Raw genomic sequence first — 132127 nt, 5'->3', positions numbered from 1 at the left:
TATTGCTGGTGGGAATACAAACTTGTACAGCCAGTAGGGAAACCAGTGTGGTGGATCCTCAAGAAGATGATAATTGATCTACGTCAAGATGCAGCTATGTCATACCTGGGCATATAGCAAAAGGATGCTTCATCCTACCACAGAGACACTTGCTCAACCATATTTACTGCTGCTCTATTTATAATAGCCATAAATGGAAAGAACCTAGATGTCCTCAAGAGAAAAATGGAAAAAGAAAATGTGGTACATTTATACAATTGAGTATTGGTCACATGTTTAAGGGGGAAAAACATGACATCATGAAATTTGCAGGTAAATAAAAGAAACTAGAAGAAAAATCACATGAGTTAAAAATCCAAGACTCAGATAGACAAATACGGAATGCATTTGCTTTTTTGTGGGTATTAGCTGTTAAGTCAATGATAACCAAGCTATAATCCATAGAACCACAGAGGTTAGGTATACAGTAAGGGACTGAGAGGTACAGACAGAGCTCCTCAGGGAAGGGAACTAGGATAGACAGTTATGGATGGGTAGGGGGACTGGAATGGGAGGATCCGGTGGAGGAAGGAGAGAGGGGAATGGTGGAGGGAATACCAAGAGACAGTTAAAATTAAGAACCATTTGAGGAGTAGTTTGGAAACTTAATATAGTATAAACTCTGTGTGTGTGTGTGTGTGTGTGTGTGTGTGTGTGTGTTCTTAATGAAATCATCAAATAATGGAGGAAACAGTCCCACCTAGCCATCTCTTGTGATCAAATGGAGCTGCCAGTATCAGAAATGGGTTGCACCTCATTGAGTTGTTGGTCAAAGGGATCCCATGGGAATCTCTTAACAGCCTAGGCTGTTGCTGAGACTAAAGGTTGTTTCCCACAAACTGACAGCAAAGCCCCATTGCTGGAGTCAACAACTTATACAAGTCACCGAACATGGAGAAGTCATGCTGGCACATATAGAGCCTTCACGCAATGTTCTAGCATCTTTGGTACAGGAAGGTTCTCTGGACATTACCAAAATAGAAGCATAAACACCAATCTAGCCACAAACCATTCATCTACAATTCTACCCTGTCTGCAAGGTATGCTACGGTAATGGTGGCATAACGCTTATGGGAGTAACCAATCAACATATGATTTGACTTAGGACCCACTCCACAAGATGGAACCATATCCAATACTGCTTTGGTGACCAAAATACAGAGACTAAATAGTCCAGAGTCCTAGGATGAAAACAGGGGCTATTGTTCTAAAAATAATTAAAATCAATATTTAAAAAAAATAGTAGCAATGAAATGGCTCTTAATGATATTGAGTGCTTTCTTCAACCATCATCAGAAAAGCTTCCTCCTATAGCAGAAATTATGCAGAGTGAGAGACCTTGGAACTCTTAGCTCAAAATGGGATATCTCCATCTAATCCCTCCAACTCAGGGCTCAGGGATTCCAGATACTGTACTTGCCTTTTGTGCCATTTTCCATGAAGAGAAATAAAGGGTACAGCAGAAGAAAGAAGAGCCTAGAAAGTCAGCTGCTGGAGGTAAATGAAGTTCATCTTTTGTCTTGTCTCAGAACTTGACCTTAAGACTTTTGAGAGTCCTGGTCTTTGCAGTCAGGGGACAGGATGTATAGGTACATGCTAGGCAGGGAGTCTGAAATGAGAAAATGTCAAGCAGTGCTCTTTGGGTCCCGCGGAGTCTTTATTGTATCATGACTTTATTTTTTTTTTCTTTGCTATCTTTGAGGGTACCAGTCTTTGGCGATGGGGGTTGCCTCTTCCATGTCCACCCTCTGAAAACCTCTTACAAAGATTTATTCTAAGTCTAGATGATTACCAACTCACCTTTCTTTGAAAATATTACTGGATTAAATCTACATCAGAAAAAAATGCATGAATTTTTAATAGCTTAAAGTACTGAAAATTCACATTCATGTTCAGTCAAGAAGATTCTTGGCTGCTACTCAGACATTTTAAAAAATAGTTTTCTGAATCTTATCTTCTAATTGTCTCTTACTAAGTTAACAAATTTGCATAAAAACACTTAAATATGAATTCTACCTAATATCAAAAAAAGTATGACTGACAATTTAGTGCTCTCTGTCTAATAATTACTAGTGAGTATACTTATGCAAGTTTCTTTGAGGAAGTAGCCATAGTTTCTCCTTCCAATTTTCTTGCCCCTTTTTGAGGCACACTGTTAAATTCTATGGACATCATTCTTTAAGTCTTTCTAGAAAGAAGGTTTTTGTTTTTAAAGAGTCCCAACTAACCAATTCATGGTTTACTTTAATCCCTGTGGTAAAAAAAAAAAAAAAAAAAAAAAAAAAGGCCTGATACAGAGAGAATATTTTGTCTGTCTTGTGGAATATCAGATTTATGTTAGTGTTTTCATGCATGCCAGCATCAATTAGTAGAAAGTATCAATTCAAGGTCTCGTTATTCACAAGGGGAGTAAATATTGCCAAATGTGAAATTCATCAGCCCCTCTTCATGCTGTATGTTTCTTACACTCTCTTATGACTTGACTACTCTTCTGTTACGCACATTCCATATAAACAACACTGCTTATATTAGCTAGGATCCCCTTGAGAACTTGTTCCATATAATCAAATGATGTCTACAGACAAATTAACTGGACCATGTGCTGTGCAGGCAGGGATCTTGCTTGTCTACCTTTGCCTGATTCTCACTCTGTGCTGGAAGACCAACTCTACCTGATTTTTTGTTTTTTAACTTATTTATTCACTTTATACCCCAATTGTAGCTCTCTCCCATCTTTCTCCCCATCCTTACCTCCCTCCCTCCCTCTTCCCCCTCCCCTACTCCTTAGAAAATGGGAACCTTGCCCTACCAACTCACCCCAGCACATCAAGTCAATTCAGGACTGAGTGAATCCTCATCCCTTGTGGCCTCACAAGGCAGCCCTGCTAGGAGGAAATTACTGAAAAGCAGGCAACAGAATCCATGTCAGAGACAGCAACCCATCCCCTTATTTCGGGACCTACACAATGCCCCTGCCCATGATTTCTGTTCTCTCTGCAAGCCCTCTGGAGGACCTGGTTTTTTAGTACTCCAGAATTCTGCTTCCAGTGTGGCCATTGGCAGAGGATACTAGTTACCTTACAAATTTCCCAAGGCAGGGTTCAGTTGGTCCAGTTTGTGTCTTTTTCTGACCTACAGACTACTCACTAATATCAACAATATTTTCCAAGTTTTTTACAAGAAACTTCTGTTACCACTGAATAATCACAATTTCAATTAAAAATATTGGTAATACAATTAGATGGTATTTGAGGAAGACCAACTAGTCTTTTATCAATTTCCCCATCTCCTATATTTCTCTTACCGAGAGTCTCAGTTGGATGTCCTCGCATCTATCCCAATCTCCTGGTAAGTGAAGACTTTCATGGGATGTGACTTTTGGGCTAGTGCCCAAGTATATACCATGTGAGTCTTTCTGCTTCTGTGTTAACTCACACAATATGACCATTTCTAGTCCCATTCATTTGTCCACAAATTATGGGGATTCCTTGTTTTTAATAGCTGAGTAGTATTCCATAGTGTAAATGTACCACAGTTTCTTTGTCCATTCTTCAACTGAGGGACATTTAGGCTGTTTCGATGTTCTGGCTATTATAAATAAGGCAGCTATGAACATGGTTGAGCATATGTCCTTGTTTGTGGTGGAGCATTTTATGCATATAGTCCAAGGAGTGGAATAGCTGGGTCTTGAGGAAGCCCTATTCCCAGTTTTCTGTGAAAGCGCCAGATAGATTTCCAAAGTGGTTGTACAAGTTTGCATTCCCACCAGCAATGAAGGAGTGTTCCTCTTTCTCCACATCCTTGCCAGCATGTGGTGTTACTTGAATTTTTGATCTAAGCCATTCTAATGGTTGTAAGATGGAATCTTGTGATGGGTGGATCGGGGAACAGGGGGCTCTGCTCAAACTATTGCACTAACCAAGGACAATACAATAGTAAACATCGAACCCCTACTCTGATCTACCCAATGGACAGGACATTCTCCACAGTTATATGGAGAGCGGGGACTGACTTTGACATGAACTCTGGTGCTCCATGTTTGAGCATCTCCCCTTGGTGGGGAGGCCTGGTGTCACTCAAAGAAAGAATAAGCAGGCTATCAAGATGAGACTTGATAGCCTATGACCATATATGGGGCAGGAGGTCCCCTCGGTCATAGACCTAGGGGAGGGGAGTAGGGTGAAAGCGGGAGGAAGGGAGGGAGGGAGGGAGGGAGAGAGGGAGGGAGGGAGGAATGGAAGGATACAAGAGATGGGATAACAATTGAGTTGTAATCTGAATAAATTAATAAATAATAGAAAGAAAGAAAGAAAAACGACCCACAAACATATCCACAAGGCAATCTGATGTAGACAATTCCTCACCTGAATTCCCTATTCCCAATTGTCTTAGTTAGGGTTACTCTTGCTATGACGAAACATCATGAGAGGAAATAGTTTATTTGCCTTACACTTTAATATTGTATCCCATAATTAAGAAAATCAGGCAGAGAACTCAAGCCGGATAGGAACCTGGAGGCAGGAGCTGATGCAAAGGCCATGGAGGAATGTTGCTTACTAGATTACTCCCCATTGCTTGCTCAGCCTGCTTTCTTATCTAATCTGGGACCACCAGCTCAGGGATGGTACCACCCACAATGGGCTAGGCTCCCATGATTCAATAATTAAGAAAATGCTGTACAGGCTTGCCTACAGCCCAATCTTATGGAGACATCTTCTCAACTGAGGTTTTCCTCCTCTTTGATGACTCTAGCTTGTGTCAAGTTGACGTAATACTAACCAATACACCAAGTATGCCTAGGCTTGTGTCAAGTTGGCAAAAAGTATAACATTCTACCCTTTGCCAACTTTGGCACACACATACATCACTTTACATCACACCCTTTTTGTTTTTCATCCTCAAGATATAAAAGATAAGATATAAAACAGTACAACTTTTAAGCCAGACATGGTGGTGCACAGTGTTAACTCCAGCACTCAGGAAACAGAGACAAGCAGATCTCTGAGCTCAAGGCCAGCGTGGTCTGCAGAGCAAGTTTCAGAGCCAGGGCCACACAGGCATCATTTAAAATGTCCAGTTGCTTTTCTAGTCCAGAGTCCCAAAGTGCTCCATATTTCTCCAAACAAAAATGTGGTCCAGCCTATCACAGCAATACCTTACATACTGGTATCAACTTCTGTCTTAGTTAGGGTTTCTATTGCTGTGAGGAGACATTATGACCACAGCAACTCTTCTTTTTTTTTTTTTTTTTTTTTTTCTTTTTTTTAACAATATAGTGTTTTAATTCTTAGCCACAGCAATACACAGGTTTACAGAGCTTCTCCTTTCCCCACATCCATCTGTTATCATTTGTCTACTTGATGATGGTCATTCTAATGGGATGAGATGAAATCTTAAAGTACTTTTAATCTGTATATCCCTGGTGGCTAAGGATATCGGACACTTTTTAACATCTTCATGGCCACTGTAATTCTTTTTTTTTATGGATATATATATATACATACATACACACACATAAGTGTTTTGCCTGTGTGTATTTATTGTATACCACGTGCATGCCTAGTGCTCATAGAGGCCAATAAAGGGTATCAGATCCCCTGGAACTGGAATTACAGATCACCATGAGCCACCATGTGGGTGCTGGGGACCAAACTCAGCTATTCTAAAAGAACAGTAAGCACTCTTAAATGTGAAGCCATCACTCAAGCCACTGAAATTCTTTTAAGAGTTCACTTTCTAGTTCCAACCTCTGCAAGAGAAGACAAGGCAGGTCCTAAAAGTAAAAGGCCCATTAGGTAAAAACTTTAGTGCCAAGTATGGGACATCTCCATAGGAGTAGTTGGTCAAAGTGGCTTCAGAGAACTCCAAAACAATACAGACTTTGTCGTTCCTCTTGGCTACCTACTAAAACTAGTTAATAAGACCCAATTGCTGCCGGGCGTGGTGGCTCACGCCTTTAATCCCAGCCCTTGGGAGGCAGAGGCAGGCGGGTCGCTGGGAGTTCGAGGCCAGCCTGGTCTACAAAGTGAGTCTAGGACAGCCAAGGCTACACAGAGAAACCCTGTCTTGAAAAACCAAACCAATCAACCAACACACCAAACAAACAAACAAAAAGGCCCAATTGCTGAGGGCATCACACTTTGGATGCCAGACATAGAGAAATCAAATTGGAACTGGGTTAGAAGATTCTTCTCTTCTGGCTGGCTTTCACAATACCAGATGGCGCTATACAATCTGCTGTGGGATAAAGGTGTTGCCGGTCTAACCCATCTGCGAACTCTGTGAATTACAATACCAACCCACAAGGCAAGATGAGTCCACTAGTACAACGGCATGATCATTATGGGGGTAATCAACTAATCGGGGCTTTCTCTACAAGACCGAATCCTTGCCAGATACTACAAGTCTTATCTGAAACTCATTATTGGAGAGGTCTTAGATCCTGCCGGGGAAACTAAGTTTGCTGCCTAGATTAAATGACGTAGCAAATACAGTGTTGTTGTCAGAGTCTCTCAGTGAAGTGAACCAATATAAATGCAAAGACCCGTGGTTATTTATGATCAAGAACAATGGGCAGTGGAAGGCTTAGCTCTAGACAAGACATCAACACCAGTCCTTTAAGGCCAAGGGATCATTGCAGAAAAAGGGGGACAGGAAAAATTATAGGAGCCAAAGGATAGGGAGAGGCGCTGAAAAGCACCATTTGCTAGGCAGAACACAGACATGGGTGCCACAAACTCACAGCATCTGAGTACCCTGGCACCAGGTCCACAGAAATTGGGTTTTCCTAACAACTATGGAGTGGGAACGGACCCAGACCCTACCTATACCACTGATCTATTGATTACTGACAGATTCTGGGAAAAGAAAAAGATGATATTTAATTGGGTACACACTGCTGTGCTCACTAGGCTCTGATTGTTACTTCCCAAGACAGGATCACACAACAGCCCTGATGAGAGTCTGTGAAGTGCTAAGCAGGCCAACACTAGTAAACAGGGGCCCTGGTAAAAGAAGGAGAGGGAGATGTTAGCAGGAGTGGCAGGGAATGTGAGAGGGTCAGAGGCACGGACTGAAATGCATAGTGGACATATACAAAATTGTAAAAGAACAAGATTTACTAACATAAAAGGTAAAGTACATGAGCAAGATTACAAAATGATCCTACTGGAATCCCTTTCCCATTCTGATTGTAAAAAAAAAAATTTTTAAATATGATTTTTCTTATGCCTATGAAGTCAATACAATCTAATTTCCCATTAAGTCCGCCCTCTAATCTCTACCTATTTTACAAACTGTATGGTAGGGGAGAAGGCTAACTTTGTTTTGGGACAATTCAAAATGATACTATGTTGTTATCTGATTTCGTCTACAATATAACTATGTATTTACCTCCCCGAGCTGAAATCTGTCTACTTCCAAAATAATAGGGTAAGGGGCTGGAGAAACGGATTGACGGCGAGGGTCAGGTTCAGGTCTTAACTCACCACCATCTGCCACTCCAGTTCCAGGGGACCTAACACCCTCTTCTGAGTTCTACACATGCCAGGCACACATACAGTGTACATACATACATGGAAGCAGAACACTCATGTGCATAAAAATAAAACGAACAAATCTAAAACATAAAATCACAGGACGAATCAAGTCACAAGTAAGAACGAGAACAATTTAGACACACTGAAGACAGTCCTTCCTCCAATTAAAACTAGCCACTCTTGAGTCTTACTATGTCTTAGTTTGGGTGTTATTGCTGGGAAGAGACACCATGACCAAGGCAACTCTTATAAAGGCAAACATCATAGTGGGAAGCATGGCAGCATGCAGGCAGACATGGGGCTAAAGCAGCCAAGAGTTCTGTATCCTGCTCTGTAGGCAGCCAGGAGGAGACTGGATGTGTTTCACATGGGGGTACAGCTTGAGCATTTAAGACCTCAAAGCCCCGTCTCTACAGTGACGCGCTTCTTCTGACAAGGCCACACCTCCTAATAGTGCCATTCCCTAGGGCCAAGCATTGTAACACATGAATCTATGGGTGCCATGCCTATTGAAACCACCACAGGCTTATCATTATGGAATTAAACTGCCACACACACAAAAAAAAGGCTAGAATTAAAAAGTAAGGAATCATTTCAAATATTCCAAACACATTTTATAAAATGTAAATGGCTATAGACACAAGGGAGAGAAACAAAGTCAGCAGAGTTAAAGGGTGCGGTGATGCACCCAGAGGATGGTATGTTTGGGGTGTCTCTTCCTCTCACCTGCCATCTTTACACATTCAGCTAGACTGGATTCTTGATTGTTTCAACTTTAGATACACTACTACTATTACCTGTCTATGTAAGTGTTCTGCAAAGGGCAAGGAAACACTCAGCCATGCATTGTGATGGCTACTAGCATTACTATGCGAGGGATTTGTCTTTAATAACTGTCTTAGTTAGGGTTTCTACTGCTGGGCCGAAGCACCATAGTGATAAACCACATTGGGGCAGGGTTGCTTCCACATTGTATTTCATCATCAAAGAAGTCAGGACCGGAACTCAAGCACCACAGGCAGGAGATGGTGCCGAGGCCATGGAGGAATGTTGCTTATTGGCTTCCTCCCCATGGCTTGCTCAGCCTGCTTTCGTATAGACCCCAGAACCACCAGCCCAGGGATGGCACCACTCACAATGGTGCTGAGCCCTCTCCCGTCAATCAATAATTAGGAAAGTGACATATAGACTTGCCCACAGTCCAATCTTACAGAGGCATTTTCTAAATTGAGGTTCCATCCTTTCAGATGACTTTAGCATGTGTCAAGTTGACATAAAACTAGCCAGCACAATAGCCTAAGCAGCTGTTTTTCTCTCCTGAAGACTGATTTCCTGTCTTTTCCATCTCTTTTTTTCTTAGATCATAGCAATGAGCCTTCCTAAGGCCTTGAGACATAAAACAACATTTGGCCTCCACATGCACAGAGTTTGATGCTTGGCCAGCAGAGGAGCTATGAACCTAAATCCTCTTAAAAATTAAAATGGAAATAAAAAGTAAAAACATAAACAAGAACAAACCCTCACAGCCACTGTAAAGATCTTTTAATTGACTGACCAATTATAATTTAGTGATTATGTAGAGCCAAACATATCTTAACCAAACCTTAGTCCCTTTAGTAGGCAGTATCACTACAGTGGTTTGATTAAAAATGCCCCCCCCCCTTAGGCCCGTACATTTGAATGTGTGGTCCCCAGCTGGTGGACTATTTGGGAGGATCAGGGAAGTGTGGCCTTGTTGGAGGAGGTGTGTCACTAGGAGGGGGTCTTAAGGTTTCAAAAGTCCACAAGAGGCCCAGTCTCTGCTCTCCTCTCCTCGGCGCTCACCTCTTCTCCTTCTCCCTCTCTGCCTGCTGCTTACAGATCAGATCTCAGCTACTGTCCAGAGGTATGCTTGTCTGCTTCCCACCGTGATGATAATGAACCAAGTCTCTAAAATTATAAGCAGGGCCTCAGCTAAATGCTTTCTTTTTATAAGAGTTGTCATGGTCCTGGTGTCTCTTCACAGTAATAGAACAGTGTCTAAGACAATCACCTACCTCTGTATCTGACTTAACGTCCCTTTTGATTATCAGGTAAAATCTTTAGGATGTAAAATCTACAGGATGTAAAAAATCTATAGGATGTAAAATCTTTCGGATGTATGGTAATCCTAAAGAATAAGCAAGTCATCAGACAGCATCTGAGAAAAAGAAATTCCTTTGTTTTCTTATTCCCCATCTGCCTGGTGTCCCCATCAACTTACTTGGTTAACTACATTTGTTACCATCTTTTGTCCTTTTGCTATAATTTAATGTGATCACTTCCACAGTGCAACATGTCATTCTAGACAATCTTGGGTTGTTCTAAATTCAGGTATTCAAATAAAGGAATAGAGAAATTACAGCAGTTGTGTCGGGGGAGAGGAGAGGCATGGAGAAATGAAGGAGACATTACTTTTTACATGCCCTATTATCAAAATTATATTATCATTCCTAAGGAAATAATCCAGAGCAAACAAGTCACTGGCAAGAAACACTACCTTAAACAGATTTCCAAAAATAAAAAGTGTAATACGCCTCTTTTCCTTTTCTCCAGTTAATTGCAATATCTATCCCTAGAATCTGTCCTCAAACAGAAAGAAAAGTGCCTTTGAATCAGGCCAACACTACAGATCAGTGACCTGAATTGTTTTTTATGTTTCCAGGACGTTTTTCCAAGGCTATGGCATTGCTCAAGATACACTGTATCCAGTTTGTGTGAACAGTGTAACTGGAACTCCTGTACACAGACAGGTATCACTTTTGAATTATCTAAATTATAATAAATTCATACCTTCATACATTTTTAGAAATGATGTAGGACCTTTTACATATTATATGTAAGTAAGGCTATTTACTAGTCACCAAACAGCAAATACCTTTTATTAACTTTTAAAGTTTAGTCATTGTGCCTAATTAGTTTTGTGAAGTTTTCAGGTTTTTTTTTTTTTTTTTTTTTTTTTTTTTTTTTTTTGGATAATTCTTACTTAGCTGTTTCAAAGAAGTTGGAATATATATGTGTATATTACATATATACATTATATACTTATATACCAAATAAACACAAAGCCTTTTAAAGTAGATACACACTTGACAACACACACTTAACATATTGCAATTCTCTGTTGGTACACTAAGGAAAAACTAGTTCTAATTTCATCTAATTGTCAAAACTTATTTTGAGAATGGATTACCCAAAAAAATCATACTTACTATGTGTGGTGGTGTATACCTTGAATCCCGGCACTGAGAAGGCAGAGCCAGGTGAATCTGCATAGCAAGTTCAAAGCCAATGAAACCTACATGGCCAGACCTTGTCTCAAAAAAGAAGCAGAGAAGGAGGAAGAGGAAAGAGGAGAAGAAGAACTTACACACTTATACTTTACACCACTTTAAACTTGACTGTTTTTTTGGGTTTGTTCTTTTGTTTTGGTTTTGTTGTTGTTGTTGTTGTTGTTTGTTTGTTTTGTTTTGTTTTGTTTTGTTTAGACAAGAGCTTCTCTGTGTAGCTCTGGCTGTCCTGGAACGCTATAGACCAGGCGGGCCTTGCACTCAGAGATCTGCTTGCCTCTGCCTCCAGAGTGCTGGGATTAAAGGTGTGCCCCACCACCGCCTTGCCTTAAAAACAATTTTAAAGGCAACACAGCCCCAGGTCAGGCGATTTCCGGGCTGGGTAACTTCGAACGATTTATGTGATTTCCTGGTGTGCAAATTGGGATTAGCAGTGTGTCCAGGTTAACGTTCCTATTGCTATGATGAAACATCATGACCAAAAGCAACCTGGTGGGGGTGGGGCAGTTAGATGGCTTATACTTCCTTATCATCTTCATCATCATCAGAGGAAGTCAGGACAGGAACTCAAACAGGGCGGGAACTTGGAGACAAGAGCTGATGCAAAGGCCATAGAGGTAGTAGTTTGCTCCCTCTGCCTTGCTTACCCTACTTTGTTATAGAACTCAAGAGCACCAGCCTAGGGATAGCCCCACCCACAGTGGGCTGGGCCCTCTTACATCAATCAATTAATTAATTAATCAATCCTACATTAGTTAAGAAAATGCCCCTCCAGACTTGCCTACAGCTAGATCTTATGGAGACATTTTTCTTTACTCAGGTGCCCTCCTCACCTCACAGATGACTCTAGCTTGTGTCAAGAAGACATACAATTAGCCCGAAAATACAGGCACCCAGGTTTGGTTTTGGTTTGGTTTGGTTTGGTTTTTTGTTGTTGTTGTTGTTTGTATTTTTGGGTTTTTTCTTGGGGGGGGGGTGTCTGTTGTTTTTTGTTTTGTTTTGTTTTGTTTTGTTTTCGAGACAGGGTTTCTCTGTGTAGCCTTGGCTATCCGGGACTCGCTATGCAGACCAGGCTGGCCTTGGACTCACAGCGATCCACCTACCTCTGCCTCCTGAGTGCTGGAATTAAAGGCGTGCGCCACCACGCCCGGCCAGGGACTGCTGGAATTAAAGGCGTGCGCCACCACGCCCGGCCAGGGACCCAGTCTTAAAGTGTCTTCCCAGGACAAAACGTCTTAACGCGTGTACATGCCAAGCCTGAAACACAATGCTATCTGTATACATAAGCTTCACCCACTATTGCCATAACGAGGAGCAAAAGCCTCGTAGCTAAAACCCTGCCTCATGGGGCAGCCCTGGGAGGCTGGTAAGGATTGAACAAGAGAGACAGGCACACCAAGAAGAGCGGCAAGGGATGCCAAAGGGAAAACGGGATGGGTGGGTAGAACAGAAAAGTGATGACCCTAAAGTTTTAACCCTTTTGGGAAAAAAAATAGAATCCTAGATTCCGGAGAGTTAGTCAGCAGTCTCCCGAATGGTTCGCACTGTAAATGCCTATGATTCTCCACCACCCCGAGAAAAAGGAGCAAGACAGGAGGGCCTCGCAGCCACCCAGGTAAAAACTAGCGCCACTTTTCCTACTGCTATGAAGTGAAGCTGTTGGTGAAACACAGACCGGCTTAGGCTCCTACTCAGCTCTCAGCTGCTCTGCTTCCGGGAGACTGCAGCCAGCAAAGTCACTTCCCGCCCAGATCAGCCTCGAGAGGGCGCTCACGCGTCGAGGCGGCTGGAATTGGACCCTATCGGCCCCCTTAGTGACACCTTACTTGCCATATGTCACCGCCTTTTCCTCTTTTCCCCGAGTTCCTTTTCACTTCCGGGGTTGCTCCAGATCCGCTTGTTCCGTAACAACATCCCGTTGGCTTCCTTCAGGCGGCGGGACTCGTGTAGCCGCCTCCCTAGGAGCGCCTGCCCGCCAGGGCTTGCGCGCTCCCCGGCCCGGGCCGCCATGGCCACCAACCCGCAGCCGCAACCTCCGCCACCCGCGCCTCCGCCGCCGCCGCCGCAGCCACAGCCTCCTCCGCCGCCGCCGGGCCCTGGGGCTGGTCCGGGAGCAAGCGGGCCGGGAGGCGCTGGGGCCGGCTCCGGGGACCCGCAGCTCGTTGCCATGATCGTGAACCACCTCAAGAGCCAGGGGCTCTTCGACCAGTTCCGCAGGGACTGCCTGGCGGATGTAGACACCAAGGTGCGAAGCTGGGGCGGCGGCGGGAGGCGCGGGGAATGGGGTCCCCGCGTGCTCGGAGGGGGGCGGCATCCCCAGGCCGGACCCTCGGGGACTGTCTTGTTCACAGGGCTGCTTTTTTGTGCAGCCGCTTCATCGTTTATTTATTTATTTATTTTTAACCTGCAGCGCTGTGCTATGCACGCTGCAAGGCTTGCAATGTTCATTCATTCAGCTGCCGTTGTGTGTTGTTCCTTTCTTAGGCTAGTGTTTCTTGAATGCCCACTATGTGTCTGGCACTGCTTGGCCTCCGCAATTATTACCGCTGTAGTAAGCAAGACCAAGTCATTGTTCTTAGGGAGACTGGTTTTAGAAGCCCTAAATCAAAAGGGAATCGTCTTAATGTTCATTTTCATTTCTCGTGATTTATTCGTCTGTTTACTTTTCACCCAAGTTGGGGTTTTGTTTTGGATTTTTTTTTTTTTTCGCTCCAAAAGTTTCCTTACCTCTAATCGCCACAAACTTAAGAGTTTGCAGGAATCGTAAAATGGTAATGGAGTGATGTTTTTTCAATGTGTTTTGCTGGATGTTGGGGCGGGGGCGCAGGTAGACACGCAAAGGTAGGGAGGCAAACCTGAGCAGACAAAAATGTGGGTTGGGGACTGGGGAGGGGGGACTGTCGTTTGGTCCGTAGCAATGGCTGCCTGATTTCGGAGTTCGGCCTATCACTTTGCTACGATGAGAAGAGGCGGGGAGAGATGGAGGTGGCGGCTATGGAGCTGTTCGGTGGAGAAAACGTGGAGAAGAAATAACAGCAAATGCTGAAGTAGAAGAAGGCTGGAGGGAAATGCGTTTGGAGAGTGAGGATGGTGAGGCAGGGGTCAGCAGAAAGGATCTGCTGTCCACACCCAAGGGAACCTGGCACTGACACAGAAGGTGGCTTTAGCGGGTAAACTGTCATCTTGGCTGAGTGATCCAGGGATGCAGGAAGGAGCAGTCAATGAAGCTGGTGAAAAACTGGGAGAGTGTGTCTGGGAGCAGGTGAAGGAAGAGATGCTGGTTTCCTATTCAGGGGTGGTGGTTGTTGGTGTTGTTTTTCTTTAAGACAGGGTTTCTCCATGGAGCCTTGGCTGGCCTCGCCTCGACGTGTACACCACCAGTTCAAGGCTGGCCTTGAACTCATAAAGATCCGCCTGCCTCTGCCTCCCCGAGTGCAGGGATTAAAGGAGTGCACAACTAGGCTGGGCTGCATTGTTGTTGTTGTTATTGTTGGTTTTGCTTGGCATTTTGTGTATGTATTTTTTTTTTTGCTTCGCTGTGACTGGGGCCATTGGATTGGAGCTGTGATGGTGGAAGGTTTTTTCAGACTGGCAGGTCTAAAGAACCTAGTTTCTTTAAAAGGGGACTGTTTATAGCACCTGCATATCCTTGGGCTTTGAGGTCTCCTGCACACAGTTCTGCGGGTCTCCTCTACAGTAATTCTTCCTAAGAACCTGTGGATATCTTTTACAAGGACTCCGGTCCTAGGTCCATTCCCTTAGCTTTTCCAGGATGCTGGGAGTTTTACTCACGGGGACTTCAATTTATTGGGGTGTATATAACTTGCTTAGGGACTAACACAGCCATATTTTAAAATCACTGCTGTTGCCTTTTGAAAATATTGGGAAAATATTAGTCAAGGTTGAGTAAATATTTCCCCACATAAAGTTAGTAGTTTACAAGCAACAAGTGGGTATTACACTTTGATCTTCTTAGAAACCTGTGTATCTGTGCTGTCACTGTATACATTGTGTAATCAAAAATTAAGTTTTAATATTTTGATGACGGAAGTGCAGTCTTCTCAATTCCACCTTTTACTTATCCCATCTCCATTCAATATTACTGCTGTATGTCTGTGGTATCCCTGCCCAAACTCCCAAAAGTAGACTATTAAAATGTTTCTGGCAGGGGAAAGAAGAGAATTTAGTATGACAGTCTCAGGAAAGCTAGGCTCTTCTCTTTAAATGTGTAAATTAAGCTGTTTTCAATAGTTCACAGTGGTTGACTATAGGCAGTTTTATATGGTTCAACCTTGTGCTGTCTATAGAGAGTTGAGAACGTTCTTCGATAAGAGAAGCAGCCAGATAAGAGCGGGACTGAAAAAGACATTGTCTTCCCAGAGAGCAGATACAAACAGCTGGGCACGGTCTCGCTGCCCTTCCCCTCCCTGACTTTCTCCTTTCTATCCCTCTCTCTTTGGCCTCTTTCTCAGGTAATAGGTGTGTTGGTTTGAATTTAAAATACTTGTAATTAAGTCACGTCTGTAATATGTAAAATGAAAGAAAGAATACTCCTTAGGAATAGCATTTATAAGCAGGCCAAAATAGAGGTGATGCACCCTGTTCATACAAGGGCTATCACTTTAATGGAGCTCTTGAGTCTGTCTCATCTGCCACTTGTAGGAATTCACAACTGAACCTGAGAAACTATCCTGTTTTCTACCTGAAAGTCTTACCTACAGCGTGCAGGCTGTTTCAGTCAGTGAGCTCTGTTAGTCACATCCGTGTGTAAGAGTCAAGACATTTGATAGTTACCACGTGCTGTCCAAGAACAGACTGTCCCCAGTGTGTCTGCACCAGGATGAGATGTACCAATGTCTCCTGCCATTCCTGGAGCCATAAAATACAACCCTCCTGGTAACCCTGCCATAGCCAGTGGTCCTTAACCAAGATTATTTCTACGGCAGACCAGACTGGCTGTCACTCCTGAAGGAGCTGGAGCCTTGGGCAGCTCCAGAATCCACCTGTAGCACTAAAGCTGCTTCTGGACAACCAGTCATCACGTGTCTGAACCCAGCTGTGTGGCTTGAAAACCATTCTGCCCCCTTTTTATTGATTACCTACTAGAGGAAGGAGGGTCAAGAGACCCATTGTTCCATTCTAGACAAGAAGTTGATGGGTCAAGAAAATGTAACTTCCTTTTTGATGGGTGATAAAGGCAGTTTTTTGGTACTTTCTCAGTTATAAATGGCTCCTGATCAGTTAGTTCATGGGTCATGTAAGTATTTCCTGATCAAACCTTAGGTACCAGACATACTTTAGAAGCCAGGAGTACAACAGTAAACTAGAATCCTGCTGCTTCACAGCTTTTCCCAGTAGAGGAAAAAACAATAAGTGTATGATCAGTTCTGTACAAAAGAATAAAGCACAAAAAGTATGGGAGGCTTACTGTTTTGCTCTGGATAAGGTTTCAGCTAAGATAATATTTGACTTATCCTTGAAGGAATTGGAAACATGGGTGCCTTCCAACCCTCTAGCAGAGGGAGCGCAGAAGACCTGTGGCAGAACTGAGAGGAGCAAGTGCCCTCCACCCCCCGGCTGGTAAATTTTGAATCTCAACCTATTTATTTAGGGTTTTTCTAGTGTTGAGAAGTTATTAGTGAGTTTTGAGCAAAAGGTCGTGGTCTGACTTATATTTAAGGTGAGGTGATGATTCATGATCTACTTTGGACAACATGTTTTGGCAACCCTAGTTTTAGAAGATTTAACACAGGCTTTTGAAAGATGGCATGGCATGGAATGTCAGGGGCTGAGGAGGCCTGGAGTGCAGGGGTGGAAAAGGTCGTAGAAAATAGGTTCTGAATGTCCTCTCATGTGTCTGCTAAGCCCTGCAGACTTTGCTGCTCAGAAGAACTTGTTAAACTTAAATTTAAAGCAGGATCCTGCCATGTAACAAAAACTGCCTTGAACTCAATATGCAGCCCAAGTAAACTTTGAAATTGCCATCCTCCTGCCTCAACCTTGCAAATGCTGAGATTGTAGACATGTACCATCATACCTTGCTAATGAAAAAACTCAGAAACAAGGAAAATTTTCCTTTGTAAGGGAGTTGAAATTTGAACTTATTTTGAGGGGACTAAAAAGCTAAATCTAGTTAAGTCTAATAAATGCTTGTTAAAAGAAGAAATACACATTATAAACGTTAGAGAGAAGGAAATTTTCACATTGATTTAGCGTAAGTGGAGAGGGGAATAAATAAATAATTAGAAGTAATGAAAAAGCATCTCATACGGCTAAGACTGTCAATTCTGTGAGAGGTAGTTCCCTAGTTATCAAAGGACAGTGTTTTAATCACTTCTTTGCCATGCGATGTGGACAAGAGCAGGGCTCTACTGTAAAGAGGTTAAGAGTCCCTGCTTTCGTACAATGCATTGCCCTGGAAGAGCTGTTGGATGGTGGCATGTGGAGAAGATGGCAAGAACATGAACCAATGCCTGGATAAGAAGCCTGTGTTAGGTGCCAGGGTGACCTCCTGTGATGAGGACAAGCTCTGAAGGTGAGAACTTTGCCAGGACAAGGAGAGAGAAGATGAGAATTGGTTGCTTGAATGTATGCTTCTAAGGGAGAGAGGGAGAAGTGGCACAGGGTGATGCTGGGCTATTCCTTAAAATCATTCCAGGTCACTCACCTACATAGAAGAGACAAGACAGATGAAGGAAGAATGACCCTGAGTGAGTGGGTGAGGGACTGACTGACTTACGTACTCAGTGAGGACCCTTTCTTTGTTTTGTTTTGTCTGTGTTGAGTTTTTTGTAGTTTTTGTTTTGTTTTGAGACATGGTTTCTCTGTGTTTCCCTGGCTGTCCTGGAACTCAGAGATATCCACCTGCCTCTGCCTCTGCCTTCTGAGTACTGGGCTTGAAGTCATGTGCCACTAGCACCCAGCTAAATAGTCCAATTTGTTTGGTTTGGTTTTTTAGATAGATAGGTAGGGGTGTGTGTGGGTGTGTGGGTGTTGCCCTAGCTTTCCTAGAACTCACTCTGTAGACCAGGCTGGCCTCCAACTTGGAGATCCTCCTGCCTCTGCCTATCAAGTGCTGGGATTAAACGTGTGTACCACTGCTGCCCTCACAACCATTTCTTAAATAGAGATGACTTGATCTCCATTTCCTCTTCCTCCTCTTCCTTCCTTCCTTCCTTCCTTCCTTTCTTTCTTTGGGAGAGAGGGGGTGGAGGGGCAAATAAAGTGGGGAAGGGAGAGAGAGGAGAGCTAGGGCCTTTGAGCCTTAGGTACTGTGGACATTTTGGACTGATTAGTTCTGTAGGGTCTTTGCTAAGCCGTGTGAAGTACTCAGCAGCATGCCTGCCCTCTGCTCCTCAGTAATAATCTAAAGTGCCTTAGATATTTGCCAAACACCCACCTGAGGGAAGAGAGTTTAAAATCACTCCTGCTCGACAACGTCTACATCAGATTTAGTGTAGAGTTCAGTGGTCTGTCCCTGAGGAAATTCTCCTGCGTCCATGACTTTTCCTTCGTATCTTACCACTGCAGGCCTTCATTATTTTAGTTATACTTTGCCAGGTGAGTTTTGTGTCTGTTTGTGCTCTTCTTGAGCCAGTGTGCTCATATATATAACGAATTCCCGTTCTCAAACCTTTGTAAACACCAGGCCCCAGGCCTCTGTTTCCAACTTCATTTCTGTTGCCAGTGTACCCTCTTCTCTAATTAGAGTACCAAGATATGGGTTCTCCTAATATTTCTGACATTATATTTTTCTAGCCCAGTTATTTTTTTTTTTTAGTTGTTGGCTCTGTCAGCAAAGGTCATTGTCATCTCTTGTAACATCATGCAACTTTGAAACTACTTTTCTAGGTCAAATGCCACATTCTCAATCGAGACTTGTTCCCTGGCCTTCACTGCCTTTCTTTGTTTCCAATCCCTCTAACATTAACATTTGTGTCTTGTTTCTAGTTCTTTGTCTACTAAAAGGTTTGTTTGTCTTCTGTATCTTACTCTGTTTACACACAACTTGCCTTAGACAAAACAGGCAATATTTGAGAAAGTTTCCATCAACTCTAAGACTCCTTAGAACCAGTCAACCTATTATCCATATTGGATGAATTAAAGATTTCTAGCATTTATGGGCTTTTTGTTTTGTTTTTCTTTCTAGCCTGCCTATCAGAATCTGAGGCAGAGAGTTGACAACTTTGTTGCAAACCATTTGGCAACTCACACTTGGAGTCCACACCTCAACAAGAACCAACTAAGAAACAATATCCGACAGCAAGTCCTGAAGTAAGTCTGAGAGCACACAGGCTCAGGTTAAAATGCTGCAATTTATTTTGCCAGAAAGCAAATCGAAATACATTTTCCTGATGTTGGCAGTTTGGGAAGTTTGATGTGAGTTGGTCCAGTATAATTTTGGAGTATTGCCTCATCATTTCATATTTCTCCTTTAAATTTTAACTCTTTTCCTATAGACTTATAGCAATATTTAAGTATTCGGAAAAAGAAATAGCCTGCCTTAAAGAACATCTGTCCAAAATCTCTATCAAATAGTAATAGATGCAAATGCTATAATGTCCTAAGACCGTTATATTCATGACTGTTTTCTTGTTTAACAAATAAAACAGAACAGAGCTCTGAAATTAAAAGAGAAATCCCTTGATTATAGTATATTGTATATGTTAAAAAAAAAAAAAAATATATATATATATATATATATATATATATATAATAGTATATAGCCAAAAATCCAGTGATTTTTGCATTGGCATAAGAAACAAAGAATAAAAATTTCAATATTTAGAAAAGTCAGTAATATTTACTTTTTAAAAAGTACAAACTTGATTTATAATCTTCTACTTGTTTTTGAATATAAATATTTGCTAAGACAAAAAGACTTTCTATTCCAGTTGTTTAAAGAGTGCCTATTCTTCCTGCTTTGACATATTTATAGTCGAGAATATTTATAAAATATGGCTTTAAACAGGTGAGCTATCTAACTCAAGCCTATGTAGTGTGATAGTTCCAAGCCACAAGAAACTCAGAATAAAAATTCACTAAAAAGTTCATTTGACCCCTGGTCATACTAGAACCAGGGAGCTGGAAGCGTAGACTGTGTCTCCCTGTGCATATGAAAAGGAAATAGCACTAGCTTTGTTGTCTGTGTTTTAAAAGCTGTTTGAGAACCTGTGAAAGAGTCCAGGTAAGATCAGAAGATGCCACCAGAAGGTTGCTTATAAGACCTATTGGTGGAAAGTCAAAGCTGTTTCCTGAACAGAAGATACTAGAAGGAGTCTATTGAGTGACAGGCCAAGAAGGCTCCCCATTTCCACAAAGGCCTTCAGTGGAGCAGTAAGCAGAGCAGCACAGGACTGCGGGGGTGGGGGGGGATGGCTGGGTGTGCAGCGCTGCTGCTGACACAGGGATCTCTTTCAACACTTCCTAGTGCAGCCTTCTCACAGACAATTGCGTTGCTTCCTCACCTTCCTATGTAGAAGGCTCTTGCATCCTTTGTGGGAGGAGGGTGTCTTTGTTTTTGCAGTGCTGGTGCTGACCCAGTCCATGGGATCCTACAAATCTTGCTCTGTTTTATATCCCATGGTGAGAGTCTCAAGCAGAAGACCAGTTTTCTGGAGATTTTTATTTATACTTTAGTGTGCAGAGTCTCCAAGATGAGAAGGCTTTATTTGGTTTTAGGTGAGGGAAATGTGAAAATCAATCACGTACGATCCTAGTACAAATAAAAGATATTATGCCAAGTTTTATGCTTGATAAAAGGTAAGGAAGTCAATGATTGTGGCAGTGGTGAGTGAACGCTGGTGCCATCTCCTATAAGCAGCGAGCTGCCTTCCTCCAGACTAGAGGCCTGGAAGGGAAACAGCTGTGTTCTGTAACTTACCAGCCACTCTTCTTGAGACATCTGTATGTTTCCCGTTATCCTGTGGGTATAGAAGTCAAAGAAGAACTTCTGGAGTAAGTTCTCTTCTTCTACTGTGGAATCCAGGGATTAAACTCAGGTCATTGGACTGTCCTGCAAGAGCTTTTAACCACTGAGACATCTCACTTGCCCCATTTGCAAAGGTTTATGTCAATAATAGTATCATATTGAAGTTTTCCTTAAAGAAGGATGTTGTTTGGGTTGGGTTGGGTTGGGTTTAAGTTGTTTTGGGTGTTTTTGTTTGTTTATGTTTTGTTTTGGAGGGGGTTGCATTTTTTTCTTGAGACAGGGCCTCACTCTGTAACTCTAGCTGTCCTGGAACTCACTCTGTAGACCAGGCTGAACTCACAGAAACTCACAAAAAAACACCTGTGCTGAGATTAAAGGCGTGCACCACTATACCTGGCTTAAAGAAGGATTCTTTAATTGTATGCAAACTAATACTGTATGGATGGACTATCCCTGTAAATAACTAATCTCAAGCAGGTTTTCACACACTTGAGAAAATACTCCTTTGATTGACTTAGGTTAAGCCATGGCAGCTGTCATTTCTCTCTCTCTTTTTTTTTTCACTGTTTCTTTTTATTAATTTATTCTAGTTACATCTCAATGGTTATACCATCTCTTGTATCCTCCCATTCTTCCCTCCCTCCCATTTTCCCTTTACTCCCATCTCCTATGACTGTGCCTGAGGAGGACCTCCTCCCCCTTTATATGCTCATAGGGTATCAAGTCTCTTCTTGGTAGGCAGCTGTCATTTCTGTAGAACAAATGGCCTACCATCAGCAATTTAAAATGGATCAGTTTAGTTGCTTATTTTTTTATTTAGGAGGAAGGGAAATTTTATTCTATTTATGTATTTATTTGCACTGCAGAATCTGAAAATGCTGGATAGCTTTCAGTAATGATCTTGAAAGAATTTTAAAAAGAAAGAAGTGATTTGGTTTCACTTATCTATTTATTTTTCAGTACTAGGGGTTGAATTTAGGTTTTCATATATGCAAAAATAAGTACTCTATCACTGAGTTACTTTTTAAAATTAGGTTCTCAGTACGTAGCCGTGGCTCTCATATTCTATGTGTAGCTAGGCTGGTCTTGAACAGGAGTGCTGGAATTGCAGGTATCTATCACCTTGCCTGGCTTCAGCTCTTTTTGTTTTGTTTTTATTTTAAGAATAGGTCTCCAAGCCAGGAATGGTAGGGCATGCCTGTAATACCAGCACTTGGAGGAGCAGAGGCAGGTAGATCTCTGTGAGTTTGAGGCCAGCCTGGTCTATAAAACAAGTCCAGGAGAGCCAAGGATACACAGAGAAACCCTTTCTTGGGGGAAAAAAAAAAGAGGTCTCCAAATTTGCCTGGGATGGTCTTGAACTCTTACTTGAAATTTCACTGTTGCTCAGGCAGGTTGTAAACTTGTAGTTCTCCTGCCTCAGGCTCTTAAGTAGCTAGTAATATAGACATGAACTACCAGGGCTTCGGGTAAGTGATATTAACCAGGGATGCATCTGTTGTTAGATTTGACTTTACCTGTGACCTAGGGCTGAGATGCTCCTCTCTGAAGAGGCAGCTAGGGAACACCCCAAGTAACTCTGGACTCCATTTTACATGAAATCAGAGTTGACCTCCATGGAAAGGAAGATTACATTTAAGAACAGAAGCCAAAATACTGGGAAACAGAGAAGGCAACTAAAGCAGTATTTTCGGGTCCAGTAGGTTTTATCCTTTAATTTTATGCCTTTGTACTTATGCCTTACAGGAAGATTTTTTCGTGATTCTTTATTTCTGCTACATTTGCAATCACCTTTAAGTGGGACAAAAACAAAACAAAACAAAAAACCCTTAGAAGTACAGCAGTGTTTTCAGGATTTGCATCCTGTTGTTTAATCTTGAACTTTAAAAAGCAGATAACCTACTTTGTTGCATGTCAGCTCATTTTTCTTTATGTCCCACATAAATAGAAGCATAGTATCACATGGTTTCAAAGTGCCTCGGGAATTGGAAATCCAGTCCACCCTCACTTCAGACAGGTGTACTCAGAAAAAGCATTTGACAATGGAAGGACTAACATCTCCTCACCCGTTCTATCCAGATAGATGGAGCCCCAAGAAGGTGGAAGCGATTAGTGCCTCAGTCTCCCAACACTGCTCTGGGTACTTTGATTTCTCCTGTGGCATTCTAGAAAGAAATGTGTTCTTAAGTCTATTTTGCTCAGCTGACATTTTACACAAATGCCATCGTCGCTCCTCTGTCCTCTTATGGTCCTTTGACTTGGAGCCTCTTTTCTCCCTTCCTCTTCTATAGACATCAAGACGCAGCTCAGTGTCTTCTCTTTGTGGCGTGTTCCCAACTTATATTGGACATAGCCAATCATTCCTTGCTCTCCTTTTCCCCCACAGTACATGGTGTGCTTTACTTGTGTCTGTATCTTTTAACCAGCACAGGGTGCAGGTCTGGTTTGTAGCTGCCTGGTGGCCAGCATGGTGCCTTTTACGTAGACTACCTCTTGAGTGACTAAATCATCCTGTTTTATAGCAGGAAGGCAATAAAAAGAAAGCAAAATATCTTGAGTTTTATTTTTGTTTTCCTTGTTTCTTGTTTATCAATTTGATAAAATTATGCTTTGTGTATATTCTTCACTTTAATTGGAAACTCTAAGACTTAACTATTTTTTAAAAAAGAAAGTTTCAGAGACCAGAGATTTACTTTAGGCCTGGAACTCATCTGTCGTGTTCCAGGGATGAAGTTTGAGAGAAGCATCGTCTCCCTCATTCTGTGCTGCTGGAGCTACTTCAAAGCCGTTTCATGTGTTAGCCTTTCTACCAGCAACATGTTGGTGGGCAATTTACAAATGTTTTTGTAGTATAGCAAACCTAAAACCACTACTGTTTTAAATTCTTGAATAGACCATTGAGGGATGAACATATATATAATAGATGCTGTTTTATTTAAAATAATCTATGTAGATAACATAAAATTATTTCTTTACTTTTCTGTGAATTACCATGTTTCAGATCAGGAATGCTGGAGTCTGGTATCGACCGAATTATTTCTCAGGTTGTGGATCCAAAGATCAACCACACGTTTAGACCTCAGGTGGAAAAAGCTGTGCATGAGTTTCTGGCCACATTAAATCACAAAGAGGAAGCAACTGGCAGCACAGCTCCTGACGATGAGAAGCCTGACTCTTCCGTCATTACCCAAGGTGCTTTGCTTTTACTCTTGCAGTTCCTGCGCTCCTCTTGGTCGGATTGCCTAGGGAGAGGTGTTTGGTTTTTTGTTTTTTGTTTTTTTAATGCATTGCTTCATTTGGCTCTGGAGTGAAATTATATGTACTTTCAGTATTGCTCAAATCCCTCAACTGGTATGACATTTCTTTTTTGAAATTAATTTTAAAAAGCATTTGAATAATGATGAGTTTGTATGTGTGCATGCTAGCTCTAAGAGAGGATGTAATTGAAATAGTAAAGACATTCTTCTCATAACTGGAATGTTCTCAGATGTGTTGGTGCCCTTCCTTTAAGACACTGTGTACTCAGGAGACGGAAATTTCGCAGTGTGTATACCAGCACTGTACCTGAAAGCCTACAGGAACTCGCATTTCTGCACAGCTTCTAGCAGTGATGTGTAGTGTGGATGAAGTAGAAGGTTATGCTTTTTGCATACATTTATTCCAAATCTTATCTTCTCCTTAAAGGTGCTCCCGCTCCTGGGCCCAGTGCTAATGTAGCGAGTGATGCCATGTCAATCTTGGAAACCATAACTTCTCTTAACCAAGAAGCTAACGCTGCTAGAGCTTCAACAGAAATGTCAAATGCCAAGGCCAGCGAGAGAGTGTCCAGAAAACTCTCCTCTCAGCCGAGCACTGACATCAGCACAGACAAGGAGAGAGCCTCAGAGGATGGGGCTGAGAGAGAAAAGGCTCCCCCTAATTCCGGAGGGGAGGGCATAGAAACTGCACCCAAATCAGAAGAACCCAGCGATCTCCCTTGTCCAGTGGAAGAAACTAAAAATCATACAAAGGAGAATAGTAGCTTCCTATTACAAAGTAAGGATGCTCAGCAAGAAAGCACTGACCAAAAAATTAAATCAATGGACAAAGGAGAAAAGAAACTGGACAGTAATGAAAAAGGAGAAAGAAAGAAAGAAAAGAAGGAAAAGACTGAAAAGAAACTTGATCATTCCAAAAGGAGTGAAGATACACAGAAAGCGAAAGATGAGAAACAGGCAAAGGACAAAGATGTGGAGAGCACGAAGCTTCCTTCTGAAAGAGTCAACAGCAGAGGCAGGGCTACCGAGGGCCTGAAGGAAGGTGCGTGCTCACATCCGCGTGGCTATCAGGATCAGCGTGCTGCTTAGGGGAGGAGGGACAGTGTCATGTTTGCCTTCCATGTCAGAAACTGAAAACTTGCAAGACAGTAAACATAATGAGCTGGGCATGGTGGCACACAGCAGTAACCCCAGCACTGGCCATGCCAATGGCAGGATCCAGGCCAGCCTGAGCTAAATAATTAGGCCTCATTTGGGCTGCAGGCAATAAATATTTATAACTTCTTTACTATCCTGATGTGTCTAGTCACAAAGAAAATTACAGAAAAGCTATGAACTTTATAACTTGTGTTACCATTTATTCACACTGTTCTAAGCAGCTTAGGTTATATTTGCTAATCTTCAAAATATGAGGTAGCAGCAATAATAATAATAATAAGTCAGTAATTTAAAATTTACATTTGTGTTTAGCCTTACATTACAAATTAATAGTTATTTTTGCAAGTTACTAATTTTACCTTTGTATTTTATTAAGATAGCTGCCTTTCTGATAGCTAATTTTTTTTTTGACATCTATTTAAAGTAAGAAATCTTTAATATTTAGGGCTTAGGTTTTGAATCCGTTCTTGTGAGCAGCAATTTATTTTGCTTCATTTTCTTCTTGAAGATTACTCTTTGATAGATTCTGATGTGGATGGTCTCACTGATATCACTGTTAGCTCGGTCCACACCAGCGACCTTTCATCCTTCGAAGAAGACACAGAGGAGGAAGTTGTTATGTCTGATAGCATGGAAGAAGGAGAGATTACATCAGAGGGTAATGCACTTTTCTCAGTGTCTCTGTGACTTGTGCTTCCTGACTGTGTGGCATAGCAAGAACCTGCTACCTTGTGTTGACAGATTGGCTTCTGTCTGAGCCGAGGGAGGTCTGATTAGCCTTGTATGTGCACTAGCCCTGAGCAAGCCTTAGTGCTCCATGGCCACCTCCATCACCTGAGGCTATGGCAAGACTGAGAAAAGGCAGTGCACACACAGCTGCTTTTGTTCATATGTCACTGTGAGGATGGCATTTGGCAGAAGGACAAGCTAGAAGGCTACCCTCACTTCTGTTACCACTTGAAAATTTAGGGGTGCTAAAGAGTACCCTTTGAAAAACTGATTTCCCAAAGAGCTAACAGAGCATACCAAAAGCTGGTATGCTAGTCAGGTTTCTTGGCCTGTGCTGAAAAGCCTACCCTTTGGGAGACTACGGCAGACTAACTGTTAGCTGGGGCTATATTGGAAGTGGTAGGCTGTCCTGCTAGTGTGATAGCCTGTCTCAAATAACAACAAATGCTCTTCTACTCAATACGGTTGATCCAGCTAAGGAAGACAGTCAAATTAGAGAAGGGATGGAGTGTGTAGACTCAACTCCAGAATGTTCCAACAGGAACCCACTGTGTGTTCTCTCGGGAATTATGGGTAACTTTGCTTCTTTCACATCATTTCAATAATTGGTATAAACTATGGTCAACCAGAAAAGTTCACCAGAACTTTGGTCTGAAATACTTGCCTGCCCTTGTGCCTCTCGCCCTAAGAGGTCTTGCTACAAAGACCCAGTTTCCTCAACTTACAGTGACAAATTCATATCAAGTCTACTCACAAGAATTAACTATTTGTCAAAATACATTGTTTAAAACAACTGATGGGAGGAACAGTAGGCTAAGATGGCTCCAGTACCTTCAACTAATTGGGCTCCTGAGTTAGTAAAACCAAGGTGGAGTAAACAGTAAAGGGAAACTGAGTTTAGAACAGCAGAAACCATCTACTAACCTCTCAGTGGATGCTTCCCTTCAGATCCTCGTCAGGTAAGGCCTAGCAGCAGTCAGTCTGTGGAGTGTGTATGTGGCTTCCATGTTGAGCCTGCAAAAGCACACAGCTCCAGGGCCAGAGTGGACTTTAGCTCCGAGCCTGCCCTGCTCTGCCCTTCTTTTCCTTCAGACCAGCTCCGTGCAGCTTTTATCTGTGCTTCTTATTTATTTCTTTTAATAACACAAATGTCTAATTTGTCTTGGTCTGCATCTATATGTAAGGTGAATTGTAGTTTTTTTTTTAATGTCAGTTTCTTAATTTTCTCACACACACACCCCTTTGGCTTTTTACGTATACTTGAAGAATATTGATGTCTTTTGCTGCATATACGACATGTTAATGCTGTCTAGTTGACAGAAGCATTCGCTCTTTATATTGACTTCTTTCCAGATGAAGAGAAAAATAAACAGAATAAACCAACCAAACAACCCAGCGCGTCTGCTGAGGGGAACGCCAGAAGTGTACGGCATGCTTACGTGCACAAGCCCTATCTTTACTCAAAGTACTACAGTGACTCTGATGATGAACTCACAGTGGAACAACGGCGGCAGTCCATCGTGAGTCCAGCCGCTCCCTGGCTGAGTTAGCAGTAGTTATTAAACCGTTAATACAGCTCCTCGTGGTGTGGTGACCCCAACCTTAAAATTATTTTCTTGCTACTTCATAACTGTAATTTTGCTACTGTTATGACTTGCAATGTAAGTGTTCAATATGCAGGATATCTGATAGGCAGCCCCTGTGGAAAGGCCAGTCCCCTCACAGGGGTCACAGCCCACAGGTTGACATCCTCTGTGATTTAGCCTGCTATACCAGGTTGACAACATTTGAATAATAGTCTGTGCAAGGTACTAGGATGCGCACAGCAGACATGGCCCTGCCCTCAGGGAGCTTGCCATGGAACTATGTAGAATAGACACAAAGGTAACCATTAGGTTCATGTTATGAAAATGCTTGTATCCACATAGCTCTCTTCACAGAAACCTGGAGTGTGCACCTAGTATAATATTGAGGGAAACACAGTCCACCAATTCCCTGGGCTTGAGAATGCTTCCAATTATCAAGTACCATCGATTATTTAATGTTTATTAAACAAAATTCATTTGTTTCTTACAATTAGGGGCTTACAAAGTAAGGAATATGAAAATATTTTAAAATTTTTCAAGATTTATAGAAATGATTGTTGAAAAAAATAGTACAAAGTGTGATTGCTAGCTAGCTCCCCTTCCAGCCTTATTTTTTAGAGAGGATACTGATAAGAGCTGTGCACCCACTTGGGATTTTTGAAATTTTGTCTTTGAGCTCTGAGCCAGAAAGGGTAGTAAGAATAATAACAAAGTGATTGTGAACTTCCCTAGTTGAAATTGTGCCAGCAGAAAGTCCCAGGGCCTCAGCTCAGGTCCAGGAGTGTAACTGCCAAGTCAGGTTGGCTGTAGAACCTACCTGTCACTTAAATCTGCATTTCAGCAATTCCTTTAGGAATAACTGAGAAGTTATGAAGGCTTTTGGGCATACTTAGGTTTGATATTCATGGTTTTTGTAGGATTGGTTGGTTTTTTTGTTTTTGTTTTTGTTTTAGTCTTTTAGTTGTAACAATTAGCTTGTTAAATCACCTTTTCTCAGAGCAGGCCTTTCCTTCTTCAAACGAATAGCATTCTAAAATAATAATTAAAAGTTTTCCTACCTGTGCCTTCTGTCATCTGGTAGCTTCCAAATCAGAGCAGTCATACCCATCCTCATACACACCTAGCTACTGTCTACTTCCTTTTTAAAAAAACAGTTGTATGTATGTTTTGTCTGTGTGCATGTGTGTACCTAGTGCTTGCAGAGTTTAGGTGTCAGATCCCCTGAAACTGGAGCTAGTGATGGCTGTTAGCTATCATATGGGTGTCGGGAACAACCTGGATCCTCTGCAGGAGCAGCAAGTGCTCTTAACCACTGAGCTATCTTTTCAGACTGATTTATATGTGCTTTTATATATTCCATTGATGTGTAAAAACATCAGAAGAACAAACAAACTAAAATCTTTGTTGGGGGTGGTGGGTGCAATGTGTGGCAGGAGCAACTTTGAATACTTGGGAATTACATCCAAAGCCTCATATTTGCTGGACCAGATCACTGCCTCAGAGATGTATTGTCTTTTTTTTTCCCCACCCTAACATATGTGAATGCTCATTTCTCAGAGTATCTTTGCTTTTACCTGATAATCTTCAGGCAATTTTATGGTTTTAGGCTAAAGAAAAAGAAGAGAGAGTTTTAAGAAGACGAATCAATAGAGAGAAACTTGAAGAAAAACGAAAACAGAAAGCAGAAAAGACAAAGTCTTCCAAAGCAAAGAGCCAAGGTATAGCAGATCTTACTGTTACTTGAGAGCATCTTATACACACCATCATTTTCTAAGTAGTCTCATATTGCCTGTGGCATATTCTGTGTAATGAAGTGATCTGTTCCTAAGGGTGGAAGTAATTTATTCTGCAGTAATGGTTGGATGGATTTAGTATCATTTCTGGTGATGATAGCACAGCTAGCCTATACTTTACATCATCTTTGCTTTTTTCCTTTCCTGTTACTGCCTCTGATGCTGGGGATTAAACTCAAGATCACAAACTGGCCAAGTTCAAGCTCTGCCCCAGAGCTGTGCTACAGCCTTTGTGCTGACTTTTATCTGGCACAGTAAATACAAAAAGTTTTTTCCTAGCAGAAACAGACCCATTCAAAGCTATTTTGTGTTTTATAATGATTATAAAACTTTAATGAAAAGTGAATATAGCACTGTTACAAAACTGTCTTCTGAAATAAAGCTTATTTATTTATTTTCCAGGCAAAAGTAATATGGACTTGGAAGACTCATCAACCAAGACTTTGGAGCCCAAAGCCCCAAGAATTAAAGAAGTCCTTAAAGAACGGAAAGTTTTAGAGAAAAAAGTAGCCTTAAGCAAAAGAAGAAGAAAAGATTCAAGGTACATTTTTATCTTCTTTGTTCTATTTGTTACATGAGTGATGTGCTTTCAGAAGAACAGTGTTCAAAGTGTTCGTAGGCTGTCGTAAAAAGTAGCTGGGTGTGATGGTGTCTGACTATGATCCCCGCATGTGGGAGGCAGAAGCAGTGGGATCTTTGAGTTTGAGGGCATCTGGTTTACAAAATGAGTCAGGGCTACACAGAGAAACCCTGTCTTGAAAAACAAATAAAAACAGTTTTATTTGTTTATGAGTTCCAGGACTGTCAGGGCTATAGAGAAAAAAGCCTGTCACCTCATTAAAAACGGTTTATTTTGCTTAATCTCTGCACTTGTGATGCGTTCTGAGTTTCTCTGTTAACAACTATCTTTTGCGCAAAGAAACATCTCTGTTGAGGTCTCAGAACTGCCCTAACCTATGGGTGTAGAAATTAGCCCTGGAACTTTGACCTTGAACTCATAGTGATCCTTCTGCCTCGGCCTCTCCGCCTCTAGAATTAAAGGTGTGTGCCATCACACCTGGCATTTTTAGAGATAAAAATTTATAGGGCTGTTTGATATAGCTTTTCAGCAAAATAATGATAGTATGTTCACCCCTGGGTCCCATAAGCTCCCCAATGATGCCTTTTTAGTCAAATTTACAGTATCAGCATGTGTTTCTTCTTGTGGATCAGGCCTTAATCCACCCAGAACTTGATTAGTTACATCCATTACATCCATGCCATTATTGCAGCGCTTGCCATGCTGGCCATTACTGTACCTCATAGGGGCCACATTCTAAAGGACCGTTGATGACTCCCTCCATCCCCAGGAGCCTGGTTAACACGTTCTGACATTATAAAATTTAACCATCAGGGGATAACATTTCAGAGTACTACCAGCTTGATTTCTCCATGTCCTGTGACCAAGGCGTGTGGTTTCTTTCAGCAGTGGGATCTTACCACCAAGTTATGGTGGCAACCAAGATAAGTAACAATAGCCAGTGTCGTTTGGGGATCTCTGAGACCCCTTCCCAATAAACAGCCTGTGGGGGGCATCTCACACATGGCCTTGGGTTTTTATTCGGCAACCTAGGACTTCTAGGGGAAGCACTATCTACTGTGTGGCCCAGGAATAGCACTCAGGCCACCTGGCTTGGCAGGAAGCAGCCTTTCCTTATGAGCCATCTTGCTGACCTTGACATTCTTAGTAAAAAAAGCAGAAATGATGCACCCATGGCAATGACTTGTACCACAACAGAAAAATGGAAATAAAAAATAACAATCTCTCAGAGAAGAAAAGAAAGAGAGAATGTGGTCATAGAATGTCTCACCTTGAATATAGGTATTACTGTGTGTTTATGAAGGCTTTGGAGTTTGCTTTTATCTTTTTCCATTGTATTGATATCCATAGCATTTTAAAGTAACTTTTTAATTAACTTTGTATGAATCTGACAGAAGCTTTAGTTTCTACCCCAGAAAGTATACATATATAAACATAACATTTTCCCTGAGTTTCAGAGAGTTGAGTTTATGGGCCCCTGGAAACACTTGTGGAAGTATCTTGTCTGGGCCTGCGGCAAATAATGTCAGTTCTATTATTTTATTTTATTTTTTTAAGTACAGTATTTTTATTGCTAATTATTGAAGAATTACAAAGGCAAAGAGACTCTTGAACATAGCTATTATAAGCCAGGTATGGTGGCAAATGTCTTTAATCCCAGCATTCAAGGAGGCAGAGGCAGGTGGATCACTTGAGTTTGAGGCCATCTGTCTACAAAATGAGTCAGAGCTACACAGAGGAACCCTGTCTTGAAAAACAAATAAAAAGAGGAAGAAGAAAAAGAAAGAAAAAAGCTATGAGGTTATGTTAAACCACAGTCTATAGTCTGCAGTTTTTACTGTTTTCATTAATTTACAAGTCTTTTTTTTTTTAATTTCCTTAATTTTTTTATCTTGTGCATGTTGTGTTTGTGTACACGCATTTATGTGCATCACATATGTGCAGGAGCCTACGGAGGCCAAGAGATGGTGCTGGGTCACTTGGAACTGGAGTTACAAATGGCTATAAGCTGCCATCTGGGTCCTGGGACCCCAACCCAGGTCCTCTAAAAGGGTAACAGTCCATCACTACTATTTTGTAAATTAATCGTAAACTTCAAGCAGATTTACTCAGAGAAAGGAGTCAATTCTCAGACTTATTTGTATCTTTTTTGTATGTCTCTGAGTCAAAAAAGGCCTCCCTGTTCATTGAAAAGATGGTGAGACTTTCAAATGTCTGTGTAGGAATTGTCTTTGTAGCATGTTTGTCTTTAGCACGAGGAACAGTTCATGCTACACTTGGATTGTGCTCTCTGCTAGCTAAAAGGATGGTTTAAATTTAAGTGGAACCAGCCTCCACAAAGGAAGTGAGTAAAGAAACGATTTTCTTTCCACTTTCTTTAGAGTCTTAGCTTCAGATTGGAAGTTCATATGTGATTTGCTTTCCTCTCAGGAATGGTGAGGAGAATTCCAAAAAGAAACCGCAGGCTGACGAGGAATCCAAGGAAGCCCCCAAAACGAGTGAGGTATGTCTTAGCGAAACCCTTGTCAGTGCCCTTTGTTACATGTGGGACGTACAGTATTTCTTTGCAGTGAGACAGCATAATATGACCTTTCCTGTATCGTCCCTGAAAAACCATTCCACTCAGCATTCTTAAGCCGCATCCCACTTGGCCTGAGTTCCGTGTCTTGATGAGTCGATTCATATGATTTGTCTTGTCTAGATGTTAGTTCTCTTCCTTACCCATTTCACCCTGTTTCTTTTGTATAGCAATAACAAAATAGTAAGAAGAAAGAGGAAGCTAACAACCCCCCCCCCCATAATCGGTCTTCTGCTTTATCTCGTTGGTTTTCTGTCCCATGCACATAGTTTTTTGGAAGGGAAGTACGCTAAAAAAAAGGTTTTTTGAGACTTTGTTCATTTGTGCTACTTCATAAGCTTTGTAATTATGTAATGATTGGCTAGTGCCATATTGAATGAATGCCCTCTAATGTACTGAAGTGCCAGCTTGTATCTGGCACTAAGGCTGTGTCCAAAATGTGGTCATTTTAAGTTCCCTGTGTTAGGTTATTTTCTTGGGTCAGATTTTGGGTTTACCTGAATTTAAGTCTTTATTTGTATAAACATATCCATAGTCCTATACCTCCCCCATCATGATGTTTCTGAGGTAGAGACACTAGTAACTTAGTAATTGTTAATAGCCAGTAAATTTCTTTATTTAGAAACTAGAGTTGGGCCTGGAGAGATGGCTCAGAGGTTAAGAGCACTGCCTGGTTTTCCAAAGGTCCTTATTTCAATTCCCAGCAACTACATGGTGGCTCACAGCCATCTATAATGAGTTCTGGTACCCTCTTCTGGTGTGCAGGCAGAACACTGTATACATAATTAATAAATAAATATTGTTTTTAAAAAGAAAGTAAGAAACTAGAATCATATGTAGGTATATTCCTGATATGTTACTGCATATATTTAAATATTTAACTTTCCTTTGTGGTAGTTTTTATGGAAATTATCTCATGTTATACATGTGTCAATGTACTAAGTGCCAAAACTGGGGTGGAGAGGAAAGTTTAGGTAGTGCATGCAGGCTTCCCTGGCATCGCCCCAGAACACATGTGTGCATATTCTTATGTCACATGTTTGTGCTTACATTGTTACTCAGTTACCATGTACATTTGGGGTTTTATGTATAGAATATTGTACAAATAGTCTAAATCCACATGACTTCTATAGGTGATTGGGGTTTCTAATTTTTAAAATAAGCCTTTATTTCTTTATCGGCCTCTGAGTTTTTATATTGAAAAGTATACTAGACTATCCCTTCCTCAGCTTAAATTTATTAAGGACTGTTGGGTCTTAGTAAGTTATATTTATTTATAGTATTGAAGACTTACTAAATGCCTGGGCAATTTGGGTGAAAGAACTGCTCTGTAAAGCTGGGAAGAATGTGAGACTCAAAGTGTGATCCTCTGGACACTCACATTGCACTGAGTTTTGGCTTCTTGGTACGTGATACCTGCCATGGGCTATATCATCCATGGAGCAGAGGTGCCTCAGATGTTCTAGAGCTCACATAATAAATAAACATACCTAAATAGTAAGTTTGTCTCTAAAACATGTCTCACTTTGTTTTCCAATAGCACTGTGAAAAAGAAAAGGCCTCCTCCAAGGACCTGAAGCATACTCATGGAAAAGGGGAACCAAGTAAACCTGCCCGGAGGCTTTCCGAGTGCCTGCATTCAGCTGATGAAAACAAAACTGAGTTAAAAGTAGAAAGAGAATATAAGCGACGCGTATCTACCCCTGTTGTAATCGAAGGAGCTCAGGAAGAAACAGATACAAGAGACGGAAAAAGGCAAGCAGACCGCTCAGAAATTAATGTGGAAGAGCTCCAGAAGCAGAAAAGCACCCTTAAGAATGAAAAATATCAAAAGAAAGATGATCCTGAAACACATGGGAAAGGCCTGCCTAAAAAAGAGGCAAAGTCGGCCAGGGAGAAACCTGAAAAAGAGAAGGCTCCATCTGAAGAAAAGTTGTCTTCAAAACACAGATATAAAGGTGATGGTGTGCATAAAGTAGGTGAGGAGACTGAACTTCACTCTAATGAGAAAAGCTTAAAAACAGAGGAAAATGTTCAGAAGCAAAGTCAACAAACGAAACTTTCTTCAGATGATAAAACTGAACGTAAAAGTAAACACAGGAATGAAAGGAAATTGTCAGTATTGGGTAGAGATGGAAAGCCAGTTTCTGAGTACACTATAAAAACAGATGACCATGCACGTAAAGACAACAAAAAGGAGAAGCATCCATTGTCTGAAAAAACCAAGGCCGAGCACAAATCAAGAAGGTCAAGTGACTCTAAAGTTCAGAAAGATGCTCTAAGCTCCAAGCAGCACAGTGCCACATTGCAGAAAAGAAGTGAGAGCTGCTCTGAAGATAAGGGTGAGACGGGCTCCACTGATGTCGACAGTGGCTCAAAGCCAGAAGAGCTTCTTCACAGGGAGAGGCGAAGAGCAAAGAGCCTGGTGGAAGACAAGCTTGCGGTAAAGTCTAAATCAAAAGGTCAAGGCAAACAAATAAAGCTTTCTGAAACAGAATCACAAGAAGGTGTCACAAAACAGGTGACAACTCCAAAGCCTGATAAGGAGAAGAACACAGAAGACAGCGACCCAGAAAGGCAGCGCAAGTCCAAACTTGAAGACAGATCTTTAGAAGAATCTGTCATTGAACCTGCGTTAGAGAGTGCTGTCCCTTCAGCACACAGCGCGCAGAAGGACGCTGGGCACAGAGCTAAGTTAGCCGTGACGAAAGAGAAGCATAAGACTGAGAAAGACACAACCTCCTCCAAACTCGACAGGAAGTTCTCAGATGGGCACAAAAGCAGAAGCTTAAAGCACAGTAATAAAGACATGAAAAAGAGAGAAGAAAATAAACCAGATGACAAGGATAGTAAAGAAGTTGGCAGCAGTCATGACAAGGGCAGAGGGAATGGCTCAGTCATAGACAAGAAATTAAGTAGAAGGCTGTCTGAAAACCGAAGAGGAAGCATGTCACAGGAAATGTTCAGGGAAGATAAGTTAGCAGTGAACATTTCAGGCACTGCCAGTAGTTCCTCTCTGCAGAGACTGAAAAAAAGCAGTGACACCTCGTCAATGCCTGAACAAGAGCCAATGGAAGTTGATTCTGAGGCAGCTGTCGACAATGTGTCTGAGCTTTCTAAAACCCAGGACATCAGCAGTAACAGTTCTCAGCAAGACACAGACAGTGAAAATGTTCCAAAACCTAAAGCTGCTGCTGGAGTTTTAAAGGATGAGTTAAGAACTTCCATGGTAGATTCAAAACCAGCAGCTGTGACCTGTAAATCAGGGCGTGGACTAGCAGTTACTAGCAACTCTGAAAAGCATGCTGACCATAACGGCCCCTTGACCAAGAAGGTGTATAGCCAAAGTACTGCATCAAAGCCTACTCCAAGGGAGAGAGAGCCAGGTCAGCGAGGAGCCCATGAAGTAAATGTGGACTCTGAAGTGAGTCGGAAAGTCTATAGGATCCCATCAGAAAATGAGAGGGGACAGAAGAATTTGAAAGGCATGTCCAAAGCCACTGAGGAATGTGGCACTCAAGGCAGTGCTTCTCTTGAGTACTCTACAGACTCTGCCCTCTCGTCATCCTTAGGCTCTGTGACTGTTGTTTCTCAGAAAGAGTCTCATGATTCAAGTCCCATGCCCAGAGTTGACAGAGAAGCCATTTCAGAAGGTGGCACAGCCAGTGCCTTTCTTGTAAATCATTCCGATATCTCTAACCAAAGTTTGACTGTTAAAAAGGCAGAAGTCCATAAGACAAATTGCAGCAGAGAAGGTAATGGTGGCTCCACAGTAGATACGCCAACAAAAGCAAGCATCAGTAGCAAAAGGCACCTTTCCGAAGATAGCCAGGCCACGGTGCTATATAGTAAGGAAAGCAAAGCAAGCATACATGCTGCTGGCAAGTCAGCGGGCACAACTGGGGAGAATAAGAGCATTACCAAACAGAGGGGCTTGATGGGCAAAGCCAAGAAAGAGAGTGATCTGGGCGTAGAACCTGAAGTCAAGCAGGACAGTGCTTCAGCTGAGCGTGCTGTGGACCTGAGCACAAGGAAGGAAGCAGACACACTCAGACGGAAGCATAGTCGAGATCCAGAGGACAGTAAAAAAGTACCAGCTGATGTTGAGAAGAAGACTGACAACAATGAGGTAGACACCAGCGCTAGGCAGGACACTGCCTCTGGGCCACAGCAAAGGCACGGGAAAACAGAGAGGGTGGCCGCTGGGTCTGGTAGGCGTGACAAAGCTTTCATCGCTACGAGTTCTGAAGGGAAGGACAAAGGCATCATGTCCAACCCAAGCAAGGCTGGGGATGCCACCACCACTTCGTCAGAAGCAGGAGGGAACGGGATGCCTTTACCTTGTACCAGTATCGAGGCAGACGAAGGCTTCATGATGGGCACATGCCCTAGAAGCCACAGCGTCCAAGTTGAGGCCGAAGCCAATGAGTGTACTGTTTTTGCTGCAGCTGAAGAGGGTAGGGGTGTTGTCACAGAAGGATTAGCTGAAAGTGAGATTTTGCTCACAAGTTCCAAGGAAGGAGAAAGTGGAGAGTGTGCTGTAGCTGAATCAGAAGGCAAAGGAGCAGGCCCTTTGACTGCTCATACAGTTCAAACTGAAGCCAGTGTGAACAGTATCACAACAGAGGAGAAAGATGATGCAGTAACCAGCGCAGGCTCTGAGGAAAAGTGTAATGGTGCGTCCTGTACAGTTGAGGGGATTGCTACTTTCATTGGTGAAGGTGAAAGTGATGGAGCTGTTACAAGTGCTGGAACAGAAATAAGAGCAGGGTCTGTGACTAGTGAAGATGCTGATGGGTCCCAAGAAAATAGGGCACGAGTTGGTCCTAAAAAAGAAACAGAAGGCACTGTGACGTGTACTGAAGCCAAAGGAAGAAGTAGTGACTTTACCTTCTGTTTGGTAGCCGGAGTGGGAACCCAAGAGCAACGTGTAGTTACAGGTGCAGATGTGGTCCAAGTCAATGATGATAAACCCCAAGAGGCCAGTGCCCACCAAGAAGGAGATGGCTCTGCAAATGATGGCACAGAAGGGGAGAGTGCAGTCACCAGCACAGGCATTACTGAAGAAGACGGTGAAGCATCTGCAAATTGCACAGGCTCAGAAGACAACAGGGAAGGCTGTGCCATAAGTTCTGAAACAGAAGAAAATTCAGAGAGTGCAATGGACAGCACAGAGGCCAAAGACATTACTAATGTACCTTTGGTGGCTGCTGGTCCCTGTGATGATGAAGGTATTGTGACCAGCACAGGTGCAAAAGAAGAGGACGATGAGGGGGAAGGGGTTGTAACTAGTACAGGAAGAGGAAATGAAACTGGACACGCTTCAGCCTGCACAGGGTTAGAAGAAAGTGAAGGGATGTTGGTCTGTGAGAGTGCAGAGGAGAGTGGTCAGAGTGGCCCTGCGATGGACCATGTGGATGCTGAGGCTGGGGCGACAGCTGTGACTACAGATGACAGTGATGTTGATAGCATGAGTGCTGCAGAGAAGGACATCAAAGGCACCGATGTCGGCTCCAGTGCCAAAGGGATTGTGGAAAGCAGTGTGACCAGTGCCGTTGCAGGACACAGTGAAGGGCCACCAGTTCTAGGTGGTAGTGAGGGTCCTGTGGCTAATGCCACTTCTCATCACAGTGACAGTCAGCTTACTAGGAAAGAAACAGTCGAAGATACAACTATTACCACTGGGTTGGTGAGGGGCAGTGATGATGTTCTCATATCTGGAGCCATTCCAGAATGTGAAGTTGGCCACACGTCACCCAGGGGCAAAGGTGAAGGGATCATCACTTCTGTGGAAAATGAAGACTGTGATGCCCTTATGGCTTCTACAGCCAGTTCTGATGTTTCTAACAAGGACAGCTTAGCTGGGAGGAAAAGTCAAGGCAATGGCTTGATGATTTCTACCAGTACAAGTGACTGGACCCCTCAGATAAGTGCAATTATAGATGTGCGAGGAGAACATTTGTGTACACTGAGCACTGAAGCAAATATGGAAGGCACCAGAATACGCATGGAAGGATTTGAGGCTCCCATGCCCAGTGCAGTTTCAGGTGATGAGAGCCAACCCACTGCTAGCAGAAGTGAAGAAAAGGATGAGTGTGCCATGATTTCTACAAGCATAGGGGAAGAATTCGAAGTTCCTATCTCTAGTGCTGTCACCGTCACATGTGCTGAAGGACAGCAGCCAGTTGCAGCAGTTGAGGAAAGCATAACAGGTCCAGCCTTGGTCAGCACCCAGGAGTTTGAGGGACCTATGCCCAGTGCTCCCACTGAAGCTGAAAGCCCTCTTGCCTCAACCAGCAAGGAAGACAAGGATGAGTGTGCTCTCATTTCGACCAGCATAGCAGAGGAGTGTGAAGCCTCTGTCTCTGGTGTAAGTGGAAATGCATCGTCTGTTCCAGATGGGAGTGCAGTTATCTCAACAAGTTCAGTGGAAGACTGTGAAGGCTCTGTGTCCAGTGCTATCCCTCAGGGAGCAGCCTGTCCCTCAGTCACACCGGTAGAGGAGATGGGTGACACTGCCATGATTTCCACAAGCACCTCTGAAGGACGGGAAGCTGTCATGATTGGTGCTGTCCCTGCAGATGAAGGCCAGGCCCCTGTGAGAGAGGAAGGTTGGAGTGACACCGCCATTATCTCCACCAGTACAGCAGAGTGTGTGCTGACGTGCAGTAGCCCAAGCAGACCTGAAGACGCTCAGCCAGCCACACACAACCCACAGGGAAGCGGTGGGCACTTAGCTACAAATCAGAGTAAGTGTAGACTACCCATGGCCAGCCTCGGGGCTGGAAGTAACTGTCAGTGCCCTGGGCCAGTCACGACAGGCAAGGAAGTGGGTCCCTTGATGGCAGTGAGCACCAGGGGGGAACATGACAGGCTACCAGCCTGTGAGCCCTCTGTAGGACCAAGCCAACCAAGTACTGCTGTGTCCATAGGAGAGGAGGAGAGACATGGCAAGGACTACCCTGGTCAAAACCTCAATGCAAAAGAAAAGAATACATTGCTGAGCTCTGATCAGAGGGAGAACAGAAGTGCAGAGGCAGAGGCAGCCGGGAACAGTAGCACAGCCAGTGGTATAGTAAGAAGGGACTCACCGTCTGACAAGCTGTCTCAGACAAACTGTTGTCTGAGAGGACCAGAACAGAAGTCGGCTGAGGACTCCTCTGGCAGTATTCACTGTCCGGCAGCAGTAAATGCTGGTGCTAAAACTGACGACATGCTGCCCATCACAGGTGCTGCACCAGAGAACCCTTCTGACCAGCAGGGACCCGAGAACAACTTGAAAACCACTACCAAATGTATTACAGGCCAAGAGTCAAAAGTGGCTGCTTCACACACAGCAGTAGCTCCATCTGCTCCAAAACGGGAGCAGCCATTGACTCCAAAAAGTGACCACAGGGTCACATGGACTAGTGAAGGGTCTGCCGAGAAAACAGGACATGGTTGTGCAAGGCAGTCATTCCACAGGGAAGGAAGTCTTGATGTCACCGTTCCTCCTGAGAATAAAGGGTGTGACATGGGTGAGAGTCCATTTATAACTGTATATTCTAACACTTTAATAGGTGATTTTAAAACATTCTTTGTCTTAAACATTAAAACTAGACTCATTGCTCACATGTCAGTGTCGAAGAGGCAAGAGGCTAAGCGGAGACGCCTAAGCGTGTTGATCTTCGTGACTGGCGAGTCTCCGAGCCTCTCTGTCTGAGGGCCCTTGTTTGTTTGTACTTGGTGGCTTGGTTGGTTTTGCAGTGTCCTGGGGATTGAGCCCAGGACCTCTCACATCCTCTACACTGAGCCACATACATTTCCAGCTCCTATTTTTATTCTTAACTGAGATGGCTATTCAAGTAAGATGCATTAATTTCCATTTCAGAATATTTGCGGGGGTCGGGGCGGCACGTGTTCCTTCTTGAGAGAGTCCAGAAAATGCTAGTCTTCTAGAAATCAGCAATCTCTTTCAAAAGTATAGTTGCAGTTATTATGCTATCCGGTTTCAGATGCTGTGTACAGTCACTGCTATGCTAGGCTCTAGGGGTGCAGATAATCAGTGGGGAAGGACAGCTGTGAATTGTGCCTCCTGTGACACTGTGACACTGATTGGCAGTGATCAAATATGGTAAGTGTTCAGGGTGAAGTGCAGAACAGTGTATTCTACAAACACAGTTTCTGAGTTAGCCTTAAAAGAGCCAATGGACCTTGATTCCTCTCCACTCGAGTTTTTTAAACTATGGCATCATGAATATTTAAAGTGGAACCAGCCGTACTCACACTTAGCCTAGCTTCAGAAAGCTGAGGCTAGTAGATTTAGCCCTGTTTATCAAGCAGCATTAAGAAATGTCCTAAGGCAATGCATGCAGTAAACCTTGAGCCCCTGCTCAGATCTAGCCAATGGACAGGACATTCTCCTTAGTTGTGTGGAGAGCGGGGACTGATTGACATGAACTCTGGTGCTCCATATTTGGCCACTTCCTCTTGGTGGGGAGGCCTGGTGGCACTCAGAGAAAGAATAAGCAGGCTACCAAGATGAGACTTGATAGCCTATGACCATATGGTGGAGGAGGAGATCCCCTTCAGTCACAGACCTACGGGAGGGGAATAGGGTGAAAGCGGGAGGGAAGGAGGGAGGAACCGGAGGGTACAAGTGAGGGGAAAACAATTGAGATGTAATCTGAATAAATTACTTAATTAATTTTTTTAATTTAAAAAAAGAAAGAAAGAAATGTCCTAAGGAGTCTTTTACAGGGAAGACTCCTTAGGACATTTCTTTCTTTTGTCCATTACCAAATAGCCCTGAAAATGTATGTATAAGTAATGTTATATGTACTGAGTAGATTATATGTTTAGATAGATATATATATATACATATATGCGCACACATATGCATGTAACAATAATGAACAGAGGTATGAATTTGGAAGAGCAAGGAGAGGTATGTGGCAGTTTGGAGGGAGGAAAGGGAAGAGAAAAATATACTTATAATCTCAAGAATAAAAGAGATGCTAGAGAGCTAAAGAAGGCCCAGGTTTAATTCTCAACACTACATGGAAGCTCACAACTGTAACTCAGTTCTAGAGGACCTGGTGCCCTCGCCCAGATACATGAATGCACATAAAAACAAATCTTAGAGAAAAAAAAAAAGAATAAAAGAAAAATTTCGAAGAAGTGTCCTTGGCTAGAGAGATGGCTCAAAGGTTAAGAGCACTGTTCTTCCAATGGTCCCGAGTTCAGTTCCCAGCAACCACATGGTGGCTCACAACCATCTATAATGTGATCTGGTGCCCTCTTCTGGCATGCAGGTGTGTATGCAGACAGAGCATTCATATACATTAAATAAATAATTTTTAGGCGTCCTAAAGGTTGAAACAAGTACTTTAATTTGTCCCATTGCATTTTGCGTAGAATGAGTTGAATGTCCCAATGGTTTTTGTGACCAGTTTTACTACATTCTATTATGCCTCTGTCCCTTGGAAGAACAAATAAAAGGGCTTTTAGCAAGGAAAAACTTACAAGGTCTTTGGAAAATGGAGGCTTTTCTTTGTCAGCGTCTGTGTGAAACAGGTGAGGAAAATAAGAAATCACAACCACAAAGGATGTGATGAAATTGCCCTCCTGAGAAGACTCCTTTGTCCTTGGGTCTACCTAAAAAGTTTTAATTTTCTATTCAGTTTCACTGTGTCAGGAAGTAAAGTAAGTCTACCATAAATTTTTTTTAATTGGATATTATAAATCTCAAGGGTTCAGAATGTGATATATATATATATACATATGTATATATATATATATTATATTAGGGACGAATGTGATGGAGCTAACTGTAGAACTATACTAGGAAATTAGATATCTCCATAAATAATATTGTATCTCCCTTTCCGGCCAGCTACTTGTTTATGCAAGCAAGAAATAATTCCATTCCCCACAAATGAGCAAATATCCACTGCCTTTTTCCAGCCCCTTTTCACCCTCAGTGTACTCATTTTTGCTTACAATGAAATAAATCAGCAAGGGCTCTGACTCCAGATAGCATGCCATTTCTTTTCTGTGGGAGATGTATTTTTGCATTCAAAAATTTAAATTATGTTAATTCTTTTGAGTTTCATTAGGCAATGAGGAGTTACCACCAACGGGTATAAGAGGATTGGAAGTGTCAGCAAACCTAACAACTGAGGTAAGACCAGTAGCTCAGTAAGGCTGGACTAAGTGGGGTGTGCTGTTAGCCACGCACACAGAAGCAGAGTTCTGCCTGTTCTCATACTGGTGACACTGGTGTTATGTCACCACATGTGATAAAAAAAAAAAACTAAGGACTTCAGTAATCCTAGGAAAAAGTGCCACTATCAATTCTGACTCCTCAAGGCAGACGTGACACCGTCTGTCTCTGTCACCTGTGTTTAATCTGTCAACAAAACATGAGTTCGTGACTTTCTGTTCCCATAGCTACCACCCTTACCTCAGTGACTTTTATAGCTTCCTGTTAGACTTGAACTTCTATTCCAGCCTATCCTATGGTTCACACCACCATGCCCAATATTTTTACAAAGAGAAATTGGGTCTTGTCATAGCTCTGCTTAAATTTTCTTTGGTTTCACATTTTGAATAAAAGTCTTGTTATTTTTATTAGGTCCTTAGCATGTACACTTAAGACTCTTGTTTCCTGTCTCTTGACTGACTACTCAGCACCTGCCAGCCATGTGTGAGAAACTGGCAGTGAAGGGGTTACCACCAGTGCAGAGGGAGCTTACTCCAGGAGAGCACAGTGCAGGCAGAAAAGAGAATTTGAAAAAGAACATTGGTACAGAATTCTAAAAGTCAAGTTGAAGGTTATTAGAAGAGAAAATGTAGACAAAGAGAAGGGATGGAAGATTCTGTGGGTGATACTCCAGGCTCCCCACTTTAGGACTTCAGTCGGGCAAGGGAGTAGGAACAGTCAGGAAGGACCGCATCTATCTGCAAAGCTAGAGTTTAAGCTTTTGCAGTAAGAGAAACATTGATGGGCGAAATGTGAGATTCAACTGATGATTCCTATTTTCCTTTCAAATGTTGAAATATTCATTTTTCAGTTCATGGGAAAATAGATTTTTAAATTGCTTCTAGATGCTGGGTGGAGGGGGTCTAATTCAGCACAGTTGCCAGCTAGTCTCACCTCACTTACTTTTGTGGTGCTTTGAATTCTTGTAGACTTCTGTACATTCAAAGGAAGATAAAAATCATGGAGCCGTGGCAGCACCCGAAAGCCCCTGTGTTGGAAGGCCGAGTGGAGAAGGTAGGCTGCTTACAGCACTTGTTTACACTGTCTGTCCCTGCGTATATTTTTGTCGCTCATTACAGCTTAAAGTTGGTTGACGGTTTAGAGCAAAACGCTGACAGACTATGAATTTGCCTCTGACCTTTTAAAATAGTTCATAGAAAATTCATTTTCCTATTTTTATTAATGATTTATTCAAAATGTTGTCTATTCTGGTGGGTGGGTGTGCACATGAGTGCGTACAGTTGACCTGGGCAGCTGTCAGATCTGCTGCAGCTGGAGTTAGAGGCAGTTGTAAGTCACGTTTCATGCGCACTAGGACTGAGCTTCAGTCTTCTGCAAGTGCAGTACACCCTCAGAACTGCTGAGCTCCCCGGTTAGCCTGTATTCTTCCATTCTTACCATAGCCTTTTTCTCATCCTGTCTTATATAGGATTATTGTTTAAATCTGACATCTCCAAATAATTGTAGTAGAAGAGAACTTGTCTGGGGCAGGAGCTTTATTCGCTGCATGCTTCTCCGTGCCCTTGCTGCCCTTTCAGGCACTGTTGCAGCTTGTTTCCAATAACCAACTGGTCATGTGCTCATTTGACAACCTTGGCCCTAAGCCCTGGGACTCTAGCTTTTGCCCTAATAACAAAACCAGTCTCGGCCTGCATCAGCTCTTTCGAGCTACAACATTCTCTTCTGTCAGCCTCAAAACTTTTAGGAAAGAATCCCAGAATTAGAAAGGATTAGGGCAAGAGCTTTCAAATGTTTTGGTCTCAAGACCACTGTATACTCTGGACAGTTATTGAGGACCCCAGAGCCAGAATATTGTCAGTTTGAATGTGGAATGTCCCCACAGGCTTCTAAATTGTATCATTTGGTCTCTAGATGGTGGTGCTGTTTGCAAAGGTTACAGAGCCGTTAAGAGGGGGAGCCTCACTGGAGGAAAAGGGTGATAGCCCGGCTCTTCTTTGTACTTAGTCTACTTCCTGAGTGTGGAAGCAGTGTGAGCAGCCACCTTCTGTTCAGCCAGCAGGCCTTCCCTGTCACAGTCCTGTGCACCTCGGGTGCTGTAAGCCAAAATAAACTTTCTTCTTTCTTTGTCACAAAAAGAGAAAGTTACTAGAACACACATTAATACTACTAGGATGTTATCTGCTTTATGAGTTCTTGATTGTATTAGGGAGTTTTCAGTTTGGCCATGCATCTGCTATGCCCACAAGTAACTAACAAGTGTACCAAAATCCAACAACAGTAAGTAGAGCACTTGACTAGCATACCAGAAGCCCTAGGTTTTAATCATCAACACCACCAACATCAAAAATCTCCAAACAAAATTAACTATAAGTCTTTGGTGGACTTTATTCTTATACTATTGATGTATGTTTAAAAAAAAAAAAAATGAAAGAAAAAAGTGTCTGAGTCAATGTGGAAGCAGAAAGGAGTAACTCCTCTTGGCTAGACCAGTTTGAGAACCATTATGGTAAGGAACGCGAATGAGAAAAATTAAAACAACAGAAAATTCTTATTCTTCTCAGCTATACATTAAGAAGGAAAGAACTGCCCTGTCAGAGTGTAGCTCAGCAGTAGATTGTGGCATATTATATCAATCATCAGTGCCACAACAAGGGCAGTTACTAGAAACTTCTCAGTTTTGAGGTTCTACTCCTCTCTTTTCTTCCCTCTCTCCAGTGTTGACTATCATACAGGTCAGCTGGCACGGCCAGTGTCAGTCGGATGGCAAACAACACAAAACCCTACAGATGATATCTTAAGGGAAAGTCTAGCTCCCAGAACTGAAACCTGAGGCAAAGCATGATCTCGGGACAGGGGATGCAGGCACAGACAGTAAAAACTGCATCTTACTTTCCCACTTGTCCTTCTACAGAGCTGCTTTCTCAAGCATAGCCTTGAAGAAAATGGCTTTGTACTAGCTCAGGCCAGAATCCTAAGGAATTTATTAAACCAAGTGATCTATTTCTGCTACTGAATAGTGCTGCATACCAGAGTCTGGGTTCCTGCAGAAGATGCTAGGATAGCAGCTATGATATCCACTGTAGATAACTGAGCTCTTTAAATTATTTCTCTGAAAAAAGCATAGGCTAGGTGCCATGAGAACTAAGGTATGTGCCACAAGTAAGGTGCAGTAAAATCAGATCATTCAAATTCAAGGAATAGTACATTACATGTAAGTCCACATCTTGACTGCTGTCTGGGAAATAGAGAGAGAGGGGCCATAATTGGGGATCTTTCTAGACAAAAACATATGAAATGGACTTAAAAGCCTTCTATACAGAAATTCACCATGCTCAAAGACTGCACCAAAATGCTGAGTCGTTCATAGTGAGGTTAAATAGTCTAAAGCATGAATTAGTTAAGTGGGTATGGATGTTTCAGTGGTGCACAGTGTTCACTGTCAAGAAGGACATATTCATGCACTCTCAGTCTTTGGTTCCCATATCTAATTTTACACTATTATACTGTGTTTAGGTACAATTCAGTAAGAGATCTATTTACATAGAAGGAAGCTGTTTAAAAGAAAAATGTATATTCTGTCATTGTTGAGGAGAAACAGTAGGCTTTGTACTTCATGTTCCAAAGAATATAAACAGACCATGGCTGAGGGGGAAGGATCTAACCTTTCGTGTGATGGCATTAATTTTAAATGAGTCAGTGTTAACTGCAGCTTAGCAGATAGCATTAAGGTCTTCCACCTTTTCCTTAGCTGCAGATCACTGAAATGGCTAAATCACTGCAGTGACTTAGTGGGCCACAGACATTATTGTAAATATTCAAGCTGCTTTTCTGGTAATACGCAGAACACAGGTTGTAAAAAATGATTGGTCAGAGTTTTACGATGCACAAAAATAGGTCATTTGACGTTGTCTTGTGCAATTCCTCTGCTCTGGAAATCTTTAAATGTGTTGCTCTACATTTCAAACAGTCACCTTGTGTCTCATCTTGTTTTTCAACAGCTGGACTACAGACGGAAACTTCATTGATGAGTGACTCACCAAATGTAAGTACCTGTAACAGTTTGGTCTGTTGATGGTGTTTGTTTTGGTGTGGGGATGAGTAGAGAAGAGATAACTGGTGTGTGAAGACTTGTCTGTACAGGAGGCCATGTGGTAGCATGCTCCCCACTCAAGTTCAACATGCTGCCAGCAGCTTTTACTTGCCCTGAGCTGTATTCACCCACATCCCTCAATAAAGAACACTGAGGTTTCTGGTTTTTATTATTAATGGAACTGCAAATTCATTTATAATATCTTAAATCTTCCTGGCACTGTAGACAAAATAGTTTGAGAGTTAGACTTCATTTTATGCTTGTAGAAAGCTTGTCTGAAGAGACTGAACTGTGATTGTCATAAAGACTTTCTTTAGATGTGATTCTCACAATTGCTTTAAGAGTCTCATGCTCTACCAACTGAGCTAGCTGGGCGCTCCCTCACAATTGCTTTGAATCCCTTGAAAGTTTTTTGGTTTTGTTTTTCCTTAGTGTATCCGTAGGGAACCTAACACCCGGGGTGAACATTTTTATAAAATGCTCATAAATCTCAGTTATCCATGCTTTCGCGTATCCAGGAAGAAATGGGAGAGCTTTGCTTACTGCCAGGCACTGTGGGCTCAGTTTAGTGAACCTCAGTTTATTGAACTGTCCAGTTCTGTACGAAGACGCTTATAGACAATGCCAAAAAGAAAGAAGCCTCTGTGGTAGATCTCTAATTTGCCCTCCACGCTGAAACCTACAACATTAGAAAGCATGTGTCACCTCTCACTCCAAGTCCCCAGCAGTGGGCAACCTTCAATAGTTATGAGGGTCTGTAGCTAGGCTTGTAAAATATTGTAGGACATCAAGACTTTGTGTAGTTTAAAATAAAGTATGATTGACAAAATTTGTCATATAATTCTTTTGTTTTCACTTAAAAGAAACAGATTATTGGGGCTTACGCAGTTGTGTAAGGTTAGAGTCCATGACCATCATGGCAAGGAGCATGGCAGCAGGCAGGCAGGCAGGCATGGTGCTGGAGGCAGTAGCTGAGAGCTCACATCTCAACACACACACACACACACACACACACACACACACACACACACACACACACACAGACACGAAGGGGAGAGAGCAAGAGAGAGAGAATGTGGTATGGGCTTTTGAAGCTACCTCCAGTGATATACCTCCTCAAACAAGGCCACAACTCCTAATCCTTCCCAAAATGTTCCAACAACTAAGGACCAAACATTCAAACATCTAAGTCTATGGGCGTCATTCTCATTCAGACCACAAGTATATTAGTCAAGTGCCAAGTAAGTAATTGTATGACAAAAAAAATACTTCAGGGTTTGATGTTTGGGATTTTGAAACAGGGTCTTACTGTATAAGCTGTTGCTGCTTCCTATGTAGAGCAGCTGTCCTCAAGCTTGGAAAAGCCCTTCTGCCTCGGCCTCCTGAGGGCCAGGTTACAGGTGTGAGCACTAACCACGTCAGAGTCTTCATAGATGAAGAGAATTTGTAAGAGCTCTTTGAATGCAGAATTCTGGAACTTGAACTTTTTCTTCATTATTTTGTTTTTTCCAAGATGATTTTAAAGACAAGGAGAATAAACCCTGACGCATGATCAGTTAATAGGTTCCAGTTTTGCACAAAGGAGGCCCTCTGGACCCTGAGTGTGGGCAGACTGAAGAGAGCATGCACCCTGGTGCTGACAGCATTGTTATCAACAGCCAGTTACACACGTGCCTTCTTACTTGCCATTAAGTTTATGTAAAACTATCCACAAATAACTCTTTTATTGTATATTTAGGTTGAAAACTCAGAGTTAAGAGTCAGTGAAGAAATTCACTGTGAATCTCGAAACAAAGAAGGTAAGTTAATGAGTTCCATCGTGGAAATTTTCGTGCTGATCACAATGACTGTTCTTTCAGAGCCTTCTATGTGCGCATTCTCTTACATCACAGATGCCGTCGTGCAGTTTTATGTAGTCGGTAAAGGGAACACTGAGCACCACAGTTGTTTTAAGGAAATAGCTGAGAGAGATTGAGTAATTTGGCTATACAGCTTAAGAAGTGGTATGTGACCTTAACTAAACTTTCCCAGTCACCTCACAGTGGGTTTAGTCCTGTTTTGGCGCAGCCTTCATAGTCTTGTGTGATTTCTGTGGTCGACGTGAAGTGCTGTGCCATACTTGGAGCTGAGCATTTGTTAACTTCCCACAGGCTCACTGTGGTAACAGTTCAAGAAATCGCATTCCTGTAAGTGAGTCCATGTTACACATAACCTTTGAAGGCCACTAGCTCCAAAAGGAGACTTTCTTTTCTTTCTGTTCTCAACCAGCATGTAGAGTTTTGTTGGTTTCTGCTAACTTTGTTGATTCTGTAATCTAAGATTGGAGAAAGATCTGTATGTCACACACTTAGTTCTAATATATGACATCATATTTTAAACTACAGCAAAACAGTTGCATTGATTGACATGTATGTGCCCATCACCTCGTTTATCATGCCTTAAAATTTAGCGTATTTGTCATCTATTAAAATGTTAAAAATGTAGTGAGCCCTATGATAGGGCTTCCTTGTCATACTGTTTCTCTTTTGTCCCATCCAAAGGGAACCACTATTCTGCATTTACTAGGTATGGTTTTAGCTTCATAAAGATGTGTAGCATATGTTCCCTGGTTTAGGTAAATGGTAACCACATTTTGCAAGCCATTGTTATCTGCCTACTTTGCAGTATGTTCTGAGGTTCTGTCCTGTACTTCATATAAGTCCAGTTACCTTATTGTAACACTTGTTAGTATTATGTATTAGGGTTTCTTTTTTTTTTTTTTTTTTTTGGGGGGGGGGGTTGGGGTTTTTTTGTTGGGTTGGTTGGTTGGTTTTTTTTTTTTTTTTTTTTTTTTTTTTTTTTTTTTTTTTTTTTTTTGCTTCTGTTATTGGTAGACAGTCCTTCCCCTCGGCCCCCAGCTTTTCCTAATTGCAGAGTACTGCTTTGCATGTCCCTATCCCTCAAAACATGAGCAGTGTTCTGTGTCTCTTAATTTGCTTGGTTCTAAGCACATCGTCAATATAGTGAATGCTAGCTTGTCTTCAGATAGCATAGTCCCCACTTCACACTTGCGTTGTGCCTGCGCTGGCTGGGCTGGGATGTTTGCCCGTCTGTGGTGCAGTTCTGCATGGGGATTCTATAGACACCTAACACTTTTTGGCTACAAAGCTGAAGGAAGATGGCCTTGCCTTGAAGTCTTCAGGGTAGAATTCAGTTTTGTGGCACTGGCGTAGTCCTTTCTTGCTTGGACCCTGTTAATTCACATTTAACAGTGACAAACAATAGAATGTCCCTAGCAGCATTGTTCTGAGAATCCATCAAAAGCCATCTGAACTGTCATCCTTAGTGCCTAGTGCTTAAGTGCCACACACACAAACACTCAGATGTTTTGCTTCAAATACTTAATATGGTTTTTTTGTTGTTGTATTTACCATACAGAAGCACTCGGTGGTAGAAAAGACAGCACGGAAGCCCCAAGTGGTTGCAGCTTTGAAGCAGATCCTGAGGTGTGTTCCAGAGTTCACTCGGGCTCCTGCGTTGTGTGTAGGGTTTTCACCTCTACGTGAGGAAGTGTTAGAAGGGTTTTGTTTCTAGTTTCATGTATTATTTGATCGTATTTGCCCTCCCCCAATTCTTCCCCATCTACTTGTACTTTTCTACCCATTCAACTTTGGGGATTTTAATTTGTTTGTTTGCTTGTTTGTTTGTTTGAGGCTCTTCAAGACTACTTTGTGCTGCCCAGATACTAGGGTTTTTTTTTTTTGTAAATCAGGTGGATGGTAGAGCAGTGTGTGTCATTTGAGCTGCCTACACTGTTGAGGTGCTTAAGTATTGTGTCCTGTTGTGTGGTCACTGTGCACCCCTCTACACTGCCTTTCATCAGCCATGATTAGCTCAGTCTAAGCAGAGGTGCCAAAATTTCTAGTACAGTTCTTTTTAATTAATGTACCTATTTACTGTAAGTGATAGAAGCTACTACTTATGTGACTACTTTAACTGACTGGATCCAGATCCTGCTGCCTCTAACGTAGTCATTGTTACTTCTAGGTCGAAGAGGAAGAAAGAGACATATCTAAAAGAAACAGAAAGCAGCATTACCCTTCCTCAGAAGACGAGCTAGGTATTTATATGTGCTTCTGTTTTAGATGTCCAAAAGTTACATTCATATCTAATAATGTGGGGTAAGAAAATCATTCATGAAGATGGTAACTGTTTACTTTATAACTTTTGAGGCTAACTTGAGACACCAATAGCATCTTTTCAGACTTGGATCCAGAAAATAAATTATTTCCTGCAGAAATCCAATTTGTGGACATCTCACAAATCTCTATAATGGGACCCTATGACCAGGTCATGTCAGTCTGAATGCTGTGGTTATGTTATGGGCAGATACTGGGCAGAGCTAATGAGGCACTTTAGCCTAAGCACATGTAATAATACCTCTGTCTCATCCTGTTGATGTCATGGCCTGTAACACAGCCATGGATAGAACTTTCTACAGTCGTGGAGATGTTCCATAGTTATTGGTACAGGAAGCTATTTGGCATTTGGATATGGTCAGTATGGATGAAAGAATTAAATCTTTAAATTTATTTATCTATTTTTTTATATGAGTGTTCTGTCTGCACGTATGCCTGTATGCCAGATCCCTTTATACATAGTCAGGAGCCACCATGTGGTTGCTGGGAATTGAACTCAGACCTCCGGAAGAGCAGCCAGTGTTCTTAACCACTGACACATCTCACCAGCCCCTAAACTTTTTTTTTTTTAATTAATATTATTCCAGTGTGTTAGTTAATATGGCCCATAGTAATAAATCTAAATACATAATGCACAGAGCCTTGGAGTTTTCTGTCTTAATGCTGGGCCTGACAACATGGACCTGGAATCTGAGCTTTTTAAGAGACTGAGCAGCAGGACATAAGGTCCAGGCTCAGCTACAAAGTAAGACTGAAACACAAGTTGCTAGTGACTGCCATGTCAGACATTCCTGATACAAAGTACAAACTCATTAGATACTGGAGGGAACATATGAAAAGGATGCATATTTTCTCCTTTTTGATTAGAAGTATGTGATTATTTAGTAGTCTCTGGGTTCATATATTACATTTGGATACTGTACATTTATATATGTTCTTTATATACAGCCCCAGTTTATCCTCTAGCACCTAGTAAATATAGGTTAAAGCTCTGAGGAGTTTACTCCGTTCCCTCAAGCAAGCCTGCTCCCATAGCCCAGGTCTCGGGCTCAAGGCTGTGCTTCTTGATGGAACTTATTAAAGAAAGTGAAGTTCCAGTGTTTCTGGAACTCCAAGCACCCAGCCCTTCCCTCTAGACCTCATGGTATTATGAGCTTTTGAATGGTTGTTTTGTTTCCATTTTTGTTTTTGAAGCAGGATACTGAGAGATGGTTGAGACTGGTCTTGAACTGGCAGTACTGCTGCCTCCATTCCTGAGTTCTAGGGTGAATTTTCCTCGGTTCTTAGGGTTAAACTATCATATCCTAATACCATTTGGTAACATTTGGAGTTTTTGGGTTTGTGTGTGTATGTGTGTGTGTGTGTGTGTGTGTGTGTGTGTGTGTGTGTGTGTGTGTGTGTTTGTTTTAATGTTCCTGGTCATTGGCAAGCCAAAGACAAATGTTGAGGTGTTGAGTGCTCACGTCCCATAAAACTTTGGTTTTAGTGTATCATAGACCTAAAGAAAAACCCCAGCTGCCCTAAAATAGTACTGTATTTCAGTTTCAGTCAGTTTGTGTTCTCTTGTGCTTCTGTCTGCACTGTTTTACAGATGATAGCCCCGATGTCCTGGATTCCAGAATAGAATCAGCACAGACACAGTACTCAGGGACTGAGCCACATGACACAAAGGTATTTTTCTACTCATTCATTTTAAGTTGGGGGTAGCCTAGTTCATCATTGTGACTACTCATAGTTTCTGTTCTGCTGTCCTTACATTCTGTCATCCTGGCACAAGGGCCATGCTGATCTTCTCTGTATTGTTCCAAGTTTAGTATACGTGCTGCTGAAGCAAACACTGCCCTTACATTCTGTGTCTAACAGTAGTCAGCTTGTTATAAAAGATGTATGTTTTCTACTTTATAATCATAAACTGCAGTTCATAGTAACATAAAAGATACAGTGCTCATTGTAGTTTTGCTCAGTGGTCTCACTTGTTTCTCATGGCTTCCAGATGTTTTCTTCCAGCTGTGATGTGCTTTTGTCGTAGATGTATGTGTCCCAGAGGTGATGTGTGTGAATTAGACATGCTGATATGCTGCCTCTATCTGAATACTTTTGCCCCAAGTCCGCACTTTGCCCATTGTTTTTTTATTTGTCTCAAGATTCAGAGAAGCTGCGTTTGAGTCCTTCCCTTCCCCGTGCTCCCCTTCCTGTTGGTCCCAGATACACACACTTTCTGCTGTATATTTCTTGAGTGTTCTTCCATTTCTAAGACTGGCTACTCTCTATCTTCCCTGTCTCTCTTACCTACACTATTTTTCTCCACCTAGTTCTAGTTTTATGCAAATATAAAAGCTGGCCTCCAGCTCACTAAAGCCCTTCTTGTGCTCCCAAGAACTGGTGAACTAAATTTTCTTTTAAAAAGGACTTTTTAACAATAAGAAAAGTAGCATAGTACCATGGATTTCAGTGAGTTGGCCTAGGAAAGAAATAGGCTTTTAACTCGGTCCTCCTTCCTCTGCTCATAGCTAGGATCATAAGGTAATAAATACTCTTAAATTAATAGAGAAGCAGTTTGAGGGAGAAGCTTTTTTATTTCCTCTCAGCCTCATGTAAGTTTTTAAATAATGAATTTAAGTAAAAATCTAACAGCTCAGAGTATTTGCTTAGAGTGCATAGGACCTCGAGCTCTGTCTTCAACTTAAGAAGGCATCCCCAGGGAACCTTTTCATTATTATGAAATAGTGTTTCCCTGCATAGAAACGATCTTCAGAAGCTATTTAATAGCCCATTTTATAGTAACAGTGATCTGTACACCAGGTGGCGAGTGGTTTTACCATTCCTGTGACACTCTGTGAAATAAGGGAGTATCATGGTTAGGAGCAATAAAGGCATTGTCAGGTTGGTATGCCAACTTGTCAAGATGAGAAGAAAAGAAAGCTGAATTTTGAAAAACTCCAGGTACTGGAAAAATGGAAAACAGAACATAAAAATGAGTTTATAGCTGTCATCAGGAGCTGGTGAAGTTCTTGAAAGAACCATCCCCCAACCAGAAATACATTCTGTCCCAGACATGAAGACTGGGCACCATCTTCAGCCACACCTGAGCCTGAGCAAACCAACAAAGGCACACCTCTGCCCTCCTGCCCCCCAGCACATGAAAAGCATATAGCTTGGAAGTCACTATATACATGAACCTGAATATTCATGAAGGAGTAAATAGGTTGCTCTAGAGATAGCTGTTAGGCTTTCGCAGGTGGGCAGACCCTCCATATTCTAACCCTGTGCCCTACCAGGCTGGAAGAATAATAAACCACTAGAATATTTTTTAAGTGACAGAACTACTTTTTTTATTTGTTTTTTTTATTTTGTTTTTGTTTTCGAGACAGCATTTCTCTGTAGCCTTGCCTATCCTGGACTTGCTTTGTAGACAGGCTGGCCTCAAACTCACAGCAACCTGCCTGCCTCTGCTTCCTGAGTGCTGGGATTAAAGGCATGCACCACCACGCCTGGCTGACAGAACTACTTTTTAATTTTACTTTTTATTTAAAATTATTCTAAAATTTTTCTGTGCATATTAATGTAGAAATTAACCCTGGTGTCTGCAATTACGGTGAGCTACATTGTCAGTCATGGGCTGTAACATCCTGTCTTAGACTGGTCATGTAGTGCATTCATGATACCCAGGGAAATCTGGGAGTTCTACAAGTGAGCGGTCTTGAGAATGACCCCCAGGTTTCGCTATCATGTGATTACTAGCCTAGTGTTAACTGAAGTGGCCTTCCATACTGGGTACCTTAGGGCTCCTACAAAGAAAAACATTCATTCTGTAGTCAACAGACACATGAGAAATGTCTGAGCTCATACTGCTATCACTAGGAGATAGCATGAGCTCCTTGTCATCCTCATTACAAGGCACAAAGAGTTTGCCTCAAAGTAGGCCAAAAACCACAATTGTTTAGAAAGACTGAAATGTGGTATTATGCGAATGTTTGTTTTGTGTTTATACTTTTTAAGTTCCTGAAAAGTGGGCCAGAAAGCTATGGGTAAAGGCAGTGCTGGCAAGTCTGGCAGCCTAAGTTCAAACCCCAGGACCTACATTGTGGAAGAAGAGAGTGACTCCTGGGAAAGTCCTCCGTCATGTGTTAGCACATACACAAAATGAATAACTGTAAGATAAATCACCCAGTGACGCAGAGTACCTCTGCTAAGGGAAGGGACAATGACAGCAATCCTAGCCCCTCCAGTGCCACCAAGGAAAAAGAAAGGAAAGAAATGAGGATTTATAATTGGCCGTATAAAAGTCCCATCTTGGGGAGTGGGACTTCAATCAGAAAGTAGCTGGTTACTTCCATGATGTCCATGCCACTGTTGCACCTGTGGGCGTGGCTTGCCAGGCCAGTCATTGCTGTAGCCTGCAGCACTCACTTGATGCTTCATACTCATGGCCGGTAATTTAACTGCTGGAGATTGCTACTCTAAATTAGTTCATCTGAATTCCCAGATGTTCACTCTTAGTCCTTCCCTATACCTCTCTCCTCTACCACTCCGTAAAGAAATGCAAATTGTTGTAGATCTTCCTTTGAAGTTTCTCTTCAAAAGACAAAGTACATTTTGTAGGAAGAAAATAAAACTAACCCTGATCTTAACCTGCCTTTCTGCCTTCAATGTTTTTAAATCTTCTTTTAGCAGTTCCACTAACTGAAATAATGGTTATGTTTTTAAAACATTTCTCAAACTACTCTAAATGACAACTAGGAAATTGTTAATGAGACAAACTCAGGGGAGTGTGAGTGGAGGCAGAGTTAAATTTGAACATGAAGCATCTGGTCTTGTGCAACTTCTCTACAGGAAGAGAACTCTGGAGATCTGGAGGAATTCTCTAGAATAAGTTCAAAGACAAACAACGCTGCCTTGGAAGACCGGGGTGAGTGAAAGCCCCCCCATGGGAGGATGGGAGGCTGCGCTCTCACAGCAGCACACCTTGCGCTGAGCTTCACCTGCTAGAACATCCTTTTGCCCATTTGCTCCCTCCAGATAGCACAGAACCTTATGCTCACCTTTGTAAAGCGGGGAAGGGAGGTATAGTTTTTAAGTTGAATCCTCTTCCCAAAATGTGCTGTTTCTAGTTAGCTATAATTGGGCTTATTGGAAGTATGCACACGAAGTGTTCCCGTGCACCTGGGATTGTGCTGATCCTCTGGGGCATGACGAAAGCCTACCTGGTCACCAGCACTTCATTGGGCGTTGCCTTTCCACAGATGACTTCAGCAGCAGCGAGGGTGCGGGTGAAAAGACTGAGCTGAATGAAGATGACAGCATCAAGTCACAGGAGGTGAGAATTGGTTTTCACACTTACTCTTTCAGAATGACTTCCAAATGTGTCATGTGCCTCTACATGAGTTTTTCATAAGTACTTTGTAGCCATTTTTAGTACAGTGGCACACTATTTTCAACACTATCCTTTATGAATGTCATTCTGATTAATTTTGTTCACTTGCCCTTTTTCATCACAGCATTTATCCGAAACCTAATTATGTCATCCATAGATAAAGTGAGTCCAGCACTTTGCCAGAGGCAGTGCCAGGTTCCTGGCCTTGCAGCGTAGCACTGCAGGTTGGAAGTGAGGAACTAGGAACAGCAGCAGGAGGGCCCAAGGAGACCTAGCTTGGTGAGGCAAGGTCATGGAAGCTGCAGTTTCATCAAGTCAACTTCTAGCCCACTCAAGTTGACAGAGAGCTTCTGGGTCAGAGAATGACAGGGGCCTAGGACAGACCTCTAAAATCCCAAGCCAGCCATTGCGGTTTGCTAACTCTTTAATGATTTCATGTGAGAAATTCAGTAGATGATTTATTTTTTGTAGGAGATAACATTTGACCACAATGTTTAACCAAATCCCAGACGTAGTAGTTGTGTGGGGCAACACTCGCTGAGCACTCGTTACCCTGGTGGGACTCTGGATTCATAGGACTGTCTACTCACTAAGCAAGGGGGCTGCAGGGAGAGTAAATACAAGACTTCCCAGCATTGCACCCAAGCTGGAGTTCATTCCTGTTAGTGAGGGAACTCTGAATTGATACAGTGAAGGGTACGTTATTCTTTTATTGATGGGGATTTTTCTCATTTCCCTGTTAGGATGGCCAGCCAATAATTATTAAAAGGAAAAGAGGAAGACCTCGCAAATACCCAGCAGAAACAGCCTTGAAATCAAGTAGGTGTTTGGCACATTTTCAATCATACACAAGAATGTACTGAATTGGCCTTCTAAAGTAAACTTTTATTTTGTTTTTTCAGAAGAAGACTCCAAAACAGAGACTAGCATTACCACTGTAAGTAATTGTGAGAGATGAGAAAAGAACCATTCAAATATGTCCTCTTGGCCTGTGAACATCTCATGTTGTAAACGACTTTTAAGGACTTCAAAGGACATGGCTAGCCATTGAGAGAATGCCTTGATTAGTAGTATTTTCCTATGGACCGAGTTCTAACAGCTGCCAGTTCCATCCATACCTAGGAGTTCCGTTATGTAAAATTAGAGAGCCTTGGTTAAAATACAAATGTGATTTTTGAGTAGTGACTTTCCCAACTTCTGACATCCCTTGCTGCCTTATGCTTTTCTCTTGAATTGTTTTTGTAGTCAAGATGCACTGAGTTTAGTGCAGGATAATCATCGTTGCTGTTTGTGCGGGTATGGGTATAGTATGTGCACATGTTCACGTGGGAGCACATGTGTGAGTGTGTGTGTGTGTGTGTGTGTGTGTGTGTGTGTGTGTATGCATGTGCACGTGAAGACCAGAGGTCAATATCAGATGTCTTTCTTATAACTCTCCACCTTAATTTTTGAGGCAGGGTCTCTCAGTTAACCTGTAGCTCATCATTTAGATAGTTTGGCTAACTAGGGAACTAGGATTCACCTATCTCCCCCACAAACTCTGGGTTACAAATGTGCATCGCTGCAGCCAGCTTTGTACACAGGTGCTAGGGTCTCATTTTAGGCCCTCATGTCTATGGGGCAGGTGCTTTATTAAGTCAGCCATCTCTAGTACTGCTGCTTTATCTCTGAATGTTCTCATCTTTGACTCTGGAGTGCAAACCCTGTAAAATCATTACACAAGGATAGCGTTCCGTGTATTTCAATGGCAATGAGTAATGACTTAGAAAACATCACTTTGGATTTAGAGATTAGCTTTGTCACTTACTCTCAGACCTGTGACTCAGGGTCGGTTGTGTAATTCTCCCGAGACTGCATGCGTGGCCATGAAGTAGTGCAGCACTGTAGCACCTAGTGCTTCTCTCATAGAGCCTCCTGTGTGAGGGCCTGCTGCCCTCAACAAAACCGGCAGCTCTGATCATGCTTCACTGCGGTGGCATTCAGTCTCCAGAGGTGCAGCCACGGTGTGGAGAAGACACTTCTTGTCAGAGGTGGCTCAGAAGCTTGGGCAGCCACACTTGCGAGCTCTGCTTGACCAGCCATGGGAAAGAGGCCCCGTTATTCTGATAGCAGAATGAGTCAAGGCCTTAAAGTTTACTGCTTGCCTTTCTGGAGAACAATGACAAACTGGTCTTTTTCATTTTTGCTCCTTTAAACTCAGGTAGAACAATCTCCACCTAGCAGCAAACCGAAAGCCAGCCAAGCAGGTACGTCCCCGGGACTCCTCTGCCTAGGGTCTAAGGAGTTTATGTGCAAGAATGTTTAAGAGCGGTTTTCTAAATAAGATGGTTTTCCTACTTCAGCAGGGAACCTAGCCTGGCTGTTAGGGGAGATTTTGGAATTTTGTTGTTTCTCAATAAAATGGTTCAGAAAGAAGGTTATATATACTTAGGTTTTTTCTTTAGTCTAAGACACTGTACAAGGCAGTAGGAAAAAAATAGTTTATGCTGGAGCTGAATGTACTGCCGTGTCCAAGCTGTAGTTTGCTGCATTTGTGTTGAGATGAGATGGAAGAAGTAGCTTTTGGAGCCCTGTTACTTCTAACGCAGCTGCTTATCCGAAGAACCTACTGTGCCCAGAGGGACAGTAACATGTAACAGAAACTTCTGTGCGTTACTTAATGGTTTCAAGTATTTTGTCCTCATTCCAAAGAGGAAAAAAAATATCCAAAATGTTAATTATGGTTGCGCTTAATGGGAGGCTAACAGAAGCATTCCTTCTTATTTAGTCTGCCTTTTCCTTATTTTTTTAAGAGTTTGTACATTTTAACCTCTTAGCTTAAGGATTTTTTTAATGTAAGAAAGAACTATCAATGGGTTTAAAGGGTTTGACGATAAGCAGAGAGGATGAGTGTGACAGCTGTTGGTGTAAGTAGGTACCATAGTCACTTGGGAAAGCGTGCAGTCCGCTCAGCAAGCACATACACCTGCACAGTGTTTACACACCTAATTATCTATAAGCTTTTAGGTTGCTTCATTTTTTTTTTTCCTTGTCTTTTGGTAAGTTAAGGTTGTTTTGGGTTTGGGTTTTTTTGGTGGTGGTGATTTGATTCTATTTTTGTTTTGTTAAGGAAGGAAGCATTCTGCTTCTGTTCGGTTTTTAGCCTGATTATATATTATATGGATTTTAAGTCCATATAATAAGAAATCTTTATGCCTTGAACTCACTCTACAGATTCAGGACTATGTGATCATGTGGTAGCCTTGCTTTTTGTTATTTTCTGGGACTGAGAAACAATGAGCAGCTTAGGAAAGACTTTGATCTTACTGGATTAACTTTTCCACGTTTATTAGTGTAGCAAATCTTCAGGAAAAAGAAAATACTACTGTCTTCACGTCTGACCTTGAAGCCCAGTACAGTGACCTTGGCTACATAATTCATCACTACCCCCCCACACACACACACACAAAATACTCTTGTGTTTTTGAGTACTTGCTTATAAATTTATATTCAAATAATATGCCACCTAATCTTTATTTTCCTTACAATAGAACATTTACATAAAACAGATGTTTCAAAAATAAAGCATAGTGTATTAATAGACTTCTAATGATTTTTTCTTTGTTTCCATGATATGTGTATTTGGAGTGAAAAGAGTCCAAATACCACTGCTTATTAATTATGTGACTGAAGAAGTTATAGAAACCAAATTCCTCAAGCCCAATTTTCTGAACTGTAAACTGAACTTGAAATATTTACAGAGCAGTACTGAGACTTAAAAGAAGCATCTCTAATCAAAAACCTGAAATGCTTCAGAATCCAAAACCTTTCCAATGTTGATATGATAAAGTGGAAACTTCCATAGCTGCCCTAGTTTGCACTCGGAATGCAGGCACACTAAAAATATTGCATAATATTACCTTCTGGTTATGTGAATGAGAGGTATAAATGAAATATAAGTGTATTTTATGTTTGTTTTTTTAATATGCATATGTAAGAGTAGGGCAGAGTGATCTACTTGCATGCACATTTGTCTGCACCTGCATGTGGAGGCCAGTGGAAAACTTCAGATGGTGTCCTTGGGAATGCTACCTGCCTCCTTTGAGACACGATTTCTCATCAGCTTGGAACTACCCAGCTGTGCTGGTCTAGCTGGCCGGGAGCCACAGGCATTCTCTCCCCCTCACCACCACGCTGGTTCTAGGGTCTGAAATTGGGTCCTCGTGTTTTCCAGGCAGGCATTTTACTGACTGAGCTAGCTACCTACCTAAACTTCAAGTTTTTTGTTTACATGTGGGTCACCTTCCTAAGATCATTCATTATGGTTTTTACTGATATTCCCAAATCTGGGAGAAAAACTCCCCAGATAATGAATTGCAAACAGTACATTAACATTGGGCTGATGACAGACAACAGGCCAAACCTACTGTTCAAATTTAATTTCTGTTTCATTTTGTTTTTATTAAAGATGAATTCAATAAAGAAACAGCCAACCTACAAGAGAAAAGTACAAGCAATGTAAGTACTAAGTTTTTTATCAAGATATATCTTCTATAAATAAACAATAAACACACAGCCAACCACCCTTTCAACTTTAATGCTGGTGCTTCTAGGATGGCAGTGAAGAAAAGGCAGCGAGTGTGCGTCGAAGAGGAAGAAAGCCCAAACGCTCGCTGACTTCATCAGACGACGCTGGTATGAATCTAGCTTGTTCTCCACCGCCCCCCACCCCACCCCGCTTTCTCTCTGCTTGAAAAACAGACCAATTTAAATCAAAAACAAAAATAGAACAAAATAAATAGATGAAAAAACAAGCCAAAAACCAAGAAGTACATACATTGGTACATTGTTAATTACAATCTTATTTCAAAAACATCATACTTTTTAACAGATCTTTTTTGGATATAGAAAAATCCAGCCTGGTGCAGCTAGAACTAATGTTGCATGAATGTGTGTGAAATGGCTTAATCCCTGCCAAAAATGGCACATCCCAGATGCTTTTCTGAGCCCATGTGGATGTTTTGCAAATGCTGGCTGTGAGCTGCATAAGTAAACTATCCCAAATGTGTTTGAGATTAAGGTAAACAGTTGTGAATTGTAAGTACTGAAACCAAAAGGAAGTGGAAAACCACTTCTTCTGCTTCCAAGTTGCAAATACCCTAAGTTCTACACCATGACTGTCCTTTGGAAGTGTCTTTGGGAATTGTATAGTCCAGGTGTTACCCTTCTGTCTGAACAGAATCCTCAGAGCCAGAAAGAAAGCGCCAAAAATCAGTTTCTGAAACATCTGAGGACAAAAAAGATCAGGAGTCTGATGAGGAGGAAGAGGAGGAGGAGGAGCCCTTGGGAGCCACCACCAGATCAACCACTAGACCAGAGGCACAGAGGTAATGCAGCACCAGGAGCCTCCAGAGGCCTTCAGCAGCCGCTCTGTCTGGAAGCAGCTCTCCAGATCATGGGCTTCTCTTGCAGCCGTTTCCTTTCTGTGCTCCCTTCCTGTCTCACCTCATAGAGAATATGTTTTCTGTTTCAGTGGCTGGGGGATTACTTCAGAGTCTTTGATTGGTTTAAGTGCTTGTTGGGTGAAACCTTCAGTTCTCTCCACACATTTTTTTAGTATCTACTGTCTCAAACAGTGTGTGCTGAGGACCATGAGGGAGCCCAGAGGGCCACACACAGCCATCACCTGTGCTGACTCTGACAAACTGCCTGAATTTCCATGGTTCTGTAAAGTACATTCTGTCAAACCCTGTTAGAGGCACAAGCCTTTGCAGGGAAAACTAGGTATGTGTTCAAACTAATTTGAAGAAGTCATGGGTTCTCTGCTTCTTCTAAGTTAATATAAATGAAATAAAATGAAATATTTTAGGCTTGGCAAAATCCTAAAGGAAGGAACTTGTTGTAGTATTTGCCCACAAGACTCCTCCCCAGCCCCTCCAATGTTGCTGCACCTGTTAACACCAGAAGTGCTCCTGCCCCACTCTACACACTTAGAGATGATGTGTGGCAGTGCTGCACAGTTCTCCCTGATGCTCACCAGTGTTTTCCAGAGAAAGATGCTTTCTGTGTTCAGTGTCATTCACACACTGTTGATCTAGGCATAATCTTCTCTAATTTCATTCTCCAAATTAGTCAAAATGGTCTGGAATGTTTACTTTGAAAGTATTACCATTAACACGGTCACCATAATATAATAGTAATACTGTATCATGTTTATAAAAAGTTTAAAATCAACCCATTTCTAAATCCTCCAAATACAGACATTATTAGCCTCTGGTGACATGGTTTGATTTTCAGGAGTCCAATTTTAAATACAAAAGACAAAATCAATGAGCTCATGTGACTAAAGTTAAGATGGTCTAATATTTGGGCTTTTGGAGGAGAGGAGTTGGAGAAAAGGAAAGGCTGAGATGAATAGAAGTCACTGAGCCAAGAATCCTAGTGAAGAAGTAAGCAGACCAGAGTGCAGCGCCCTGCGCGTGGGTGCAGATGTCTAGTAGTACCTCCGCGGCCTCTTACACTGTAGATTCTGGAACCTCCAATGCAGTGGGGCTCAATTCAGAAAGTTCCTTAGACTTTCTGTCTTTTGGAAAGTGTCAAAAAATCACTAGCAGGCTTGCCTTTCAAAATAATAGCCAAGATGTGTGTGTGTGTGTGTGTGTGTGTGAGAGAGAGAGAGAGAGAGAGAGAGAGAGAGAGAGAGAGAGAGAGAGAGAGAGAGAGAGAGAGAGGTCATTTAAGAATAAGGAAAATACATTTTAAAAGAATAAGTCACTTAATGGTCACTTGAGTTACCAGAATTGTTGAGTTTCTTTAAGAATGTGTGGTTTATCAACAGGCTTTTTTCTGTTTGGCTTAAAGTTCTCACCATTAGATGATTGGTCCCGGGGCTCTAGTATCTTTGTGATTTCCCAGGCCCTTGGGCTCGGATGTGTACTCCGTGATCCTCTCACACTGCTAGCCTTGGGTGTCTGAGCCTCAGCAGCTCCCCTGTGCTGCTCCTGTTCTTGTGCATACCACATGGCCTTCTCTTGCCGTGCATTAGAGAAGCCAGCCTCCCTATGACTCTGCTCTTGTGTCAAGTTCTACGCTTGGGGCCTCAAACAATTCCCCGTACGTATTTGAGGACAGTTTCTAGGCCTTCTTCTTGTGCTGAGCGTCCTTGACATCTTATTATGGTTTGCTTTCTAATCTATATCCTCTCTAAGAAATAAATGCTCCACACCAGGTGTGTACTACATAATCTAGAAGGGTTGTTCTGCTGATCTTATAGACACTGATTTCCCGTATGCATCCAAATTGGAATTGCTTCATTGAATTGAATTTGAATTTGAATCATATACATCCCATATACTAAACAATTCTTTTTCTTCCTTTTCTCTGGGAAGTCAGCTTTTCCCTTAATCTGATGTCTTTCTTGTATGATTGGCTACTTGGAGCATCAGCATTCAGCGCTGTGAGTCGTGCCTTCGGTGACATTAGCCTCCTATTCTGTTGTGATGAGCTCTTTGGTATCTTTCTCAGCCAGTGTATTTGCTATTTTTCAGAATCATCTTCTCGATTGTGGTAAAATATGCACAGGAAAAGCAAAGACAGTATCCTGGAGGTAGAGTTTAGTCCTGGCTGACACCAAGGTCATTACTAGCAATCATCAACAGATCCAGCCCCTTTGATCCTTTGAGTCTCCATAGCTGTCTTGTCCATGCAAAATCTCTTCCTTTTTATTGGTCCCATGGCCTAGAGAATCCAGTGCTACCATTGCCCAGTGTCTCTATAATGTGTTTCAGAAAGCATCCTAGCAAGCCATCTACACGTGCAACATCCAAACTTGGCATCCCAGAAACAGTTTCTCCTAGAAATCGCCAAAAGTTAGCAAAAGAGAAGTTATCTACCAGCGAAAAAGTTAGTAAATCTCCCCCATTAGGAAGGTAAGTCCCTGCCCGCCCTTGAAGCTGTGTAACTCCCAAGTAGTGCTTTTCCTGTTTTCTTAAGGATATTATCTCACCAAATTAGCTCTCTTGGGGGAATCATGGGTTTCCACAAATAGGAAGGCTTAAGCAAAGGTGTCTTCAGGGACTTTGCCACACTGCCCAGCCACACAAGCTTGCCTTTGACCAACTCTCATGTACAATGACTAAAGTTGGACATGTTTCCTCACAAGTGATTGCATGTCTGAATGCTTAGTTCAGTCTGCACAGTGTAGTGAAGCATGTCACAGCTTAGAGTCCTTTCTGGTTTGGAAAGTACTGCAGAGGTGACAAGGCAAAAGAGCACTCTCAACAGCCACCGCAGCTTGCACCTTCCGCTGCAGCCTGCTTCACCTCTGCTTCCCACAGCCCCCTCCTTTGTCTCCGCTGTGCTAAGGCAGTGGGTGTTCACCACCTGCCTCAGTGAGTCAGATCCTTCCCTTCTTTAAGCCCTGTCCTCCAGGGCCTCCTGTGTGCTGCAGCCTGGTCTCGTCTCCTTCCTATTGCGTCTGCAGCAGTCAGCGCTAAGCAGTTAGGAATGGCAGGTGGCGATGGTGTAGGTAGCCTAATTGTGCTTCTTTCCCTGAACTGTGAAGTTTCTTTCTTGAGGTTGGGAACTTGTATTGCTTTTTTTATATGATAACATTTATAAACAAAAGATGATTCCACAAAATCAGAAATTGCTTTTGCACTCTCTTACAGTGTTTTACGCTCATGGTGCACTTGTAATATGCATGTGTGCTCTTGTCTGCTAGTCTTAGAAAGGAAGAAAATTCTCTCATTTCATCCTCGTTGGGTGAGGTGAAATAGTCATCCTTATTTTCTATGTGAGTGTCAAAATATCAGGACAGTCTGGATGCATGCTTCTCAGAATTGAATTACATGGTTGAGGTGCCAGTGGTGGCTGTCAAGAGTTGGGCCTGTGAGTCTGCACTCCAGCAGGCTTCCGGGTGTAAGGAAAAGGCCTGCACAGCCTACCAAGCTCCCATGGAGAAGAGACGGAGCCAGACTCAAGATTCTGCTAACAGCTCACAGCACAACCCTGGCCCCTATTACACAGCAGTTCCACAGTAGTGTTGCCTGTGTGGCCAGTGGCTTCCAGGACACAGCTGGGGAAGGAGTGTTAGCGAAGATCTCTGAGCTGTTCTCAGCTCGTTCTTAGGTAACCTGTGAGAGCCATGTCATCCGCAGCACTATGCTTACCTCACCGTGCTTGCGTTTGCTGTCAGAGAACAACAAGCATGTCTTTGCAGCAGTCAGATTCCATCTCTCTATCCTGCAGTTCCACATGTGCTGCAGGCTTGCCATATGACAAGCGGACATCAGAAGTAACATGCTTAATCTTAGCAGCTGCCAGGGAAAATGTCTTTTCCAATGATAGAAATGAGTGTGTATAGATTTTCAAACTTTGGATAGCAACCACAGTTAGATGTTTCACAATACAGCTGGTGCTCTCATTAGAACTACTGTAACAGACAAAATGCTCACTAGAAAACTTTAGGTATAGTGACCGTGGCATGCTCTGTTATCTTCTATTACCATGTTGCTTTAAAATATCAACTGTAACCTGCCATCTGAAAAGGCACAGTGGTTAAGCTCAATGTCTAGTGCTGTCATAGAAGTCTAAAGCACTGTGTAGTTTCCAGGGAGGAAGCTGCTTCTCTGTGCTGTGGAAGCCTTCCCAGAAGGGGACTTTTTGACTGGAGCTGAAAAAAGTAAATTTGGTCAGATGGGTCATAGAGGATGATTAGAAAAAAAAAGAAAGAAAGAAAGAAATGGGCGTGCGGCTCGGTTGGTGGAGTGCTTACCTAGAAGGCATGATCCTGGTTGGATCCCCAGCACTGCATAAACTGGACATAATGGTCCATGCATGTAATTATAATACTCAAGAGTTGGAAGACCAAAATTTCAGAGTCATCCTGTGCTATGTAGGGGGTTTAAGGTTTGCCTAGGCTGCATGACACTTCATCCCAAAAAGGCAAGAAAGAAGAAAATCACTTGTCAAAACATGAAGAAAGATGACAGCAGTTTATTTGAGCATAGCAGTGCTTAGGCAGCATTGCAGTCCAGAATGCTGAAAGTAGAGAGCAATTGTGTAAACTCATGCACTGTGGTCTGATTGCTTTGTCCTAGAATAGTGGTTCTCAACCTGTGAGTTGTGACCCCTTTGGGGGTCATATCTCAGATACCCTGCTATCAGATGTTTACATTATGACTCATAACAAGAGCAAAATTACAGTTATGAAGTAGCAATGAGCTAATTTTGTGATTGGGGGTCACCACAGCATGGGGAACTATATTAAAGCGTCTCAGCATTCGGAAGGTTGAGAACCACTGTCCTAGAAGCTTCAGAAAGCCACCAAGAGCTGTATATGTCTGCGGATGGCGACATGGTTGATTGGTTACCATGTTCCTCTAAACCTTTCCCACTGTGCCATCTGGCTTCTCTAGTGCTGCTCTGAAGCGTGGTTTTGACTGTCAGATGCCAAGTTGCAGTCCTGCTCTGTCCTTGCTAGTTGTTTCAAGTGAGAACTTCGTGTGTGTGTCAGTAGAAGAGCTTTGTAGGTAAGGGTGCTAACAAGGCAGAGGTCAGCACCTCAGGGTGGCAGGGCCAGAACAGTGCCAGCTTCCATGCTCTGCTCACGGTCGCTGTGAAGCCGCTTCTTGTAGTAAATATCCTGGGGTTTCCCTCTGCTCTAGGGGTTTAAAGACTCCCACGTTATTTGAAGCAGCTGATTTTAACTTGTTATTGCCTTGGCTTTTGCTCAATGCAGATCAAAGGCACAGCTCTCCCCTTCTGTCAAGCGCAAGAGAGAAGTCAGCCCTCCGGGAGCTCGAACAAGAGGCCAGCAGAGAGTGGACGAAACGCCTCTGAAAAAGGCAAAGCGGTAATGCTCACCACCCTGGCCCTGGCTTTCTGGAGAAGAGCCCAGTGGAGAGCAGGGAAAGACTCGCCCCATGGGCTTTTTCTTTTTTAAAAGCAAGAAAAGGATCTGCATGTGCTGTAAGTTCGAGGTGCAAGCTTGTTCTGTTATGTTTCCAACAGCTTTATAAACCATTGTCCATAGACGGTATTATGTACATTCACATCAGATAAAGGAAGATCCGTTTACTTTGTATCTGAACTAGCAAAGTAGTTGTATATTTTAACAGTGCAAATTGGGGTTTCCCAATTGTGACAAATCACTAATGCAATCCTTCCAGCCCATCAGACACCAGGCTGCCCCATGGGGATCTGTGTATAATATATAAACATGTAAAAATAGGCTGTATTTTACTCAATGTATGATGCTAATCAATGAACACTTTATTTATTTTACAGAGAAATCTTATCTGTGAACTTTACTATATATCTGTTTATTTTATTTTATTATTTTTTTTAATAAAAAGAGGGTTTTAAATGCTATGCAGTCATTAGTAGAAGAGTTCTAGGACTCCACCTGCCCTGTACCTATCTGCACATGGCCTGGCAGGAAACAGAAATCCACGCATGCATCCAAGTAAAGTAGTTTAGCTGAAGAACGGACGCTGCTGCTTTCCGTCCATGGTCGTGACTGTTTTTTAAAAATGTAACTTTTTTTCAATTACCCTTGCCCCTGCGGCTTTACGCACAAGCCCCATTGTCATAAGTGACTCTGGTTCGGGTAAAGTCGCATCCTTCACCCGCAGGTGGTACCCTCTGTGGGTTCGCCCTTCTCCTCTGCTGTTCCCAAGCCTCTGCCACCATCCATCCCCATACTGTCTGTCGCAGTGAAGAGAAATGCACGAAGACTAGACGGCTCCAAGCTATCCAGCTTCAGGGTGTCATGTTGTTTTATACAGCTATTTCAGGATAGAAACTGGTTTTATGGCCAGGTTCTTTTTTAAACATGTTTTAACCCCATAATGAACAAACTGTCCAACTTAAGTTTTTCATAAAATAATGTTTTCTTAAGGTTGGATCTGTTTCTTGCAATGATATGATGAGTTGCCAAATGATTGAGATCATTTTAAATGCTCTGTTCATATTCTCGTTTTATAATTAAAATTTACATTCATTGTGTGTGGGTTTTTCATTGTTTGGGGTATGATTTTTTGTTTGTTTGTTTGTTTGTCTTTTTTTAAATTTGGGTTTTATTTTATTGTTTTGTCTCTTATTGTAAGGTGGATATTCTTGTCATTTTCCATTGTTTCTTACTGAAATTTTATATATAAATTATAAAATGTTTCCCTAAAACTTGAGTGACAAGAATTTTTTTCCCCATGTTTTAGAACCCAACTGTAGTTAGAAGTGAGACTAGATTCCTAGTACTGCAGGGTTAAGGTGAGTAGATCATCAGCAGTACACACCTGAACACAATCACACTGTGAAGCCAGCACTCACTAGTTTAGAGGCACTTGTAGTTGGACATGACCCCATAGAGACTGAATCGGATCTGTGAGGAAAAGCTGCCTCCTCAGAAATGTGGAGCGAGCAATAGAACCACATCAACCATGTCCCAGCGGAGTAGTCAGCCACCTCTTAGCAATTTTCAGTTCTTCTGAAGTCCAGGTTGAAAAGAAAAACGACCCTGTGGGATGGGGGTTTTGCGGGTGTGAAAAAGCAGTGCATAGTCATGATGTGATACTGGTAGTATTTAGAAGAGTGGAGGCATCAGAGCAGTAGACATCCTAGTTCACATGGTAGTCCCAGAATCCTAAGGGCTACCTGGCTCAGGGGCTGGGGAGAGAGGGATCCACAGTTAGGACTACTTGTTGCTCTCTCAGAAGATTCAAACCCCATCCCTGCCATCCATAACCCCAATTCTAGGGGTCTGCTGCCTTCTGACCTCCTCAGGCACTGAGAATGTTTCTCTCCCTCCCTCCCCCGCCTCCCTGTCCCTCTCTCTCTTTCCCCCTCCTTCTCCCCCTCCCTGTCCTTCTCCCTTTCCCCCTCCCTGTCCCCCTCCCTGTCCCTCTCCCTCTCCCCCTCCCTCCCTCTCCCTCTCTATGGCTGTTACTCTCTCACTTCTCTCTTGCTATCCCAGCGTTCCACATCATTCTCCCCCACTCTGCTGCCTCGCTAACTAGCCCTGGCCACGTCCAGTCAGCTTTCTCTTTCTCTCCTCTCTGAACTCAAGATGCCTCTGGATATTTTCTCTCTCTATTCACAATAAAAACCTTCCCCTGCCCCTAAAGCAAGACAAAAGAAAAACATTCCCCCTAATAATGGAGCAGTGACAGTTTCCACTTCACTGGGTGTCCTACACCTTTCCTCTCCTTCCCCTGGCTTTCAACCCTAGACTGCAGAGCTTATGCTAGCCACTCCCACACCAGCTTCTCAAGCTTTGGGCCTCAAGCTAAGAGTCGTCCTATCAACTTCTCTGGTTCTTAGACATCAGGCGTGCACTGGCACATGCTTTTAGCAATCTGAGGTCTTCAGCCACACAAACCCTTTGTGGGAGTCCATACTTGTGTGAGCCAGTTCTCTAATGTCCTGCACCATATCTATGACTTTGTATATCTGTCTACTTAACCAACATCAGGCACTCACACATAAGATCCTTTCCTTCATAACCTCCCAGCTTTATTTACGTTGTTTGGTAGGGTACATGCCAGTGACAGCATTTTGCTTCTAATGACTTTTACATTTCTTCTAATCCACTACTTAGGAGACAAGCATTTTGGTAACTATATGTGACACTTTTGGACACTTCTAGCGAAAACTGCTTTTAGAGAAACAAGAAAGATGGTGTTGGCTGGTTGTTCCTAGCACCAGTCACTGACTAAATGATTAGATTGTTCAGGGTGTTATTTCTTAACCCTACATCCACATAAGTGACCTGAGGCATTTTTAAGATTTTTTTTACACTTAATGTGTGTGAGTACATGTACCCAAGATGTCAGGTGGCCTGCTCTGTCACTCTCTGTCTTACTCCTTTGAGACAGGATCTTTCACTGAAGTTGGAATAAAGCTGTTGAGTAAGAAGTCCCAGGGATGCTTCTGACTGCTTACCATGGGCCTGGGTTGTCGGACAGATACTAACAAGGACCAAAAGTCTTGACATCTCTGCCCTCATGTTATCTCTGGTTCTCTGCGCCCTCAAGCTTTGGGTCAGCTTGTCCTCACTCCGTTCTGCACAGGTACAAATATTGGTCCAGAACAAACAGTGCAATATGGATATACTCAAAGGTTCTCTAATCTCTCTTTTTCCCCATCTAGACTGATGACATAAAGATGGGGATAAATATTTTCAGAGGCACAAATGCCAACCATCAGATTTCACATCAACCTATCTTAGACCATCAGTCTTCCCTAACCTTATGCCCTCTCTTCACCTTTGCTTAAAGATAAGGGAGCTTAAACTTTACACTGAGGGGCCAGAGGGAGTACTCCGTAATTAAAGGCACTCATTCTTGTACAGGACCTGGGTTCAGTTCACAGCATCCACATGGTGGTTTATAGCCATCCATAACTCTAATTCTAGATACTCGATACCCACTTCTGATGTCTGCTGACACCAGGCGTGTGCATAGTTATTTGTGCAAATGCAGGGAAATGCTCGATACACATAAAAATAAAATAAATCTTTTTAAATACTTTGTGCTGACTTAAAATGGTCTTTTCAGAACCCTAGTCCACCATCTTCACAATTTTGCCAGATTACCAGAGCAATTGCTTTTCCTGCCTCCGCATCTCATTCTGTGTTGCCCTTTTGAGCAGCAAGGAAACAGACTTGGGCTTGGTGGCAAAAGCGTTTGGCTGGAAAAGAAAAAGATCCTTTTCCCTTCCCTTCCTTTCCCTTTCTTTCCCTTTCCATTCCTTTACTTCAGAGAAGATGCAAAACCTCAGGAGATTATCATGAAAGACTGGGCTATGATCACTTAATACCTACCTACCCACAGCAGGAAGGTCTGGAACATGTGCCTTTCACCAGTCCATTGGGAAGTAAATTGGTGGGGGAGTCCCAGCATTACCAAAGACTGCAGTTCCTCTTCTCCATAGTCAGCAACTTACAATGGGTGCCGTAGGGATTCAAATGGAAGATTTAAATGCAATGAGTATAATTTGATGCCCAGATGACAAGTGGCAGTACTGAACCCCCAAAGCAAGAGGGCAGTGATTGCTGTAATGGACAGCAGAGGCAAAACAGCCGTCAGAATAGTCTAGTCCATGTAGATCTATACTGTTACCTGGCCCGTCATGGTGTTCCATGATATATAGTCATTTTTCTAAATTATTGGCAGATCTGTATAAGCAGAGAGCCTTTAGGTTAAATGAGCACAACTCAGTAGCACTCATAAAAAAACAATGGATGCCCAGTGGTCTCATTTCCAGTTTCAGAAAAGACAAACTTGGCATATAGCAAACCTCTATATTGGTTGCCTGAGCTACAGAGAGAGAGGTCTATGATGGTGGGAAGAGCCAAATGGAAACCATTAAAGCTTCCAAGAATTGAGCACTTTATCAGCCTATAACCCTTTGAAGGAAGGGGAATCTGAGTCTAACCCAAGATCTCTATAGAGCATCACTGAAAAAAATGCACTGTTAATCTTTCTCCCATCTCTTCCCCAAAGAGGCCTACAGCCCTTTGTCAGGATAAGTGTTCATCATAGAAAGGGGAACAGTTAGATCTTTAGGAGAATACTGGACCATGCCTCTGAGCTCACACTGATTCCCAAAAACTTACAGACTAGTGTATCTCACCAATGAGAAACCGTTAGCCCGATTCTGACTCACAGGTTGCTCATGGGGGCTCCAATCAATTTGGTAATTGTTTTCTTAGTTTCAGAATGCAGAATTCAAACATACATGCTTAGCAAATGGCAGAACCCTACACTGGTTTCCCAACCTGGATAATTTAATTTTCATTGTTGCAACAAAATACTTGACGAACTCCAATTCAGAAAAGAAGAGTTTATTCTGGCTCACTTTTTGAAGGGTACACAGTTCATCGTGTTGGGGAAGGAAAAGCAGCAGGAGCTTGAGGCGGCTAGTCACGTCGCATCTGCAGTCAGGAAGCAAAGAGACAGGAATGCTGGTGCTTGGCTCACTTTCTCATTTGTCGTAAATCCTGGTCCCCAGCCAACTAAATGGAGTTAGCACATTAGAGTGGGTCTTTTAACATCAGTCAGTCTAATCTAGGTAATCTCTTACAGACTTGTCCAGAGACCTATCCCGAGAGCATCTAAAGTCTGTCAAGTTAGCAATAAATGTGAAAAAGCACACACACACACACACACACACACACACACACATACACAAATAGTAACTATTATCACACAACCTGTGGAGTTGGTGCTATTATGATAAGAACCAAATGGGAACCAGCAGAGCTTCCTATAAGTAGGGGAATAGTGAACACCAACAAAACCTACTCCTAGGGGCATCTCCCTTTAGCTCTCCTACTTGCCATATGCAAAAGACAGATGGGGACTGGAGGACATCAGTGGATTATCCTAAGCTTAGTCAATCAGTAATTCCAATACAGGTGCTATATATACTGTCACAAGATAAGTCCACCAGAGAACCTCTTAAAGCCGCATAAAAAGTCAGGAAAGTCTGTGTTGCGGTGGTAGGGGCAACGTGCCCAAATCAACCATGCATCCCTGAGCCTCACTGTTCTTTGTCTTTTACACACATACACACACACACACACACACACACACACACACACACACACACACACACACCAAAACAAAACATATCCTGGTTGACACACTCCAGTTAGCAAGAGCACTTAGCAAGAAGTAAAACAATAAACCAGGTGTGGTGGTGCATCCCTTTAATCCTAGAGCTTCCGAGGCAGAGGCAGGAGGATCTCTGAGTTCGAGGCCAGCCTGGTCTACAAGACCTACCCAAAGCAGCTTGCTTGCAGCTGTTGGGGCCGGGAATTCAGGGACATGATAGTGCACTAACTTTCCATCCCTCTGCACTATTTGATCTTCTCAAACCTTGGTCACTTTTCCCTTCCACAAGGTAGCACACTGTTCTATTATGTCTGTTACATTATGACACTGAAGCCTAGTGATGAGAAGTGATGATTATTTTGGATTTATTGGTAAGGTTTTGTGATGTCAGAAGCCGGGGAATAAACAGGGTCTTTCTCAATGAAATTTCTAGGATCCCATGGTATAGATGTGTAGAGATAGTTTTTGTAAGGTAGAAAATAAACAGTTGCATGTGCAAGAAAACCAGGAAAGAGACAGAATGCCTGGCAGGCCTTTGGATTTTGGAGTATGGTGGAGTATCATCTGCCCCAACTACAAGTGACCTAAGCTGGCTTGAGTGGGACCCAGAACAGAAAGAAGGTTCCAAAATAGATCCCTGTGGCTGTGCCTCTTGAGGCATATGATTCGATAGGCTTCTGTAGCTTCAAGAGCATCTTGGCAGATAAGAATGCTACCCGGAGGCTTTGGCAGGCTCCCTTCACAGCACAGGTGCTTGGGATGTTGGTTTTGTTGTTGTTTTGGGCTTTGGGGGCGGGGGCTTTTTTGTTGTTGTTTTGGGTTTTTTGTTGTTTTTGATTTGTGTTGTTGTTGTTTTCAATACAGGTTTTCTCTGTGTAGCCTTGGCTGTCCTGTATTCACTTTGTAGACCAGGCTGGCCTCGAACTCACAGCAATCCATCTGCCTCTGCCTCCCTGATGCTAGGGCATGTGCCATTGTGCCCAGCTTGGTGCTTGGGACTTTGGAGGCCCTGAAACCATTATTCATTGGCAATTGTTCTCCTCCTCCTCCTCCTCCTCCTCCTCCTCCTCCTCCTCCTCCTTCTCCTCCTCCTCTTCTTCCTCCTCCTCCTTCATTTTTGGTGTTTGTAGAACATCACTGAGCTTTACCCCTTTTAATAGAAGCTTTGATTCCAGTTGCTATGGGTTTATGCTTTGATGGCCTATGTCCTAGCTCCAGAAAGATAAATTTATCCACTAGGAAACCCACGGAACTTATATTGAGCTGGAAGTCAAGGCAACCTAGGGATCCTCATCCTCCATAGTAACAGACTAAAGGAATAGTGTGTTGTCTGGAGTGATGACCCAGACTACATAGACCTACTCCACTAACCCACAGTAAAAATAAGAAACAGTATGTTAGGAGTGCAGGGTATTCCCTGGGATGCCCCTTAATGTGCCCTGCCATTCAATGCACACAGAACTGCTAAGCTTGGCTACACTTCAGGAATGATTGCTTTGTTCTTTCAAGGTAAAGAACAGTGCAGAGAGTGCAGAATGAATAGTAGAAGAGCGTAGTTTTAAATATGAGCTATGAGCACATGACCAGTCACAGAAATGAGAACTGAGATGAATATTTCCTCCCCATTTTGTTAAGCACGCGCGCACACACACACAGACACACAAATATGCACAGATATGCATGTATGTGTTATGAGGTTATCAAGGAAAAGTAAACATCACCCCAAGACTCAGTCTCCTTTTCTAGGTACCAGGATTAGTTCACTTTGGTGGTTGGAATAGTTGCATCATATTTGTATACTGTCAATATTTAAGCATTAATAATTTATATATTAATATTTAAAATGATGTGCACAACAGGGAAGTTGCGATGTTTAAATATCATCCTCGTTCTATGTAGAGATTCTTAGAAACATGGCGAAGCATCAGTTTTGCTTGCGTGTGTAAACAGGTTAGTGTGAATTCGAGTGAACTACACAGAGAATATCTGTCCTCCCCATGAGCAGACACCATCCAGTTAGCAGAAGTTAGGGAGAAAACAAAAGGAAAAGGAAATGTATTTATCTGCTCCTGTGAGTTGGAATATCTTCTTTCTTTCCCATCCTTAGCTCTCTGGCCTTTTGGCTGTAGGACACAATCTGTCTCCTAAAGTGCTCAGGCCTTCAGTGAGAGCTTACCCCATCAGCCTCCTTGCTCATTGGAGGACTTGCACTGAGCCAGGTTACTGACATATCAAGTTCTTTAGCCAACACTGTTTCACACCAGCCCCCTGAAGCACGAACTAGGCTCCCTAATAAATGCCAGCATTTGCCTCTTCGCATACCTGATTGGCTCTTTTTCTCTGGAGAAGCCAATTTAACAACCCTCCTCAGATCTAACTTACAGGAAGCCCATTGGCAAAAGGGGAAGGCGGTTTTTTTGTTTTGTTTTGTTGGGTTTTTTTTTGTTTTGTTTTGTTTTGTTTTTGTTTTTGTTTTTAGTCCTAGGCCTCTCAATACAAGGCAAAATTCAGAACATAGAAAGACTGAGGATTTTCAGCGATGGCTTAAGGATTAGACTGAGCCACATTCTGGTTCTATATCCAGCTTACCTTCCTAGCCGCTCACACCTCACGGCCAAGGAGATGGCTCCACAGGTAAAAGCGCCTGCTGCACAAGCCTCATGACCAGAGCTCACAATGAAAGGAGAGAAACAACTCCCCAAAGCACCATTCCAGCCCATCAGAAATGCATTTCCCCAGCAAGCACTGTTGGAGTTTTAAAAGGATATAATTTAACTTTAGATTGCTTTTTTAAATCACCTCTATCCCTTCAAGGAAAGCCATGTCTAAGAAGATTTGCCTGCCCTCCATACCTGGGCCGCTATCTTTTCTGACCTGGTACAGACTTTTTCCAAAGACAGCTTGCAGAAGATGCCTATGCTTGTCTTTTCTACACCTCACTTACAACCCATTTTACATTTACAGGAAGCCTGTGTCACCATCCTGGTTCACCTGCATGTCACAGGGATTCTTCCAAAGCCTTTTCCAACTGCTTCCTTTGACAGTTCCCAGGACAGCTCCAACCCATCTGTTCCGCTGACATTCCATTAAGCCTTGCTCTACCACAGGATCCTGTTTTCTCCTTCCTGTTTCTAGCCACACTTACTCAGCCCAAATGACAGCGCTTGCCGTAATTCCTTGCTATAAATCTCTTGGATGAGCTTTCTCTCTCCCTTAAGCCTCATTCTCTTAAGGCATGGCCCTCCAGCCTTTTCCCTTTTAGAACCTAGTCCAAAATGTCCCATCATGGAAATAAACATCTCCCAAATCTCAGAAGATGATTTAACAACAACAAAAGAAACTGAAATATGTTATTTGTGCTAAAAGGGCTGAGGGAAGAATTGGTTGACTTGGAGTGATGTTGAGCTAGCACACGTTTTACTAGACAGGCTCTGTAACAGGCGTCCTGATGAGCACCCACGTTCCGGGTGACCTGGAACAAATCAGGTGGCTTCTCTGTGTCTCAAGTTCCTCATCTGTAAAAAGAAACCTGATGCCTGCCCTGCTGACCTCAAAGGGCTGTGTTGAGGGTAAAATGAGACCATTCGTCCAATAAACATTTGCTAAGAGCCTGCCATGTGCTGGGTCTACTCAGCATGAGGGATGCGATAGTGACTCATATGAAGCATGGAGTGTGTAACACCCTTCTGTGTGTGCATGTGATTGGAGAGGGTTCATCTCACTGGTGTACGATATCTTCATCTGTGAGTGCCTCATACATCACACCCAATTCACCCGCTCCACCACTGAGCAATAGCGTTGAGTATTCGTTGCAAAGTAACTTAAGGAAAGAAGGATCTCTCTCTCTCTCTCTCTCTCTCTCTCTCTCTCTCTCTCTCTCTCTCTCTCTCTCTCTCTCTCTCTCTCTCTCTCTCTCTCTCTCTCTCTGTGTGTGTGTGTGTGTGTGTAGCTCACAGTTGGAAGGTACAGTCAATAGGGCATGGTAAGGAGTGCAAGGTGTCACATTATAATTGCAAGCAGAGAAAGCTGCTTGCATTCACCTATTCACTTTCTCCTTTTCAGTCAGTTCAGGCCCTTGCTAGTTGGATGATAACACCCACATTTAAGGTGGGTGCTCCCTCCTCACTTAGAAACCTCTCTAGGTGCAGGCAGAGTCGACCAAACTCTGCCAAGACAGGGTAAGCAAGTTCTCAATAGTTCCTGCCCCACAAATATGTCTGTCATATATATTGGGCCAGAAGGCTGAAGATGATGCTCCAATGTTATAGAGAATTTGGGGTGACTGCCCAGGTAGCAAACGCTCTGTCATCGTCTCATTTGAGAAGCTGCTAACCTGCGCTCCCAGTATATTCATGTAATTAATTTTATTCCTTCTCTAGTCTCTGATGGGGTTGAAGACCAGTTTAGTTTTACAAATAAGCTTAGTTGTTTAGAGGTTAAGATGTTTTTAGGTCTAGATAGATGATTTAAGTTGATAATAATGAGATATGATAGTGATTTACATTCAGAATTTTAGACTCACCAAGATAGGAAAGCTGTTTTCTTCAAGGTTGCCAAATACAAATAGCCAAAACACTAAGAATATAGTATTTATATAATTCCGGATTGTTTCATGACTCTTCTTGCTGTAGGTAGTTTATTGTATATATGTGTAATAATATAAATGTATATGTAAAAAATAAATAAAGAAACAAAAATAGTCAAAAAAGAAAAGAAAAGAACCCTCTCCAGGGTTTCTCATTTTCTCCTATGTGATTTTGAATGGAGTCAAGTTGACAACTAAGATTAACCAGTACAGCCAGTTTCTAAGATGTTGGCCATTACAAAAACAAAACAAAACAAAATTTAAAGAGCTTAGATGTTTTGAAATATGTCTCCCTGGACTTATATAGGCATTTATAGTCATCAATTCACTTTATTTTTAGTATTTATAACTATGCCAGAAAATCTTAGGTTGATTCTGGTAGGATATAACAATTCTATAGCCTTGTTAATGTGTCCTCAGAATGGGAGACACCCTCAATGTAAGCTAAAGGTTACATTGCTTTATCTGCAGTGCATGTGTGTGTGTGTGTGTGTGTGTGTGTGTGTGTGTGTGTGTGTGTGTGTGTAAGGGAGGGCTATACATGGCAAGAGGTTACTAGTGTTTGACTTAAATATTTATAAATATATTAATATTGCCTATACATTACTTATACAGAGGTTTTGGGGTAAAGCTTTTTGAGCTAAAAATAAGTCATTTAAATAAAGTTATTAAATTAATCATGATAATAGATGGATATGCACAAGTGGTGAAGATGTAAAAAGAGATATATGAGGACTAAAATTAGGTACATACTACTCTTTAAAAAAATGCCTTTTTGATTTAAGCATCTTTGTTTATTATCGTGAAGGGACAACTTGCCTAAATGAGTCAATTTAATTGAAGACATAGTGCTCAGGCTGTGCACAGGGGTAAACCATGGCTTTCCTTATTTTCAAGAGAAGAGGTTAAATATGAAGGGGGGGGGAGTCCTCTGCATAGTCATTCAAACAAGAAAGACCAGAAAGAAAAGATTAAGGAAGACAAAAAACTTTGAACCAAAATTTATCTTGCCTGCAAGATGTGCAGGATAAAGGTAGAACAGAGATTGAGGGACTGTCCAACCAATTCCTGGCTTAACTTGAGACTCACCCCATGGAAGAGAGCAAACCCCTGACACTATTAACCACATTCTGCTATGCTCACAGACAGGAGCCTAGCATAGCTGTCCCATGGCAGGCTCCACCCAGTAGAGGATAGAAACAGATGTTCAGACTCACAGGCAAACACTGGGCAAAGCGTCGGAGGCCTTGGTGGGAAAGTGGGGGGGATGGACAGAAGGACCCTGAAGTGATAGGAGCTCCACAAGAAGACCAGACAGAACTAACTAACCAGGGCCCAGAGGGGTTTACAGAGACTGAAGCACCAACCAAGGGCCATGCATGCACTGGACCTAGTCTCCCAACACAGATGGGCAGCTTAGTTCTCATATGGGTCCCCTAGTAAAGGGAGTGGGGGCTGACTCTGACTCTGTTGCCAGCTTTTTGATCACTTTTCCCCTCCCCCTCTTCTCAGTGAGGCTGTCTCACCAGGCCACAGGGGAAAAGGATATGCTCAATCCTGATGCAACTTGATGAGCCGAGGTGGGTGAGTAGTGGGCAGGCTCCCCATTTCTGAGAATTAGGGAAGAAGGGCATGAGGTAAGGGGGAGAGAGGATAAGACCAGGAGGAGAGGAGATAAAGGGTTATGATCAGGATGTAAAGTGAATAAATAAATAAATTTTAAAAATATTAGGGAAGTACTGCACAGCTGTGCTGAGTGGAGGGTACATCTTGTGGTTCATGAAACAGTGGGCACTCACATATGCTCCTGTGTAATTACAGTCCACCTGAGTAAAAGCCTAGGTGAGGGAGACAGGTGCCCTCCCAAAGTTAGACCATTAAAGAACCAAAAACTCCCAGAGACTTCATGCGGTTTGAGAGGGATTTGTAATACAGACCTGTGGAATACGAAATGAGTCTTTGAAAGACATCCCAGCCCAAGGGCCAGGACTGGCAGCTGCAGGTTGGTGGGCTGGGCTTTCTGGGAGAATGAAGACGCACCACTGGAGCAAGAACAGCAAGAGGTAAGAAAGAGGCTGTCCACAGAGCCAGGAACTTAGCAGAGGGTTGTGGACAGTTCTCAAGGTGTCAGTGACATTGAAGTCAAGGTTGACAGACTTGCCGGCGTTGTCCGGTCTTTTGCTCCCCAGCTGGTTACACAGCCAGTGACTCCCTGGTGCTCATGTACAACCCCTCACAAACCTTACTACAGTCCATCCCGCCGACGTGTCTGCTTCCTGCTTCCTCTTATGGGGAGGTTCCTTTCCTTCTTCCAGTTAGTGGTCCTTCCATCCCCTCCCATCCCTGTCTCCTCTCTTATTACATATATCCTGTTACATCCTCTACTCCTATCTGTAGTAAGATCTCTGAGTATCTTCTGATTCTGTGACCTACACACGTAAACAAATATAAAGGAGTGAACATACGGGATCTGGGAGCCGCAGCCTAGCGGGAGAGTGCTTGGACTGGCATGCAAGGGGCGCAAAGCTCAATTTTCAGTTCTGCCTGGACTACACTTCAAGACTGGGACTTTAGCTCAGTTGTTCAACACTTGCCTAAATAAACACATACGTGTATATGTAATTTTAAATCTAGGTTCTTCATGTGGAGGAAAACTGTTCGATGAGATCATAACAGGTGGGCTGGCACCTATTGAGTATTAAATTAGGTCCTATTCAGGGGGTCTTAGACATGTTAAAGGATCTTTATTGTTCTTTCAACAAGTATGAGGCCAGCTGGCATGAAGACGAGAGGCCTCTGGCTCTCCTTCCAACTGATAATTCCCCAAATCCTGCTTCTAGCCCAACATCCTCTTGTGATGCTTTCTTCAATGTTTATTTCACACCTCACCCACTGGCCCTTTATCAGTACATGACTTACACTGTCATTATCACTGTGCTGGTTTGAATAAGAATGGCCCTCATGGGCTCATATACTAGAATGCTAGGGAGTGGCACTACCGGAAAGGATTAGGTAGAGTGTGTGGCCTTGTTGGAGGAAGTGTGCCACTGGAGATGGACTTTGAGGTTTCAGAAGCCCAAGCCAGACCTAGTGGCTCTTTCTTCCTGTTGTCTGCGGATCTGTTTGTGGAACTCTCAGCTCCTTCCCCATCAGTGTCCTCCTGCACGGCACCATACTCCCCAGCATGATAATGATGGGCTGATTCTCTGGAACTCTAGGAAAGCTCCAATTAAACACTTTCTTTTGTAAGAGTTGCCATGGTTATGGTATCTCTTCACAGCAGTAGAGCACTGACTAAGACAGTTGCTCACTCTACATGGTGTCAGTATTTGGGCCCCGACTCTCTAATAAGGGGGTAAGATGCAATACATCAAAAACTGATAACTTCCTCAGCATGTCTCCATCAAGTCTGAGCTACTTGTAGTCTCTTGAGACCAGATCCAGAACACACCTTGGATTATTTCCTTTTTCTCACCTCCGTCCAACCCACTGAGTCCTTTGAGAATACTGACTAATGGGATGGGAGAACATATTTTCAAATCACCTTTTTTTAAATAAGTAACCAATATCTACAAAATATAAAGAACTTCTCAAATTCAGCTACCACAGAACAAGCAAACAACTTGGATAGACATTTCTCCCAGAAGATATATATGTGTCCATAAGTCATCTGTCCTTAAAGAAACGAGAAGCAATCCAACAATATTGTGCCACTACTTGCTCATTAGAATGGTGCTATTACAAAGAGAAAGCAACAGACATTGTTAAGGATATGAAAAATTAGAATATTTGTCTTCTGTAGGTAGGAATGTAAAATGGTGTAGCCATTGTGGGAAAATGATATAGAGATTTTTTTTAAAAATTAAAAATAAAATAATAACAGAATCCCAAAGTTGTCATTTCTGAGTCTATGTCCTGAAGAATTAGAAGCAAGTTCTAAAAGAAATATCTATGTATGTGATTTTTTTTTCATACACAAGTAGGTCTTTCTATTGTGTGACTCATCAAATTATGCATACGGGTTGATTTCATCATTACTCAGAATTGCTGAGAGATACAAACAACTCATATGTCCAAGGAAGCTGGAGGTGGGGATGCACCTTTAATCCCAACCTTGGAGAGGCAGAGGCATTCTTGAGTGAGTTCCAGGCCAGCCAGGTCTACATTTATCAAATTTATGGAGAAAATAGAATGCTGTTTGGCAGGACATGGGGAAGAGAGGAGGGGCATGTTAGTGTCCAATATGGACAGAATTTTGGTTTTTGCAGGATGATAAAATTATTAAAACTGATGGTTATGAGGGACAGCCTGGAGCATGTGACACCCTGTTTCAAAAAGAAAGAATAATTTAAAAGCTTTGATGATGAAGATGATGAAGATGATGATGATGATGATGCCAAATAAACTCTCAGGTTTATGTATGTAATCATCATGGGGAGAACCATACTTGAAAGCTCCCAGCAGCCGACCTGCAGGAGAACCATCACAGAGGAATAATGGGGGTGAACTGGGTCCAGTTCTCATTCACCCTAGTGCAACAGCCTTCAGGACAATTGAGCCCAGCACCTCTCGCTCTGTCCCAGTCCCTTCCTCGTGGCCACTACTGAACTCTGCATTGATAAAGGCAAGGTACCTGTCCTGTATGTCGGACATCCAGGAAGAGTGCTCGCTAGGTGGCGCTCGCCCTCCACTGTTCTGCAGGTACTCTGGTTTCTTTTTCACACGTGCGCGGTAGCTAAACTCCCAGGCAAAGTGTTTTCCCTGGGGCCATTTCTCTGCATCTCAGACTTGAGAACACTACTTTATCTCTGAATCCGGTGGGTTTCTACCATTTGACTGTCTTTTCCTATGTGTAACCATAGTTCGTTAATTATTTTTTAAAAGAGCGTTATGTACTAGGTTTGGTTTTAACTCACAGGCCTGAACTCACTCTGCTGCATTGTCAAATGTACAAAACAGAAGGCATCATTATCATTAGGTTTGCGTGGTTTCTTTGATTTTGCCCAGATTCAGAGAAGCTGTTTTCTTAGAATGAATAATTAATCAGAAACAAATAAGGAACCGTTTAAGGAGGAAAAAACAGGAGAGGCACAATCTAGAGTGGCAAATTCGGTTTGATTGTTATTACAGACAAATTTGAATCCTGATTTAGCTACTCACCGACGGCCTTGAATCTGCTCCGTCTGTCCAAGAATGATTTCCCACTCATCGCATCTCCCTCCCCAGTGGTATGTACTTTGAGTAAAGCGGGAGTCTAGGGGGGTACCTTGGCCTGTGTTGGTGACGTGTCTCTCTCCAGTCTGTTAAACCAAAACTCTGTGTGTGGAAAAACCCTGCTGGGAGCTGCTTGACTTGGGCCCTGGGGAAACCGTGTCTGTTGGTTTGACCTCTAGTGTACTGTGGATGCTGGAAGCCACCCCCCCCCCCCCCCCCCCCCGCCACCCGGGGCATCTGCAAAGGAGGACCGTCAACCCCCAAAGCGACCATTCACCTCCGGTGAGCCAGCAAATTCTTTCTCTTCTTGGTAGCTCCGGCAGCTTTAAGGCCTGCGGAAAGCCCCGCTGTCAGCCTTGTTTTTAAAGGAATGGAGAGAGCATTTAACTTCACAGGGCTCAGGTCACAGCCGAATGTGGGTCCTGTGGTCTGCAGGGACCGAGCTCCGCCTGTGCCCTGTACCCTTAGGCGTGTGTGGAGAGAAGACAAGCTCTGCTACCCAGGTCAAGACAGGTACGAGTGACGCCCAAGTGTTGTAGCGTGACCTTTGGGAAAGATTACCCCTCCAACTTGAGAACCCCAGAAGTGAATGCCTGTGCTCAGAAGCTTGTCAGGAACGACTGAAGCTGTAGTTTCTCCTATCCGAGCCCCCCGCGGTTTTCTCATTCCCAATACTTGGCCCCTGAGGCGAGTGGATGCACCACCGCCTAGCAGCACCAGGCCCAGGCTGCTTAGAGAACTGAGGGCGCCTCGCGTAGGGGGCCGCGCAGAAAGGAGACTGCAGAAGAGGTGCTGGACCCACGCGGGGATCCTGGAGAGGAGGCAGTTGGAGAAGGAACAGATGGAGGGGGGAGAAGGGGAATACGTCTATGAAAGTTTGGAGCATGGGCTCGAGGAGGGGGGGCGCGGCCACGGAGACCAGCGCTGGGTGCGGAGAGATCTTGTCGCAAACCACGGCCAGTCCAGGCCTGCGAGCAGCGCCAGCACCAGGCCAGGAGCCACAAGCGGTCCACAACCACGGAGTTTCCGGAGCTAGCTTCTCTTCCTGGGGAGGCAATCACTCTCGTTGTCCTCCAAGTGGAGACCGGGTAAGCCTGCGGTAACGTGGAGCAGTTCCAGACCTCCTTTCTGTGCCGGCTCTGACCTCTTGAGCTGGCCTTGACTCAGGATATACTCGGGGTACTTCAGTGCATCCGGCCATAGCCCCCAACGCCTTTTCATCTTACTCCTTCCCTTCCCCCCCCCCCCTTAAAGAGGCTACCTTCGTTTGTAGCTCAGAACCCGAGCGTTTCTCTCTTTCCAAACACCTTCCTCCTCGCCCTGCCTGCAGCGGTCACTCATTAGACCTAATGATCTGCTAACCTCTGCCAACGTCTGTTGCCCAGCGCCTCTTGGAGATGTGGACCGAAACCACTTCGTTATTTTTGTTTGATTATTATTCTTGATGATTTTCGTTATGCAAAAACAATCGACGCTGACAATTTCTAAAATCACCAAACTGTGGCTCTCCGTGCTTCGAAAACGTCTGCCACCCACCTCTGTGGCAACCTGTGGTTTCAGATTTTTTGAAACGGTTATTTCCGTTGATTAAATAGTGATCATTACTTCAAATAAGTATATGGATCCCCAAATTTTAACTGAAGCGCTCAGTCATCCAACCTTCAGATATGTTTGGAACTCACTGGTTCTTGCTCCCAACGAGTCCTATGCCCACAGGCCAGCACATAATACTCTACATTTGAATAACCTCATTTTTTTTTCCTGGCAATCTATGTTCCTTGTCCTTCACTGGTCCCTAAAGAAAAATAGCTATATACATTTTTAACACCCCAACGTGGGGTGAAGAGAAAAGGAAATCAGTTTTAATAAGACACGAAACCGTTGAAGGGGTGATGAGTTTCATTTTGAAACCCCAAAAGCATTTTGTTGGGTCTCTTGACTGCTACACTTGCCAGATACTAACAACAAATTTAAATCTTTTCCTCAAAACTTACACAGTCGTGAAGAACTATAAAGAGCTGTAGCCTCAAGAGAGCCCCACCCCTCACCCCAAGGTTCCCTGCAGCATCTCCATAGGGCAGGAAAATAGGCAACTGCATCTCTGAAGTCTATAAGCTTCTAGCCACCTTTCTCGAGGACAACTTTGACGAGCTAACGAGCTCTCCCCCGAAGTGAGGAACCAGCCAGAGGAAGCAGCTCTAGGAGGCGGTCCTTATTTTAATGACACCAAGGTAGCAACCTCCTCAGCTTATTACATTAAGATTACAATTATTTAAAGGTGTTCAGTGGTTGCAATCTGTACTGGACATTGTTAAGCCTCTGGTAAAGTCTGTGATGCAATGAGATACATCGCCTGAACAAACTTTTCATTAAAAGAGTTATGTAAATAGACAACATATGTTTTGACATAACCACGATATTTGTATTTTGTATTCACTTCCTTCTAGCGGTTATTATTTTTAAAGGTATTAAATATTATCAGTTCTGGTGTAGCTCCCTTTGAAACTTCTATTTCTACTCAACTCACAAGAAACCAGATATCTAAAGAACAAGCTAAAAGCCTTTTGATCCCCCCCCCCCCCTATATAAAAACAGTTGAACAAATCCAATTAAATTCAGCGTTGACTGCTCAGGGAGAGTAGCCAGCTACAAAAAAAAAAAAAAAAAAAATTTCCTCAGGTGCCTTCCAATCCCACACTTCACTTGGAGCTTAACTAACATTTGTCAACCTAATGTTTTAATTTATCTATAGAAATCCAACCCAATCAAACATAAGGAGAGAAAATATTTAGTAGAGTGATTTTCATTATTAGATCGGTTCAGTCAGGAGCATTAGCAGAGAAACAGCTGTGAAATTTTAAGAGTGAGAACAAAATAATGAATTTTGTTCTTTGACTCTAGGCTCCCACCCCAGAGAACAGAAACTGCTGGCCACATGTGGAGACGCTTTACGTTGAGTTTTCGCCCAAGGTTTGGACTGGGATTCAAACTGGTGTCCGGGAAAAGCGCTGGAGTAGAGGGCCATCTCAGGTTTCAGGATGAGTGACCCCCGCCCCCCATGGCTGAAGGATGCTACTAGAGAGAACCAGATTTAGGAAGGAAGGGGTTAATTCAGACCCAGTCTATCGCTAGTCAAAGCGGGCCTCGAAGTCTGTAGAGTCCCCGAGCCCCTAGTTGGAACCAGCCAATCCACTGCCCAGAGAGCCCTGGACAGCCAGCGAAGGGGCGTGGACTGATGCTGTCACTCAGCGGTGAGGAATGACACTCTGACGGGAGGGGGGGTTACAGTGGAACGCTGGAGAAGGAAAGAGAAGAAACAGATAAAAACCCGGCCAGAGGGTAAAAAGGTGTCCCGCTCTTCTCCGATTTTAGGGCCTCAGCTGACACTGTGGGCGCCAGGGGGTAGGCTCCGGAAGAGCCAGCCCAGAGGGGAAGAGGGAGGACCCACCAGGAGAGAAGCCCTGCAGGCAGGGAAGACAGAGGCGCACAGAAAAAGTGACTTGGGCAGCGCTGCGCCCGGGCGGCGCTCCGGAGGCAACTGCAGACGCGGAGTGGACCCTTGACAGTTGTCGCTGGCCTTCCCGGAGGGGGCAGACCCCGGAGGGCCCCTGAGGACCACGGGCGAAGCTGCAGGAGGAGAGCGTCTGGCGCTAGATTCCGGGGGAGGGGGTCCTCGCGAGGTGGGCCTGTGAGGTGGAGTGAGGGTCGACGCGGATCCTGGAACTGAGAGGGGCGGGGGCTGCTGAGCTGCGCAGAAGTGGGCTGCAGAGGCCTGGCGCGCCCCACTCACTCGCGTAGCGGTCGCCCAGCGCTCTCTGTGAAGCTCGAAGCTGTCCCCGCGATCCAGCTGCCCGCTTGGCTGCTGGCTCCGATACTCGGTGTAGATGGCTGCGCGCAGCGCCAGCACCTTGACGCCTTTCTCCATCCAGGCGATCCTCAACAAGAAAGAAGAGCGAGGCGGACTGACTGCGCCCGAGGGGCGCCGGGCACCAAGGGGCACAGAAGTGGCGGTGGCCCCGGCGCCCGCCGTCTGCTGCTGGCGGCTCTTTGGGGAGACTGACGCGGGTGCTCTGGGGAGCGCCGAGGACTCTCTGCTGGCGTCTCCCGCCCTCACCAGAACAGCTGTGGGGCAGACCGCGGAGAGCCCCGGAGGTTGGGACTCGGACTCAGCCCAGAGCGAGAACGAGGGCAGGAGACGCTGTGCGGACGTACCAGGAGCCAGTGGAGCCGGCCGCGCCAGGGTGACCCTGGGCCTAGACCAGCCGGTCTGCGCGATGCACGCCGCCAGGGACTTGGAGGAGGAAGCCCCGGTCCGCAGCGACAGCGAGATGTCAGCTAGCATTTCAGGTCTGTGGCAAAAGTTTTTCCAGGAAGGGGGCTGGGCTGAAAGGGGATGGGTTAAGAGGTCAAGCACTCCTTGGCGGGGTGGGCCTGCTGGGGGAACACGGTGCCCCGCCAGTTTTAGTTCAGGCCAAGCGTCCAAGTTCTGCATGCTGGCACGTGCTGCCCCAAGCCGTAAGTAACGGAGCTTCTTAGAAACCTGGTACCATATGCCCTGTACCCTGCACCCTGCACCCTGCATCCTGCACCCAGCACCCCGTACCAAAAGCTTTGAGTTTATCTACAATGCTTCAGCTGTGTCCGTTTACAATCTCTAAACTCAGGAACCGGGACCAGAGACCTATGAGGTGGATCACAAAGCTTTTCCCTGATCCAGCCATGCTAGCGACTACAGGTCCCATAGCGGTCTCTGTGAGGGAGCAAGGGAGCCCTTGGAGAGGGCTTGTATAAATTCCCTTACCCTAGGGCTGATAGAGCAGCCTTTTGCTGAGTACCTAGGAGCTAGTAACAAAACCAGCAGTTACTTGAAGGCGGAAGAGGGTGAGGAAGTGCGATCCAGTTCTTTCGGAGGCACTCAAGAGTCAAGCCTCTTAATCCACTCGCGGGGGTGTTATTTCTTGGTCTGAAAGCCCCCCCCCTCAAGCTGGCTTCTATTGAGTACACTCTGCTGCAGGCCTCACATAGGCACAAAGCAGGCCAGAGTGCTGGCCTCTCTGCTGGCTTGCTGCAAGGGAGCCCAGAAGCTTCTGCACCTCGTTGCCATATCCCTGACAGCAATTCTGGGCTCTTGGCGTGGAAGACTCTATATACCTCTGACCTCAAGGTCTGTGCTCTGCCTCCCCACCCCCTCTTTCACGTAGCCAACGGATGTGTTTGTGTGTGGCTGTGCAGAGGTGTACAGCCTGGAGCTGAGAATCAGAAAAGCAACTTAGAAAGCCAGGATTCAGGGCCGAGCACCAGAAAAACCTTGTGGATACGCTCACGCCAAGTATCCTACATTGCTGCAGGGAATCTGGGACCCGGAAAACTTGGGAGGGGATCTGTTCCCTACTGCTTTGGCAGCACCAAAGAGATGCGAGAAGCCAGGGAGTCAGAGCTCTGAAACAGAACCCTTGTGGAACGTCACCTCCCCTTTTCAGTAGGCTCAAAGCTGGTTTCCCCTTCCCAGTCTTCCTGGAGAAACCACAGCAATTGAGACCTATCTTCATCTTTGCGAGGCTGACAAGTTCTTGCTTTTTGTTCCTACCGGAATCCGCAGGCGACCACAGCCCAAGAGCCGAGGAAGATGGTGTTAGTCCGGGAAGTGCACACGTGCCAGGGTTGTGCAGCGCAGCGGGCAGCGGAGCTAGCAGCGGGCAAGCGCCTGGCATAGAGGAGGAGGAAGAGCCCGCTGCCCCTAAGCCGCGAAAGAAGCGCTCGCGGGCCGCCTTCTCGCACGCCCAAGTCTTCGAGCTGGAGCGCCGTTTTAACCACCAGCGCTACCTATCCGGGCCAGAGCGCGCAGACCTGGCAGCTTCGCTGAAGCTTACCGAGACGCAAGTGAAGATCTGGTTTCAGAACCGTCGCTACAAGACCAAACGCCGACAGATGGCCGCCGACTTGCTGGCCTCAGCACCCGCCGCCAAGAAAGTGGCTGTAAAGGTGCTGGTCCGTGACGACCAAAGACAGTATCTGCCAGGAGAAGTGTTGAGGCCACCTTCTCTTCTGCCACTGCAGCCCTCTTACTACTACCCTTACTACTGCCTCCCAGGCTGGGCACTGTCCACATGCGCGGCCGCTGCTGGTACCCAGTGAACCGCTTGGGACGAGGCAGCGAATGATTGCCGTCCCGGTTTGCACTGCCGTGGACAGGTGTAGAGACTGTACTCTTTGGCTGGCCAGCTCTGCTTAGCTGGGGATGGGGAGCAGGTGGAGAATGAAATCCTGCTGTGACTCCCCTATTCAGGGTGACGGGGAAGTGGAACTGAGTCTGCCCCGAGAGGGCGCCTTATTCTGGTGTGAACAGCTGCGCCCTATTACCCCAGGCGCTATGCACACCCGCCAACTATCTGCAAGCCTCGGGACGCTATTTATTATCACAACAACGTCGGATTTGGATTCTGTCTGCCTGGGGATGGTGTTTGCTCAGAGCAGGGAGGACTCCTGGAGACCCCATAGCCTGAATTCTCAGAATTTCGGGTCAGCCAGGCGCTTCCGGCGCTAGGCCACACTAGTTCATGGTATCCATGCTACCGATCTGTATCTACATATCTTAAATGTTTGGAAATTACATTTGTGACAAAGGAGTGCAGAATCCTTTCGGCTCCTGGCCAGGAGTTGAATTGAATCTGGATGGGTTTGATTTTGGTGACCTTCACTCCACCCCTCAAGGGGCGCCCTCCTGGATGTTGAATGTAAGAATGGGAGCCTTTCAGCGAGGTGCAGGCCAGGGATCCCCTATACTTTCCCTTTCTATAAGGTCAGGGCCATACCCAAAGGGAAAGTGCCTGGGAGACCCATAAAGAGGGCCCGGCATCGTAAAAGCCCTCTTTGAAAAACCTGTCTTTATTTCTTTGTTTGTTTGTTTGTTTTTCTTTTTTCTTTTCTTTTCTTTTTTTTTTTTAAGAAGGTTGAGACTTGTAGCACTTTTCGGTTGTTTGTATTCAAATAACGATTATTTTTGTATTCAATGTGAATATCCCTGGCCTGCATTTCCCCGCCTTCTTCTGCTTTCTCCTATCCCTCTGTTTCTACCCCCACATCCTCTGTGCCTCGCTTGTTTCTGAGACTGTCTCTCAGTCTTGCAGCTTTTTGCCCCTTTAAGGGCACTGTGCACTCAACTAGAGTTATCTTTAAAAGATTTGTGAAATTTGGAAGCTCTATTCGCTAGGTTTTTTTTCCTTTAATTTATAAACTTTTAGTTCGACATGTCCTCTGGGGCTTTGTTTTCTCTGAAATTTTCTTGGTGCGACTGTGGGACAAGGAGGTGGAGGTGGGTCGGAGGCAACGGTGGACCATTCTTCGTATTAGTTTTTGGGTTCCCCCCCCCCCCAGGAGAGAATGCTTGCTCTGGTACCATCCCCTATCCCGCAGCAGCCTTGGGGGGCCACCAGCTTAAAATCCGAGAAGTCACAACTTCTAGGGTGTGGAAGAACCCCACTGAATCTTAAAGCAAATGACTAAGAGTCCTTATTTTCTTCACTCCTAGGGTCTCACATCTTGAAAGTGCCTGGGTTGATTGAATCCAGGGGCAATTTGCATCTAACTCTCAATCCCGCAGATTAATCTCTGTCTTTCCTTTTCCTCTTCACTTTTTGTTTTGTTTCGCTTTTGTTTTTGTTTTTCCAGTGCTTCTCCAAAGTAACTCACTCTTAAGAAAGGGCTGGAAAAACAAAAGCTCTCGCTCAAATTCTAAGTCTGTTTAAGGAGAGTCAAGTGCCAATAATGTTCCTCCAGGGGAGGGCTCCTGTTCATTTTACTTCTACAGGTGCGAATATTATTCTGTCCAAAATGTTTTCAAGCGCCTCTGCTCTCTCGTTACCTGGCGTCATTTGATCTGTACGGAAGCTCAGGGTCAGTGGACGGTGAGATGGGCCACTTTGAGACGAATAAACGAACGAACTTGTCCCTGCTCTCTACAAGACTTCCCAGAATACCACAGTCTTCCCGAGTCAAATGCTCTCTTCGTAGCTGACCGCTGGCGCTGGATTCCTGGGTAGCGAGGACGAGTTAATGCCACAGTGCTATAGCCTCAACTCCTGGCTGGGAACAGCTAAAACCAAAGCCTGGTTTGCCCTACTCCCGCCCCTGCAAACCCTTCTCAGCCTTCTGGCCTCCGGGCCTTGGGGAACTAAAGAGCGGTACGAGGAAAGCCGGAACTGCCTGGCGAGGAAAGCCGAATCTGTCTGGGCCGGCAGGCAAAGGCCGAGTGAGGCCACCAGGGTTTAGTAGTCTGAGTCCAGCTTCCACAAACAGCGAAAGAGCTAGGACAAAGCTCCTAGGCCATACTCATCTTATTGTTCTCCCTACCCCAGTTACCAGGCATTTGGTTCCCACGATCATTTTATTTCCTTAATTTTTTAAAAATTCAGTGTCATTTTATAATTTACCGTGATGCTTTCTCCTTGAAGTTTAGGACTTCTCGGTTCTTGCTGGCATCTCTTTGCTTCCTTTGCCCAAAGACTGCTGCTACAATTCGGAGTGTTCTTGAGGGGGAGGTAGGTGCCTTTCCTACTGGGAATGGCTGTTTAATTAGTTAACCCTGCTTACTACGGCTGCGGTCTGTGTTTAATCCCTTGAGGATTCTCGGGAAGAGGGCTAGAGATTTCTTAGAGGAGGAAATAGATGTCCTAAGTCTCTCCTTCCCAGCTTCCTCTTCCGTAGCAGACCCCGTTTTCAGCGGGCAGGTAGTGCCCTTCTTGGCCTCTCCCATTGCTAGGCTCAGCCTGAGAGAGCTGCTCCGAACTCTCTGAAGCTGTCCTGGGGGGGGGGGGGTGTAACAAAATTACCAAAGTGAGTTTTGCTAGAGCTGGGGACGTTGAGGTTTGGTTCTATTTCCAAAAGATCAGTGGCTTTCTGTCGCAGCTTTCCTCCACACAGCTCCCTAACGCGGCTTTGCGTGGTAAGATTACCCGGGTTGCGACTTACCCTTTGGATCTCGCTCAGCCCTACCAGTACTCCATACCGCAAGATATGAACTCGTGTGATCTATCCTTTCCTGCTTTCTTCCTTTTCCCCTTTCTTTTCTTTCTAAAATTAAAATCCTGCTACACACACACACACACACACACACACACACACACACACACGTCTTGGTTTATATACTTCCTATTGTTTTGCTCCCAGAGCAGCGACAAGCATAACCTGAGTTCCTAGCCCTTTCCTACTTCCTCCTTTTGTACATTTGGCCGGATTTAACAGAAAGCTGAGCTTAGGAGTATTAGGTTCTGGCTCATCTCGCCCTTTACAGGTGATTAAACCAAAGAGAAGGAACCAAAGCTCAGGAACTGATTTGGGTTGTGCTTTGACCTGCTCTGAAGTCAGTCTGGCCAGCAATACAATTTTGCCGTGTGTGTGTGTGTGTGTGTGTGTGTGTGTGTGTGTGTGTGTGTGTGTAAAACCTTTGCTTACCTCAAGGTGTGCCCCACCCCAAAAGCTTAGGTTTGTGGGGCTCTCAAGTCTCTGGAGAATATCCTGGCTGGATTTTGCTAGAGCTGGGGACGTTGAGGTTTGGTTCTATTTCCAAAAGATCAGTGGCTTTCTGTAGCAGCTTTCCTCCACACAGCTCCCTGACTCGGAGAAAGTAGGTAGATGATGACAAATGTGACTTCCTGGGGGACAGTTCAAAAAATGATCTCAATCACAATGTCCTCTGAACAGCAGCCTGCGATGCCAGCATCCAGAATCAGAATAAATGCTGGAGACAGGGCTGAGGGTGCAAGTGGCATCTGCGGGCTTCTGAGGAGTGGGGCATGCCTTGTGGCCTTGCTTATCGGAACTGTCCTGATTCTTTCTACGAGAGAGAGGAGAATCTGTGAATAGTTACCTCAAGCTGTGGATACTGTCCTAGCACCCTGAGAGACAACCCTCTGCCCAGGCCTACAGACATCCCACTAGGCCTTGGCACCACAGCTCTAACTTTCTAACCAGCCATTGGCAGAGCCCAGAGCTCTGCAGCATCCATGGTGGCAGCACACAGTTCTCAATTCAAATTTCTGTCTGTGCCTTAGAAGGAGATGTGGAATCTGGCAAACACCAGCAAGGTCTACAGAATTCAACCTTTGCACAAAGGTTCCTGCCTTGTCTGTGAGAACGAAGGCGTGAACCTAAGGCGCAGAGAGAGTCAGAGGGCCTCCCCCTCAACCTGCAAACTGGCAGAGGAGCTTGTGGGCCACAAAGGAGGACTAGGGACATTCCACCCAGCAAGGAGCAAAAGAAAGTAGCATGTGGGGACCCACCTACTACTGGGGCCTCCGGGATTTTATCTTAGGCAACCACTCCCCTTGCCAACTTTCTGAGTAGCCCAGAGTGGCACCGAGCTGCACAGAAATGACAAGAGCTAGCAAACACGCTACAGCGCAGAGTACCCAACATCTAAAACCACCGCTTCCCAAGGAAGCGGCGGCAGAGGCTCCAGGTCTGAGGCCAGGCAGGATGACAGCTCAAACAGTATGCAATAATAATAATAGATCACAATAAGAAAGGCAATTAAAAAATTTTTTTTTACCTTGAGCGTTGCCTGGGAAGAAGCCCTTCCAATGCCTTCTGCTGGGGTTTACAGGCCTGCCTGTGGTGTAGGGTCTAGACCTACAGCTCTGTCCTAAGAATAGGACCTGAAGGCACAAAGGCAGCTTTCCCATCATCACAGGCTAGAAAGGAGTGGACTGCCAGCCTTCCAAAATGCGGAGTTTCCCTGAAAGGGTTATCTCGGAGTGCTGCACTCTCCAGGCTGGACCCCAATGGTCGGGAGAGAATCACTGAAGCGTAGATGCACTTTGAAAACCATTAAGGAGTGAACAACCGGGTATGATTACTTTCGTACTGCTGAAATTGTTATTGACTCCAGACAAGGCCACCTTGATTTCTTTCCTGCACCCTCAGGGAAGCCCAAGCATCCTGTGGCTTACAGAGCTTAGGGGCCATTGACTTGTTTGAGGTTTAAAAAAAAAAAAAAAAAAATCCTGACCCAAGAAGAGGGTAGGAGAAGGCCAAAGCAGAGAAGAAGGAAAAAACTGTTTTATTACAAACAGTGACATCATCTAATAAATTATTTTTCCTCCTGTTGAACACGCAGGGTTATTTGAGTCGTTAAAAATACATTTATAAGGTATTGATTCCTAAGGCCCTGCAAGCAGGGGTGGTCCTGCGTAAAGTGCAAGTTTAAGTTGAATGATGAAACTTTTCTCAGACTTGTGGAGTGTATGCCTGGGGCTGATTCTCCTGTGATGGAAATGCCAAACGTCTAGCTTTGGTATAATTCAAGAAATGTAGGAACTGGGGAACTGGATTAACTTGGCCACCTGAATTAACACTTCTTGGTTCCAGGCTGAGGAGTCTAGTTCAAATGGGGAGGGCGGGGTACTAGGCAGCAGGGAAGGCACCCGCATTTACTTTCCCTGGATTGTCTGCTGCTGGCTACTATGCTTAACTATTTCCTCCAAAGCATAGGCGGTTGAGTGTGCGTGGGAGCACAGCTGGCCAAAGATGCGCTCTAGTTTCTCTGGCTCGCTGGGGAACCCTTTCTCAGTTCGTGTGTCCTTCCTTGCTGGCAGGGCATCGGCATGCGCGGGTCACCCTGTGGCTTGTACGCCACGAACTCCATGCAGATGATGTGTTCTGCCAGAGCCAGAGGTGCAGTTCCCCCGCTTGGTGCCCTTTCCTCCTTAGTGAGGATACAGCACAAAGAATTCTTGCGCTTCTGGGACCTTCCTAGTGAGTTCTTGCCCTCTCTGGCCACTTACCGCACTCTAGCAACTGGGCTCTCCTCCTAGGATTCAGCATGCGTGCGTGAGGATGCTCCAGGCGGGAAATTTTCCCTCATCGTGCGCACAGAAAAAGGATAGTGGTTGTGACCAGTATCCCCCACCTCACCCACAACACACACACACACACACACACACACACACACACACACACACCCTGGTGAGAGGTTGCCTGAGGTCCCGGAATCCACAAACTAAAAGGTAGCTTTGCCACCTAAGTTAGCGGATCTTACTTAGGTAACTAGCTTCAGTTTTCTGTGTATCTATTGAAAAACAAAAACAAATACAAACAAACAAACAACCCTCTAGCTCTTACTGGACATTTTTAGTTTTTATTGGGGGGAGGGGCATTGTTTCTTTTTTTAAGTATTTGGGCTCCCTCCAAGTAGCGGATCTACAGGCTTTCACAGGAAGGCCTTTACCCAGGCCCTCTCTGTCCTCCCTCCCGCTCAGGAGTGGAAAGTTGTTTTGTAGAATTCAGTTTTTCCTAGAGGAGGTACTTTCTCCACCCACCATGCTAAGGAGGGAGGACCCAGAGACTATTAGGCTTCTAGGGAGCGCTGGACACTCCAGAGAGTCCCCCAACCTTGGATAGAAAACGAATTAAGGGTTAACAACAGCCTCAAGTGCGGCCTCCTCCACGGTCCACCAGAAAACCGAGGGAAAGCGAGGGTGGGCGGCTCATTGTAAAATGAGAGCCAATAAAACTGCTCATTTTAATAAGCTTATTAACGTTTTTTTGAAAGACTTCTCTTGTGAGAGTGAAGGCCTCCCAGAGAGCGCCCCCTCCCCAGCTGTGTCGCTAGGATTTTTGCACCCTGACACCCACAAAACCCCTTGATTATCGGGCCTTCTCTTCAGAGGCCTTTGCCAGGCTGTAGCCGCTTGGAGGCGCCCACAGGGCCAACGCCCAACCTCTGCATGCCGCATCTGTCCATTCTTTCACTGTGCAGCCCAGGAATCAGGCTATCCGTCGCAGGTTATGAACCTGTGTTCCGAGGTCATGGAGGACCCTAGCTAGGTAAGGAAGAAGTTCCACCGGCCTGGGGTTTGCTCTCTTCCATGCTTCGCAGTTGGTTTTGGAAAAAGTTCAAGAGAATTCATCTCCCTGAGGATTTAAAAACCAAGTCGGATTAAACCTTGGCTGGGTGCACCTCCTGACAGTTAAAGGAGGCAGTCCCACTTTGGTTGCACATCTCAAATGGGCTGAATAGCTGTCCCAGCGGTGACTCAGGAGCCAGTTTTCCTAGGTGAAGACCTTGGCACTGTTCACTTTCCCCCCTTCCCATCTTGCCGGTTGGCTCCCTGGGCTGTGAGACAGGGTAGAGACATGGACAGAGAAACCCCTAAGATCACAAATCTTTCAGCTTTCCACAAAGAAGTCCCAGGTAGTCTTTTGGTCACTTCATATCCAGACGTTGAATTTGTAAAGTCTGTTCTGGGTAGGTCACACCATCCTCCGTGTACTTATTATCTGAGCACAGTGGCTGGGTGATACTGGGTTCACTGGCTAAGCTGGTGCTGCATGGCTCTCTGAGGAGTGTTCCAGCTATAGCATGCACATTAAGGTGGCTGCAGCATCTACCACTGTATCTGTCATTCTTTGGCAAACAGTATACCCTGGAAAGACTGGTGAATACGAGCCAGATCTTCCAGCTTTCCTGGTATAAACCAAATATACAGACATTTATTTCCAACTTAGACTCTGACTTTGTGGAGCACAGAACAAAGCTGGCCAGGGTGTGCAGAGGTGGTGAGCCCTCTGTAGAGAATGCACTTGGTGTTCTTCCACATAGGTGGGCTGGTCTTAGAGGGCAAGCTCCCCCTTTTCAATACTATGGAATCCTCCCTCACTGCCTCATCACCTCACACTGGAATGTATTGAAGTGTGCGTTTAACTCCCCCCACCACTTTCTAAAGGCTGAAAAGCTAGCTCTCAGAGAGTACACTCTCCATTTCTGCATCCTATTAAAAACAAACTAAATTTCAAATTTGGACAGATGCTGTAGGGTTGAGTGAGCCGCTTCAGAGATGGAGACACCCTTGGTGAGGGAACAGTGCCTTTGCAGGAACGGATTTCAGCATCAGGCAGAAGCATCTTTGCTCAGATGCCCTAGTTGAATGCAATTGAATGCCCCATTGTGGTAGGAATTTATCCTAAAGATGGGAAGGGATAGTTACTTTCCAGTAGCTTCTCTTGTTCTGTGGATTTCCAGAGCAGTGTCCAGCACGCACTAAGCACTTACACGTGAAATGGAAACTTCACGCTGCAGTCTTTCACAGTTCGGAATGGATTCTTTGTGAGGGGTTCTCCACAGCCAGTGTTGCTTCTGTGAGAAGTCAAAGAGACTCAAGCCGGAAGGCAGTAATACTGTCATCCTGAAAGTCCCATAGGCGCACAGTGGCTTTCAGGAAGCCTTTGCCCTGTTCTGGCTGAAAAAAGTAATTCCCCTCAACAAAGATGGCATGGTCACTGAATCATATGCTCCTGGAGCAGCAGGCGTCATTAAAGGTTTACAGACTATCTGACAAATTTGCAAAGTTAAAGAAAGATATGTGCCATTTGAAATTATTTTATGGGAAGGACCCCCCCCAAAAGGCAGGGAACCCAAACAGTAAGATCATTCAGCCTTCCTCACATCCTTGATCATCACAGTTGAGGTGATACATTATCATGATAAATTATGCAGAGATGTGTGGGCCCTCAGAGCAGTTGTTCCAGGCCTTAGGTTCTGTCATCAGTAAATTAAAAACAAACCAACAAAAACAAACAAACAAACAAATTCAGTGCAAGACAAAGGGTCTCACTCAATAATATAATTGTACCAGGCTCTGGTTTGGAATCCTCCTGTGTGTGAGTCCTCCACGTGTGCCCTGTGAGCACACACAAGAGCTTCCATATATAGCTCAGATGGATTACGATCTCCCATTCTTCCTGCCTTTACCTTCTGAGTTCTGGGATTATGAGATTACAGGCACGTGTCACCACACCACCGCCTGCCTGCGCCTGCCCTGTAGAGGTCCTTTGTTTTTAATGAGCCAACTCTTTGCTGCAGAATTGTTCTGTCCTTTCTCATTCATTCCTCACTCATTCACATACTTGTTTAGATATACATAAATATTTGTTGAACCCCTCTGTGCCAGGGAGATGGAAGAGGAAAGTCTCTTGCAGGGCTTAGAGCTTTACTATCTACCTGGAGACACTGAGGACACTGTTGAAATGTGGATTGGCAGGGAGCGGGGTGTATTACTACCGAGGTGGTCAAACACGAAAATGCTGAGCCTTTCCTGCAAACTAATGGCTGCTCTTTTGCTGGGGCTTTGCTTCTCTTCTCCTGCATCATTGACTATGGGAGCCATTGGACTGGCTGGAGATAGGCCTAGAGCTCCTAGTGCTAGTTGCCCCCTCCCCAACCCACCCCTTTCTCAATTCTCTTACACAGAAGCAGTTTCTGGTGATGTTGTGTTCAAATCTAGACTCTAAGGCTTCAAAGTACTCAGGCTGGCCAGGGGACTGTCCACACTTGTCTTCAGTTCTCCAGTATACAGCTCCTGGGATGAGGGTACCATTCGTGGTAGAGATTAAGATAAGCAAGCAAACATACAAACTCATTAGGGCTAAATGAATGTCTGTTCTCCATCCAGCACTGTGCTGGGTACCTGCTTTGGTTCATGAGCTCAATTTTCACAGCCTGAGAGGTGAATTTGCTGACCGACCAGGTAGAAAGGAAGAAAAGTATATTAACTGAAGCTCTGCAGGTCTCAAAATGGGAGCACAGAGGCTTTGGAGGTGAGGTCAAGCTTGGCTCTTTTCTCAGCCTTGTGGTTTTGGTGACTTCTCTAATTTCTGGCTCTGTCATCTATGGAACAAATGAGACACATAGCTTTCTTTGAAAATGAAAGGAGTTAGTAGCATCCTTTAGAGTAGGTGCCCTGTGCAGAACACGCTCTCTAAAGGTTATTAGAACTTTCTGGATTTCTGCCTCTTTCCTTTTTTCTCTTCACTTTTTAAAACTCATTGCTCAGGTGGAATTACATGTAGCATTCAGAGACCGCAGCCTGAAAAGGACGCATTTTAACCTTGCCCTACCTGCAGCACACCATTTCTTGGTCGTGGGTGTGGATACCAGTAAGTAACATCTTGGATCCTAGCTGGCAGCTGGGGCGGCATGGAGAACTCAGTGCTTCTGGCCTGATCTGGAGTGATGGAGGGCTTGAGGGGCAGTAGCTAGAAGGAACAATTGCTCTCAGTTTCATGTCCTCTTCCATTTTTCAGAGATTCCTGTCACCTTTCTCAGGTCCTGGGGGGCAAGTTTCTCTGTGACAACCATTCAACCGTAACCCCAACCCCCATTCCCCCAACACACACACACACACACACACACACACACACACACACACACACACCCCTAACCCTTGTCCTCTATCATCTTTCCCCCAGCACAGAGAAGGGAAGCCCAGGAAGAGAGAGAGGGTCACACAAGTTCCCAGGCCACACCTGAGTTCACTTAGTCCTCATAGGAATTCCATGAAGTGGGTAGGGATTACCCTTTTATAGATGGTGAGCAAAGTTCAGGAGAGTCAAGTGACTTGGGCAAGGTCACACAGTTTGGAAGTGGTGGCAAAGGACTGGCCAGAGGGCCTTAGGACTTCAAAGTCTCTAGCTAGTGGATTTGACCAATGAATCTGAGCTTCGCTCCTACTTCTAGGGTGGGGACTTGGCAGTTCTGCGAGGAAGGGTGACTTCTAAGGGGGTGGGAAGGAGGTATTAATTTGTTGGGCAGTTTCCTATTAAGAAAACACCCTGACTGTGACTGCCTCCTTCCCAGCATGGCTGCTCAGCCTCCTGAAGGCGAGGCCTGTATATTTGTAGTTTGATTCCACCCGTCAAGGCTAATTTCTCCCTACAACTTAATGGACTCGGCTTGACGTGCATAATGATTCCTAATCACGAACATTATTTTCGCTAGCGAGGAGACATGTTCCAGTTGTTGTGACAGATCGCGTTTCAGCCATAATGACGGAAAATTACCATTTCTAATTCTCCGGTTTTTGACACCTAAATCCACAGACCATATGTGGCAGGGGGAACTCTGGGCCTGGCGGTCCTCCATGCTATCCCAAAGCCTAGAGATCTGCAGTCCTGAGCTGTGCCGGGAGAGGCGGAGCATTGAGTCTTCCTGAGGATGGACTTGGCTTTGCAGGCTTCTCAGATTTCCTCACCTCTCGGGAGAGCAAGGTCCCTTTACCTCCAAAGCAAAACCCAAAGCTCAGAGGCCTCAGGATCGGATGTACACTTTTAACTAAGGAGGATCCAGTGATTTCTGAGAGAGGGCGATTCCTGCAGGATCTCACTGTAGTCATAAGTACCTGTTGCTCTGAAGGATCTCTGCGTGTCTGAGAGGTGAGGCTCTTGGGTCCTTCAGCCAGGGAACGAGAGACGCTTATGCCTGTATTTGAAGGTCTCAAGACTACCCCTTGCCAACCTACCTGGGCTAAATGCGAGGGGCAAAACTGAGACCCAGAGAGGTCAAACAGTCACACAGCACTGCCCCAGGCGGAGTGGAGCTCCAGGTGCCAGCTCTTAAAGGCTTTCTAGGCTTTCACGGGATAATACCAGCCAGGTGTGAGGAAACTGAGGCTATCTGGTGGAAAACCAAATCAAAGACTGATCTGGGGTCTCCTCACTCCTGACCACTTACAAGGTCTGAGTTCCAGGGGTCCCCAGTATCTAGTTTGTACAACGACGTGTCTTCCTTTCCCTACATCCTCACGTCTTTCAGGCTCAGATCTAGAGATGGCCCTAGCCCTGTCCACTGCAGGTTAAACTGTCCCAATACTAATACACTTCATTTCTTAAGGCATGTGACGGTCCAGTGGCAAGCTGGGTACCACCTCACAATTTAATCATGCTGTCTTAGACACACGTCACAGAGCCTCGAGTCCTTCTGTAAAATGAGTCTAGGGTCTTGCCTATAAAGGAGGTTAAGAAATCAAGAGGTCTTCAGTCAAGGTAACAAGGGGACTCCACCCTTTGCCAATTCACTCAAGCGATTTGGAGAAGTGCTGGTTCTTGCTGGCAAGGGTTGGTGTAAGAAAGCTGCAGGTGTCAAGGGAAACACCCCAGGGAGGCCAGAGAACCAGAGAAATGCCCAGAGATTGCTCAGAGTGAGAGTGAAATTCAACGGATCTTTCCTGGTCAAAGCAGCGCTCTGAGCTGGTTGGAGTGGGGGAAGGGGAAACCAAAGGTCCAGGTCTTGTGTCCGGTGAGCCCCAGGCAGGCTATTGCTCCCTGGTGTGCCTGGTTTTAGTTGGTGCTCCTCTCCGGGCGCAGAAGCAGTTTGGACTCAGGAGGCCAATGACACCAGTCACCAGTACCAGTACATAGAGGGCTGGAGAGTGAAGATCTGCAGAGTGGCTTCCTGTTCCTGCTCTCTGGCTGGTTGCCAGCAGTGTGCCTGCCACATCGCACTGCTTTCCTTAGGACCTGTGTTCTCCAGACCTCACCACAATGGATATTTCTTCCCACCTGTGGGCGCTGCATGTCATCATGCCACAGGCTCAATAGTTGATTTTAACTGACTTTATAGATCTGGGGTGGGGGGTGTAGGGAAAAGGATGAGGTATGGTAGCCAGCACCTACGGTGACCCACTTCCCAAATGGGGCCTTGGTGATTAATGATCTCTAGAGTATCTTTTTTAGGCACACATACTTGGAAATTTTCATGAGGGAAAGTAAAAGACTATTGGTACAAAGTAGGAGCCCATTCGGCTCCTTTTGGGTGGCAAAGTGAATATAAAAGGGGTTCCCAGTCACTTCCTAGACTGGAATGTGCCAGTGAAAGGAGGTTAACTAGTATATATGCATAGGACTGTGGGTGTAGCCATGCTGCTGGCTGGGAAGGAGTTGTCCGAAGCCCCAGAGAGGGTTGTTCAGGTTACAACGCAAGCCTCAAGCCTCAAACCAGCAATAGTTGATTTGGCTGCTCAACTTACCAAGGTAGAAACTGAGGCCAAGACTTGGAGCAGTGGGTCTCTTTAGGTGGCTTGAGACTTTAGCTTCTAAGGAAAATTCCGCCAAAGGCATTTATTTCAGTAAGTTGGGAAGATAAAAGGAGGTGGGGGCCTCCATGTGCATTGGTGGGGAGCCCATTTGCAGCCCTTCAGCCTGGGAACCAGCGCCAGCTTTATCTTCTACAGGTTGTGTGACATTGGATGGTCAGGTTGCTCATCTGTACATTTGGGGTGGCAATAGAACTTATTTAATAGGGTACTGCTTATCGTTTTAAATATATTAAAATGACAAGTAGCTTAGGATGGTACCCAACATCTAGGAAGTACTTACTATTGAGTCCCAGCATAGAGAAAAGTACTCAAGGTGTGTTTATTCTCCTTGGAAAAGACCACATCTATTCTGGAAAAGAAAATCAGGTCTTTGACTAGAGTCAGAAAAGCAAACAAATGTGGAAACTAGCATGGACCTATGGAGGTTGAAGTGATCTTGTAGAGAGGCCCTTTGGGCTGCCCCAGGATGGCAACTTGAAGGGAGCCCCAGACTGATGTCTGGGTATCAGTTTGGGCTCTGCAGTATACTAGCCAGATAACCTACTAGTCAGGTAACATTGGACTAACAGAGAATTCCTTTTGCCTCTGTTTCTTGCATAAAGTCAGAAGAGCACACCTATAGAAGGGTATTCTGAGGTTTAATAAATACAAAGATTACTTGATGCATGGGGGTGGATGGGAGGGGGCTCCCCCTTTCTGAGAAATAGGGGAGGGGGAGCAGAAGGGGAGGGAGGGTAGGACTAGGAGATGAGGAGACATGGGGCTATGACCAGAATGTAAAGTGATTAAATAAATAAATAAACTTTAAAAAATACAAATATTCTAAAATATTTTATTAATTCTTTGTTATTAACTAATTAGTTTATTAATTCATTTATTAATACCAAATTTATCAACTTGGAACATTGTATTTTGATCATCTTCACCCCAAGTTCTCCCATCACCACCTCCCAGATCTGTCCTCCCTATGCCTGGATTTATATTCTTTTCAAAACTTTATTTAATAGCCCTTCAACTCCAATCTGTGCTGCCCATGTGCAGTTGAGTTTAGAAACTGCAATCTTAAAGAAAGCCAACCCCCCTCCTCCCAGAAGCCATCAACTTCCCATGGCTCCTCAGTTAGGTGTGTGGGCTCAGGAGCCCCTTCCCAGTCATTATACAAAGCTTTTAAAACCATACTTGGCATCAAGTGAGTGCTTTGTGTTTGCTTTTAAAAAGACCCAAGTGAAGCCTTTTTTCCCCCCACAAGAACTCAATATTATTGGCTCTTATTCCTTTTTAGTATATAAACTGCCTTTTGCAGATACTGCCAGTATACAGGAAGAGAAAGTAATTGGACAGTTCTCTGGTAACTGGTGTGATTACTAAGAGACAGAGCCTTTAGGGATTATTTGAGTTCAAGACCACTCGCTTGCTGGGTGGCCTGTCATCCGTCACAGCCTCGCTGAGCTAGTTGCCAATATCCCTGTAGCAAGGGCTCTAGGGCACAGAGGGCAGTTGGAAGCTTGTCTTCAGGCTGTCAGGTAGAGAACCCAGGATCTAGAGTCAGAGTGGATATGTTCCTGTAATCCCAAGAGGTGTTTCAATTGAATTGAACTGCCCAGTGCACCAGCGAGAAGCCAACCACTAAAGCAAATGCTCCCTAGGTCTTTGGGTGGACAGAAAGGTTATTTTGTAGGGAGTTCAAGGACGATCTTTAAAGAGGAAAAATAATCATGTGGGGGCATTCGGTACTTTGTCCTTATTTATTTATTTATTTTTTTAAGTGCCTGTAGAAGAAAGGACAGAATTCCGTAGTTCACAAATGCGTCTTCTGGGAAGGCCATCCTGATCCCGACTCCAGGTCACTGCCTTCATCTTAGAAACTGCTATTTTTATAGGCTTAGGTTTGCAGCATCCGAAATGTTGAAAATATATCTGGCACACGGTACTGAAAACGCAGGAGCCCCTATTATTAAGCCAAACCCCAAACGCTTGAAACTAAAAAGGCTAAACAGAACCGCCTGGGACATTTCTGAGAGAAAAATTCACGTGTGTATTTTTAAAACCTTCTCGGAAAAGCCTTGGAAGCAGAGCAGTCGTGGGACAGCTTCGATCCGTTTCACCATAAGGCCTTCCAGCCTTTGCTCCTAGAATTTGGGGAGGTAGCGAGAGGCTCTGGGCGCTTGCTTCAGTGCTCAGTGCTAAGTATTCAGGGCAGCTAAGAAGAACGCGCAGTAACGCAGCAATAGCCGCAGCCTCCTCTCTCAGCATCTCTGAATCTGCGCCCTGTTGGTTGTTACTAATTCCGGAGAACTCTGGACTTCTTTGTTCTGCGTGGGGTCAGAACTCAGAGCTAAAGCATTTCTCCTGAGAAGAGTTGCGGACTGGGACTGCGGTTAGCTTCCCCAGCCTGCCTGGCTTCTTTGGAGCAGGTTCGTGGGAAAATCTTGGGTGGGGGGGGGAAACTGGTGTCAGTTTTTAGTGGTAAGTTATTCCCATTAAATAGATTTTACAGTTGCTGGGACCAAGCTACAAAGGACAAAATTCCTCTGTGGCTCTCCATTTAGTCAGATTAGACCGGAATTTGAACCTGGGCTCGAGCTGGAAATCCTAACCATGAATATATGTTGCCTCCTTCGGTGTCACCAAGACCCAGGACCAAGATTCTGTTAAGAGGACACTGAATTTGCAAAAAGAAAATTGCGTGCTTTGGGGTACAAAGCTAACCTTTAACATCTCCATAAATGCAAAAGTTAAGAGGGCTCTGGGGTTGCTTTGGATAAGTGGTGGTTATGACCATCCTATTAATCAAAATTTATCTTTCCTTTTAACAATCTGGGGACCACTTCCGTGGTGCAGGAGGCTCCAGGCACTCTAGGTTAGAGTGTGTGAGCTCTCTGTCCTGGCTGAGATCTTACCAGTATCCCGTAGTGCCTGCAGAAAAGAGTTAGCAAGGAACTTCAGTTTGCCGTGGTTGGAGCCAAAGAACAGAACAGGTGGAGGCAGTGAGTAAGAGACATACCCCTCCCCCCTCCGCCCCACACCGTAACCCTGCGGGAGGGGGGGGGGTGGCTAGCAGGAAGCTCGTCCTGGTTCTAGTGGGGTATAATTGGGCAAAAGGAATAGACACTGGTGCGGACTTCTGCAGCTGCTACCTGACCAGAGAACTCGGCCTGTGTCCGCTCTTCCGTCCTTTCCCAGGGTCTGGAGCGCTGATTTTGCTTAGCCTTCCCCACTGGATGCTCGCTCCTTCCTTCCCCAAAACAACCACAGAGGAAAGACGCCCCGCAGAGGCAGTGAGCATCTCTTTGCTTTTCTCTGTAGTGGCAGAGGCAGAGTCCCCTCCAGCACGGGACTCTTTCTGATCAAGGCTTGGCTTTGGGTGATTCCCCAATCACCTGTGTCACAGGTAAAGCCTACGTCCCTGAAAAGGTAGAGAGGGACGGCCGGCACTCCCCCCCCCCAAAAAAAAAAACCCGAGGAGACCGGAGCTGGCAGAAGGGTAGGAGGGGAAGGAATAAGGAGGAGGGAGACCGTGTCTTCGGCTAGCTTCAACAAGTGGGAAAATTCAGCCTAATGTGCTCTATTTTAATGGGTGAGCTGGGCCCAAGAGTCTGTATTTTTACCCCTAGGATGCTCCCGGTGTTGGCGGTTCTACATCTCACTGGAAGGAGAGAAGTCCAGAGGATTGGCCTCTGGCCTCAGCTGGGTCAGTCAGTACGTCTAGTGAGCCTTGTGTAAGGGACGCCTAGCATAGAAAGTGTGGATAAAGGTCGGCTCTTAGTTTAACAGGAATGTGTCGGCCTTGGGGCCAAGATCGCCTTTAGTTCAGTTAACACCCGCAAAGCTGTTAAGAGTCCGCAGGGTCAGTGTGCCTGGCTCTAGCGACCTCCTTCGCCTGGGAGTAGCTTTTGCAACCTGGAATTCTGAGGCTTAAGCTGTACTGGGCTCAGGACAGTACAACAGTCTGGCTTCAAGCATTTGGGAAGGGCACTTTTGAGGCCACCAGTCTCGGTGAAGCCTGAAGAGGCCACAGACACCTCACAGAGAAAATGCTGGGCAACAAGGGTGTGAGGTTTACTCCAAGTCAGCGTGCCTACTGCAACCGACACGCAGAGGCCAAATTTTTCTCTCTGAAAACCGGGCCACTGCTTCAGCCAGCCTGGTTGGGGGTCACATCAGGCTTTGGTTTTTGTACAGGACCTGGCAGCCAATGAGAGCCACCTGCAGAGGCCCTCTGGCATGTACTGACATGAACCCACACCTGGAGCACGCCCCTTCCCAGTCTCTTCTCAAAGCCCTTTCCTTGCAGGGTCTGTAATGGAGGTAGAGGCTGTGCCCCTCCCTTGAGTGCAAGGCAATATAGTCAGGGAGTCACAAGCAGACACTGTTTGCCTGCCCTTACCTATCCAGGTGAATTATTTTGCGGTGACTTCTAATTTCCTTCCCCAAAGAAAACCGTGTCCTCCCATCTTTCCACCCCCCACCCCGCTTTTAGCTTAAATGGTGATGAAAAAAAAAAAAAAAAAAGATGGAAAAACATCTTCCGTGGCCTTTGGCTTCTCCTAGAAAAACAACTCAAACCCAGACCTCACTAGCAATAGCAAGAACTTAAAAATTCAAGTCTTTATTCCAGGATCCCCTACTTTTGAAACTGACAAACATGTTAAGACAAACACATGTCAGGCTTAATACCTGATTGTAATCAGAGATGGCCTGACTGGAATGGCCAGATGAAAAACACAAGAGTCCCACACCACAAAGCCCTGGCTCCTTTCTTCTGCTCAGCTGTATGTACCAGCTTAGTGAGAGAGAGATCGTGCCCTGTGAAATGCTCCCTTCTTTCTGTTGTTACAGATTGACTGTAGGAGGAAAAGTAGGATATCAGACCATGAAAATCAATTAGAATCCCATTAGAATTTCCCCCTTGCTCGTTCCCCTGGGTTTCTTTTACATGAAATTCCATATATAATATAAACTATTTCTATAAAAGTTTTCAGTGTTACGCTAGCCAAAAAAATACGAGGAATGAAACAATTAAGGAGCATAAATAGGTATATTAATTAGCCCACCTTGCACATGCAGCTATGGATTCTACACGATATTTTTCATTACTACATGAGCTGTTAAATATATGAAGGAGGTACATTTGTGGGCACATTAACACACTCTGAGAACTCGAACTTGTTCATTTCCTGGCTTTTATGGGCTTGGGTGAGCTGTGTGGGCATTCTTTATACCTGCTCATGTGCCCTGAACTCCTACTGACTTCTAGACTCCCACCTCCACAGATGGAGGAGGGCGAGAAGACCAACTATAAGCTGGCCAAATCGAAACTGTCTCTACATGCCTAATGCTAACTGAACACGGTGGCCTTTGCTCTAGCACAGAAGGACAGAAGGAAGCTCTTGCTTTGTGTGAAGCTGGTGTGGGGTCTGTTTCTTCATCCCGTTCTGTTTTGGAAGACCACATAGCAAGTCCATTCTTAGTTTGATAGCCTGCCCAATGGCTTTCATGGGCCAATTTTGTTAAGAAAAAAAAAAAAATTAAATTAAATCCTTCCTGTTTCCTTAACAGGCTATCCAGTTCTTTCCTTCTGTGCACGTGAGTTTGAGATAATTTTCACCACATCCGCACAGAATGAGCCACTGTGGCTTCTTAGATTTTTATTCTTCTTTATATTCTATCGCAAAGTGAAAATACTTTAAAGAGGATAGCTGTATGCATAGAACTGGATTACCTAACAAAGAACAGGTAAATAATCTCAAAAACATTGCAATTTTTTGAAGAGAACCGTAAAACCAATGCATGTGCTTATCTTCCACAGTATATTCTTCTTAGCCTTTTAAAATAATTTGTTTTGAATCTGAAATTAGAATTTAACAGTTTAGAATTGTACTTGACAAAGGATGAAATAAGAAGTTAAAGTCATCTTCAAGACAGATCTTGAAGCAAATTCTAAAACACTATTGTGTGCCAGCAGCAAAGAAGGGAAACACTATAGCTGCTTTCAAGATGAAAGGATCTTGAAGAAAAGTGGAAACTTCCATTGTAATTTTTTCCATCTAATTATAGGAACACATCAGCAGATATCTGAGAGGAAAATTTTTGGCCTTTGTTCTGTTGCTCTGAGAGAGAAAGAGAGAGAGAGAGAGAGAGAGAGAGAGAGAGAGAGAGAGAGAGAGAGAGAGAGAGAAAGAGAGAGAGAGAGAGAGAGAGATTGCTACATGCTTGGTAAGATACTTAGTACTGTACAAATGGCACTTCATGTCCTCTTTTGAAAGTCTTTAGTGCACACTCTTAATTCCAGCACTCAGGGAGGCAGAGACAGGCAGACCTCAGTGAGTTTGAGGCCAGCCTGGTCTGCAGAGTGAGTCCACGACAGTCAAGGCTACACAAAGAAAACCTGTCTTGAGAAAAGAAAGAAAGTCTTTGGCATTATATTTATAAATACATTATAAATAAGAGTCTGTAAACAGATTATACAGATAGTAAATGCTAGAAGTGGGAATGTGTGCCTTTGGGCTCTAAGTTTTAGTTCCCATTTGAAGCTGCATATCTCCACTGACATGAATAACCATGCCTCCCTGAACAGACACAAATTCACAGAACTTTGTATTGAGAAAGAAAAATGTTTACTAAGTTCAAATAGTTCAAGTCAAAATGGTGGAATTGGCTATGAGCTTAAACTCCAAGAAACCTTACCTGGCTTTCAAGAAGGTGGTCTTAGTTTCTCAGCCTGAAATGTTTTACTTTACTGTTCTGTTTTGAAATGTTATTTTTTTGGAACAAAACCAGTGGTAAGGCTCAGAAATGGAAATGCCAATATTAAGGAAAAAGTGCTGGCACATTTTCAGGTTGTAAAACCAGAAAGAGGCAGCTCACTATAGGGAGGTAATATGCATATCACTTGCATATCAGATAAGGCTTAAATCTGATAGGTTTCACAGTGAGAAAGTATTTTAAAACATTTGCTTGTTAAAATATGTAGCTCTAAGGACCAGATTCTTTGGCTTGTATACTGAAGATATTCAGAGTTTTGAGCGTTAAGAAGAGCCGTGAATTAATCCTTTAGAAAAATTCCTTCCATTTGCAAGTCTGCCAATGCAGGGTTTTCAGAGAGGACAGTTGACCAAGGAAACTGTACTCTCTTTGCTATGCAGATGTCAAGGAAGAACAGGCCCTTCAAAGCAGAGCCCTGGAGCAGTAGGCATGTCTCTTCTCTTTGAAATAGATTTCCCACTTGGTATTTGGTATTGAAATTCCCTTTGCCCTTCCTATCAAAGTTTCAGTCTCTTTGCTCTTCATTACAATGTAATGATGGTTAGTTATAACTAAGTAACATTAAATAAAAGACTTAAAAACATCAGCCATCACCTCCAATGCTCTACAGTTGTAAAAAAAAAAAAAAAAAAAAACCAAGCAAACTGCAATAACATATGTGGCACTTAGGCTGAGTTTTAAATACAGTCATAATAGTTCCAACACTTAGAGGCAGCAGAATTCTTTTGTGGTTGAAGATTATTTAATACTATTGATTGAATGTGATGAGTGTTGGCTGAACAGGTCAATGTGCTGTCTTTTTAATAGGGAGGGTTTGCTACTGGCTTGCCTTCCATAGTCAGGCACTTTGAGTTGTTTTTCAGGACTTTGGGAGCTAATGAAGGCCAATTTAAAGCAATTTTCTTGAAGATTGCTGTTCAGCTCTGTCTGAATTATAATTCCAACATTTATGCCAGGCAGGAGTGAGCAGCTAGAGGTTAGTAAATACAATTATATTAATATTGATGTTATTTTAGTTACTTAGTATTCAGTTATCTTGCAGGCAGCCAAATTAATAAGGACCCGGTGTATTCAGTGAATACATTACACCAATAAGCTTAGCATTTTACCAGACACGTAAAGTAAGTGTTTGAGAAAGGGCAGTCAGAAAGACAGAGTGTGTAGGCCGTGCTGCTCCCTGCTGCTAAAAAAAAGTCCAACCGTTGAGCTTTTATTCTAAAGTAAATGAATTGTTTGGAATTTGCTATCTTAGGTAGTGTCTCTGCGGTGTTTAGATATAACATTATGCCTTGTTTGTTTCGTTTTGTGGAAAGGCATAATTATAGATGTTTTTTTTTTAAAGATTTATTTATTTATTATGTATAAAAATCTCATTATAGATGGTTGTGAGCCAACATGTGGTTGCTGGGAATTGAACTCATGACTTTTGAAGAGCAGTCAGTGCTCTTAAACTCTGAGCCATCTCTCCAGCCCTAGATGTTTGTTTTGACCACATCTCTTAGAATATCTTTCCCAAAAGGACTGGTGAATAGGCAAATCAATTAAGTCACAGTGCTCACCATGATCACACAATCAGAGGCTGGTTCAGTGGTCACTGCGGTTCAGGAAAAACTCATTAGGCCCCTGGCTCAGTGAGTTCACTATTAGGGGGAAAAAGGTGACTTTTACACATTTTTCTGGCAGCCTGTAGTCTTTCAGCTAGTTTCACTTTCCATTTCAAAAACAAAATTTCACAGGTTCATTTCTTTGAATTCACTTCCGACTGTTAACAATAGAAAACTAAGTTACCTTTATTATTGAACTTATTGTATGGGATATAATTTAGTTCAACGTAATACTTTATACCCTCAATTTCCTTGAGGTCAAAATGAAATGAACTTCTTTTAGGAGAGAAATATATTCATATAAATTATCTTAAAGACAATGGCCCAAAAGCAATTGTGCAAATTACATTATTTGGTTTTTTTCTTATGCCACCTCATCCAGCAGAATCCAAGTCTTAGTGAGGAGGATTTTAGTATATCAAATTTGCAGTCGACATTAATAAGTTTACATGTATAAATCCTTTTGCAATTTTTGAGCTAAAATGGCAAATTACTCATTTATTAAAGGCATTTAAGGCTTAACATACCGAAAAAATCAGATTGATATTAAATTAATGTTATCTTTGAAAATAATTAAGCACTTCCTAAAATTTTAATTCATGATGACAGATTGTGACTTGTCCTGTTACACATAGGCCACATTTTAGAGACCATTAAATAACACCTAAAATGAGACGATTTGGGTTTCCATGGTTAACTCAACACCTTATATATGATGTGACCGTAAGTTTGACGTAGGGGTTGTTCTGGGTAATTCAGGCTGAACCTTTTACTTTGGACTTTCCCGCTAAGTTTGTATTTTGACTTCAAATAAAATAAATACATATAAAAAAAAATAAAATTAGAGCTTTGAGGTTGACATTTCTTGACTGCTAGGAAGAACTAGGTGGTTTTGTAGGAGTAAGGGGCATTTTTATTCGATGTCCATGTGCAAGAATACTGGATCTATTTGGCTAGCAAACAGTTCTGTGAGATTTTGCTCATGGTGACCTTAAGAGCCTGTGACATCACATCCTTTTCGGAGTTTCTTTTTGTCTTTCAGTTCTCATGCAGAATAAGGAAGTGTGTATAATTTACTATGATGTAGCAACTTTATGAATAGTGCTTCTCATATTTCCCCCTTGGAAGCCATTTGATGATTTGTTTTCGTAGTCCCGAGTCAAACATTCAGTTTAATATTCTTTCTCAGCACAGAGCATGTCATCACCAGATTATTAGGCATCTCATAATTTTGGGAGGTGTTTTATTCTCACACATGTTTACTCCTGTGCTGAGAGTCTTAAAATTACAACGTTTAGCTCTGATTCTCAAAAGCAAACAAGCAAAAAAAAAAAAAAAAAAGAAAAGAAAAAGTTACCCAAGATGCACATAAAAGATGCATTAAAGGAGTTTCCTACTCTATGTTGTTTTTATTACCCCTCTACCTTACCACCCACCCGTGTTGTGGATTTAAGAGAGTCAACGTAATTGACTGAGTAAATTACCAAAAACCTAGGCAGCTGCTGCAGACACCTAGCAATAGGCTATACCTTGGTTCTAATGTTCTCGTATTAGCACATTAAAACAAGGAGAAAGGGGCTCTTAATTACGCTTTGCTTTATGGGAGCACAATAAATTCCTTTTGTTGACCTTGCTGCAAACTCAATGGTGTTTTTGTGCAGTGTTGAATTAAGAGATATCAAAAGTCAGAGATTGAAGGATTATTCTGAGTATTTAAGGAAAGTGTAAGTAGCTAGTAACGAACCCACAGCACGACCCATTCTGCTTGTCTGAATGCAAAAGTCCCAGTTACTCAACATTTCAAACTGACAGCTTGTAAATGGAAATTTTATTAAATGCACAGCAATAAAAATTTGTAGGTTTCTGTCACTTTTAATTTTAGTGGCTCGAAATGAGGCCTTTAGCCTTTTAAATCACAGCAGGCAGAAGCAGAACTCTCATGCATCCAGCATTTAAAAGCCGGGAACTGTTCTCGGTTTCAGTGTATGCATTTGTCACATAATATCCCTTGCAGGATCCAAGATGGATGGGTCGTGTCACTGACAGGCCTGCAGTTTCCATTGCCTTCCTTTATCCTGGTCAACGAAATGTTTCTCGTGCAACCCTAGTGAAGGGTAGGGGTGTGGAGTGATAAATGGAAATAAATGTAAAAGAAATGTAATAAGTAATTAATAAAGACACACGGAATAGTATCGTGTGACAATTCCCAACTACGGTAAATTTGTACACTAAAAAAATTCAGGCTCGGTCTTATGTAAGTTATAGAATATAGCTGACTGACTGAATTCACATAAAGTAAGCCTGTAGTGAGAAATTATTATGGGGAATAAACTCTTGGTTAAAATATCATAAAGAGCTCCAAAATATAGAAAGGAAATTAAAACATGCATAAATCAAGGCTCAGTTCACAGGCCAAAATGATAATTGGTTTTTCAAGTAAAAAAGGCCAATTCGAGACACCAATAGCAACCATTTCCTAAGCTCTCTCCTTGCTTAATATCAGACATGTTTAACTTCTGTATTTATCATCCTGCCTGTGCAGAGGCAAAGTTTAAACATGATAATCGAATATGCAGTTTGTCAGGTAATATTCCTTTGCTGTGGTGAATACTGTTGCCCTAAATGACTTTTCTGATGAGACCCGGGAGAAAGAATTTGGCCACCTGCAGTTGTTAAATATCCCCCTGGCACTTTTTTCTTTCCCAAAGAGTTGAAGTATTACCCGGTTTTTTGGCCACAGTCCAGATTGTGCTAATGGCATTCGTCCTCTCAAAGTTTTCTTTGCAGTTTTAATTGGATTTGACCCTTTTCTTCACTTTAAGGAGCCTGCCCCCTGAAACAGTCTCACTGGCAGAAAGAGAGGAGACAATCGTTCTTTCTTTGACCAAGCTTCTGGAGAGGATTACGGTGTGCTGTGCACTATCAACGTGAATTTAAACTTAGCACATGTGTTCTCATCAGAGTGTTTTTGTATTTACAATTAAAAATACTCTTCAAGCTGAGCACAGACTCTTCCTTCAAATGGTTTTATTTTTGAGTATTTTAAATACAGATGCAATAACCCATGTTTAAAAGGTAGAAATCAAGAATGCCTTATAATAATTTATATATATTTAAAGAATATGGTTACCAAGCGAGTAGTTACATTTTTAAAGGCCAGCTTTGCTTTTCATATTAAAAGTCCAAAGCCTTGTTCAAAGACCTGCCTGGATTAGCTAACACTAACTTGACACTATTACATACTTAGCAAGTCTTTATATTGGTATGGTTTGACAACTGAAACTCAAGTTAAATACAGAAAATATATCAGATACAGTTTTGTTTTTTAAATATAGTCATTTTTAAGGTCATTTTCATTTCTGGCTTCTTCACTTCAGCTGTCTTTTCTGGCTGAATCTGCTGCCAAGATCAATTCCTGGTCTGATGAGAATTTTCAATATAGTTGGATTTCTTCACTTAAAATTTTTTATTTTGAGTCAGGCACCACGGCACACACCTGTAAACCCAGCACTCAGGGAGCCAGGGGCAGGCAGATCTCCGTGAGTTCAAGGCTAGCCTGGTCTACAAAGCAAGCCCAAGACAGCAAAGCTACACAGAGAAACCCTATCTCAAAAGCTCTGTCCGTCCGTCTATCTATCTATCTATCTATCTATCTATCTATCTATCTATCTATCTATCTATCTACAAGGGTTCTCTTTATAGCCTTGGCTGTCCTGGACCTCTTTGTAGACCAGGCTGGCCTCGAACTCACAGACATCTGCCTGCCTCTGCCTCCTGAGTGCTGGGATTACAAGTGTGCACCACCACACCTCAACTCCAAGTTGATTTTGAACTCCCAGAGACTGCCTGCCTCTGCCTCCTAACTTCGAGGATTAAAGGTGTGTTTGCAGCACTACCTTTGGATTCTTTTTTTTTTTTTAGTTAAACTGGAGTTATAGATAAGCATGAGCTGCCATGTGAGTGCTGGGAATCAAAGCTCGTTTCTCTGGAAGAACAGCAAGTACCCTTACTTGCTGACCCTTTTCTCCAGCCCCTGAAAACAAACAAACAAACAAACAAACAAACAAAGCATACTGTGTGTGTGTGTGTGTGTGTGTGTGTGTGTGTATGTGTGTGCACTCACGTGTGCAGCTGTGCTTGTACCACAGTACATACATAGAGGTCAAAGCCTACTACAGTAGGATCCAGGGATCAAGTTCAGGTTGTGAGGCCTGCAGGGCAAGATGCTGACTCATCTCATTGCCCCCTACCCCCACCCCTGCCTCTGCCTTCTTTAAGTATGCATTCTACCCATGCAGAATTGTCTATCTGTAGTTGGAAAAATTGGAAAGCTGCCATTACATCTGTACTGAACAGGTTTTATGTGCTCATTTCTGAAGCAATATGCTAGTGAGCTGTATAGCATTTACCTTGCGTTAGGTCTTAGTAACCATCTAGAGGTGGCTTAAAGTGTACAGGAGAACCTGTGCGGGTTACATGAAAATGCTGAGGCATCTTATAAAAGGCACGTGAGCATCCTCAGATTTCTTTTTTCGAAACAGAACTTTTCTGTGTAGCCCTAGCTGTCCTGGAATTCATTCCGTGGACCAGGCTGGCCTCGAATTTAGAGATCTGCCTCCCGAGTGCTGGGTTAAAGGTGTGCACCACCACTGCCTGGCAAATAGCCTCAGATTTTTAATATCCTTTGAGGGTTGTGAAACCCACAGAGGCAACTGTTTCCTTGTGAGCACCGTGGAAAGAATGGAGCTGGAGTAAAAACAGAAAGTAGTCCTTAGCATCATGCTTTTGTTTGTGTGTTTGTTTAAGAGCTGGAGTTTCAGAGTTTATATTTAATCCTCTTAATTTATTTGCAAGCTCTTCCTTCCAAATTACATGTATGGCTATTACAAGCCATAAGATATATAACATAAAATAATAGGGTCTTTCTCCCTGTATCCCTGTGTCAATTCCAGACCCTTCTCAGTAGTAGCTGTTGATAGTGCTTTGGTGTTTGCTCTTCCAGACAGAAATGCACTTTTGTGTGATTTACTTCACAAAATGGAACCATTCTATACTTGTTATAAAATCTGCTTTTAATTCTGCCCTATGTTCTTACAGGTCCTCCATATTAGCATGTATACAGTATGCATCTTTCCCTATTGGCAGTTGACATGGTCCTTACTGCTCTAAAATTGTATTGTGCAAATTATACTGTTAGTCAACCCCCCATTGCTGAATGTTTTATTATTATAGCCATGTCTCCCAAATTCCCCTTTTTGTATAGGTAGGCTTATTTCTCTAGATTGAATACCTGGGGGCTGGGCTAAAGTTGTCCTAGTTGTAATTGAAGCATCCATTGTCAAGAAAGATAATATGTCCTATTTTATATTTTACAGATTTAATTTTGGGGGCTGGAGAGATGGCTCAGAGGTTAAGAGCCCTGTCTGTTCTTCCAAAGGTCCTGAGTTCAATTCCCACAACCATCTATAATGAGATCTGGTGCCCTCTTCTGGCACATAGGCTCACATGCAGGCAGAATCCTGTACAAATAGTAAATAAAATAAATCTTAAAAAAAAGATTTAATTTTTACATGTTATTTTATGTGTATATGTGCTTTATGCATACCATGTGCACACTGGTACCTGTGAAGGCCAGGGGGTGTGGTTCCCTGGAACTGGAAGAGTTGTAGGCAGTTATAAGCTACCTGATGTGATTGCTGGGAACTGAACTCTGATCCCCTGCTAGAGCAGGAAATATTCCCTTTTTTAAATATAATTAATTTATTTCTTTACTTTACATCTGATTGTGGTCTCCTTCCTCTCCTTCTGGCCCCACCCTCCCTTCTTCTTTCCTCTACCCCCATCCCCTACTCCTCAGAAAAGGGAAGCCCCCCCAACCCTCCCACCTCAACACATCAAGGACAGAGTGCATCCTTTTCCCTTGTGGCCTGGAGAAGTAGCTCAGCCAGGAGGAAGTGATCAAAAACTAGGCAACAGAGTTCATGTCAGAGATAGCCCCTGCTTCTCTTACTAGAGGACCCACATGAAGCCTGAGCTGCTGCCCATCAGCTACATCTGTGTAGGGGACCTAGGTCCAGTTCATGCATGATCCATGGTTGGTGTTTCAGTCTCCACAAGCCCCTCTGGCCCCTGGTTTGTTGGCTCTGTTCATCTTCTTGTAGAGTTCCTGTGCCCTTCAGGTCCTTCTATCACTCCACGTTTCTACAAGACTCCCTATGCTTTGCCCAATGTTTGACTGTGAGTCTCAGCAACTATTTCTATCCTATGCTGGGTGGAGCTTGACATGGGACAGCTATGCTAGGCTCCTGTCTGCATGGAGTGGGTCTCAGGTTGGGCCAGGAATTTGTTGGACATTCCCTCAATCTCTGCTCTACCTTTATCCCTGCATATCTTGTAGGCAGGGTAAATTTGGGGTCGATGTTTCTGTGGATGGGTTGGTGTTCCCCTCCCTCCACTAACAGTTCTCTCTATAGGTAGAGTGTGTCTGTCCTCTTTAGTCTCCATGGCCCCTGCTGCTAGAAGTCTCAGCTAGAGTTACTCCTATAACCTCTCAGAAGCCTACCTGTTGTGTTGGATTTTTAAAGAACCTACTTTACTTACGGTTCTTAAACACTTCTACCTTCTTTTAAACTCATCTACTCGAGGTAGCGGAGAAAGAAGGTTAGTAGGAAAGGAGGTCGGAAACCTCTTTAGATGTAGTTCCCTTGGGGTGCATCCATCTTTGTCGTTAGGATACCAGCAGGCTAGAAAACAGCAAACAACAGCATGACTTAGTAGAAACAGTAAGGACTCAGCTGAATTAGCAGAGTCAGAGGAAGCTGCAAGACTCAGCCAGAGGGCTGAGTTCTTTGGAGCATATTTTTTCCCTCTGAAAAATGAAGTATAGAAAAGTGAAGCGATGTGAACCATTGTGAGTGATGCAAAAGCATTGTCTCCCTAGCTGTGGCCTTCTATTTCTCCCTTCTCAGACTCCACACAGGATTGTTTTCCAGCTGGCAAAAACAGCACCCCTCGCATGAAACAGCTTTCAGCAAAACATCACACTCCCCTCCCTCTCAACCAGTTTGTTTTCAGTGGTGGAAAAATATCCCCCGCACTCCACACTTGGGACCAAAACAAACAAACAAAAAAACATGTTCATACAACACAACTGAGTTTTCAAAGAAACCAGAAACTTCCACTTCACCTACTGCTGTCATAGTTCTCCAGTTTATCGCAGATATGCCCCGCCCATGTTTTCTCTTCTCTTTGCAGGCCCTCCCTCTGTCCTCCCCCCCGCTTCCCTCCCTCCCCCGCCCCCCCTGCGCTGACCCCACTCAGCTCTCCCCAGGTCTGATCTCATTTCTCTCCTTGCTCCATCTCCTTCCTTGTTCACTCTCTTCAACCACTTCTGCTGTCTGTTCTATTTCTCCTTCCGAGTGAAACTTAGGGATCCTCCCTTGGACCCTTCTTGCTACTTATCTTCCTTGCATCTGTCAATTGTAGTTTGTTTATTCTGTGTGGTTAAAATGCACCTATAAAATGCACCTATAAATGAATACATACCATGTGTGTATTTCTGGATGTGGGTTGCCTCACTCAGGATGATCTTTTCTAGTTCCATTCATTTACCTGCAAATTTCAAGATTTCTTTGTTTTTAATAGCTGAGTAGTATTCCATTCTGTAAATGCACCACAGTTTCGTTATCCATTCTTCAGTTGAGGGGCATCTAGATTGTTTCCAGAATCTGGCTATTATGAACAAAGCTGCTACAAACATAGCTGAACAAGTCTCCTTGTTGTATGGTAGAAACATCTTTTGGGTATATATCCAGGACTGGTATAGTGGGGTTAGAGTTATTTCCAATTTTCTGAGAAAACACCAGATTGATTTCCAAAGTGGTTGTAAAAGTTTGCACTCCCACTAGCATTGGAGAAGTGCTGCCCTTTTTACACATTCTTACTAGCATGTGCTGTCACTTGAGTTTTTGATCTTAGATATCCTGACAGTGTAAGATGCAGTCTTAGAGTTGTTTTGATTTGTATTTCCTTAATGACTAAGGAAGCTGAACATTTATTTGAGTGCTTCTTGGCCAATTGAGATTCTTCTGTTGAGAATTCCTCTGTTTGAGAGGAATATCTAATGGCTGAGAAACACTTAACGAAATGCTTAGCATCGTTAGTCATCAGAGAAATGCAAATCAAAATGACACTGAGATTCCATCTTACACCCATCAGAATGGCTAAAATCAAAAACTCAAGTGACACTACATGCTGGCAAGGATGTGGAGAAAAAGGAACATTCCTTCATTGCTGGTGGGAATGTAAACTAGTACAACCACTTTGGAGATCTATATGGCGCTTTCTCAGAAAAATGGGAATAGGGCTTCCTCAAGACTCAGCTATTCCACTCCTTGGAATATACCCAGAAAATGTTCCACCACACCACAGGGACATATGCTCAACCATGTTCATAGCTGCCTTATTCATAATAGCCAGAACCTGGAAACAGCCTAAGTGTCCCTCAGCAGAAGAATGGATAAAGAAACTGGTTCATTTACACTATGGAATACTACTCAGCTATTAAAAACAAGGAATTCCCAAAATTAGTGAACAAATGGATTGAACTAGAAATGATCATAATAAGTGAGTTCACCCAGAAACAAAAAGAGTCAAATGGTATATACTCACTTATATCGAGACACTAGCCCAAGGGGCATGTCCCATGAAAGTGTTCACTTACCAGGAAAGTGGGTAAGAGGGGAGGACATCCTATTGGGACTTTAGGTGAGAGAAGTGTGGGAGAATGGGCAAAAAGAAGGATCCAGAGGGTCCTAGAAACCTACAAGAACATTATGACGTACAGAGCTAGGTCCAGGGGTCCTGCTCAAACGATGGCACCAGCCAAAGACAATATAGGCAATAAATTTCGATCTTCTACTCAGATCTAGGTGATGGACAGGACATTCTCCACAGTTGAGTGGAGAGTGGGGTCTGACTTTCATGCGAACTCTAGTGCCTCATTTTTTTACCTCATCCCCTTGATGGGGAGGCCTGGTGGCACTCAGAGGAAGGATAGCAGGTTACCAAGAAGAGACCTGATACCCTATGAGCATATACAGGGGGAGGAGGTCCCCCTCAGTCATAGACATAGGGGAAGGGAGTGGGGGAAAGTGGGAGAGAGGGAGGAATGGGAGGATACAAGGGATGGGCTAACAATTGAGATGTAATATGAATAAATTAATAAAATATTAAAAAAGAGAATTTTCTGTTTAGCTCTGTACCCCATTTTTAAATTGGATTACTTGGCTTGTTGGTGTTTAATTTCCTGAGTTCTTTATATATTCTGGCTATTAGCCCTTTGTTAGATGTGGGGTTGGTAAAGATCTTTTCATAATTTGTAGGCTAACATTTTGTTCTATTGGTAGCATCTTTCGCCTTTCAGAAGCTTGTCAGTTTCAAGAAGTCCCATTTATTAATTGTTAATCTCAGAGCCTGAGCAGTTGGTATTCTGTTCAAAAAGTTATCTCCTATGCCAATGAGTTCAAGGCTAATCCCCACTTTCTCTTCTAATAGATTTGGTGTAACTGACTCTATTTTGAGGTCTTTGATTCACTTGGACTTGAGTTTTGTGCAGGGTGATAAATATTAATCTATTTGGATTTTTCTACATGTAGACATTCAGTTAGACCAGCACCATTTGTTGAAGATGATTTCTTTTTTTCCGTTGTATGGTTTTGTCTCCTTTGTCAAAAGTCAAGTGTTACAGTTGTGTAGGTTTATTTCTGGGTGTTTGATTTGATTCCATTGATCAACCAGTCTATTTCTATGCCAGTACCATGCAGTTTTTTTTTTAAAAAAAAAAATACTATTGCTCTCTTGTATGGCTTGAAATCAGGGATGGAGATATCTTCAGAAGTTCTTTTATTGTACAGGATTGTTTTTTTTATTTTTTTTTTTTTTAGCTATTCTGAGTTTTTCTGTTTTTTCATATGAAGTTTAGAATTGTTCTTTCAAGATTTTTAAAGAGTTGTGTTGGCATTTTGATGGGAATTGCATTGAATCTGTAGATTGCTTTTGATAAGATTGCCATTTTTACTATGTTTTATCCTTCTGATCCATGAATGTGAGACATATTTCCATCTGCTGATATCTTCTTCAATTTCTTTCTTTAGAGATTTGAAGTTCTGGTCATACAGGTTTTTGACTTGCTTGGTTAGAGTTACACCAAGATACTTTATATTATTTGTGGTTACTATGAAGGGTGTAGTTTCCCTAATTTCTTTCTCATCTTGTTGCAGTAAACAGTCTTTTTTGTTTGTTTTGTTTTTTCAAGACAGGCTCTCTGTGTAGCTTGGCTATTCTGGACCCACTTTGTTGACCAAGGTAGCCTTGAACTCACAGCAATCCACCTGCCTCTGCCTCCCAAGTGCTGGGATTAAAGGCGTGCACCACCATGCCCGCACAGTAAACAGTTTTAATGGCCACAGGGAGACCATCTTTCTCAGCACACACGGTTTTGACAGAACTGTGACACTTGCTTTTGTCTCCTATCTTTAGTGGACTTCCTGCTTTATGCTGTGGTCACTTGGGGAATCCTCCAATCTTTCTGGCCAAGCCAATCTAGCCAAATCAGGGAGCTTTGTGTGCAGTGAGTGTCCATCTCAAACATCAGCTTGGAACCTGAACCAAGGCCTTGCTCTACAGCTCATCTCTTCTTAGATTTAACCTCAGCTCGGTTACTTTTATTTATTGCTTTTAACTGACCCCATCAGTGATGTCTCTGGAATGTGACCTTTGTTAAGAGCCGATGAAAATTTGATCAAATCACCTTTCTCCAAGCCTCAGGCAAGAATGGCCACACTACTTGGTGAGATGGACCAGACACTTGTTATTCACATCCATATGTAGCTGCTTCCTTGTGAATACATTATTTTATAAAACAAAAAACAAAAAACAAAAAACAAACAAACAACAAAAAAAGAGTGGGTGGGAAGTAAGGTGGTCAGTGATTGAGGAAGACACCAAATATTGACTTCTGGACTCTACATGCACAGAGGACAGCTTTCAGCAGCCATTTCTCCTTCTGCTGTGGGTTCCAGGAATTGATCTATTGTCGTAAGACATATACGGCAAGAGCTTTTACTTGCTGAGCCATCACTGTGGTCCCAGAATATAATTTTTGGAGGGAAAAAAAATTAAAGGAGATTTGTCATGTTGTTTTCAAGAGAGTATGTGACTTAGACAATCTTCTTGTTACCCTTCCACAGGCCATTGTCATTCATGTTCCAGGATCCTGTCTAGTGACTTGGTCCCCTACTACGGACTTAACTCCATGTGGGATAGATCTGTGGCCCAAACAGACAGAGTCTCATGTTTTCAGTCAGTCAGTCGGCATAGTGATTCACTCAGCAATAGAGAATTAACTTCCGAGTGGAAAGCAAGACTGAGCATCAGAACAGGAGAAGGATGCAGAGACTTCCAGGCTAAAGAGAGGAATTGGATGAGTAATGTATACAGAGAAAAATTAGAACTAAGAAAGAAAGTGTACACTGGCTTCCTTACCTAGATCCTTCCAAAAGTCCCTTGTGATGCTAAATTCCTTTCTTGTCTTCATTTGAGATGCTCTTGTCCCACGTCATTTTGTCTTGTTTTTTTCCCCTCTCTTCCTTTCCCCTGAGGTCTCTATCCTTTCTAGTTCTACTTCCTAGTTGTTTTTATCAGTGTCAATAAAGACGATTGGTTGCTCTAGATGAATTTTGCACTTCCCAATTTTACAAAGTCTTCTTAGGGAGCTGAAGAGATGGCCCAACAGTTAAGAGCATTTATTATTATTGCAGAGGAGCCTGGTTTTGGTTTCCAGCACCATTCTGCTAGTCAGATGGCTCACAACCACCTGTAACTCCTGTTCTATGGTATCTGATGCCCTCTTCTGGTCTCTATGGGCACTGCATTCACGTGGTATATAGACATACATGAAGGCAAATCATACATAGGCAGTCAGTAAAAAAACAAAGAAACAAATGCTTTTAGGGCTCTACTTCTTCAAGTTGTTCTTTGTCCTTTATGAGCATGGTGTGGAACACACATGCACACACATGCATATGAACACACAAGTAAATATATAGAAAAAAATTTAAAAGATATATGTAGGTTTATGAGTTTGTTAGATTTCCTAATCTTTTCTACATGGGTGATCATACCACCTGCAGAGACAGTTTTGTCTTGTTCTTTCTGGCTCTTCTCATGATCCATCAAAAAGGGAATGCTTCAGAAGTCTCTCGAGAGCTAGTTTGCAAGTCAGATTGGAGAGGTTTCCTTCTATTCCTCACTTTAAGAGTTTCAAAAGAAATCATGTACGAGTATAGGCTTTTAGGGAATGTACTTTGGCTTCTGTAACTTAATTTTTAGTTACGTGTGTGTGGTATGTACACACCAGTGCAGTGCTTGCAGAGGCCAGAGGCACCAGATCTCCCTGGAGCAGGAGTTACAGGTGTTTGATTTGTTTGACACAGGTGATGGGAACCAAACTTCGGTCCTTTGCAAAAGCAGTATGTGCCCTCCAGCCTAGGGTTCCTGTCATCTTTTTAAATGACCGTGCTGATTTTTACTTCAGAAATGACCAGTGTTGTTTATTACATAAACATTAACGTAAAAAAAAAAAAGCATCAATGAGCAAAAACTTTATTAAAACCCAACACTTAACTTAAAATGAGGTCTAGAAAAATTTCCATTACAAAGTTTCCCTCTGATATTGGGATGAAAAGAAGATATTCACTTTGAGCACGGCTCTGCACTGTGGGCATTGACGGTCTCTGTGACTAGAAAATATTAAATTCCTCTGCTTTTGTGCCACCTCAAGTCATCATCAGCCACAGAGATTATGTCATTCACTGCTCCATTCTTCTGATTCACTACGGTTTGTCTTGTGAGCTCTCTTTCCATACTTCTTATATATATAATATTATCTGGTCATAGAAAGACTGCCTTGAATCAAAGGCGCAGGGAAGCATTCCAACGAGGAGTCTGTTTACAGGTGAGTGGTCCAGGGTGAGACGTCCAGAGGGACATGGCCACGTACTTCCCTGTGACGTATTCCAAAATGCATCTTTGTGGATAGAATTTAGAGGAGATCCTCTTAGCTTATTTAGATGGTCTCTGAATGTAATCACACACAGAGGAGGAATGCATTTGGAGAAGGGAGAGCTGCTAACGGGTAGCAGCTGTCTTGGCAACTTTCTATGCCCACAACTGAATTTGTTTTTGAGGTTCTGTGACATCTTCCTCATAGGACTCAGGTAGAGTTGATGGCCTTTCTCTTGTTGTTCTTTCTCTGTGTAGCCCTGACTGTCCTGGAACTCACTCTGTAGACCATGCTGGCCTCAAACTCAGAGATCTGCCTTCCTCTGCCTCCCTGAGTGCTGCTGGGGTTAAAGGTGTGCCTCTGGTGAGTTAATATTTATTCTGAAGAAGATATTTATTCTTCTTTGGTTTTATATGTTTACAGGGGGATTTTGTCTGTCTTTTGTCTTTTAAATTTGAATAGAATTGTTTGGCAATTCTCACATAGAATACCACTGTTTTTTGAAATGCTTGTTAATTTTTTCCAGGAAGACTTGATCTCATTTTTCCCCCCTCAGATTAAGATAAAGGCGGAGTTACAGCAATCGAAATAAGAGAGGCACTGGGAGTGTGGGTCAATTGCAGCAAGGAAATCACATGTCTCTTGGCATAAACACAAATCCAATATAACTGACAGTATTAAGACTGTACCCTCCTGTGTAATGGGAACACAGTGTTTTAATTATTCTAGAGTAATCAGGGAGAGAAGACAAGTCTACATGATTTTGGAAAGGCAGTGGAGCTCTGTCTGAATAGACTAGTGATTTTACGTTGTCATAATTTCTAGTATATAAGCCCCTTTGAGGACACAAAATTGTAGGAAGGAGAGAGGAAATTTGGAGGTATGGGAGGATCTGAGAGAAACTGTGGGAAGAAAGAGCTGGTGACTATAATCAAAATACATGGTAAGGTATTCTCAGCATTAATAAAAATATTAAAAAGAGAAATCACAAAAAAGTCAATAAAAAAGCCAAAGCCTTTTCCAATCTCTTGTTTCTTCTATTTCTCAGCCTGATAGGTAATTTTACACTTACACAGTTTTTTTTTTTTCCTCTTTAGAGTGATTTTACCCAAGAAGTCTCAAAGAAATAATGTTGCCTAGATGACTGTTTGTTAGCTCAGAAGTAAGTGTGTTGTCTAAGAAATAGGAAGTCACTGTTAGGATTTCTAGGAGGAACTTTTAAGTTGCCAGGACTCTCTGAATTTGGGAGTCTTTTCTTGCAATGGGTCGCCAGTAGGGGACCCTCCCCTGCATTCACTTCATTAAGTGTTTTTCTCACTTACAAGGAGCCACATCTTATGACAGGGTTTTGGAGGGGAGAAGCAGGAGGCTCTTAGCTTGGTGAATCACATGATGGAGCTTGGAGATAGGTGTTTTTCCCTGAAGTACTTCAGCTGTGACCCCAACTACTGGAGTTCAGCTTCAACATAATTGCAGCCCAGCAAGGGGCCCCACTTCTGGAAACCAGCTGCTTGATAGGGGATTCATTTATCAGGGGGGATTATGACTCCAAACTTTTTTTTTTTTTTTTTTTAAGAATGATGTGACTATTTAAAGGGAAGGGATAAGAGAGGAGTCTGGGGAACTAATTAGGGAGGAGTGGCTCCCCCCACCCCGAGTGTCTTGACCTTAACCTCATGAAGAAAGTATGGGATTTGCTTTACCTACGGAAAGAAGGAACATAAATAGTTGGCAAAAAGTACTCTGGGGTATGACTTTCAGCAAATAATATATCTGATAAAGAGAGAAATAAAAATAAACAAAACACCAGAAAAACAGCAAATGCTTTCAACCTAGCACTTGAAGGTATCATGGTAATACAACTTATTTTGTATTTTCCTGGTAGCTGGACAATAAAGTCTATGATTAGCATATACAGAATAATATAAAATTTTTTTTTTGTTGTTTTTTGGTCTTATAAACTGAAGTATTCTCACAATGAATCTGGCCATTGTAGTGTGTGTGTGTGTGTGTGTGTGTGTGTGTGTGTGTGTGTGTGTGTGTGTGTTTGCTTGCAGTGCTGGGGAATGAATTCAGAGCCTCAAACATACTAAGGCAAACAAGCAGGCACTTTATTCCTGAGCTATCTGTCCAGCCCAGTATACTATGTTTTCTATATACACATTTTATTCTCTTTTATTAGTTTTGAAAAAGACTTTTGTTAGTATTGCCTTTCTGCATTCTTTCTTTTCTTTTGACCTATAGTTATCTGTGGTCCCTTCCTATTTTATCCTGTTTTGCAGTCTCTCTTGCACGCTTTTAATATCCTGTCATGTTTGCGGTAGGGTCTGAGTGACTTTATTATTCCTATTTCCCAGTCTTTGAGCTGCTACAAATGGGCTACTTAATACATTCACTGAGGCTTTAATGGCAATTATTGTAATTAGTATTTTTAAAAGTTCCATTTAAAAAACTCCAGAGTTTAGCTTTGTGGTAGGACTTTATAGAGTTTATGATTTGCTGAATGTATAAGAATCAGGAATTTGTTGGCTTTTTAAGCCTCTATTATTTTCTTTTCAAGTCCCCTATTATAAGTAAACTTAGGAATAAAGAAAAATGCCACAAATAGTCACTCAAATGAAGTGGTTGAATATTCTTAAATAGTTTTCAGAGTTGTTTAAAATTAAGTCCAGTTTGTATCTCACTGTATTTTACTGAGGTCACATGTATTTCCATTTTGCATATAACAAGACTGAGGCCAACAGGCCTGCCTAGCACCACCAAGTTAGTAATAAGAAGAGCTGAAATGAATGTCATGTTATTGATTTCATAGTATTCATATAGGAATTTTTATGAACATGGTGAGCAGAGAGCTGATAATTAGGATACATTGGTGCTTTATTATATAGAAATGGACCTTTTTTGGGGGGGCACTAATTAGGCTTATCACTAGATTTAGTGTTTACTGGGTAGTTGACACAGAATTTTGGAAATAGTTTCTGTCATACCACTGTTCTTTCAGTTCCCCCGTTTCCAAATTTTAAGATCTTGTGTTCTGCAAAGCTACTCATAAGCTGTGCCTTGTGATACCTGAAGATCGGATTCTGAGTTTTGTTCAAACACTGTGATGATGAAATTTAGCAATGCATATCAGTGCTCACTGATGTGTCTGCTGCTACATACTGGCTGCTTCAGAAAGTGGATTTGAAAATTATTTTATCAGAATGCTAATCAAAGGAAGTCATAGTTGTCTTTGTGTCCTTCACAGCAGGCATCAGAGTTCTCTAGCAAAACAGAACTCTCTCTCTCTCTCTCTCTCTCTCTCTCTCTCTCTCTCCCTCCCTCCCTCCTTTCTCCCCCTCTCTGTCGCTCTGTCTCTCTCTGTAGGAATAAGTGGGTCACATGATTGTGGATGCTGTCACACCTGCAGTTTGTGGGGCTGACTGGCAACTCATGTGAGACTTTTAGACCTTGGCCATCATGAGGTCGAATTTCTTCTACAGGGAACCCCAGTTTTTGAAAATGAACTATCATGCAGCATGTAGTTAATCCATCACAGTGTGAGTATATAGGCTAAATCCAGTGTCTTTATTGTGTTCAATTAGATTTCTTGAGGACAATGATTCTCTCATGGTCATGCCAAATCTATTTTTTTTTTTTTAAAGATTTATTTATTATGTATACAGTGTTCTTCCTACATGTACACCTGCAGGCCAGAAGAGGGCACCAGATCTCATTATAGATGGTTGTGAACCACCATGTGGTTGCTGGGAATTGAACTCAGGACCTCTGGAAGAGTTAGACGGTGCTCTTAAACTCTGAGCCATCTCCTCAGCTCTATACCAAATCTTTTAGTCATATTTAGTTACAAAGTATACCCTTCTATTTGAAAAAAAAAATTTTTTTTTTTGTTTTTTTGAGACAAGGTTTCACTCTATCCGAGATTGGCCTGGCACTCGCTATGTAGCTCAGGGTGACTTTAAATTCATGGTAAGTGTGCTATGGCTGTTTTGTAGCCCAGCTACTTTGTGTATGTGGGCTCTGATGTGCTTACTTGATGCTATTCCCATTGTAACCACCACAGTAAGCTTCATACCAGCTCAGTAAAGTAAGCTCTGTCATTGTATAGTTTCTGTCCTGCAGATGACATGGAAACTCACGGAGACGACGCTGATGGTTCAAGTTCATAAATAAGCATGACGACGGATGAAAATCTGCCTCACTCAGGTTTAAGCTGCCACTTTGCCTCTTAGTGGGAATGGTCCTCCATCTTTCTGGGACACCAGCGTTTGTGTATTATATGATGGAACTCCTTACAGATTTAATCCAAATTGAAAACCCTTGGCATATGAACTCTTTAGAAGAGAGGGTTTAAACTGCTCATGGTGGTGCGCGCCTTTAATTCTAGAAGCAGAGGAAGGCTTGTCTCTATGAGTTTGAGGCCAGCCTAGTCTACATAGTGAGTTCCAGGACAGCAAAGGCTACATACAGAGACTATTTCAAAAAAAACCAAGAGAAGAAAGAAGTGAGGGTTGAAGCACTACGTATCAGTTTCTTGGTCATTTGCCATACATGTTTCTCTCCTGGAATTAATTCAGTTTTAAAGTAATGTCTTGGAAGTAATGATTTTGGCTACTTTAGCGCTACATGATATGAATACATTTTACCTGGAAAGCAAACTCTTTTGCAAGTAACATCATGTTCTGTCCTCTAAGTACCATTGGCCTTAAAAAAGGTCCAAAGAGATTGTAGCATCTCAGAGTATATTTTTCTCCAGCACACTGTCACTTTTCAGAAAGTGTTGGAGTTATAGCTTTTGTTTTCTTTTGAATAGTATTTGGAAAGCAATCCATGGTATTAAGTATTCAAAAGATCTTTCTTTTGGGAGCTAGTAGCCCAAGGTTACTATAATGGCATCATACTTGTCTGAATGTCTTAACAATGTGAATAGACTAGAAGTCCAGATGACATAGTTAGAGGCCACCAGGGGAGACACATTCATCTATAGGGGAGGTCTATATAAAACACGGCTTCAGCAGGATCAAAGGGGAGGATGTCTGGTCTTGTGCATACACTACCATCCTGTAGAACCTGGAAATGCCCACGAAGTCACTCAATCCTTTACACTGGTTCTTGACAGCCAGGGAAATACACACCCTAACAGCCCTACAATCAAGCACTTTTACTGTATTTACACCCCAGCTCCTATTTTTCAAAGCTCTTGCACCCGTATTACCTGATTTAAACATGCCAGCCTGGCTGTTGCTTTGTGACAGGTCTGGTTTTCACAGCTGTAGAGTTGATTGGAGAAGCCTCCTGCTCTACACATTTTTGGTTCTGTCTGGAGCTCCGCTTTGGGGATCAGTGAAGCACATCCTCCAAGCAATGAGGCAGAACTGTGGACAGCTGGGAAATTGGAGCTCCCAAGCCACCCAAAGTCTGTCACAAGCATGAGTTTTTCTCTTCTGATCAAAGCTTTTAGCTATGTGTGAAGCCAATAGGTTTTTCTTTTTATTTTGTTCCTTGACAATTTTCATATAGTGTATAGTACATGATGTTTACTCTCAATCTCCTTCTCTCCTTCCCTTCCTCCTTCCTACTGCTCCCTTTTCCCTAGTCCTGCCTTCATTGACAGTTTTTCTTTCTTTGTTTATAAATGAATGTTCATATGTTATATATTGTGATCAAGGTGTCCACTCACCCATCTCCTCCTAGACTCCCTGCCATATGACTCCGTGTTTCCTTCTCCATCTCATTAGAGAACAGTTTTTAAAAAACGGTAAAAAGCACAAGACACACACACACACACACACACACACACACACACACACACACACACACCCATAAAACCACAAAATCAGAAACCATAATATTCAAGCAAAAGACTAGTAAGATTAAAAGAAAATGCCAAGACAAAACAATATGAAAAAAGCACCCTAAAAAATATGAGTTTGTTTTGTGTTTGTCATCTACTGCTGGGCTTGGGGCCTACTCTTTTTTTCAGGGGGAGCTACTCTTAAGTAAGACTCATATACCTAGTAAGACACCCCTCTTTCTTCTCCCTTCCTGTTTAATCCTCCTGCTCCAATCTGCTCCTTGTCTCTGCACAACTACACTATTTCCCTTTCCTTGGGAGAGCCTCCCCTCCCCATCAGTCCTTTATACCTAATCTCTGTGATTATACAGGTTGTAGTGTGTCTACAGAAGGCTTAAAAATTAACATCCATGCCGGGCGGTGGTGGTGCACGCCTTTAATCCCAGCACTTGGGAGGTAGAGTCAGGCAGATCACTGTGAGTTCGAGGCCAGCCTGGTCTACAAAATGAGTCCAGCCCAGCCAAAGCTACACAGAGAAACCCTGTCTCGAAAAACAACAACAACAACAAAAATTTAACATCCACATATAAGAAACTACATACCCTATTTATCTTTGGAGTCTGTGTTACCACACTCAATGATTTTTTTCTAGTTTCATTTATCCATAAATTTCATTTTTTATTAACAGCTGAATGATATTCCATTATGTAAATGTGGCACATTTTCCTTATCTACTGATAGGCATGTAGGCTCTATCCAATTTCTGATTATGATGATTAGAGCAGCAATGAGCATGGAGGAGCAAATGTCTCTGTAGTAGGATGTAGGGTCCTTGGGTATGTGTTCATCTTCACCTAGGTCTCACCAGCATGAGTTATCATTTATTTTATTCATTTTTGTCATTTGACTGGTATAAGATGAAATCCCAAAATAGTTTTGATTTGCATTTCCTTGATATCTAAGCTCTTCTCAGCCAATTGACTGTTTAGATATGTATGCCATTTTTAATCGGGTTATTTGCTTTCTTGATTTCTTTTTTTAGTTTGTTATGTATATTAGACATTAACTATTGGTTGAGTGACTGGCAAAGAACTTTCTCAATTCTATAGTCTGTTTCTCTGATGATGGGGTCCTTTGCCATACAGAAGCTGTTCAGATTCATGAGGTCTCCTTTATAATTCCCAACAGTTTTTCTATGTACTAGTAGAATATAGAGACCACAGCAAATATTTCTTACCTGTCCCCTGGAAAAGGTTGTTAGTTATTTGTCTTCTTTTATTGTTGATTTATTTTCTCATCCTTTCTTTACCAATTTCAAGTGACATTTATGTTGTAAAATATCTAATACTAAAGTATATTCCATGGGAAATAATTCTTTATAATTTATTAATAATTATAGCTTAGTTTATATTTCTTTAGATTTAGTTTTACTGAGCATTTAACCACATATATATATATATATATTTTTAAAAATAATGCATACATATTTACACAAATCTTAGGTATAAATCTTGAGGTACCCAAAAGTACACATGTCCAAATGACCCATGGATCAAACCAAGAAAGGATAGTCCTCCTGCCATAAACTTCCTTTCACAGAGGCAGTATTTGTTTTGACATCTAATGGCACTGCATTTTTAACCTTTATATGAAAATAACCATAGAATTTGTTCTCATTTGTGTCTGAATTCTTTTATTCAATATGATATTAAATAACTGGCTAAAGGGATTAGACTAAGTGATGGTGGTGTGCACGTCCCTCAATGGGATGGCTATATCACTCCCTTCTAGGCTGAGGGAACATCACAGAAGAGGGAGTGTGAAGAACTTAAGAGCTGGAGGATGGGGAGGGAGACAAAAAGATGACTTCTAGACATGACATAGCCACTGTACTCATGACCTCACAGCATCCATGGTTATCTGCAAAAGATCTGTATGAGATTGGACCCATCACTGTTTCACCATGGATGGGGAACAGGCCCACGAAGCTCCATCTTTGAGGGGTTATTGACAGTTAAAGGTTATTGAGGGAGGCAGTGTCATTTTCTTCAGTGGTATAGCCAGTGACTTTTGCTCTTGCTACAGTAAATATCCACCCACTCAGGCAAGAAAGTGTCATTAAACTGAAGAAGACTTGAAAGTAGGAGGATGACCTATTAGGAAAAAAGGTTCTAGCAAGGCGGGTGGAAGGGAGTGGTGGATGAAAATATCTGTAACTCAGTGTGGTGGTTTGAATGAAAATAGCCTCCAGAGGCTCATAGGGAGTGGGGTGATTGGAGGTGTGGCCTTTATGGAGGAAGTGTGTCACTGGGCACGAGCTTTGAGGTTTCAAATGCTCAAGCCAGGCCCAGTGTCACTCTCTCTCTTTCTGCTGCCTGAAGTTCTTGTTGTAGAGCTCTAAGCTACTTCTCCCTGCACGCCATGATGATGATGGACTAAACCTCTCATCTGTAAGCCAGCCCCAATCACATGCTTTCCTTTTTAAAGATTTTCTGTGGTCATGGTGTCTCTGCACAGCAATAAAAACCCGAATTAAGACACCTAGTGTGAAATATGTCCTTCTTGTTTTTACTTTTACCCATTTATTTTGTGGTGCTATGGGTCAAAACCAGGGCTTTGCACACGGCAGGCAAGTGCTCTATTGCTTGAAAATATCTCTGATGAACAGACTTTTAAAAAAGATTTAAACATTGTGTGAATGGTATGTAATATCTAGTATGTACACAAACCAATCTAATAAATGGGTGTGGGTGCACATGAGGCACATGGGTGGAGGTCAGCGGACCACTTTGCGGACTCACTTCTTTCCTTCAACTTTTACTTAGGTTTTAAAGGACCTCAGGCTATCAAGCTTAGTCACTAATCCTTCTTTCTGTCCTAAATATAGTCTCTCTCTCTCTCTCTCTCTCTCTCTCTCTCTCTCTCTCCCTCTCAAAACCAACCATAAAGCAATATACAAAAATTAAAACAAAGGAATCAAAACCAATATAACAAAAAAATAACAAATTGTACACAGACACACACGCAGACCATGGAGTCTGTTTTGTGTTGCCAGATCCTCCTGACCATGGGGTATGTCACGAAGTGTGTTTGATATGCTCAGTGACAGAGAAAAGTTTTACTCTTCCAGCATGCATCAATTGCAGATACCTTCCTGGTTTGGGATGGGACTTTGTCACCACTTCCTCTTTCCAGTGCTGGTATTTTGTCTAGTTTGAATCTGTGTAGGCCTTGTGCATGATGCCACAGTCTCTTTGGAGTTCATATGTGTTATCTAGCCTGTTGTTTCTGGAAGGCA

The 132127-nt window shown here is 43.2% G+C and overlaps 2 protein-coding genes and 1 non-coding gene across 3 annotated transcripts; 2 read left to right on the top strand and 1 right to left on the bottom strand.

The window, feature by feature from the left end:
• The first annotated feature begins 12775 nt into the window (after nt 1-12775).
• On the top strand, nt 12776-67669 carry Bod1l1 (biorientation of chromosomes in cell division 1 like 1). The gene is made up of 27 exons (XM_051165146.1): nt 12776-13130; nt 19035-19159; nt 23818-24008; nt 24501-25115; nt 25740-25889; nt 27314-27480; nt 29153-29264; nt 29742-29880; nt 32350-32422; nt 34038-40014; nt 42595-42659; nt 43670-43754; nt 46700-46743; nt 48530-48590; nt 50209-50277; nt 50816-50890; nt 52561-52640; nt 55803-55878; nt 56213-56286; nt 57087-57162; nt 57246-57280; nt 58544-58589; nt 60791-60840; nt 60936-61017; nt 61562-61709; nt 64110-64250; nt 67064-67669. The coding sequence occupies exons 1-27, from the start codon at nt 12894-12896 to the stop codon at nt 67179-67181; spliced, it is 9111 nt and encodes a 3036-aa protein (XP_051021103.1). The 5' UTR covers nt 12776-12893; the 3' UTR covers nt 67182-67669.
• LOC127206083 (U6 spliceosomal RNA) lies at nt 52701-52807 on the bottom strand. The gene has a single exon (XR_007832770.1). It is a non-coding gene; the product is annotated as a U6 spliceosomal RNA (small nuclear RNA).
• Nucleotides 67670-86621: 18952 nt separating the features above from the next.
• Nkx3-2 (NK3 homeobox 2) lies at nt 86622-88872 on the top strand. Its single transcript, XM_051164779.1, has 2 exons — nt 86622-87084; nt 88337-88872. The coding sequence occupies exons 1-2, from the start codon at nt 86622-86624 to the stop codon at nt 88870-88872; spliced, it is 999 nt and encodes a 332-aa protein (XP_051020736.1).
• The last annotated feature ends 43255 nt before the right edge of the window (nt 88873-132127 follow it).

Source organism: Acomys russatus, chromosome 22, assembly GCF_903995435.1.
Source record: "Acomys russatus chromosome 22, mAcoRus1.1, whole genome shotgun sequence".
Taxonomy (NCBI): domain Eukaryota; kingdom Metazoa; phylum Chordata; class Mammalia; order Rodentia; family Muridae; genus Acomys; species Acomys russatus.
The sequence above is the reverse complement of the archived record's forward strand: the minus strand, read 5'-3'. Positions and strand labels throughout refer to the sequence as shown.

Coding starts and splice junctions, on each gene's coding strand:
- Bod1l1 (XM_051165146.1), top strand. CDS start 12,894: ATGGCCACCAACCCGCAGCCGCAACCTCCGCCACCCGCGCCTCCGCCG. Junction 32,423..34,037: donor AAGCCCCCAAAACGAGTGAG/GTATGTCTTAGC, acceptor GTTTTCCAATAG/CACTGTGAAAAAGAAAAGGC. Junction 52,641..55,802: donor CTGAGCCACATGACACAAAG/GTATTTTTCTAC, acceptor ACTTCTCTACAG/GAAGAGAACTCTGGAGATCT.
- Nkx3-2 (XM_051164779.1), top strand. CDS start 86,622: ATGGCTGCGCGCAGCGCCAGCACCTTGACGCCTTTCTCCATCCAGGCG. Junction 87,085..88,336: donor GATGTCAGCTAGCATTTCAG/GTCTGTGGCAAA, acceptor CGGAATCCGCAG/GCGACCACAGCCCAAGAGCC.